This window comes from Malania oleifera, chromosome 10, assembly GCF_029873635.1.
Source record: "Malania oleifera isolate guangnan ecotype guangnan chromosome 10, ASM2987363v1, whole genome shotgun sequence".
Taxonomy (NCBI): Eukaryota; Viridiplantae; Streptophyta; class Magnoliopsida; order Santalales; family Ximeniaceae; genus Malania; species Malania oleifera.
In genome coordinates this window covers 10,338,656-10,441,814 of record NC_080426.1, presented here as the reverse complement: position 1 = coordinate 10,441,814, position 103,159 = coordinate 10,338,656, and the positions used below count along the sequence as shown (strand labels likewise).

The window sequence follows — 103,159 nt, the reverse complement described above, 5'->3', positions numbered from 1 at the left end:
GGTTCTGCACTACGATTTATTTAGTGTAAAATAAAATGAAATGAAATGTAATTAATTAGTTTTTATAATTTTACATATTTATTATATAAATTTTCATTTCATTCTAACTCACTAAATACTAGGTTGCAACCTTTATTTTACTGATTCAATTTGAAAGGTTAGGTTAAGTATTCTTAACCATTGTTTGGTTTCACAAAGTGTGGAAAAGGATAGGCAAAGAAAGAGGACTTTACAGGTGCATTTATTTTTGTGGCTTGACAATGGCCACTAGGCTAGGTTAGGCTAGTTAGACCCCCTTAGTCTTCTATGTTTGAGATATACAGGACTTTGCCCATGAGTAAGGAAGAGAAATTATATAGGCGACTTATCCTTCCACTTCTTTTTATGTCTATTTTTTAAATGTGAAACATTTGTTTTTTTTTTAGAAAGATTCAAAAGTCACCCACATAACAGTACCGTTCTAAGTTTATTAATAAAGCTCACTTATGGTAGAAGAATATCGTGAAAATAAAAAGACACTTGAGGTTTACATAATAACTAATAAAACACTACATGCATCAAATCAAACAAAAGAAAAAAAACAAACACATACCAATACCAAAAGGAAACCAACTAAACATATTTCATATAAGTTGTATCCATCTCATCCAATCTATACAAAACTTTGAAATATATGATAATGAGTTTCACATTAATTTATTAGTATGAGATGTATGAGGAGCGAGACCCACTTGTCATATGTTTTACATTAAAAAATTAAGCACATGCATGTACCATGTAGAGGGGTAAGTTTATGTTTATCAACTAGAAGTGACTAAGCAATAAAAATAAATTATATTTTATTTCAATTTTTATATTTTTTTTATTAAGAGTATTTTGGTCTTCTAAACGAATGATATGTCCTTTAACATAGCAGTTCAAACTAATATGTGTTGAAATATTTTCTAAAATATACGATTTTATGGGTGGGTTTTCAAAGTCTTCATTTGATGAATTTTCTAAAGCATTTAAAGTTATTTGGGTTTGTCCCATATTGGAAAAAGTGGAAAAGGAAAGGTCATTAATAAATGACAAGGTGGAATAATCTCTTATTGCGTTCCTTGAGTGATAGTAAAGATACTAACTACTACATATAATATTTGGTCTAAGTTCCACAAATGTTTGTATACAATAAACTGTAGAATTCCATATTTTATAGTTTCTTTAATGTTCTTCTACATTACATATTTTTTTATTCTCTAAAAAATATCCCTTCTTATATTTATGTTTGAGAGCTACTTGGAGGAACCATGCAAATATTAGAATATAAGGATATTAGAGTTAAGATTTGTATACAAATCAATGTTAAAGAAAGATGATTTACTAGGACGGTGCGAACCACCGTTCGCACATGCACGCATGCACGCAACATGGGTTGTAGGGCGCTAGTGGGGCATTTAATTGGCGCACAAGCACTTTGCATCGTTGCAAGATCGTGACTGTTGATCATGATCAGATGGTTAAAAATTAATCTTATATTTTTTTTAAAGATTAAGTGGGGCGACCAAGTGGTGTGACTAGGAGTCTAGGTGCGACCTAGTCGACGATACCATCGACTGAACCTGAAATCCTAAGAGTCTTGATTAGAGGCGCAACCGGGTCAATGTCTGGCGTGACCAGATCGACCCCTGGTGCGACCAGGTCGACACCAGGTGTGGCTAGGTCGAATCTGCTTTGTGATTTGAATAGATGCAACCTTTCGGAAAAGACATAATTTTGTCTATAAATTGACAGGGTTAACTCCACGAAATACACAAGAAAATTCATCATTCTCTCCTTCTCTTTTTTACATAAACCTTCCACAAATTATACCTTTTTCAAATTTGGATTCTATTTCCTACAAAGATAGAATTCCAGAAAATTTATTCAGATTACTTTAAGGGCGTTTGTAATCAGTTTTCATTTGTGTATAACGCAAACTGATATATATCAAATCATATTCTGGGTTTCATTGTATCCTGGAAACGTATTTGCTGACCCAATACACACCAATCTTGTGGGGGCAAATAATGTTTTAAGGAAAACGACATTGTAACGTGCCTTGAAGCAAATTTTTGTTCTGCAGCATTTCCTCATTTTTTATCCTACAATATGGAATAGGATAAATATTCCAGTTAGTCCATAATAAGGTTGGTTGGTCACCTCTTATCCATCACTGATGGCTATAATAAGTTGTCTTCTTCAACTATGTTTACTCTCTCTCTCTCTCTCTCTCTCTTTGGTTGAGCTACTTGGTCGTTGTGCACACTAGCACCTACTCCATCGCATGTAGCAGTTACTTAAGTCATGTTCTTTGGGTATGTTGATCTCTCATGTGCGACACGATCTCATTTTGCTTACGTTAAATGAAAAATGAAATTTCACTTTTTTTGTTGTTGTTGTGTCAAGGGCATTTTACGCATTTGAATGTGTGTTGCACTAAATAGCTTATGATATACAATTGTAATTGTCTTGTCTTTTAGATGGTTATCTAAATATGAGATAAAATAACTATTATGTTTGATCCAATACAATTGATATACCCAAAAAGTATATCACTTCATAAGTCAAGAGGAGACTAAGGCCTAGCATTGATAAGAGCAGTTACTGCAATCACCCCACTGGAACAATTGACGCCCGTCTTATAATGACCAGAGTCATCCACGCCAACAAGGTAATAGTTGGAGTGATTCACGCCCTTACCATAATTCGCTAATAAATGTCATATCGCCCTCGGGTCAAACTCCTTCACTATAAATAGGAACTCAGAGAAAAGGTTAAGGTATCTCCTTATAAACCATATTTTACTATTGCATCATACCTCTCAAAGCCAATCCCTGACTTAGGCATCGGAGTGATCCCCCGGGTCCTCCAAGCCACCTTTGTTTTCATCCTTTTCAGGTGATCGGGATCGGAAAGCTCGCCGAAGGTCAGATTGATATTTTTGGCAGCAACAACAATAATATTAGGTTTTATCATAATATTTAAATTTTAGTTGGTGAAACAAACATGTCCTAACTCAATGAGGAAATAGTAAAAAAAAAAAACCAAAAAAAGGAAGGACTTGTTTGGTTGTGAATAATTACAAAAGTATCATCTTATTTTCTAACTTTTAAAAATTTTCATCAATTTAAAAAATTAAAAATAAAAGATATTTTATGACTTTCTTATACAAATGTTTAAAAAGTAAGACAATATATTCTTAAAATTATTTGAAAGAGATCTATTTTCCTTTTAAAAAACGGTGTTGTAGAAGCACTCCAGATGTACAATGCCTAAATGATCCTACATCTGAGTGTCTGACATGTTTGAAAGATGCACATCAAACACTACTTTAAAAAAATTACAAAATCCTATTTGAATAATTAAAATGAAAATTATTTATTTATTTATTTTTATAATTAAACAAGTCTTTATGAGGAAAACCAAGTCATATGTCATTTGGGTTTCATTATTTTTTGTGAGAAACACATGGAAATGGACATGGGCGTCCCACATTTGCAACACACAAATTAATTAGGGCACAAGCACTTCTTCTCCGTCATATGCTTACTTGACTCACAAGGCACCACAAACATACATAGTGCTGTGCTACGACTTTTAGCAAACAAACAACTATTCAAAACTGGAACTTCCAAACAGTAGAAAATTTGCTTTTCTATCTCTTAGCATTTCTTCTTCTCTTTAAATGGGTTTATCCTGTCGCAATGTCCCGAAGAAGGGTCGGGAATGATGAGAAATAATAATATTATAAATTGAATGGAACCGCCACTAACCTAATATTTCACCTAAGTGCAATTAGAATACCTAATTACTACTCATTGATTGATATCTAGACTATTCAAAGGCCAAAGAACCAATAGTCTTAGTTCACTTTTATTAGGGTTGGGATCGAGAGTTCAGTTATTTGAGGGAAAGGTACTAGCACCTCCTACATACCCGTTCTACAAACGTTACTTAATTAGTTATGAATTATCCCCAAATTAAATTTAACGATATTTAATTAACCACTTTGAAATAAACAAATGAATGAATAAGCATGTAAATAAATAAACAAATAAATAAATAAATAAATAAATAAATAAAATTTGAAAAGAAAATGAAAATCAAATTTCGATTAGGAATGTCTAATAAGGCTTCAAAATGAGGAGATCTTGTTAGATAAACTCTCCTCAGAACTAGTACATGTGAGATCTGAAATACCTCTTTACCCTTTTTAAAATCACTGAGACGCACACGCACAAAAATAAAGTAAAATCATAAAATTGTAAGCAAAAGTGTCTTTAAAAACATTCCCATATTTTTCAAATTTTGTAAAAACTTTTCTGAAAATTTTCAACATTTTTTCCTAAATTTTTTCTGGAATTTTAAAAAATTTTCCTCATTTTTTGGTATTTTTATTTTTCTAATTTTTTAAAAATTCGAGCTAAAATAATTCAAAATATTTTTTTTTTTACTTCAAAAATATTTGTCCTATTTTTTTATAATGATTTTCCTCTAATTTTTATGATTTTTTAAATTAAATAATATAATAAAAAATTTAAATAAAAAAAACGGTTCATCAGAGTCATGTGTCCACCCAGAGCAATGACACGTGACACATTTTCTTTTTTATTTTTCCTTTTATTTTTTAAAATTTTTTTTTATAAAAAAAATTCACTAAAGTAGGGTCAACATGACGTGACTCTGTCATATGACCTCATTCGAGTGGCCCATATCATAAAACAGAGATTGCTGACGTGGCAGAGATCTGACCATCTAGTGAAAATACAAATTGGATGGTTGAGATCAAGCCACATCGCCCATTTGATACTTGGCCGAGAATGTGACATGTGTCCCACAACCCTAAATATAAAATGCAAAATTTCTCTTTCTACTCTCCATTTAAATAAAAAAAACCTCTCAATAAGTAAACAACCTCCTTATACCACTACCAATGTTTATCTCCCAATATAGACACTCATATAACGACCTCCTCATACCACTGCCAACGTTATATGACGGATATACTAGATACAATATAACGACCTCCTCATATTTTAACCAAACAGTGTTCACAACCCAATAATATTCGCAACCATCATAATTTATCATTCCATAATACCCATAACTATTTAATTAGCAAAAATAGTTTCAAGCCACACGATTTTTTCCAATATATTATATATTTAAAAACAATATTTTCGATACCAGCATAATTCAGAAAATTATACTTGAATATGTAGAAATTATACCCAAAATTAGTCAGTTTAAATAATAAAAATATTGTTATAAAGTATTTCCCCTTACCTGTTCCTCGGAATTTGACCTAAAATCAACAAAACGAGACCCTGTATTCCAAAAATTCCAAATTCCTCAAATCTTTGTAAAACGCCCTTATATTAATACTTCCTAGGCTTCAACTACCTCAAAATAATAATAATACCTTAAGTTATTTCACTTACCCTATTTTTGGGATGTTTCCTAAACTTCTCAAATCAAAAATCTGCTCCACCTATATTGCAGAGAATCTTCCCAAGAGTCTCATGATAGCTTCCGATTGTCGAACTGAGCTAAATCTAGCCCCGAATTGAAGAGAGAAGGTAGTAGGGCTAAAATTCTAGTGAAAGAGACATACATGCAAAAGATTTCACATTGAAATGAAAAATTCGCTATTTATAAGCAGGGATTTGTCGACGAGACACGTGTCTCGTCGACAAATCCAAGTACACTACTCGGCGACGAAACTGAAAATTCGTCGACAAATTTCAGTAATATGAAAATCCCTCTCAGTAATTCCTCGTCGACGAGCCATGTGCCCTCGTTGACGAACCAGAACAGAATGCTCATCGACGAGACCAGTGGGTTCGTCGAGGATTCTTTGTTGACATTCTTTAAAATATTTTTCTTTCTTCCTTTTTCTCTTCTTTTATTATTTTTATTAATTAAATTTTTCGAGTCATTACAGGTCTAGACTCCATGGGGAACACTGCCCTTCACAGCTCAATCGACTATTCAATACCAACACTCTCTTTAAGACGTGTGGTTGCACTAAACTCTCCATAACTCTCGCAACGGTACCGTGCATACTATGGTCGACCGGAGTTCTCAAACCATACATTACAATTTAATATTAATATTCTACTCTGAATATACAATTCCAAATACAGTATAATCTCAACACATTTTACTATTTCCACATGTTATACATATTTAATAACTCAATATAGTATTTTCATTTTTCCTTATGCCACACAATATGAATAATACACATATTTATATAACTATTGAAATAATAAGTCAATCCATGTTCATTATATGTTTTACTGAAAATATAGGTTAAATTATATCCACCATTTATCATATACTCAAAATAAGTGTAATTAAGCAAAACGGAAATAATAAACCCTACTCACTTTGACCAATTTTTAGAAAGTGTAAAACAATTCCAACCAATCATTTCAACCAGTCAATTAATCCAAAAAATCCATTACTTAAATCTTGTAACCTTTTTTCCTTAGTTTAATCGGTTTATTTTCGAAAATAATAGCTATTAATAGAACCCTAGGCTAAAAAACCTCAGTTTAAACGGTTGGCTTTCAAAACTTGTATGATAATCATATACATACACATATAATTTCCATTTTAACTGGTAAAATTTACAAAACAACTGATTAAATCTATTCCCCTTACCTTATTCACGGAAACTGTGCCTGTAAGATTCCTAAACCGACGCCTACGACGTTCAAAGCACAAACCATGTAACCACATATTTCAGTATAATCAACTAAGTCCTGAAATAATAATTATTTTAATGCTCACACACTCTCGTTAACCAGTTAAATTCTAAAAACGGAGAGAATGATCCACTTCCCATATTTAAATTTAATCTCTAACATATTAAAATATATATATCAATATGATCAAATTCCCACAGTTTAATATAATTTCAAAATATTCCCACAATTTTAATTTAATCCAATCCCTACAATTTAACTTAATTTTTAAACTATTTTCCAAAAATTCTATTTAATCAAATTTTTACAGTTTAATTTAATCATAGGAATATCTCCAAAAAAATCCAATATAATCCATTCCCTACAATTTAACTTATTCCCAAAACACTCCCAAAAATCTGATATAATTAAATACTATAATTTAAAAATTAAATACTACAATTTAATCATTTACATTTTTAAAACAACCCACATAATTTGTACTCCCCACCTTAGCCTCGGAGTGGTGCTTGGAAAGTTCAGTTTAAAAATTTGCTTCGGTTAAATTGACGATGGCAGAGAATGGAATCCAGCGGTCTTTTTCGTTTCCGATCGGCCAAGTATTTGCCGAGAAAATGAGGAGAGAGAGAGAGAGAGAGAGAAGCCGTGAGGAGAGAGAAGGAGCATTGGGAGAGAGAGAGTGCAGGAGAGAGGCCTCTCTAATCCCTTCAATTTGGAAATCTGATGACAGCTTCTTCAAGAAGCTTTGGATTATAATATATATATATATATATATATATATATATATATATATATATATATCTTTATTTCAATTAGTTTTTTTTTATACTATTCCTTTTATTTGTTTATTTAATTAATTAATTTAATAATAATTAATTAATTAATTAATTAATAATAATTTTTTTTTCCGGATTACTACACTCTGTATCTTTCTTTGATTCGTACTACCTTTTATAGGACCAACCAGCAAAGAAGATGATTGAGATTGCATTTGAGAAGTATGAACTTTACCACTTTTCTCAAACTACCTCAAAAGAGGCTACCTGCAATCAACCACAGTTTAATTCTTCATCTTTTGTTTCGGCCATTACTCAACCTCAATTAGATATTTGGCACTACATATTAGGTCATGTTTCTAACTCAAAATTACCTTCTCTTAGACAATTAGAATCATTCATATTGCTTGGTTCCATAAATGATTGTGATATATGTCATTTAGCAAAGCAAAAAAAACTTTCTTTCCTTATATCTCAAACTACTTCTAATAAAATGTTTGATTTGATTCATTGTGACATATGGGTCCCTTTTGTGTTATTTCATATTCTGGTTACAAATTCTTTCTCATTATAGTTGATGACTTCACACGCTGCACTTGGTTTTATATGCTCAAAGCAAAATCTGAAGTCACTTCTATAATTAAAAGTTTCTATAAAATGGTAGAAAAACAATTTAATGTTCCCATCAAAACATTAAGGTTGGACAATGGACCGGAATTCTTTCTAACCCAATTCTATAATGATCATGGTATTATACATCAAAGAAGTTGTGTGGAAACTCCAGAACAAAATGGAGTTGTGGAAAGGAAGCATCAACACTTGTTAAACAGTTTTGTGTATATCACATATATTATTTTTTTCCAGTACAACATATCTATATAACACATTCTATATCTCTATAAAACATAATTGAATATCTCATATTTCATTATTTCTGTATACATCATATCCATACAAATCTCATGTCTGTGCCAAACATATGGGTTTCTCACATTATCATTTCTATATAAAAGCATACCCATATAACATATATATGCACATTCCATTTTATCGCAATCACATTATAAAATATTATTTCACATTCCTCATGTCACACAATTTTGTCTGATATTCATAATATAATATTCACAAAGAAAATATCATAATATATAGTTCCCAAGGAAAATATTCATATCACAGTTTCCCAAAACTATACTCCAATTTCAAAATTTTCACATATTTTACTCAACCAGTAATTTCAAAAATAACTGTTATAATGTATTCCCCTTACCTGCTTACTGAGAGGCTTGGTAAAAACACTAAACCCACGCCCGCGGCATTCGGAACTCCAAAACCCTGAAATCATATTTTCCCTAATTCAATCAACATCAATCCCATAATTGTAATCCCATTCACATTTCCAAGGCCCATGTACTCCAAATAACCAGGTAAACCAACATTTAACACCCTTACCTCAATTTTGGAGTGGTACCCAAGAACTCCAAATCACGAATCCACTCCGATTAATTTGCAGAAAATCATCTCTAGATCCTCGTGGTGGTTCCTGATCGTTGAATAGGGCTGAAACAGAGTCGAAATCGAAGATAGAAGAGGTTAGGTCGAACCCAAGAGAGAGAGAGAGTGAGGGAGAGAATGAATTTCTCGCTGAAAATTTGATTTTAGCCTATTTATAGACCGCTGGATATTAGTGACGGATTCAATTTCGTCACTAAAAGAGGATATTAGTGACGGTTTTAGCAACCGTCACTAATATGGCACTATTAGTGACGAATTTGAAACCGTCACCAATAGTTTCATCACTAAAATCCAGAAAATATCGCGGGAAAACATTTTTAGTACAGAAATTATGTCGGAAAAATATTAGCAACAATTTATGCGGTATTAGTAACGAATTAAATCTGTCACTAAAAGAAGCTTATTAGTGACGATTAAATAACTGTCACTACTACTATTTAAAGAAAAAAAAAATTCAGAGTATTAGTGACGAATTTTAAGATTCGTCACTATTAGCCTCTTATTAGTGACGGATTTGGGAACCGTCACTAATACTTCTTTTATGTAAAAAAAAAAAAAAATTTATTTCGGAGGATTAGTGACGAATTTGATGATTCGTCACTATTAGCCATTTATTAGTGACGGATTTGAGAACTGTCACTAATACTTTTTTATTTAAAAAAATAAAAAAATTATTTCAGAATATTAGTGACGAATTTTAAAATTCGTTACTATTAGCCCCTTATTAGTGACGGTTCTCAGAACCGTCACTAATATTTCTTTTATTTAAAAAAAATAAAATTTATTTCGGAGTATTAGTGACGAATTTGATGATTCGTCACTATTAGCACCTTATTAGTGACGGATTTGAGAACCGTCACTAATACTTTTTTTATTTAAAAAAATAAAAAAATTTATTTCAGAGTATTAGTGACGAATTTTAAGATTCTTCACTATTAGTCCCCTATTAGTGACGGATTTGGGAACCGTCACTAATAATTCTTTTATTTAAAAAAATAAAAAAATTTATTTTGGAATATTAGTGACGAATTTTCAAATTCATCACTATTAGCCCCTTATTAGTGACGGATTTGATAACCGTCACTAATACTTCTTTTCTTTAAAAAAAAAAAATTATTTCGAAGTATTAGTAACGATTTTGAAATTCCTTTACTAATGTCCTACTATTAGTGACAGTTTTGAATCATTCACTAATACTTTAGTATTAGTGACGAATTTCAAATTCGTTACTAATACCCTACTATTAGTGACGATTTTGAACCGAACCAATGTAGAATTTATAGTGACAGTACTAAGGTTTTAGTGATGGTTATAATTCGTCACTAATACTATATTATTAGTGACAGTTTCAAAATTTGTTACTAATAATTATTAGTAATGACAGATATAGCAACTAATTTAAAATCATCACTAATACTATTAGTGACGGTTTTAATCCTTCACTAATGACCTTATTTTTTGTAGTGAGAACATAAGATTTGTTGACGAGCCAAAGAATGACTTTTGTTGATGAAAACAATGGGTTTGTCAACGAACCCTTAATAGTCTGAAATTCCCTGACTCTCAGGATCTCTTCGTCGACGAGCGCAGGGTTCTCGTCGACTAGTCCTTGCTGATGCCCCTTTAGATTTTCTTCTCTTTTCTTCTTTTCTTTCCCTTCCTTTTCTTTTCCCTTTTTCCTTGTTTTCTCATAAATTAAAATTTTTGGATCTCTACATTTAGGCTCCCTTCCTTTTCGTCACACTCTTCGTAAGATGAACATCCTTAATATACATCTTCATCTTAAGGGAGGATGTTGGAGTATAGTCTCACAAATTAAGCAAATGGAATTAAAGTCTAAAGAAGCATGTGTCAAAATAGGAAAAGATATAAAAAATTAGTTATTTTTTTGTTATTGTATTTTATCTCTATAAATATATTTTATACTTGTATTAATTGATCAAGTGAATTAGGTGAAAGTTTTTTTTCATCTTCTCTGCTTCTATTTTTGTGTTCATCGAGTTCTCAACATGTATCATATGGACTAAGAATATATTTTTGACAAACTACAAAAAAATGTACACATACATAAACCTAGTTCTCATGTGTGTGACATATGTATGTACAATGCATTGGGAAACCTATTAAATTTGGTTCTGGAGTGGAATATACATCCATCTTTCATTTCATTTCTTCTCACTCTACCTCACATTCTTGGAACGAGATGTTCAATGTAAACATTGTTAGGTACATTGTTGAGGTGGATGGCACTAATTCTCTCTCTCTCTCTCTTTCTCTTTCTCTTTCTCTTTCTCTCTTCCTTCCTTGGCTCCAAACACACTTAATTAAAATTAAAATAAAAAATCATATAAATTTTAATAAAATTAAATTAAAAATATGCCTGTTTGTTTTAAATTTTTTTTTATTTTTTATAATTTTTGACAATATTACTGAACAATCCGTAACTTTTTACTTATTTTATTATCCCTTGAATTTCTTTCTACCTCCATATATATATATATATATAGCCAGTAGGAGATATATGTTGACTTCTGTTTGATTGACGGTAGAGGACATATACAATGTTTTTGCACGCGGCGCCTAGAAAATGCTACCTACCGCTACTATACACATTGCTGGCTACTGTTTGACAAATTGTATCCCACGCTCATCACCCCGGCCAAAGGTATATATATATATATATATATATAGAGTTTAATTACACCACACTTACCCTTAATTATACTCTATAAATGGTTAATCAATTAACAACCACTTCTGCCATGCCAGTGCATCTACCTACTCACCTAATGCCATGTTCAATTAATCAGGCTCTGCTCAATGCTAACCAACAAAACTTGAAGGGGACAAAGAGCCAGCACTGAAACTCCTTTCCTCTCTAGTCATTTAGTGCGGCCTTAATGTATCTATTGCTGTAATGAACAATAATTTTTTTTATCACAAGTAGAAAACAAACACACACACACTCACACAAATATATATTTATATATATGAGTTCATATACTCTTTGTAGTATCCTGATGTCAGATAGATCTATCATGACACAAACCCACAATATATAGCATTATCTATTTCTAATAGTAATAGACACTAACATATACATAAATCTGTCCATTTTTTTTTATTTTATTAGGAGATGTGAGACAATTAATTAGGGTGTTTCTTTAATTTCTCGATCATCTGTATCACATGATTTATACTCACACTAATTAGATCGTACTAAATGCAGAGTAAAAATGCTTTTCTTAATGTAACCTAACCGAACTTGTCACCAAAATAAACATACAGCTCTAATGGTACATATTAATATATTACCCTTTACCCCGATAAGTTACTAGGGGTACGTTAATGGACGGACGACTTTCACATTTCGAATTTAGTACCGCACTATAGTATCCAAAATAGCACGATGGTGGCTGGAATTCCCGAATTATAAAAAAATAAAAATATATTACCCTTAAGAATTAATTATAATAAAATTTCTCTACCTTATAATTTTCTGTATGCAATTACGTACATAGCATCGAATAACAAAGGAAAATTTCTCTGTGTGCGCTTATAGCTAGTGCTGATTGTACGTAATCTTGGTGATGTATTAGTGTCTATTCCTGCATACGGATCAACTAGAAACTTAAAGCAGGGTGTTGCGTCTAGTTAATTCCTTTGTTGGAAGTCAAAGCTACAATCAACAATAATGGATCGAGCACCACTGGGTGGTGTTTGTAAGGACACACTTTTATATTTATATATATATATATATATGTATGTTTGCTTTTTGCGTACGTGGGTTTTTTTGGTCCATTTAAATCTTGGATGTTTTGTATTGTCAAGCCATCTTGGTATGTGGGATGATGGAACTTGCACAGTTGCATATACAATAGAAATTTTGTCGTCATGCGTGTTTAATTTGGCGCTAGTATGTTGTTCTCAATAACAATTAAATTATTGTAGTGTTAGATATGGAAAATATTATTATCACATAATGACAATACTTAAAATTATATAATATTACAGTAATTAATATATGTTTTATAGTTTAAATTTAGATATAAAATGATATTATATATATAATGATCTTACAATATATGTATCACACAATATTATCATATTTACAATAATAAATTGACATAATATTAAAAGTACAATATGCTAAGCAATATTATTGTAACATTATCGTGTGAAAGTATAATGACATGATTAAATACAATATCATATAATGAATATTTCCATATAGGCTATAGAATTTTAACAAATATAATTGTGATGCCCCAAAATGGGGCGCCACAATAGTTATGTAATATTAGAATATTAAAATAGTTATTATATTATATATTCTAAAAATATTACAATAAAATATTGTCACAACATATAAAAAAAAATATTATGCTATGGAATATTGATTAATATATGGTACAATAAAATGCGAATATAAGTGACACAACATTATGATACTTGTCCAATAGCATAATATTATAATAATAAAAAAATATGTTAATATATTATCATATTGTATTCTTGGAATATCATAATAATATATGATATAGCATAACTAAATAAGGATCATATGCTATTATTATTATTATTATTATTATTGTCATTAAATTATGTTAAAGATATTATTCGTTAGATTGATATTTTATTTTTTTTATTATTATTTTTATTTAGTAAACGTTACGTGAGCCTGAATAGCGTATCTATCGTCTTACTCCGACTAACCTTAGAACTTGAGACTATCAACATAAATTTACAATTGGTATTTTTTAATATTTTTAATATACAAAATTTTCCAACGAGTCATATCATAAACATATATGTGTGTATCAATAAATAAAATGTTTTGAACCTGGGCGGCGTATACGTTTAATGCGGAAATGGGCAGGATATGATATGAATTATGAGCCACAACATTTGTTTCTGGAGGAAACTTCATCAGCAGTCTTTTTCAGTTTCATATATTATAATATTGTCTACGGGGTAAGTGGAAGATTGACGTAGGATGGGAATCCAGTCATCCATCATCATTCTCATTTCATATTTCATGCATATGTATATGCACGCAGCACGCACTATAATGGCATAAGCTTGGTTCCCAAGTCACTCAGTAGTGTCCTATTTTAAATATTACTTATTATTATTATTATTTTCCATCTCTCTATGCCACAGAAAAGTAACTGAAACCATTTTTCTAATCCAAGGAGTTGAATTTGTGCTGTCTTGCATTCCCCCGAGTGATCACTAGGTTTCATTATTGGAGATGCTCACTATACATAATGAATTCATCATTCAAATCCTTCTGCTCTTATTCTTCATTACACATTTTATTGGTAGGTAAGCTAGTTGTCTGCTTAATTATTATTAATTCCATATATAAAAATGAATGGTGATTTTTTATTTTTATTTTTGGTCTTATACATCATATATCTTATTTTTTTCACAAATCTTATAATTATTTTACTACTACGTTAATAAACAAAATGTTGTTAAAATAGTACGAGATTGCACTGTGGAACATATAAATGCAGAAAACAATGAAAAATCAAAATGTAATTTACATACACATTATATCTAAAAGCAACAAGAATCAACACGAAAATATACGTAATTCGACAAAACCTACATTCACGGAAGCAATCGGCAAATGTTTCACTATGAAAAAAAAAAAAAGTACACAATACAATGGTTTACAATGATCTTCTCTTCTCACAATATGTCCAAAAAGACATATTTAACAACTCCATGGAAGCTTCCCTCCAAATCCCCAACCATCCTAACGTTTACATTCAAAATTCGAAATCATCATCGTAACCCCAAGAGCAATCGTCGATGAAAAGGGCCAATTCATCGACGATTTTTGATCCATTCGTCGACAAATGAGGCCTTTTTTGTCGACAACTTCTGAATGTCTAAATTTCATCTGCTCTCGGTATGTCCAGTCGTCGATGAATGAGATTTATTCGTCGATGACATCTGGATGTCTGAATTTTATCTGCTCTTAGTTTCTCCATTCGTCGAATAATGAGGCCCACTCGTCGACGAATGCTTACTGCAAAGCACCAATGACTTCACACATATATTTTTCTTCTTTTGTTTATGAACTCCACCAAATATAAGAGTCATATAAACACAACACAAATTTTACTAAATTATTAATAGCAGACAACTCAAAAAATGCCTCAACGGACTATTATTTGATGCTTACCATTAATAGATTATCAATGATGCTTTTCAACTCATGAAAAAAGTATAACTAATAGTAATGCATTTCGTTTTTCCTTTTTTCTTTTAATAGTCCATGTATATCAATTTTCTTAGATTAGAGGTTAATGAGCATGATCATAGATAAGATTTGCTTCAATCCTTAAAAATCCTTCTAAAAAGTTATGCATAAATCTTTGAAAATGATAATATTTAATTTGACTTAAATTGTTTAGGTGAACTTTTTCTAGTGATTAGATAAGATCCAAATTTGATTTTATAGACTAAAATAATACATAATTCATTTTACTTTAAGACACTTAACATATAAGGTTAGATTATCTAATAGTTATTTTTCGAAAGTTCATCATTTTTTTAATGTGAGAATTCAAACTTGAACTAGTTTAACACATCGCATATGCGCGTGAATCTTCATAATTTTCAGTGGTGTGGAAAATCAAACGCATGCTTGGTAATTACTAAAGATGGGATGTGCACTTACCTTTCTTAGATAAATGGTAGGTCCTCCAAATAAAAAAACTTTAGGAATAAGACATGTATAATTATGTCAAGATAAAGTACAATAATTATGCCGATTGCATCGACAAAAAAATAATAAGAATTACGATGATTAGAGAAATTATTGTTTGAATCCTTAAAATCCTCTAAAAGAATAATTTAAATTTTTTAAAAAAATATTTTTACTATTTATTGGATAAGATCTAAATCCAATCCACAAAGAAAAAAGTAACTTTTTCTTCCAATGTTAGAATTATACAAAAAAGTGAAAAGGAATAATACGAAAGAGTGAAAAGCTATTTGATGTCTGCATCTATTCTAAATGGTATTTTGACTCTTTAACTGTTTGTCATTATAATATCTAAAATATTTGAACTCACACAAATTTTAAAAAATATGTTAAAAAAATTTGTAGTTGCGCGCTCTGTCCCACAAAAAAGTGTGAGAATTATCACAGTGCCTCTTTTTTTTTAAAAGAAAATATCACTAACGTAAAAGATTATTTTGTGATGATCCAATATATATAGAGCATAGTAATATAATATATGTAGACGTTAGTCAGTTATTTACTTTCATGCACTATCCTAATTAGGAAAAAAATAAAATAATAAAGATGATCAATTCGAATGTGTTTTTCTATCAGGATTTCTGATTTCATATTTGATGTTTAAGAAAGACCTTATCTAAACGAGTGCTCAGATATCATTAGGTTCAGTCACTCCCTAAAAGTCGGCATAGTCAAAGTGAAATTTCATAAGATAAATAGAGTAGACATAGTTAGTGTACATATATAAGTACATATATATAAAACAATATTTGGACCAACATACTTGGTAGAAATAATAATAATAATAATAATAATAATAATAATAATATATGTGTTTTTGTATGCACTTCAAAAATTTCACAATATAGGTGGTCATCCCACACATCAATATACCTGTTCCCTCCTGCATGCAAATATATAATTATTATATAAAAGATTAAGCCGCCTTAGGATCATTCCCACATCCAGCGCATATGAGGTCCATAAAGTTGCCGGGAGCCTATTGGAGTTATGTGGGGGCCCACAAGATCATGTGGGGTTCACATTAGTAATTTGCTTTTCTTCCTAATAAATAATAAATAATAAAATAATGTCTAAAATTATATATATATATATATATATATATACATATATATATATGCGCATGCTTTCTTTCATTCATATAATTATATAAAATATATTAAATAGTTAAATAGTGACATGTGACATATATATATACACAACACACACACACACACACACATATAAACGAGTTCTCTGGCTGCTTGATTTTAAGAGTATAATATATTAATAAAACGCCAAGAGCGTGCTCCTCGCATTTAAAAATATATATATAATAATTTATTAACAAAATAATAATAAAAATTTGAAATTAACTATGCATTTTTTACCTAAGGGTTCCTTCCATTGAAATTTCACAGCTTCTACGTGAAAAATATTACCGGAGAAAGAGAAGAAAAAGTGAGTGAAGGAATTAGTGGTAAATAAGAATTTTTTTTATATAATTAAAAAAATTCACATTCCTTTACTCTTTCTAAATCTCATTTTAGAGAGTAAAATTTGTTGACTTTTTTATAAAGTTAAGGGTGAGTAAATTTGATTATGTTAATTTTTTTATTAAATTTTACCCTAGATTATTTTTACATATATTTAATTATATTAGTTTTTTTATATATTTTTTTCTAATCCTCTCGGGTAATTTATAGCATTATTATTTCTATTCAAGAAAATATTTTTTAACACGAAAATCGTGTGGCATGAGCTTGTTTAATTACGTTGCACGTTTTATAAAAGAATTAAGTTATGGTAAATTTTTATGATATTGTTTTATCAGGACTTAATAGGGAAAAATCTCACTTACACTTTACAGTTTGATATAATTTGGTCGGTCAGCCAACTAAGTCCAGTTTTCAGATCGCACAATTCTATAATGTGGGTAAACATGACTTACAATTAACAGACATAAAAGAGATTTTACAAAATACGTATGTGTGTGTGTGTGTGTGTGTGTGTATGTTACGCCTTAACCCCGAAAACCCAATTTGATGCGTTATACCTAAATAAACCGTGCTTCGTGGCGCCCCAATCCCGCCTGGTGGGACCCAAGTGTAATAACCCAAGAAATTCTACAAGACCCGTCGACGAACACAGGGGTTTCGTCGACAAGGGTTCTTCAGGATCTCGTCGACGAGGGTGCAGGTTCGTCAACGAATTTTCTACAGGACTCGTCGATGAGGTGACATGTCTCATCGATGAATCCAGTCCTAAAAATAGCTGAAACTCATATTTTTAATCAAAATCTTCAGCGCAGAAACCCTCCTCTCTCTCTCTCTCTCTCTCTCTCTCTCTCTCTCTCTCTCTCTCTCACGACCCCCTCCCCTTTTCTCTTCGATCCTGGCCCCATTTCTCATTGGATTGAAGATCTGAGGCCATCACGACACTCCTGGCGAAGTTCTTTGCAAGTCTACCGAAGTCGTTGGGAAAGTTGATTTGAAATTTATCCCAAATTCAAGGTAAGGTATTTTATTTAGAATTTGTTTTCCCTACAGTTATAAGAAGTGTTGTACACAAAAAAATACTGATGTTTGATTTTGGAGGATGTTGATTTCAGGGAGTTGATCTGGGAACCCTATGGGTATAAAGCTGGAATTTAATAGAGGCTTTTCAAATTTAAGGTAAGGGCAATATGTTATGCTAACAGTTTTAATATGTATACAAAATATTGTGAATATATATTTACAAGCTTGCAGATCAGATTATTTTTCTAAAGAATTATGATTATTATTTTTATAACATAATTACAGAAATTGAGCATGAGATTGTGTTTATTCAAATGTGTGGCATGAGTTTATTACAGTATAATATATATAGATTTTACAGTATTACAGATATACAGATATTCAGATATTTCAGATTATTAGAAATGAATGAGACTTACAGTAGTATTTCTCAGAGAAAAACATTATTTCTAAACCATCTTCTTTTCAATATCTGTGGATTTCGCCTTAATTTCTTTTTTATTTTTTAAATATTTTGGGAAAAATATTTAAAAAATCACAAAAATCAGAAATTTCCAAAAATATCCTTGCACTTGAAAAAATCACAAAAAAATCCAGAAAAATCTTAGAAAAACCACAAAAAAATATTTTTGAGATCTATGTCATCCCGAAGGAGTCAGAAAACCTCCCAGATCATTACTTTTCACTTAGAAAACTCTATAAAGATTTCAAAATCCCGAGAGTATATTTTTTGTAAACTATTTTCTTGATTTTCCATCTCGATGATTGCAACAAAGGACATGAACTTTTCGGAGTATTGGATTGCCTCGGTTTTGAGGGAATACCTACAAAGTATTTATTTTGTACATTTTCTTCAATTTTTGAAGGGGAGTAATTTTCAAAGACTTATTAAATTTATTTTGGGATAATTTTTAATTAAATTGTTACCGTTCGTAAGAATGGGCGTGCAGGGGGTGTTAATACCTTCCCCTCACGTAACCGTACTCCCGAACCTGACTCTGGTGACGCAGACAAATTCTACTCCTAATGGGATAGCAATCAAGTGTTCTAACCATACTTCAAAAGGTTAGTGACGACTACATACACCATGTTTTCCATGAAAATCACATTTTCAAAATCATACATCCATTTTTCCTAGTTCGCAACCGCACCCTGTTTGCCAAGTGGTCTCTGGCGGGTTTGGGACATCGCGACAATGTGAAAGTGGACGTTATGGGGATTCCAAAACGATATAACACACTTAATTGAAATAAATATTTGATTTTTTATAATAACCTTCGAGAGTTTCAAAACTGAAACTCCAACATTAAGCATATAGTAACCTTCGGGAGTTGCAAAACTGAAACTCCAACATCGTTCACATAGGTTTGTAAAATTACAAATATGAAATTTATGGACCTTCATATCTTATTAAAATGTAAAATAATAAATTTTAAAATAGTAAAATTTATCATATAATTATATGCTACATTTGATCACCTCGTGATAAAATTGTATAAAGCTGTTGGACAGTTATATAAAATGTTGGAAGATGAACTAATTTTTATTAAGTCTTATTCGAAAAAATTATAATTTTTTTTATTTATTTTAATTGATTTTAAAAACTTCGTATAATAAATAAATAAATTAAAAAGAACCCCGTGCATCACATGTGCACCAAACTAGTACCAACTAAAAGACACTATCCTCTTAGATAGCCCGTGCTATTCAGCATTTTCCCTTGAAAGTTTGTAAGCCATAGGAGACCAGAATAAATTTTGACTACCACAGGGACAAATCTGTAAAAGGCACTGTCCTCTTGAAACTTGAAAGTTTGAAACCAAGAGAACAGAATAATATTTTCCTATGTAGGTTAACCATAATAGATTAGTCAAAGGTGCAGCCCGACCCGAAAAGCCTTGGATGAACCTACGATAATAGTACTTTACCAGGCCAAGAAAATAGTCTGCATATTTTTGGGACTCATTTCAGATTCGAAAATATTAAAATATATATAAATAAAATTTTACTTTCTTATATTTAATTATCAAAAATATATAAAACATGCTGAATAAAGAATCAAAATTTAATTTTAAGACTTTAACATTTATTTTAAAAAAAGTAATTACATTAAAATAATTTTTTACAGTTAATAATATTTGATAAAAAATAGTTCATTTTTACTTTTTTTTTTTCTCGAACAGAATCCTTGATCAAGGACCTCATAACCTACAAACTAGATTTGCCTTCTATGTTCTATTCTTTCTCTTCTCATTTCTGCTGAATAAATAAATCAAATTTTAATTTTATTCACCATTAACATTTTTTTTTTTTGAAAAAATTAATTATATTAAAATAATTTTATATAAATAATAACATTTGATAAAAATACAATAAAAAATATTTATTTTTTATTTTGCATTTCTTTATTTTTCTCAAACAAAATCCTTGATCAAGGACCTCAACCTACAAAAATGGGTTTGCCGTCTATGTTCTATCCTTTCTCTTCTCCTAGTTTCAGCGTTTTCCCTGCCCTCCAGGCACAATTAAATCTTTCTTTTCCTCTGAATTTGCTTCAGCTACTAACACACAAAAATTTAAAATAAAAAAATTAACGTGATACAAACGAAGCTAGGCACACAGCCAGACTCCAAATAAATTGTAGTAAAGAGGAAGAAAGGTACATGGAATTATGATATGGATACAAACTGTTTATTATATGTAGAGCAAACAAAAAACAAATCTACAAACCCTGTTCAGTTTCCCTCCATAACATAAAAACTTGCATAAGAGGCCGAAAGAGCAAATATCATCAGTTTTTGTCAATAGCAAAAGGTAAAGGGCGTAAAGAGCAAATATCATCAGTTTTTGACTTTTTGTCAATAGCAAAAGGGCAGAAATGAAACCTTAATCAACAGAAAACTTCCCAGGAGGGTTTTAACAGGCGACGTGGATCTTCCATGTCTCGTTATTCTTTCTTTTTCCAAATTAATTCTCAATAAATCCTCTAAAAAGACTTCATCAAGGATAGTTGATGGGTTCGGGCTGGACAGCTTTCTGGACAAGCTCAGTCTGTTCTTTCACGTGCATCTGGAAGAACCCAGTGGCCGTAGAAGCAGAAGGAGCTCGGCCAATGTATTTGATGTCATCCATAGTTCCCCTGTCCATTACTTTCATGGCAGTACAGAGGTGGGGTGCTATGTAACTGTATGCACCCATATTCATTGGCTCTTCCTGGCACCAAACAATCTCAGCATCTGAAAAAATCGCACCGCACAATATGTCAGAAAATGAAAATCAACCGTGGACTCGCTCCCAATTTCCCAGCAAGCAAGATTTGCTTGGATAGAGTCAAACAAGCAGGTAACATATTGGGGGCAAACATCTACTCATGCACATATCAGATTAAAAAAATGGTCAAATTTCATAAGTATTGTGTCTTGACAATCAGGAATTGCTATTTACTCTTCTTTATAGTTTTTTGTTTAAAGAATAATAGGTAGTACTAGAATATTACATGCTAAAGTTGTCTCTAATAGTCATTTTATTTTGACTCCATTGCCCCCAATTAAACTACTCCTTTGGAACCACTCTTTGTTTGGGACAGGCGTATTTGTGATTACCCATTCTTAGAAGGCCATCCATGTGATGCTTCCTTCACAATATAATTATATTGTTATTAATGATGAAGCTTGAGAATTATATTGTTATTAATGATGGAGCATGAGAAAATTCTTGTTTCGCCCCCCTAAATTGTGACCACATTTACAAAAAATAATAGAATTAAAAGAAAGTTCCTTGCATACTATGAAGAATTAACAAAGGTATGCCTTCAATGCAAGTTATAGCTTTGCTCCTAGTGACCATATTCACAGTAATGGGGGATAGATGGAAAATATTTTTTTAAAGAAAAAGCAACTAACATGGAAAGGATAATACTACTAAAAGAATGTAAAGTGCCCATCAACATTATAAAAAAATTGAATGCCTTCAATGCACGTTATACAGCCTCGCACCATAATAAATGTGCACACCTGCTATGCAAGGCTTGGATGAGAAATTGCTGCCTATCATTTCTTTTGGGCCCTTACGCATGGGATAACTACATTTTTAATAATATAATTTTAATATAACTTATAAAAATTTAAAAACTACATAATTCTTTAAAAAATTAAAATATATTAAACAAAATTTCCCAATATTGTTATTTATTTTAAAATATAATATAAATATCCAGTTGGGCAGATTTTAACCCAATCAAGCAAGCACAATCCTGAATCCTCGGAGATGAGAAATTGTTGAATTCTCTTTTACTACAATAACACAACAAGAAACAAAAAGCAATTGCAAGAATGTCATTAATGATTCTCCTGGTTGTAGAAATACATACTTGGGTAACGCTTCAGCTCTCGCTGGATTAGATCATAAGGGAAGGGGCAAAGTTGTTCAACCCTGCAGATTGCAATGTCACTGCCATGGACTTTTCTTCTCTCTTCATCAAGTTCATAATAAACCTGTAAAATGGAAAGCGATTAATATAATGTACTACGCTGTAAATGAAAAACAGAACAAAGGAAATTAAAACCTATAAGACGAAGTAAAATATGCTTGAACTAACGCTCCAAATAGGATACTGTTCTTTTCTTCTTTTTTTTCTCTTCAAGGAGGAGGGAAGAGTCATTCAAGTTCCTCACATAAGTGTAGAGAAAGAAACTTGTATCCCCAAGGTTATCTCTAGTCCTGTCCTGCCAAGGCAATAAAAGAAGACAGAACAATCAAAGTAACACACCTTTCCTGAACAAAGAATCAACCGCCTGATACCCTCCTCGAGGTCAGAGTGATTGTTCTGGTCCTTTATAAGGCGTTTGAACCTGGTCCCTTGTTTGTCAAAACCTGGGTGACCTTGGACATCATCAAATTCAGATAGATTTGATTTACAGTCTTTGTGCCGAAGCAGGTTCTTTGGAGACATCACAATGAGAGGTTTACGAAATTCCCTGTGTATCTAAGGGAATGAAAACATAGAACATGTGTAAGTGAAAAGGTTAGTAACAGAAAACAAATTCATAAGCCATCCATCTGTTGCACTGACCTGACGCCGAAGAACATGAAAATAATTAGCAGGCGTTGTCACATTCACAACCTGCCAATTGCACTCCTGGATCTGCTTCCTGAGAGTCGGATCCATCTCTGGAATAACATAGGGATTATCATCACTCATCTGCCATCAGATTTTATAGCATATTAGTTTGGGGTGCAATATAAACACTGCAACCTAAAGGAAAGCAGACAAAAAGAAGCCACTAATCCATCCAGCTGGAGAAGTTCAGAGGTGAAAAGAGGCTCTGAAGGATGGATCAAAAGAGTGATCCACTGCCTCTCTTTAAGCCTATCTAAACATCTCTATAGGACCAACATCTGGGCAATCTATCAGCTTGAATTAAGTGATATTCGTTCAACATTCATTAACACCTTTTGAGGTCAATCAGTAAAATAAGATATGAATTGAAGTATTTAACAGTAATATAAATCAACAGGGTTTGAGAATTGTGATATTTCAGTGTTCTAAACCAGCCACAGCTGAAATTTACTTTCCAGAGCAATCCCTTTCCAATCACCATTGAATGCACAAACAAATAAATACATACGTATGCATGAGGCTTTGTGTGTGCGCATGTGTACACGCATGAGAATGACTATGAGAGAGAGAGAGAGTCTCATGATAAAAGAGGAAAAAATCAGTGGGAGATGGATAGAACAATCCTTTGGCAGAACAATGGAATGCATGGACTCTCACTCTAGTAGCATGTGGGAGGCCAATACAAGGCCCATTCCAATGCATTACCTGAAGGAAACGCTCCAATCGCGCACTTGAATGCTCAGGGCCCTGACCATCATAACCATGAGGAAGCAACAAAACAAGCCCAGTTTGACGCAGCCATTTTGACTCCCCACTACTCAAAAACTGATCAAAGATCACTTGAGCTCCATTAGCAAAATCACCAAATTGAGCTTCCCACATTACCAAAGCATTGGGATTTTCCATTGAGTAACCCAACTCAAATCCAAGAACACCAAATTCTGATAGAGAACTGCACATAAACAGAAACATAGATTGCATCACGTTACAAACCTAACAAGTATCAGGGAATAATAAGAACACAAGAATTGTATAGTTTCTCAAAGGGTATGTTAGTCATAATAGCTACATGATCCTAATTGTCGTATTTTGATGATAACAATTCATTAGTGATTCTAAGTTAAACTAATCTTTGTATACCAAACTGTGATAGGTACAAGTGACGAAATCATACAGATACAAGTTTAAGTGCAAAGATCAAGCAAATACACTCATAGGCAAAGATCAAGTGAATACTCAAATAGGCAAAGACTAAGTGGACACTCACTCGGGAGATCTCAAGCACATACCGATGGAAGCTAATGTAAAATCTTATGTAATGGGGAGCATGGTTTCAAATAAAGGCCTCGACCGTTACGTAATGCCGTTACGTAACGGTTTTTTGGGTTACCAATACTGTTATACACCGCAAAATCGGTGAGAAGAAAAATCACGGCCGTAGCAACCGTTATGGACCGTGACCGTTACGTAAAGGCCGCTACGGCCGTTACGTAACCGCTACAGGATTGTTACACCAAAAAATTATTTTATTTTTTACTTTTTCTTCTCATTTTTTTTCCCCTCTCATTCATATATCATTCTCAATATACCAAGTGCAAGAGGGGGGAAAAATTATAAAGAGGATGACAATGATACAAAATTTACTATTTCTGTAAATACTCACAATAGATGCATTAATTAACAATTTGAAAATGCTAAAAATATTTTATTTTGATAATATTAGTAATGTGATATTTATGTTCTATATTTTTCAACTTCAACCTTCTTTCTTTTCTAACTATTTTATATTTGTATCATTCGTATGTCTTATGTATCTAATAGATTAATGGAGTGTATAATGTATTTTGTTTTATTAATTAATTTAGCACACATAAGAATTTATCATAGATAAGAACAATGAGAAGTATAAAGACGCGCACACACATGATTTTTCTATCAATGATGGTTTAAAACAAATGTAAACTTGTTGCCCTTACCAAATAACTTAGTTACTCGAACTAAAGGATTCAAAATACACTAAAACTCTTTCTAAGAAAGACTAAAAGTTTAAAACATGCAAGTATGCAAATATGCACAAGGTTGTGCGTGCTTCAAAAAAATTCACAATCGTTACACCTGCTTCCCGCCGCTACTCCCACTTCCCATTACACCCGTTACAGTTACATTACGCTACCCGCTACCTCAATTTAAAACCATGATGGGGAGTGTTTGAGGTAGTATTTGTCGTAACTCTTGTAGTTCTGATTCACACGTGCTTATTGAGCAAGAGTTAAGCAAACTGCATGTGCATACTAGTTCATAAGAAGTACATAGGATATCACTAAGTCATAAGGTTCATACTTATGATTTTTCAAAAAAAAAACAAGGAGTTTTATGAAAATATCCTATACTCAAAAGTATTTTAATATGGGACAAGTTTTAAATGATCTTAGTGTTGTAATCTTTTATAGACTTGGTCCCGGTGTGGTTAAAACCATGATTATGCACCTAAAAATCAAGTTTATGAAGAAACGGGACAAACCGTCGACGGTTTGGCCTAGGTGCTTCGACGGTTTTAGGCAAAGAGTAAAATGGAAATTGGCATGGATGAAACCGTCCATAGTTTGAGCAAACCGTCCACGGTTTGGGGGAAACCGTCAATGGTTTGGGGAATCCGTTGACGGTATCACTAAGTCATAAGGTTCATAATTATGATTTTTCAAAAACAAAACAAGGAGTTTTATGAAAATATCCTATACTAAGTATTTTAATATGGGACAAGTTTTAAATGATCATAGTGTTGTAATCTTTTATAGACTTGGTCCCGATTGGGTTAAAACTGTGATTATGCACCTAAAAATCAAGTTTATGAAGAAACAGAACAAACCGTCAACGGTTTGGCCTAGGTGCTTCGACGGTTTCAAGCAAAGAGTAAAATGGAAATTGGCCTGGATGAAACCATCCACAGTTTGAGCAAACCGTCCACAGTTTGGGGGAAACCGTCAACGGTTTGGGGAATCCGTTGACGGTTTGTGTCATGATTCCAAACCCAACAGCTATAAACGGTTAGTTTTCAACGTATTAAATTATTTTCTAAGCCCAACGGCCATAAAAACGGCTAGTACTCCAAAAGGCTCATAAATGCAAGGTCAAAGACTTGTTCAAACATTGATTTAGTAATTTACATTTAGTGAAAATCATTTGCAAGCAATTTGCACTTTAGTTCATCATTTGTGTGCTCACTATCTTTCTTGCTCTTTAATCTTTGTTGTGATTCAATACTTTGAGAGATTAGTGTGAAGTTTTCATTGTATTAGATATCAGCTCATTCAAGGAGCATTGTTTTTATAAATCATCTTCATCTTGTAAGGGTTCTTTGTGAACCAAGTGTTAAGGGATTTGTTCCCTTATAAAGTCTCTGTGTGAGCAAAAGGGATTTGTTCCCATGTGAAGGCTCTGTATGAGCATTAAGGGATTTGTTCCCTTGGAAAAGCTCTGTGTGAGCGTAAAAGGATTTGTTCCCTTGTGGTGTAAATTTTTCTTCGTCCTTCAAGGAGATTGTGATAGTGGATTGAGAATCCTTGAGTGTGTCTCAAGGCGTTGACGTAGGCAAGGGGCTGAACCACATTAATATTGTTTGTTGAGCTTTTCCTCCCTACTCTTTAATTTATATCTTGTGCATGATTTACATTATATATATTGTGATATAATCATTTGTATCTTGCCAAGATTTTATATTTTGTAGAGAAAAGCAAAAATATGCAAAAGAGTCTATTCACCCCCTCTAGACTCCACTCTAGGGACAACAGGGTAACTAAAGGTTTACCTCAGAACCACAAGAAGAGAGAAATGTTCTCCAAAGATGGCATATTTCAATGCAAAACATAAGGGTGAACAGTACAGGTGCTCTTACCTTCTCCCTGTCCTAGGAGTGGGAAAGGGAGGTACTAAACTCAAATAATCTAATGTCTTTCTCAATTCAGATGGTCTAGATAGGTGCATGTCTAAAATTTAAGAATCTAATTTTCACATTCCTCTGGAAAACAAGGAAAAATAGGGCATGCCTAGTATAAATTAGCAAGCAATTTTTATAATTCTATAAAGATAATATAAAAGTGAAACAGCAAGAAAAATATGAATAAAATTGGCAAGTTGAGCAAATTCACAAAACTATTCAACAGGTTGAGAAGAAGAAGACAAAGAAGATCTATTTCATTTAGAGCAAGTTAGTGGATAAAGGTTGGAAATTGCCACCCCTATGGTTGTGAAAGGATTAGAAAATGCATAGACCTGGAGATCAAAAATAAGCGTAGACAGTGATAAACTTGTACAGCAAAAGTAGATTAGAAATTGCATAGACCTGGAGATCAAAAATAAATGTAGACAGTGATAAACTTGTACAGCAAAAGTAGATTGGAAAAGTTTCTAAACAAAGAAAAATCAGCTTCCTGAAATAATTTTTGTTCAAAGGCAAACCTAATGCTAGAAGCACTTGGAAATGGAGAAACTATTCTTAAATCTGAACATCCTTATTTAAAAGGACTGCAGGTTCAACAGACAGAATCTTCTTCAGGATTGAAGATTGGTTTAAACTAAATCTCAAGGATTAAAGAATTATTCAGCACAAAATTCATTTTTTGCATATTTTTCAAGGGATGCAAGTCTTAGTAAATTTTGTAGGAAAAATACTTGCATATTCAAATCCCCAAAAACAAATAGATGGGTTATTAACAAGCTCCAAGACCTTACTCATTCAAACTCTATGCATAGAATCAAATTCTTTAAAGCATAAAGTTTAAATTATAAGTCATAGTTATCATCCTAAAATAGATGAAATAGGCAGTGACAAGCATTGATCTCTCCCTTTGTGGGTGGGTAGATGGGGGGGGAGGGTGTCATTCCTTTTTTTCGGGTAGGTGGGTGGGTGGATTTGGGGGCAGGGTTGTCAACCCATTCTTTTTTTAAGAAAAAAAAAATTTTATTTTTCCTTGCAGATTAGGAAAACTTTAAAAATGTATGTTTGCGTGTGGATTTGGGGGTAGGGTTGCCATCTAATTCTTTAAAAATATATATAATTCTTTATTTTTGCTCACAGATTAGGAAAACATAAAAAATAAATGTGGGCATGTTAGGCTCTCTCACACCTCCCAGGAAAAGCATTAAACCATCCCAATTAATATTAATTTTTCTATTCATACCCCCAGCTTCCCGCAGGTAGCATATACAAAACCATTACAAAACAGCAAGTATATAACCTCATAGTCATAACTTAGGCTTCAAAATAGTAAAAATGCAAATAAACTAAACTTAGAATAATTTCTAAGAGAATTGGCATTCAAAAATCATGAAAATATGTTCGTTCCTCAGAAGGTGTACGTGAACCATACTAACACACTAAAGAGAAGGATCATTTAGCCATAAACTCTAGAAGTTCAAAAATGAATGATTTTACTCATAAAAAAACTGCCTAGGCCTTTTGTGCATTCAGGGTGATTATAAAAAATGCTCTATACAGGATAAAAGGGTGACCACACAGACATGGTAGAACTACATATAACCAAAGCTTAAGCTAAAGGATAGATCTACTTGTATACAGATTAAAATATACAGGTTAAAAAGCTTGATAAATGTGTTATGTCATAAAAACGAAGATGTGGAGAAAACCTAAGGAAAAACATGCACGCCATTGAAACATGATTGAAGATTCTTTTCCAGAAAATGATTGTAAAAGAAAAAGTGATTGGTGCCTTTGGTGTACCGGCCATTAATGTTGAACAGCATTAGTGTCAAAAAATATAATAACAAACAATGAAGAGAATAGTTATGAGGATACTAGTAAAAACAATTTACAGCACAGTAAATCTGAAGCATTCTTTTTCCCTACCTAGGAATAAAAAACTATAAAGTTCACCTACTTATGATGATGTTGGAGATAAGAGTCAAGTACAATGTTTCCACAATTTACCTGTTGCTTACAGTGAACATCTCCTCATTTTGGTTCATTATAACATGATCCAAGGGGCAGTACTGCTCGCCTGATTCTTGATCATGGACAACAGCATGCCGATGACTAAATGTACCCCTTTCAACATCTTGACCACTCAACCGAACATGGTTACCTTCTACTAGCAATGTTGCAAAAGCAAGTGCTTCCCCAACAGCCCAGTCAATGCCCTCCCCAGTTTCAATCATCTGTGCACGCAGTTCAAAAATCTTCTTTACTGCTCTGTGGGGCTTGAAGTTATCTGGAAGAGCTGTGATTGCTTTGCCAACATTTTTCAAGATGTCAGGTTTGACCCTGTTGTACAGCAGAGTTGGTCATTAAAAAAAAAAAAAAATCAAAAACCAAGACATCCAAGAATGTGAATATGAAACCTGAAAGGCACATCCATGTACATACCCAGTATTTCGAACACGTGAAACTTGTTCAGGTGACTTGAACCCAGACCAATAAGCCGAAAGCCAATCCCTTTTTTTAGGGACATAGTCTTTGCTCGCCAAAAATTCTTCATTTAAGATTTTATTTACCTTGTTGTGTATCTTATCAATGTCTTCCTGTGTCACCTGCCCAGATTCCAAAAGTTTCTGCTGGTAAATCTGAAGAGATGAGGGATGATCACGGATTACCTGCAAGAACCCATTCCAAATGTTCAAAATGAGAGGAGATGTTTCATTTAATCATCCAAAAGCAGCAGCAGATTAAAATAAAGACTGCAGTAGATGAGTAAAGAGTGTAACTGCAGGAAGGAAAAGACCAACATACATGTAAATTGAGGCTTAGTTCCGACTAACATTATAAGTTTCAAGAAACAATAGATTTGAGAGGGCTAACCTTGTACATTTTAGGCTGTGTAAAGGATGGTTCATCAATCTCATTGTGACCAAAACGACGGTAACACACTATATCAACTACGACATCTGAATGAAAATTCTGGCGCCACTCTGCTGCAAGCTCACATGCACGAACAACTGCCTCCATATCATCACCATTTACATGGAAAATGGGTGCATCCAATGCTTTGGCAACATCAGTACAATACTGAGAAGATCTCCCTGATCTTGGATCAGTAGTAAAAGCAACTTGATTGTTCACCACAATGTGTATAGTCCCACCAGTAGTGTAGTTTGGAAGAGCACTTAGATGTAGTGTCTCGTAAACTACACCTTGTCCTGCAAAGCTCCCATCCCCATGAATCAAAATGCCCATGTTCTTTGTTCTATCCACATCATTGGAGTAATATTGTTTAGCTCTAGTTTTTCCAACCACAACCGGATCTGCAGCTTCCAAGTGACTAGGGTTTGCAACCAAAGATAAATGAATTCTCTTCCCACCTCTAGTTGGACGATCATATGAAGTTCCCAAGTGATACTTGACATCACCAGTTCCTGTGTAAAGCCCAACTTCATCCACAGGCCTTGTACCACCACTAAACTCACTAAAAATCTGGCGCAGTGGCTTTCGAACAACATTACCCAGAACATTAAGTCTTCCTCTGTGAGACATCCCAATAACTATGCTCTCAACCCCAAGATCTGCTGCTCTGTCAAACATTTCCTTCATCCCTGGAATCAGAGTTTCCCCACCTTCGAGCCCAAACCTCTTTGCTGCAGTCCACTTAGTGGCCAAAAAGTTTTCAAACTGCGTGCTCCATATAAGCCTATCAAGGATAACCTCGCGATGTTGGCGATTGTATTGTCTTGGTGTGGGGGTTTCAATGTTGTCTCTCAACCAGTTACATTTCTCCCGATCTTGAATGTGCATGTACTCATATCCAATGCTCCCACAGTATGCCTGCTCAAGACGGGTCAGTATTGCTCTAAGGGTCTGCACAGGACGATTCTCAGACAAAAACCCAGCCATCTTCCAAACCCCGAGGAAAAATTCCCGATCAAGATCAGCTTCTGTGAATCCATAAAGACCAGGGTCCAAATCCTCAGGAATTTGCCGTTGTTCAAGACCCAAAGGATCCAACTTAGCTTTCATGTGACCACTAACCTGGTATGCTCGCACAAGCAACAACAAACGCATGCTCTCTTGTATAGTTTGGCCCGAAATTCCAGGGGATGTGGCAGCTTGGCCAACAAAATTTCTAAAGAAATTGTCCCACGACTCATCAACACTACTTGGGTCAGCTTCCCAAGCCCTTTGTAACTCCTCTAGGTAGACACTGCTTGTCCCATCTAAGAAGCTATCAGTTAGCCTAGAGAGGGGCACAGGCCGAGGGACAGGTGCAGCTTGTGCCTTTGATCTAAAGACTGTAGTATGAAAATAACGATTATGCGAAGGAAGGATCAGTGTTCTTGAGGTGTATGATCCAGCCTGAGATAGAGTTCTCCTAACAGCAAGCTTCGCTAAACTGGAACCAGCTCTAAACCATGCCATAGCTATTTCTGCAAAATCTCAAGAAAATAAATCACACCAATTTGCCAAACTACCTCTTTAGCCAATTTAAAACCTTATTCACGAAAATAGCTTCTAGTCTCCCTGTAATTTGTCCTTTTCAATCAATTTAACCACAAGAAACGTTTTTTTATAGAAAATGTAACAAACCATCGCAGCATTGATCTACGCTAAATATTAATACTGAACTACTCGAAAAAAAAAAAACAAAAAACAAAATCTACACATGTTGCGACTTTTAAACAAAGAAATGATAACAACAATGAATAGAAAATGTTAACATATGGGAGAATCAACTGGGGACGCAACAATCCAAATGACACAACTACGCAGAAGATAAACAAGTTAACATGAACACGCGAGGAAAAACAACAACTGTACCCCGTTGTGCAGCTGAGAAACACGCTTATGAAAGAACAAACTATAAAAAAATAAAATAAAACTTTTATTACTGAGCCACCACGTGATTCCACTGCGCCCATATACAACTAATTGCCTAAATTGAGCTGAGTCTCCATTATTTCAGAATCCAGGGCAAAACGAAGCACAAGATCCAAATCCTCAGCAACCAAAGGGGCAAAAACAAAACCGCGTGTGCAAGAGAAAACAGAGATCAGAAGAACGGTACCTGAGTGCTTGAAGGAGACGCAGAAACCCTAAAGCAAAAGCATTGACATGGATTCGTCAGAGGGAGAGCACGCGGCCGTCGGACCTTTCTTCCCACAAAATATATATTCTGGAAGGTCATAAAATTGTTTCTTCCTCACCATTTTCCTCCGTCGTCCGTTTTCCTCATTATATTAGTGACAAAATCACTGAGGGAGGTAATAAGAGACCACCTAAAATTTCAAAAAATACTATAAATTTCCTTAAGATTTTAAAAATATCAACAACAAAAAAATTATAAGATTTGTCAAAAAAGTAGAATTTTCCCTAAAAAAATTTATTTTTCCATAAAATAAAGAGTTTTCGCATTTTTTGACAAATCTCAAGAAAATTCATTAAAATTCTTGAAACTGGGTAGGTTTTTGAAATTTTCGAAATCTCAAGAGAGATCATTATGTTTTTTTATGAATTCAAATATTTGAATCTTTTATCCTTATCTTATTTTCCCTTTATTAGGCTCCTCTAGTTTAAAATTTGTATTATTATTTTCAAATTTTGTTATAATTTAATTAGATTTAAATATTATCTCTATATCTCACAATTATTACAAATTAATAAATAAAATATGATTTCATACTTATTTTTTTTATTATAAATTAATAAATAAAATATTATTTCATAACAAATTTTTTTATTAAATTTAAAATTTACATAAGCATAATTTAAGATATTTATTAGAAGATATTGTAGGGGTTAAAATTTGAAATTTTCATATTAAAAATTTTTAAATTTTAATTCTAAGAAGTGTATAATAGGATATGAAATTGATGGTGAATTATCTACCATTGTATGGTCCAAGCCGAATTTGGCCTCAATAAAAAAATATTAGGATAGTTTAAAATAAACATTAAAAATTAAACATAGAAGGAGGTGTAATTATAAATTAATTAGTTAAAAATTATTAATAAGATACTTAATTATTATTAGTCATAATTAGCTGCAAGTTACCTAAAATATGATTTATATTTTTGTATATTATATTAGCTCCATTAATTAATATTTATGAAGGTATATTATATAAGATTAAAAATAGATGAAAAAGTATATAAGACCTTTTTTGTTTATGTACTAATTGGTCTACATTCGTTTCCTGTGAATATAAAATATATAGAAAGAAGTCTAATAAAAATGGTTGACGGAATTACTTAATTTGACTTTCTTTCGAGATGCAAAGAATATTCCTAATTTGTCTTACTTTTTTCTTTTTTGTAATAGTTACCGCGGAATGGGTCCTTCATTCACATTGGTTCAACCTGCTATGTCCCGAGCCTTTTGCCCTTCTAACATAAAGGGTGGCCAGCCATTCGTGAAGGCCCGGAAATCCTATATAAGCAAAAATTGTGATGAAAGAAAAATAAAAGGTTTGGACAAACTCAAAATATTGGAAGAAATGTAAAATTAACGTATCAAGATGCCAACAAAAGAAAATAATCTTCCAACTTTATCTTTTTGGGCACTTTATTGGGTTTACCCAAGAATTATAACCTATAATTTAATAATACAAAATAAATTATCTATCCGTACAAAAAAATACTTAAATTTTTTTATTTATTTAAAAAAAATAAAATGGCTTCACAAAATTTGAGAAAATTTTCTTACTATTTGAAAATATTTTTGTATTATCTAATTTTCATTAAATTAATTTTTTATACACATTTTAGATTCATAAGATAAATATATTTTTATAAATAAGATGATTTACTGAATCCATACTTCTATTAGATATAAGGATATTTTTGTTCATAAAATAATTTAAAATTGCATCTTTTAGAAATTTGTGTATATATATAATTTTCATATATATATGCACGCATATTATGCATATCATTTTTGTTGTATACTTTTTTCCACCACTTCATTATTGCCTAATTTGCATGTAACTATATTCTCTCTCTCACACACACAAAAGAATGCCTAAGTAAGAGGAAGGCTTTTAGGAAGGTTAAATGCAACAGTAGAATAGTGTTATGTCACTTATCTTTGCTTGTATTCCCAGTCCCTACTTATAGGGGCCTGAGTTGACCGCTGGTTAGCTCGGATTTATTGCGTGGGGGCGCGAATCGCTCTTCGGCCATAAATGCGTGCGCCTATTACTCGGTTTTTAAGGGCGTCTGCGTGAATCTCTCCTTCTCTTTATTAGGTCAGAGCTAATCACTCGTCAGAAAGTCAGACTTGGAGAAAGTATGAGACAGGCGTTGACCTGCCCTTATTAGCATGATTTATTATGGGCATATCAGTTGTCCCCCCCTCAGTTTCAAATTTCTTGGTAGAATTTTGAATCATTACTTGTGTTTGCATCTTTCGGTTTTAATACTTCCTCGTCTTCCCTTTTTTTTTTTTTTTTTTGTGGTAGAATACTTGAGTAGCTCGTGCCCACTGTTTGCGCCGAGCTGTTTTGTGCAGAGCTGTTTCGTCCAAGCTGTTTGGGCCGAGCTCTTTTGACCGAGCTCTTTGAAGCAGGACCCGTGCCGAGCTGTTTCTACCGAGCTGTTCGGGCGGAGCTCCTCGAGGAAGGATTCATGCCGAGCTGTTTCTGCCGAGCTATTCGGAGAAGGATTCGTGCCGAGCTTCTTTTTTCCGAGCTCTTTGAAGCAGGACTCGTGCCGAGCTGTTTCTGCCATTCTGTTAGGGGAAGGATTCGTGCCGAGCTCTTTTGTCCGAGCTCTTTGAAGCAGGACTCGTGCCGAGCTGTTTTCTGCCGAGCTGTTCGGGGAAGGATTCGTGTCGAGCTGTTTTCTGACAAGCTGTTCGGGCCGAGCTCTTCGAGGAAGCATTCGCTTCGAGTCGTTTCTGCCGAGCTGTTCGGGGAAGGATTCGTGCCGAGCTCTTTTGTCCGAGCTCTCTGAAGCAGGACTCGTGCCGAGCTGTTTTCTGCCGAGCTATTCAGGGAAGGATTCGTGCCGAGCTCTTTTGTCCGAGCTCTTTGAAGCAGGACTCGTGCCGAGCTATTTTCTGCCGAGCTGTTCGGGCCGAGCTCTTCGAGGAAGCATTCGTGTCGAGATGTTTCTGCCGTGCTGTTAGGGGAAGGATTCGTGCCGAGCTCTTTTGTCCGAGTTCTTTGAAGCAGGACTCGTGCCGAGCTGTTTCTTCTGAGCTTTTTGAACAATCAGGCCGAGCTGACCAACCTACTCGGCTGTGCGACATTACAAATAATGCTCGTTGCTTGGGCTTTCCGCGTAATGAGTCGTGCTCATCTGTTGGGTTGTTCTGGCCTCATGAGTCGTGCTCATCCGCTTGGGCCATCCTTCTGATGAGTCGTGCTCATCTGTTGGGTTGTTCTGGCCTCACGAGTTGTGCTCGTCAGTTTGGGCCATTCTTCTGATGAGTCGTGCTCATCTGTTGGGTTGTTCTGACCTCACGAGTCGTGCTCGTCAGCTTGGGCCATCCTCCTGATGAGTCGTGCTCATCTGTTGGTTGGTCTGGCCTCACGAGTCGTGCTCGTCATTTTGGGCCTTGCGCCGATGAGTCGTGCTCATTTGTTGGGTCGTCCTTCGCGCTTTCCCGTGGCACTTGCACGCTTCTGTCCTGCGAGAGATATCAAGAAGCAGGTATTAAATGCGTCCTACCTCGGAAAGTGGGTTGGAGGAAAGCATTATTGATGGCCATCCGTCTGTCGCTGTGTCCGAGGCAACTTGGTGTTTCCGAAGTGGCGTTTGTCCTCAGGAAGCCTCGTCTGTGCATTTGTCAGAGATTTTCTGTTTCCTATGCCTCCCTCGAGACGCAATCCTTCTCGTAAATGAAAATTCTTGAGATTCCCGCCACAGGGATTCGTGCCCTCCTCTCTATATAAAGGCCAGTGGACTCCTTCATTCCGCACTCGTCTTCATTCCAAGAGGACTGCTTACTTCTCTACTTTTCTCCATTCCACAAGTCCCTTATTTGGTGCTAGGTATGCTTTCCTTTCTATAGTATTTTTGTCTTGTTGTTCTTCATGTTCTTCATTGTTCTTGCGCTAGCTTTGTATGTTTGATCTTGTCTTGTAAGATTGCCTTGTTGTTTGTGTGAAATTTTACTGTCTTGATCTGTGTTGGCCTCCTTTCTTCTTGATCTTTGCTGTTGCTTGCTCCGCTTGACCCTTAGGTCTAGGTAGTGTTTCCTTCAGGCTTGTTTTTTCTATGGAGACGTCCTCACAGCCCTTTAGGGTACCTACAACAGTTCGGAGCGCTCGTTGTGAGCTCTCCTCGTCTGACCTGCAGAATGCCCGTTATTTCTTTGCTGTACCATCGAATATCACTGTTAGGTTACCCTCTGCTACTGAGTCAGCTCTTGACCAAAAATCCGAGGAGCTCTGCCTCTATACCGATTATCTAGACTTGGGTCTTAGGCTCCCATTTTCCCCTTTTGTTTCTAACGTACTACGTTTTTACCGCATAGCACCATCACAACTCGTTCCGAACTCTTATCTTTCGCTCACCTGTTTTGCTGTGCTCCTGCTCCGCTTGGGCCATCAGCCTACCGTCCCACTTTTTGGAAGTTGCTTCCAAATGCGGTCTCATTATGCAGAGAAGGAGCTGTATTATTTCAACTCTCTACCAGGTTATAAACTCTTCTCACCAGGCGTTCTTCCATCCATAATTGGAAGACCCGTTACTTCTTTGTCTCGGGAGAGTTGAATTACAACGGATCCTTTGTCTGGTCTTCTCCTCTTGATGGTAACGTTGTTATCTTTCCCCACCCTCTTTTTCAGGGCTTACAAGTAGGTTATCCGTCTAACCCATTTTTTCTCCTTTCACCCCTTTTTCCTTTGTAGTTCGGGTGCGCCATCTCCTCCCCAGACTTTCCCCCGAAAAGCAAGCCACCCTGAAAGAACTTCGTACACTCGGTGAACGGGGTATTATCCCTCATGAGGAGCTGCTCCAGGAGCGTGTCCTTGTGCAATGGGGAATCAGCCCCGTTTCCTCAAGTCATTCTCTCCCCTGATTTTGTGTATGTGTACGTTCAGGTGTTATCTTTACTGTGGGTGTTCTTACTCCACTTCTCTTTTGTACTCGCAGATATGGACTTCACCAGGTATGAATCGCTCATGGGAGAAGCTAGAAAGCAAAGGGTGAGTAGGAGTAGGAAGAAGAGAAGAGAAGTCGAAGGAGAATCCTCTCAAAGGGAAGCCCCTGCAGTAGGTGATTCCGGCGCCCTTACTGACGAGGTCCATGCTGCTCCTCCTACGCACTCGCAGGCTCAAGTGGAAGCCATTTTTCACGAGCCGACCCATTCTGCGTCTGCTCTCCGTCGTGCTGTGCATGCTGAGGACTTTGTGCAGGCCCAGTGTACCCTTCCTGACGCTCTCTCGGCGAAAATCCGCCATACTTCGTACCAGGTGTCTACTTTACTTGCTTTATGATATAATTTTATTTTTTTTTGACTTATGCCTGCTCTTGCTAACTGCTCCATACTTTGCATTTTTCCATAGCTGGCGACGATGGCTCTAGCCCAGGAGGAGAAAGTCGCGGAGATGTATCGCCAGACACTGGATGCACGGGAAAAATATGTCCTCGCTCAGAACGAACTACACGAGGCCGAGCTCCGCGAGCAGGCTTTGAAGGCAGAGATCGATCGCCTTCGTAGGGAGGAACTTCCTGCCCGAGAAGCTACTGCTGCTGCTTCTGCTTCCCGAACTGCAGTGAAGAAATACAAGGACTCCAACCAATTTGTTATTGACACCTCTAAAGCTTACCGAGTTGGATTCAGGAGGTGTCGTGATCAAGTAAGGACTAAACATCCCGAGATCCCTCTTGATGGTGTAAGCTCTCATGGCTATGGCGAAGAGAGTCCCGAGTCTGCGGAGGATCTGGAAGAGGATGAAGAAGGGGAGGAGGAGGAAGCTGGAAAAGGGAGCAAAGCAAATTAGTTTGTAGGAACAGAATATGTATTTTGAATTTTTCATCCTTTATTGATGTAGTGCAACTTTTGTAAGCGACACTTTTATTACAGCGCTGCAAGAAGCGGTTTTTTAAGAATAGTATTTCTTTAACATTTCAGAGTTCCATGTGTTCTTAACTTCTTTTCCCCCTACATCTTCCAACTTGTATGTTCCGGGTTTTATTTCTGTTGTGACCTTGTCTGGGCCCTCCCAGTTAGGCTTTAACTTGTGCGACCCCTGCTCGGACGGGTTGTTTCGCCTCTTCCTCAGGACTAAATCTCCTGAATGGAAATTCCTTATTTTGACGCGGTTGTTGTAGTACTTTGCTACCCTCTGCTGGTACGCTGCAACTTTTAAACTCGCCTGATCCTGTCTCTCTTCCAGTAGGTCTATTTCTGACCTGAGCTCCTCACTGTTGGTCTGCTCGTTAAAGTATTTCCTTCGCCAAGAGGGTATGCCCACCTCTGCTGGGATGACTGCTTCTGCGCCGAAGACAAGCATGAACGGGGTTTCCCCTGTTGCTGCTCTCTTGGTGGTGTGGTACGCCCATATAAAGGAAGGGAGCTCCTCTGTCCATCTGCCTTGCATGGATTCGAGTCGGGTCCTCAGTCCGTGCAGAATCGTCCGATTCATGTTCTCTACTTGTCCATTGCTCTGGGGGTGCGCCACTAACGCGAAGAGAAGCTTAATAGATAGGTCCGAACAGAACTTTTTGAAGTGCTCGTTGTCGAACTGCTTCCCGTGGTCTGTAACTATCGCTAAGGGAATACCATAGCGGCAAACTAATGAGGTCCACACGAAGCGTGTAATATTCCGCTCTGTTATGGTGGCTAGGAGTTCGGCCTCTACCCACTTAGTGAAATAATCTATTGCTACCAACAAGAATTTTTTCTGGCTAGTCGTCTGTGGAAGAGGTCCAAAGATATCTATCCCCCACTGAGCAAAAGGGCAGGGACTGGTTAGAGGAGAGAGTAGACTTGAGGGGGCGCGTGGTACAATTGCGCACCTTTGACATCTGTCACATTTTTTTACGAGCTCAACCGCGTCCTTCCTCATTGTGGGCCAGTAAAATCCTTGTTGCATAGCTTTGTGGGCTAGAGCCTTACTGGCAAGGTGGTTTCCGCATACTCCTTCGTGGATTTCTCGTAGTATGTATTCCCCCTCGTCTTTGCTTAAACATCGGAGGTAGGGCAGTGTAAGGGATCGCCTGTAGAGCTCCCGTCCCATCAACGTATATCTTGCCGCTTTCTTCCTCACCTTTTGAGCCTCCTTATTATCTCTTGGTAAGGATCCGTCCTGGAGGTATAGGAATAAGGACGCTTTCCAATCGTCCTTGCTGAATTCGGACGCCACTGAGTTAATTTTGTCCCCCTCGTATGAGGGTTTTCCTATGCGTTCAAGATAGATAGTGTCTTTCCATTCCGAACCGGTTGCCGAGGCTAATTTCGCCAGTGCGTCCGCCTTTTTATTTTCTTCTCAGGGTACGTGTTCTATGTCGAACTGGATGAATGCCTCTATGTATTCTCTTGCCTTGGAGAGATATTTCTTCATTCTTGGATCCCTAGCTTCGAACTCTCCTTTGAGTTGGTCTTCCACCAGCTGGGAATCACTCAGTACTTTGATCTGTGCCACCCCTAATGCTTCCGCCAATCGCAGGCCGGCTAACAGGGCTTCGTACTCCACTTCGTTGTTGGTTGCTGTGAACTCCAATTTTAGGGCGAAGAGAGTTTCATTGCCCTCCAGGTCAGAAAGGATGAACCCGGCTCCCCCTCCAGCAGCATTAGAGGACCCATCAACGTGCAGTGTCCACTCCTCCGACTTGGTGGATGACTCGGGGAGCCTTTCTGCTGTAAAATCCGCGAGTACCTGAGCCTTGACCGCGGGCCTCGGTTGATACTGTATGTCGAATTCACTTAATTCTACCGACCACCTCGTCATTCTCCCCGAACTCTCCGGTTGCTGTAGAATTTGTCTCATGGGCAGGTTTGTTAACACGACAACCCTATGGGCTTGAAAATAGGGTCTTAATTTGCGCGCTGCACAAATGATGGAGAAGGCGGCTTTTTCCACCGTACAATAGTTCTTCTCAGCGCCACTTAACACCTTACTTGTGTAATATATAGGCTGGTGCTTTCTACCCTCTTCCCGGACCAAGACCGAGCTGACGACATTCTCTGTGGAAGCTATGTACAGATAGAGGTCTTCCCCATTCTTTGCTTTTGTCAAGAGAGGAGGGGATCCGAGGTATTGCTTAAGCTGCTCGAAGGCTACCTCCTGATCTTCCCCCCATTCGAATCATCCCTTCTTCCGCAGTGCTCTAAAGAAAGGTAAGCCTTTATCGCCTGAGCAGGAGATAAATCTACTGAGGGAGGCTATCCTTCCGGTCAGAACTTGTATCTCCTTTTTAGTCCTTGGAGCTTCCATCTCCAGCAGCGCTCGTATTTTATCCGAATTTGCTTCTATACCTCTGTGAGTCACCATAAAGCCCAGGAATTTACCTGCAGAAACGCCAAACACACACTTCGAGGGATTCAACCTCATGTGGTACCGGCGGAGGAGCTTGAACGTTTCCCTCAGGTCTTTACAATGTTGCCCTGCTTCCATGCTTTTCACCAACATATCGTCCACGTAAGCTTCCATTGTCTTTCCGAGCTGTTCTTTAAAAATCTTGTTCACTAGCCTCTGATATGTGGCCCCCGCATTTTTTAAGCCGAAGGGCATCACCTGGTAACAATATAAACCCCTTTCGGTGACGAAAGAAGTTTTTTCCTCATCTGCGGGACTCATAGGGATTTGGTTGTACCCTGAGTAAGCGTCCATGAAGCTGAGGAGCTCGTGTCCCGAGGTCGAATCCACTAGCTGATCAATTCAAGGGAGAGGAAAGCTGTCCTTTGGGCACGCTTTATTCAAGTCCGTGAAGTCTATGCAGGTGCGCCATTTTCCATTGGGCTTTCTGACCAGGACCACATTGCTCAGCCACTCGGGGTAGTCCACTTCTCGGATGAAGTTGGCCTGCAACAGTTTCGTCACCTCTTCGTCAATTATTTTGATCCGTTCCATCGCGAAGCTCCTTTTTTCTGTTTTACAAGTCGGTGGTTGGGGTTGACCTGCAACCTGTGCTCTATCACAGCAGGGTCGATGCCGGGCATTTCTGCAGCCGACCATGCGAACAAATCAGAGAATTCGTCCAAGAGTTCAGTCAACTCTACTTTCAAAGTATCGGGCAAGTGATTCCCGATCTGTACACTTCTCTCCTGGTGGCCTTGTAGTGGCATGTGTTTGATATCTTCGTGTAATGTACTGATCTAGGGATACTCTCCTCTGACTTCCAGGTCTTCCACCATTAGAGCTTCTTTGGCCTCCATCTTCCCTTTCAAGGCCATTACATAGCAACTCCGGGCAGCGGCCTGATCTCCTTTGGCATATCCTATTCCTTGTGATATAGGGAACTTAACTTTGAGGTGGTATGTTGATGTTACCGCTCGAACTGCGTTAAGGAATGGACGACCCAAGATGACATTGTACACCGAAGGTCGGTCAACCACCAGGAACTCTGTCAACGTTGTTACCTGCTGCGGGATCGTCTCTATTGTCACTGGTAACGTGATGGTTCCCAAGGGGTGAACAGTGTCTCCCCCAAATCCTACCAAAGGGGTCGAGACGGGCTTCAATCGTTCCTTGCCGATCTTCATCCCTATCAAGACCGACCAGAACATGATGTTGGCCGAGCTCCCATTGTCTACCAGTATACGCCTAACCATGTAATTGGCTACGAGTAGGGAGAGCACTAGTGCGTCATCATGCGGTTGCTGCACTCCCTCTTCATCTCCGCTGTCAAAGGTTATGGCGTCACCTTTCTTGTTTCGTTTGCTACTGGTTTCCCCCTTTTCTATCGTCAGCACCTGTTTAGCATATCTTTTGCGTGCACTTCCACTATCTCCTCCACTGGCGGATCCTCCGAAGATCACCGCAATTTCCCCGATAGCTTGCTCTTCCTTCTCTTTTGCGCCGTGCCTCCTCTGCTCGATTGATTCCCTTTGTGAATTTTCTTTCTTGACAGATGTCCCCTTCTTATTAGGACTTCGATTTCTTTCTTTAGCTGAATGCATTCTTCTGTGTCGTGGCCGTGATCCCTATGGAATGCGCAGAACTTGGACATGTTCCGCTTATGTAGAGGCGTTCACATAGGTTCGGGCCATGAGACGTAGTCCTTCTTTTTGATCTGCATCAGCAACTCTGAGCGCGGTACATTTAGAGGTGTGTAGGTGGAGAACTTGTTGTGCTGTCCTCTACTCTTTTGACCTGTTTGCAGCGCACTAGTTTCGTGCCTTTTGTAGGTCTATACGCGTCTCCAGATTCTCTACCGTTGTTTCTCCTTTTCCGCTCTAGACGATTTCCTCTCGTGTCCATCATCTCCTCTAGGTTTATGTATTTCTCTGCTCAAATCATTAACTCCCCCATGTCTACTGGAGGTTTTTTTCCAAGGGAGTATAAGAAACTTCCGGGTTGGAGAGCCGTTGTCAGGGCGGCCAAGGCTACCCCCATATCCAAGTTGCAGATTTCTAGGGTCGCTGTGTTGAAACGGTGCATGAAGTTCTTTAAAGTCTCCCGGTCCCCTTGCACCATACTCATTAGATGGCCTGTTGTTTTGGCAACTCTCCGGCTACTAAGGAAATGGCCGATGAACATTTGCTCCGTCCCTTGGAAGGAACCAACAGATCCTGGTCGAAGAGTTCGATACCAGTCTCTGGTGGTACCCTTAAGGGTGGTAGCAAACGCTCGGCACATGATGGCGTCCGGAGCTCCTTGCAGCTGCATTAACATTTTGAAATTTTCCAGGTGATCAATGGGGTCAGACAAACCTTCGTATCTATCAAAGGTGGGCATCTTGAATCTGCTGGGCAATGGAGCTTCCATGATCTCTTTGCTGAACGGAGATTCCGCGCACTTTAGGGATGTTTCCCCATGGTAGGGCCTGGTTCTGCCCTCTTTCATCATCTTCTCTATGTAATCTATCTTCTTTATTCTTTCCTCGAGCTCGGTGGATCTTTGTTGGTTGACATCCACGCTATTTGCATCTTCTACCTTCTTGCTGGGTTGAGTTTTCTCTTCTTTCTCCCTTAGTTCGTCAGCTTGTTTGTCTGCGCTGGGTTTCTTTTGCGGTTGGGGAAGGACGTGCCCCTCTTGACTCTTCTGTTGTAAGAGTTGGTTAAGCATGTCCTTCATTTCCTTCTGGAAGGCAAGGAACTCCTCCCTACTGACACCATATGAATCGGAGGTCCATTGAATGGATTGGGATGGTTCTTTGTTATCAGGGAAGGAGGTGGAATTGCGTGAGGTTGGCATTGCTTGAATGTTTGAAAGTCAAGAGCAAGATAATATCGCCTCCTAAAAGTAACTTCCCACAGACGGCGCCAACTGTTGCGGGGTAAAAAAATGGTTGGGATGCTCCTTCGACTCTCGTTGACCTGAAAGAAGAAAAGAACAAAGGCTTGGAGGACCCGGGGTGTACTCCGGGGGATCACTCCGATGCCTAAGTAAGAGGAAGGCTTTTAGGAAGGTTAAATGCAACAGTAGAATAGTGTTATGTCACTTACCTTTGCTTGTATTCCCAGTCCCTACTTATAGGGGCTTGAGTTGACCGCTGGTTGGCTCGGATTTATTGCGTGGGGGCGCGAATTGCTCTTCGGCCATAAGTGCGTGCGCCTATTACTCGGTTTTTAAGGGCGTCGGCGTGAATCTCTCCTTCTCTTTATTAGGTCGGAGCTAATCACTCGTCAGAAAGTCAGACTTGGAGAAAGTATGAGACAGGCGTTGACCTGCCCTTATTAGCGTGATTTATTATGGGCATATCAAAAATGGCTTCACAAAATTTGAGAAAATTTTCTTACTATTTGAAAATATTTTTGTATTATCTAATTTTCATTAAATTAATTTTTTATACACATTTTAGATTCATAAGATAAATATATTTTTATAAATAAGATGATTTACTGAATCCATACTTCTATTAGATATAAGGATATTTTTGTTCATAAAATAATTTAAAATTGCATCTTTTAGAAATTTGTGTATATATATAATTTTCATATATATATGCACGCATATTATGCATATCATTTTTGTTGTATACTTTTTTCCACCACTTCATTATTGCCTAATTTGCATTTAACTATATTCTCTCTCTCACACACACAAAAGAAGTTGCATTACTTAATTAATGATTGAATGTTTTTTTATTTTTTATTTTTTTTATCTCTAAATCTAAAAGTCAATTCTTAAAATTTACACGAGACTCTTAAATTATATTATAATTCAGCAATCCTAATCACGAGCATAACATAATAAGGTGATTAGTTCTTTTCATTTTATGAAAAAACTTTATGCAAACTTTAAAAATCTATTTCATCATTTTATATGCTTCTTACAAAAATATATGGTAAGACTGCGTACTATAGGCCCATTGTGGTCCGTCCCTTTTTCAAACTCCACATACACCAGAGTTTTGTACACCGATGTAAGGATTTGATTAAATTAGATTTTTAGGAATGTTTTGTAACTAAGTTAAATTATAGGGATTTGGTTAAATGGAGATTTTGGGGAAATATTCTCAGGATTAAATTAACTTGCAAGATTTGATTATATTAGGTTTTTGGAAATATTCATGGAATTAAGTTAAACTGTGGGGATTTGATCATATTGATGTTTTTTTAAAATTTGTTAGGAATTTGTTGACCCTATGGGTCATACCCTTATTTGATTATGACAAATACGGTATTTAATGGTTTGATGAGTTTGTGTGCAGGACCGATCGAACTTATAATATGGTGCACACACACGACACATGAAGTGAAGACCTGAAGACCTTATTTATGTTGTATTGTAATTTAATCATTCATTTGGGTCTGTAATAGTAATTAGGAGAACATGGTCTATAATAATTAATGTCTTACCTGTACGAAAGGATCGATAAGCTCAAGATCATAGATGGACTTTAGGGAACACTCTTCGGTCGACCGACACTGGATTTTTTCTGTGTCTTGAAAAAGGCTTAGAAATGACCTTATGACACTCACTCATGCATATATATAAATGTTCATTTAAATAGAGTGTTTGCATGCTTAAATGGGACAAAAATGCTTTAAATGGGTACTTTCGGTCGACCGTACTTCACAATACAAATACTCATGGTCGATCGAACCCGGACCTGGTTAACTGTTTGACCACAATACGGTCGACCGAACCGTTATAGTTCAAAATCCTCGGTCGACCAAAACCCTCCCGGGTCAAAGTTTGACCACCCGGTCGACCGAACCAAGTAGTTCATAAGGCCCTGGTCGACCGAAACCCACTAGGGTCAAAAGTTTGACCATCTGGTCGACCGACCCTTTTTGTACTCCAACTACCTGGTCGACCGAGGGACCTCGGGAGATGCCCCAACGGTCTGGTCGACCGAACCATTTAGTTCAAAATCTCCCGGTCAACCGAACCGCGCTAATTTGAAAAATCGCCTATCCCGATCGACTGACCATTTAGTTCATTTTTCTCCTAGTCGACCGAACCTAGAAAAATTGCCCTTGACACATATATATGGTCGACCGAGCCTTCAGTTCAAAATCCTGCTGGTCGACCGAACCGTTTGAGTCCTGGTCGACCGAAACATTTCTGGTCGACCGGACTTCTCGGGTTGCCCCTTAATTTTTACCGTGGTTAATATTTTTAAACGGGGTTAACTTGGTTAAAATATAATAAAACTTTCCTAATAATCTCATATGTGTCCTTAACGGTTATATTTTAAGGGTAGTCTATATATACCCCCTCATTTGGAATAATTAGGAAGAGATTAGAAAATATAATTAGCCAAAATCCTCTCAATCTCAAAAAGCCCATATTTCATATTCAAGCTTTAAACTCCTACTCTTACTCATTAATATTGCAAATACCTCCTTGTAAGAGTATTCTTGTGCTTATCTCACCTAACTTAAACTCTCTTTTGGTTGTTTTATTTGTGATCTATATTTCATAGAGAGTAAGCTACAAGTTCTCCTAGGTGGCTTCATAAATAAGCCTTCCATAGGAAAACTTCCTTGGGCTTCTGAGTTTTACATTTTCATTGCGATACTCAAGAATTCATATTGAGTTTTGGTTGCGAAAAATATTTTACAAATCGTTTTTCAAATATCTCTTGTGATTTATCTTGAGAAAAATATTTTGAGATATTTGCTTGTGTGCTGAAGATCTTTGTTACTATACTTTTTGATTGAGAATATCTTCTTAATACAAAGATCAAATAAATATTTTTGCAAACCATCTTTGAATATTTCTTGTGGTTTATATTGAGAAATATTATTTGTTGAGATATTTGAAGTGTGTTTGTGATCTTGGTTTGTGCATTGTGACTGAAATACTATTTTGACACAAAGATCATACCATTTACACTCTCACGCACTGATTGTTATATTTGCATAAATATTTGAGAGTAAACACTTAGACTATATCGAGCTTATCAAATCCTATCTTTTGGTAGTGTATTGATTATATAGTGCGTAACTGGGTACATATCTGCTTTACACGAAAGCACAATCACTGTACCATTTGATTGTATTTCAAATCCATTGTATTTTCAGGCACAGGCCTGAAGAGGGAGACTAGCGCTGGAATAGTCCCGGATTGGCTTAGACCCAGTTAGGAAAGCTAGGTGCATCGTCCTGTTAAGGCGTGTAGGTTGAGGTAAGCCCCACTAATTGACCTGGTTAAGGTTGAGGTCAGCCCTGTGTTAATTTGACCTGGTTGTAAACGGTGTCACTCCACCTTTAAGTGAGCCATTAGTGGAATCTTCTAGCTTGCGAGTTAGAGGCGGGGACGTAGGCACTGTTGGCCGAACCTCGATAACATATCGTGCGTGTTCACTTACATTTCTGCAATTTACTTACTGCACGTGTATGTTATATTGTGAATGATTAGGTTTACATTTGCATAAACAAACCCTAGGTTAAGTAATACTGTTTATCTGGTTTAACCTAGGCAATAAATTTTAAATATCCAATTCACCCCCCCTCTTGGGATTGCACCAAAGCTAACAGAATTAAATTTAAATATGGGAAGTGGATCATACCCACGTTAGTTTTTAGAATTTAACCGGTTAATGGAAGCGTGTGAGCCTATGAATGTTAAAAATAATTATAATTCTGGGGGTTGAGTTGATTGAATTGGGGAAAATGTGATTTAAGGATTTTGAGCTTCGTACGTCACGGGCGGGGGTTTAGAGATTTTTAGCAAGCCTCTCAATAAGCAAGCAAGGGGAATAAATTATAACAGTTATTTTTGAAATTACTAGTTAAGTAAATATGTGAAAATGAAATATGATATTTTCCTTGTGAATATTGTATTGTGAATATCAGACGAAATTGTGTGGCACAAGGAATGTGAATAATATTTTATTCTAGGATTGTGTGTAACGCCCCAACCTGGGTTTGTCAGGGAGCACTACTTCTCTCCTCCTCCACCTGGACCAAACAACAAGGGGCGGGCCTTATTGGACTAATGACTGGCCCCACAAACCAACACGTGTTCTTTTTAGTGTGTTTTGTCCTCACTCACACACTTCCTGAGAAAACTTCCCAAGTGGTCACCCATCCCAAGATTGCTCCAAGTCAAGCACGCTTAACTATGAAGTTCTTATGTGAAAGCTCCTGAAAAGAAAGGTGCACCTTATTGATATGGGTAGTAACATCTAATCTTTTTAAGTTTTTTCATCCATGGGGTATCACATTATGTGTTAACAGGTAAGCCCGAAAGCTGTTCCCATCCCTGTCAGGATGAGTGAATTTGAGGTCTAGTTCTGTAGGCTAGATGCAGGACTTCCGTGGTTGTTTGTGTGATTTTATTTGGGTGAGGATTTCAGGAAATTCATTGTAAACTATCGTCGGGTTGGGTATCTAGGTTGCAGGATTGAACCTTGAATTGAGATCAGGAGAGATGAATTGATTAGGAGAAAATATTATAGGAGTTGGATGATATGTATAGAGAAGAAGGAAGTTTGAGTTAAGTTACATGCTTTTCAGGATGGACCCTGGCGGCAGTAGTGCCCACGCCAATGGGAGTGAGGGTGTGGACCCTCAGGCGCTGCGGGTAGCGATTCAAATGCAGTATTACGCAGCGTAGCACAGCAGGTTATGGCAGAAATTGCCAGGAGTTCGAGGGAACAAGGTGGTCCATCGGCAGGCCATGGTAGTTCTATAGAGAAGTTCATTAAGATGAGTCCTCCAGCTCTCTCAGGAGGGACAGATCCTGCAATTGCTAAGAACTGGGTCCAGGAGATGGAGAAGATATTTGCAGTATTGCAGTGTTCGGAGGAGCAGAAGGTGTTGTTTGCCACCTATAGACTGATTGGGGAGGCCGAGAGATGGTGGTCGGCAATGAGACTTTTAGAGCAGCAAAGGACTACACTTGTGGAGATGACATGGGAGCGGTTCAAGGAGATTTTCTTTGATAGATATTTTCCAGCCTCTTCCAGGGAGGCTAAGATTGCAGAGTTCCTGGATTTGAAATAGGGACAGCTGTCGGTACAGCAGTACGCGACGAGGTTCATTGAGTTATCCCGCTTTGCCCCGTACATTTTTCTAGACGAGGCGAAGAAGGTTCAGTAGTTTGAAAGAGGTTTGAAAAGGGAGATATACAGGCAGGTATCGATTCTGAAGTTACAAGATTTTGCTGAGCTAGTGGACAGAGCCACTATAGCCGAGATTGGTGATCGGTTGGAGGCTGAGGAGCATAGGCAGAAGAAGAGGTCTACCCCTTCTGGTTCCCAGCAGGGGGGTGGACGTGGTACATAGAAGAGAGGTGGTTATTATAGAGACCGGAGACAGGAGACCAGGCATCGTAGTTTCCAGGGTGCACAGCCATCTCCAGCTTGCCTATCTGGTGGGAAGAGGCACTTGGGGGAGTGTCGTGCTGGGCGAGGTGTCTGCTACAGGTGTGGGGAGCCAGGACATATGATGAGGGAGTGTCCGACACAAACTGGTATGACTCCTGCTCCTAGACCTGCACGAGGAGGTCACCAGGCACCACGAGGAGGCCAGTAGAGGAATACGGCCCCAACCAGAGTTTTTGCTTTGACGCCGGGCAATGCTGAGGCGGCTGGTGATGTGGTGACAGGTACTGTTAGTATGTTTTCATTTAAAGTTATTGCACTTTTTGATTCTGGTGCCACACATTCATTTGTGTCCTTGGAGTGTGTAAAATTATGTGGAGCAGAAATGTAATTATTAGATGTTGAGTTATTAGTGGCTACACCGACCGGGTCAGCAGTGAGATGTAGTAGGGTACTCAGTGGTTGTCCAGTTGATGTTCAGGGGAAAATATTATCTGCTGATTTGGTGGTGTTAGATATGCACGGGTTTGACATTATCTTTGGCATGGATTGGCTAGCGGCTAATTCTGCTATTATAGACTGCCGTGCTAGAGAAGTGATATTCAAACCTCCAGGGAAACTAGAATTTAGATTTATAGGGTCACGTGTACAGTCCTTACCTCAGATGGTCTCCGCAGTTCAGGCGAGGAGACTGCTTCAGAATGGCTATTTGGGATTCGTGGATTTTGTAAAGGAGATGTCAGAAAATGAATTGAAACTTATTAACACGCCTGTGGTGAGAGAATTTAAAGAAGTATTTCCAGATGAGTTACCAGGTTTGCCGCCTGATCGTGAAGTAGATTTTTCTATTGATCTTCTTCCAGGTACAGCGCCGATTTTTAAAGCACCGTACCGAATGGCGCCGACAGAGTTGGCATGATTGAAAGACCAATTGCAAGACTTACTTGATAAAGGCTTCATACGGCCTAGTGTATCTCCGTGGGGAGCTCCAGTGTTGTTTGTAAAGAAGAAAGACGGGTCTATGAGGATGTGCATAGATTACAGAGAGATTAATAAAGTGACTATCAAGAACAAGTATCCTCTACCCCATATAGATGACTTGTTTGATCAGCTCCAGGGTACACGGGTGTATTCGAAGATTGATCTCAGGTCGGGTTACCATCAGGTGAAGGTGAGAGCAGACGATGTATCAAATACGGCCTTCAGGATCAGGTATGGGCATTACGAGTTTCTTGTTATGCCATTTGGTTTGACGAATGCTCCTGCGGTGTTTATGGACTTAATGAATAGAGTCTTCCACCAATACTTAGACCAGTTCGTAGTTGTTTTTATTGATGATGTACTAGTCTATTCAAGGAGCTATGAGGAGCATGAGATACACTTGAGGGGGGTTTTACAGATGCTTAGGGAGAAGAAGTTGTATGCCAAGTTCAGTAAATGTGATTTTTGGCTCGAGAAAGTGGGGTTTTTGGGGCATGTCATCTCAGGAGACAGAATTTCTGTAGACCCAAATAAGATTGAGGCGGTGGTGAACTGGGCTAGACCGAGGAACGTTCAGGAGATTAGGAGTTTCTTGGGGTTAGCCGGTTACTATCGTCGTTTTGTCGAGGGATTCTCAACTTTATTAAGGCTTTTGACACGACTTACCAGGAAGAACGCCAAATTTGAGTGGGACGACAGCTGTGAGCAGAGCTTTCAGGAGCTGAAGCAGAGATTAGTCACAGCGCCGGTATTGATCATCCCATTAGGGGGTGAGGGTTATACCATATACAGTGATGCATCCTTAAAGGGACTTGGCTGTGTGTTGATACAGTATGGCAGGGTAGTAGCGTATGCATCCAGACAGTTGAAAGAGTACGAAAAGAACTACCCTACCCACGATATTGAGCTAGCTGCAGTAGCACACGCACTGAAAATTTGGAGGCATTACCAATATGGCGAGCAGTGTGAGATTTTCTCTGACCACAAGAGTTTGAAATATTTCTTCACGCAGAAGGAATTGAATATGAGACAGAGAAGGTGGTTAGAGCTGCTTAAAGATTTTGATTGTACCATCAGTTATCACCCGGGGAAAGCAAACGTGGTAGCTGATGCACTGAGCAAGAAGTCTGGAGTATCAGCGTTAGCAACTATGGAGATCCAACATCCGATCATGATGGACCTGGAGAGACTTGGCATTGAGTTGATGGAGAGTAACACCCCAATATGTATTGCCAGCTTAGTAGTACAGCCTACTCTGCAGAAAAGAATTAAAGCCGCCCAGAAGAAAGATCCAGAGTTAGCGGAGGTGATAGACAGAGTACAGAGTGGTCAAGGAGAGGAATTCTGCATCTTAGATGACGGAGCTTTGCGGTTTCGTTCCAGACTATGTGTTCCTGCAGATGCTGACATTAGGAGGACGATTTTAGAGGAGGCTCACAGGTCTTTGTACACGGTTCATCCCGGCAGTACGAAAATGTACAGGGATCTGCGAGAGTTTTACTAGTGGAGCGGAATGAAAAGAGAGATTGCTGAGTATGTAACCCAGTGTTTGACGTGCCTGCAGGTAAAGGCTGAGCACCAAAGGCCAGCAGGGCAGTTGCAGCCATTATTTATCCCAGAGTGGAAGTGGGATCATATTTCTATGGACTTTGTTTTAGGGCTGCCGATGGCATTACATGGGCAGAATGCCATTTGGGTGATTGTTGACCGATTGATGAAGACCACCCACTTCATTCCTATCAAGATCAGCTATTCCCTCAGCCGTTTAGCAGAGATTTACATTCAGGAGATAGTTCGTTCTCATGGGGTGCCTATATCCATTGTGTCAGATCGAGACCCACGATTCACGTCATGATTTTGGAAGAGTTTACAGGAAGCTCTGGGGTCTCAGCTATCATTCAGCACGACATTCCATCCTCAGTCAGACGGGCAGACTGAGAGGACGATTTAGATACTAGAAGATATGCTCCGAGCATGTGTTTTAGATTTTGGGGGTAGTTAGACTCAGTTCATGCCACTGGTAGAGTTCGCGTACAATAACAGCTACCAGTCCAGTATTAGCATGGCACCATTTGAGGCACTATACGTTAGGAGATGTAGATCTCCTTTGTTTTGGGATGAAGTAGGTGAGCGGCGAGTAGTGGGACCAGAGTTGGTACAGGAGGCATATGATAAGGTTCGCCTTATTAGGGACAGGATCAGTGCAGCTCAGAGCCAACGGAAGAGTTATGCCGACCATCGCCGTCGGAATTTGGAGTTTGATGTGGGGGACCACGTATTTTTGAAAATAGTTCCATTGAAAGGAGTTATGAGATTTGGTAGGAAGGGTAAACTTAGCCCTAGGTTCATTGGTCCATTTGAGATTTTAGAGAAAGTGGGACCGGTAGCCTACAGGCTCGCTTTACCACCTTCATTATCCATAATTCACGACATATTCCACGTATTGATGTTGAGGAAATACGTCCCAGATCCTTCTCATATTATCAGTTATGACGAGTTGGAGCTTAGCGATTTACTAGGGTATGAGGAGGTACCAGTACGTATTCTGGATAGGAAAGTACAGGAGCTACGTAACAAAAAGATTCCTCAAGTAAAAGTTTTGTGGAGGAATCATGCGGTAGGAGAGGCTTCTTGGGAGTTCGAGGAGCATATGAGACTGAGGTATCCGCAATTATTTCAGGAAGTTTAAATGTAATTAAAAAATGTGAGTAAATATGTAGTTTTCTTTTACAGGTACATGTATGGTTTTAGTAGTGTAGTATTTTGTTTTGGGAGGAATTTTCTTTTATATATGTAATCTCCCAAGACTTGAGATGTAACCACGGTATTCCTCTGCCATAAGTGAGGGTAAGTAATAAACGAGTAGACCATTTTGCCTCATAAGGGATGATGAATTACATGAATAGTAAATTTCGAGGACGAAATTTTTATAAGGAGAGGAGGATGTAATGACCCGAATTTTTAAATGGAATTTAAATAATAAAGGAAGGGGATTGGAAACAAAAATAAAGAAGGAAGCAACCAAGCTTCATCGACGAACACAGGGTTTCGTCAAAGAAGTCTAAAGAGAATTTGTCGATGAACACAGGGGCTCGTCGAAGAGAAAATACCGAGAGGGGTTCTGAGGCAGCCTGAATTTTGTTGACGAATACAGGGTCTCGTCGATGAAATTTGTTAAGAACTCGTCGACGAAGGTCGGGCTCGTCGACGAATTTCGTCGCCTATAAATATGAAAAATCCGATTTTTAATGTCATTTTAAGCTTCCTCTCTCTCTCCTCTTCGGCTCTCTCACTCTCTCTCTTCAATTTTGGGCTGGTTTTACTCCGAATCGAAGATCTGAGGCTACCACGACGCTCCTGGCGAAGTTCCCTGCAAGTTTGCCGGAGCGGATCGTCGGGAAAACGAAGTTGGAAATCATCCCAAAGTTGAGGTAAGGCTTTTTAAGCCAAATTAGACTTTATGGTAGCTATAAAAATTGACGTACGCATGAAAATACGGATGTTTAATACTGGGAGTTTTGAGTTTCAGGATATTGAGTAGGAAATCCTACGGGGGTCAGGCTAGGAAATTTGAGAGGCTTTCTCAGTAGTCAGGTAAGGGAATAAATTAAAGCAGATGTTTTCCATACAAGTTATTATTATTTATGAGCACATTTATTTTAGGAAAAGCCTATGTTATATTTGTTTATCATATATGAAAAGTATGTTTGGAAAATACTGCTATTATGAGTAAAATGTATATGCATGTATGAGATGCTAGAAAATCATGATTTTGGTACGACTTTTAACAGAGCATGTGTGGCATGAATATTATTTTATGTGAAATGAGATAAGATATTAAAGCTTTTATGAGTAAAACACATTTTCAGGTATTATGAAACAATGAGTTATATTGTGATGATTTTGACGATTGTATGATGAACGATGTATTTTCAGAATGTTTATACCTGTAACAGCTTTGGCGCGAGGCCATATTTATGTTATCGGTGCGAGGCCATATTTACTCTGATTTTGGCACGAGGCCATATGTATGTTATCAGCACGAGGCCGTATTTTATATTATCGGCACGAGGCCGTATTTATATTATTGGCGTAAGGCCATATTTACTATGATTTCGACGTGAGGCCATATGTATGATTTCGGCGCGAGGCCGTATCTATGTTTTCGGCATGAGGCCGTAATGATGTTACGTATGATCATGTATTATATGTTTTCACAACCAGGATGTTAGTTTAGTTCAGACCAGAAGCTCGGTACCGTAGCTATGGGTTGATTTTGGCACGAGGCCTTATTAGTGCTACCGTCCCATGAGGGGATGGGAGATGGATAGTCGATGTGACTTTCAGTAGAGTGTAGACGTCCACCTGGCAGTTCGGATCAGGGTGCGGCGGGCCCATCGTACTTACAGACATAGTTGTTTCGGCAGTGATCGGCCAGCCATTGTCGGGTCCCGCCTTCGAGCTGCACAACCCGTCATGGGGGGTAATACATGACATTAACTAGCTGTTCATCCTGGGTTGATTTTCAGTATTACGAGCTATAACAGATGTTTATATATGTTATGATTTATTAACATATATGAAAATACATGATTATACAGTGTGATATTATGGTTATTATCAGAGTTAAGAAATGTAGTATACATATATAAGCACTCTTAATATTCATGTTACCACACAGCTGTATTTAGTTTATTTTCCCTTACTGAGAAGTGTCTCACCCCCAGCATTAATATATTTTTCAGGAAACCCAGAGAGACGGGCGGAACAGGGCCGCCGTTGAGTGTTTGGTGCTTCACTACTTGAAGGGTAAGCCCTGAGCTAGGACTAGGAGATTTTTGTTGCATAGTCCTAGCGTTATTTTGACTTTTTGGAGATTGTACATATGAACAGTATATTGATGTTAATAGAAAGCTCTGATATTATGTTTTATGGATGGATGTGTGAATTTTTATGTTTACTGCTGCTAGGTTTTCCGCTGTGTTTGATAGTTGTCCCTGCTACCCACGGGTTCGGGTTGACCATTTCATTTATTATGTGATATTTTATGTTTATAAATTGAGGGACGTTACATTTGGTATCAGAGCCAACACCCAGCCTGAAGTGTGATGAGATTCACATCGCCTGGGTTTGGAAATGTGGGTTCGCAATGAGGATGTTGCGTTCTATAAGTAGGGGAGAATGTGATACCCCATGGATGAAAGATTTAAAAGGATTATATGTTACTACCCATATCAACAAGGTGCACCTTTCTTTTCGGGCGCTTTCCCATAAAAACTCCAGGTTAAGCGTGCTTGCCTTGGAGCAATATTGGGGATGGGTGACCTCTTGGGAAGTTTTCTCAGAAAGTGTGTGAGTGAGGACAAAATACACTGAAAATGACATGTGTTGATCTATGGGGCCAGTCATTAGTCCGATAAGGCCCGCCCCCCTGTTGTCTAGTTCAGGTGGAGGAGGAGAGATGCAGTGCTTCCTGGCAGACCCAAGTTGGGGCGTTACAAATGGTAGATGAAATGGTCAACCCGAACCCATGGGTAGCGGGGACAACTATCAAACACAGCAAAAAACCTAGCAGTTGTAAACATAAAAATCCACACATCCATCCATAAAACATAATACCAAAGCTTTCTATTAACATCAATATACTGTTCATATGTACAATCTCTAAAAAGTCAAAATAACACTAGGACTATGCAACAAAAATCTCCTAGTCCTAGCTCAGGGCTTACCCTTCTAGTAGGGAAGCACCAAACACTCAACAGCGGCCCTGTCCCGCCGGTCTCTCTGGGTTTCCTGAAAAATATATTAATGTTGAGGGTGAGACACTTCTCAGTAAGGGAAAATAAACTAAATACAGCTGTGTGGTAACATGAATATTTAGAGTGCTTATACATGTATACTACATTTCTTAACTCTGATAATAACCATAATATTATACTGTATAATCATATATTTTCATATACGTTAATAAATCATAACATACATAAACATCTGTTATAGCTCGTAATACTGAAAATCAACCCAGGATGAACAGCTAGTTAATGTCATGTATTACCCCCCATAACGGGTTGTGCAGCCCAAAGGCGGGATCCAACAATGGCTGGCCGACCACTGCCGAATCAACTATGTCTGTAAGTACGATGGACCCGCCGCACCCTGGTCCGGACTGCCAGGTGGACGTCTACACTCTACTGAAAGCCACATCGACCATCCATCTCCCATCCCCTCGTGGGACGGTAGCACTAATAAGGCCTCGTGCCAAAATCAACCCATAACTACAGTACCGAGCTCCTAGTCTGAACTAAACTAATATCCTGGTTGTGAAAACATATAATACATGATCATACGTAACATCATTACGGTCTCATTCAGAAAACATAGATACGGCCTCGCGCCGAAATCATACATATGGCCTCACGCCGAAATCATAGTAAATATGGCCTTACGCCAATAATATAAATACGGCCTCGTGCCGATAATATAAAATACGGCTTCGTGCCGATAACATACATATGGCCTTGTGCCAAAATCAAAGTAAATATGGCCTCGCGCCAAAACTGTTACAAGTATAAACATTCTGAAAATACATCGTTCATCATACAATCGTCAAAATCATCACAATATAACTCATTGTTTCATAATACCTGAAAATGTGTTTTTCTCATAAAAGCTTTCATATCTTATCTCATTTCACGTAAAATAATATTCATGCCACACATGCTCTGTTAAAAGTCGTACCAAAATCATGATTTTCTAGCATCTCATACATGCATATACATTTTACTTATAATAGCAGTATTTTCCAAACATACGTTTCATATATGATAAACAAATATAACATAGGCTTTTCCGAAAATAAATGTGCTCATAAATAATAATAACTTGTATGGAAAACATCTGCTTTAATTTATTCCCTTACCTGACTACTGAGAAAGCCCCTCAAATTTCCTAGCCTGACCCCCGTAGGATTTCCTACTCAATATCCTGAAACTCAAAACTCCCAGTATTAAACATCCGTATTTTCATGCGTACGTCAATTTCTATAACTACTATAAAGTTTAATTTGACTTAAAAAGCCTTACCTCAACTTTGGGATGATTTACAACTTCGTTTTCCTAACGATCCGCTCCGGCAAACTTGCAGGGAACTTCGCCAGGAGCGTCGTGGTAGCCTCAAATCTTTGATCCGGCGTAAAACCAGCCCAAAATCGAAGAGAGAGAGTGAGAGAGCCGAAGAGGAGAGAGATAGGAAGCTTAAAATGACATTAAAAATCGGATTTTTCATATTTATAGGTGGCGGAATTCGTTGACGAGACCCTGTATTCATCGACGAAATTCAGGCTGCCTCAGAACCCCTCTCGGTATTTTCTCGTCGACGAGCCCTTGTGTTCGTCGACAAATTCTCTTAAGACTTCGTCGACGAAACCCTGTGTTCGTCGACGAAGCTTGGTAGCTTCCTTCTTTATTTTTGTTTCCATTCCCCTTCCTTTATTATTTAAATTCCATTTAAAAATTCGGGTCATTACATTGTGACAAAATGGTGTATATATATATACTGAAATATTTTATGCAAAAATAAATATAAGAGAAACTCAGTTATGTTTATAAACTGAATTATGGTGATATAAGATTTGAAATAATGAAAATGTTTAATTGTGATATACCAAAGTATATTTTATTGGAAATGATTGGAATATGATATGTATGTATAGAAATGTTTTCTATGATAAATGTAACGCCTCGGCTCTCTAGGTGGCCCCGAAGTGCTACTAACATACTTAACATGCATATCTCTGATAATAAACACAAACTACCCTCCCTAATAAGGGACATATGAGTGTATCATATTGATATGTATTCTTATGCACAGCAGAAAACATAAAAGTTCATACATCTTCTCATAGACTACCAGAATATATAACTATTTCTTATATACATTCATACATACTAAAACATAATTTGCTATTATAATCTCCAAAAGACATCCTGACCAAAAATTCAATACATATACAAAACTTACATAAACTAAAACAACACTATGCTACAAAGTCCATCTAGAAATCTAGGACTGATTTCCTGTAGGACCTAAAACAAAGGTTGTATATTGGGGTGAGATACTTATCAGTAAGGTAGATCATATTATATCAGTGGGTGACAACATGAGTTTATTTCAGTAGAAGCAGTTAAACATTTAAAACATTCTCAATCCTATAATATAGGAGATATATATATAATTCTTGCAATAGATAATTCAGCATCATTACAAGCGAGAGTTCCTGAGGTTAGGGTAGGGTACAAGCCCATACACTGTACAATCTCTCCGAGCGTGTGTATTAGATTTTGGGGGTAGTTGGACTCAGTTCATGCCGCTGGTAGAGTTTGCGTATAATAACAGTTATCAGTCCAGCATTGGCATGGCACCATTTGAAGCTTTGTGTACGGTAGGAGATGTCGATCTCCTTTATTTTGGGATGAAGTGGGTGAGCGGCGAGTAGTGGGGCCTGAGCTTGTGCAGCAAGCGCGTGATAAGGTTCGGCTTATCAAGGACAGGATCAGTGCAGCTCAGAGCTGACAAAAAAATTATGCTGATAATCGCCGCAGGAATCTAGAGTTTGATGTGGAAAATCATGTGTTTTTGAAGATAGCCCCGATTAAAGGGGTTATGCGATTTGGGAAGAAGGGTAAACTTAGTCCTAGGTTTATCGGTTCATTTGAGATTCTAGATAAAGTGGGGTCGGTAGCCTACAAGCTAGCTTTACCACCTGTATTGTCTAGGATCCACGACGTATTCCATGTTACTATGTTGAGGAAATACGTCCCCGATCCTTCTCATATCATCAGTTATGATGAGTTTGAGCTTGGTGATTCACTGGGGTATGAGGAGATACCAGTACAGATTCTGGATAGGAAAGTACAAGAACTACGTAACAAGAAGATTCCTCAGGTAACAGTTTTGTGGAGGAATTATGCGGTAGAAGAGGCTTCTTGGGAATCCGAGGAGCAGATGAGACAAAAGTATCCGCATCTATTCCCAGAAGTTTGATTCGGTAAAATGTAAGTAGCTAAGTTATATTTCCTATTGTAGGTACATGTAATCGTTTAATTAGTGTAGCATTTTAGTGTTGGGAGAATTTTCTTGTGTATATGTAATCTTCTAGGACTCGGAATGTAACCACGGTATTCTTCCGCCATAAGTGAGGGTAAGTAATGAAATAAGTAGACCATTTTACCTAAGGGGTGATGAATTATACGAATAATAAATTTTGAGGACGAAATTTTATAAGGAGGGGAGAATGTAGTGACCCGAAGAATAATATGATTTTAATAATAAGAGGGAGAGAAATAGAAACAGAAATAGAAGGAGGCCGTAGACTTCATTCGTTGCATTTTGGGGGATAACCATAATTTCAAGTAAATTGCCAGGACTCGTCGACGAATACAGGCCCTCGTCGACGAGTGCATAAGAAAATTTGTCGACGAACACAGGGTTTCGTCGACGAGAAAATATCGAGAGAGGTTCTGGGGCAACCTGAATTTTGTCGACGAATACAGGGTCTCGTTGACGAGGTGACGTGTTTCATCGATTTCCTCGTCGACGAAATCCCCTGTCTATAAATAGAAAAATTTAGATTTTTAACTTACAAATGAAGCTACCTCTTTTCTCTCTCTCTCTCTCTCTCTCTCTCCCCTTCAGTTTTCCCTCTTTTTTTCGTCGATTTCAAGCCAGATCTTCGCCGAATCGACAATCCGAAGTCATCACGATGCTCTTGGGGAAGTTCTCTCTAAATCTGTTGGAGCAAATCGTTGGTGAAAGTTAGGTGGAAACCATTCCAAATTCAGGGTAAGACTTTTTACTCAATATTTGGAGTTTTGATAATTGTAGAAAGTGATATACTCGTAAAAATACTGAACTTTAGTTCTGAGAAATTCTGTTTCCAAGGGTGTTGAATTGGGAACGTAGGAAATCATCCCTAAGTTGAGGTAAGGCTTTTAAGCCGAATTTAACTTAGTGGTAGTTATAAAAAATGTGTACGTACGAAAATACTGAATTTTAATACTGGGAGTTTTCATTTTCAGGGTATTGGTCGGGAAATCCTACGGGGGATAGACCAGATTGTTTTGGGGGCTTTCTCAGTAGTCAGGTAAGGGGATAAACTAAGTTAGTTCTTTTTGAGAAAATGTAAGTATATATATAGTATTTGTTCTGGAAAGTAAATATGTTTATATATATATATATATATATATATGAGTTATATTTGGGAAAATACTGTTTAAATAATGTTATGTTGAATACGTGGAAAATATGTTTAGTGTGACATGAGTATAAAATGTTGGAAATACTGTTTTATGGAAATGTGAATGATACGGATTTTTATGATGGAAAATTGGAGTACGGGCCGAGGTTTTTATATGTTTGCCAGCGTACGGGCCGTGCTATGTGATTGTGATTTTCCAGCATACAGGTTGTGCTATGTTTGCTGGCGTACGGGTCGTGCTATGTGACTGTGATTTGCCAGCGTACGGGCTGTGCTATATTTGCCAGCGTACGGGCCGAGCTATGATAAAATGTGTAATACCGGCATATGGGCCGATGATTTTCATGATACATGTATATACGCAAAATGATATAATTGATGTGAAAATAAATGATATGAAATATCTATGTATCACAGTTTTAGTATATGCTATATGATATCAGAACCTGGTCGGCTTGGTTTAGGATAGCACTTGCACGGTACCATTGCTATGTGTCCATGGCCTTCGTAATCATGATATTTGTGTTAACGCCGTTGTACGGAGTGGTTTGAGATTGGATGGTCGATGTGGTTATTAAAGAAGTGTGTTGTGATCACCCCTAGTGTACGGACCAGGTTTGACAGACCCATCGGACCTACAAACTACTGTTTGACTTGGAAATGGTCGGCCAACCATTCTCAGGTCCCGCCTTCGAGCCACACAACCCAGTCATATTGGGGTAATACATGACAATAGCCAGCTAACCTACTAGGAATGTTTTTATGTTATTATTATTATGATATGAGATGAGATATGTTTATGAAATGCAGTATGTTCTCTCATGTTTTGATATACATATGTTTTCCCAGATTTGATAAACAGTACTGAATTTGTTATGTATGATATATGTAGAACACTAAATACTCATGTTGCTATACACTAGTATTAGTTTATTCTCCTTACTGAGAGGTGTCTCACCCCTAAATCTTATAAACTTTTCAGGAGCCCCATATAGGAGAGCGGGAAAAGCCCCGCTGAGCTAATGTTGTATATCTGCCCTTTTTGAAGGGTAAGTTTCTTTTTGTAGGGATAGTTAGATTTTGTGGGAAATGTCCCTATATTTATTTTTGGGATGTATATATGGAAATACTGTGGACTATAGCAACTCTGGTATATTATAATATATGGTATTGAGATGTACATTATTATATGTTTTCTGCTGTTGGGGCTTCTGCTTTATGTTTTGATATATCCCTAGTACCCACGGGTCCAGGTAGATGGTGACCTGCTGAGCTGGGATGTATGACGTTGATATTATCATAAATACATAAATAAATAAATAAGTGGAAAAATGAGCAGGTCGTGACAAAACAAATCACCCAAACATATCAATTCATTTCCATATTTCATATTTCTTCATTTCTAAAAAGATATATTTTTCAGTACATATCACTTTCATCATTTCCCACATTTCACGACCTTATAATTCTCAAAGTAAATCATTTAACCCAATTTCAAACATATTTTAATATAAATCATATGCCACACAAATTTCATCTGATATTCATATCATAATAAATTTTAGGTAAAATATTATATTTTAATTTCTCATATTTCTTAACCAATAACCTTTTCAAAAAGACTGCTATAATTTATTCCCCTTACCTGGCTTACTAAGAGGTCTTCTAACACCCTAAAACCTACGCTCCACAGCGTTCACAGCCCAAAAGCCTGAAATTCACATTTACCCCACATTATTCAACTCAATCTCCACAATATTAACATTTAATATTCCCTAGGCCCTATATATTCCAAATTTACAATTAAAACTAACATTTAACACCCTTACCTCCATTTTGGAGTGGTGCCCCGAAACCCCAAATTGAAAATCTACTCCACCTAAGTTGCAGAGAATCTTTCCAAGAACCTCATGGTGGTTCCTAATCGTTGATTTGGGCTTTAATGAAGCCAGAATTGAAGAGAGAAGGAAGAGGGGTTCGTAGGTTTGGGAGAAAGAGAGGGAATGAAATTTTTTTAACAATGAAATCAGCTTGTGAGATCCCTTTATCACGCCCACTGTAGAGAAAATCGTCGACGATTTTCTGCATTGTTCACAAAACCATGGATGGTTTGGGCTTTAACCCGTCCATTTTTATTGTTTTACCTGTTACTAAGCCGCAGTAAAAAGAAAATCTTCAACAATTTTCTGTGGCTCTCACAAAACCGTCAACATTTTGGCTTCCCAAACCGAATTTTCTTCCTTTTCTTATTTTTCTTATTCTTTAAAATTTTTCACGTCTTTACAATCAGTACAAATGGTTGTGTGCTGATTTTATATGGCTATGTGCCGAGATATGATAGGATATGATTCTACATAGAATAAATTTTGAATACGACATATTTCATACAGTATTATGAAAATGAAATTATGTTATAGTTATATTATCTGAAATATATTATATGGTAGAAGAACCCTTATGGACTTGTTCAAATTGAGAGCACGGTACCGTAGCTATGATGATAGGCAGTGCAACCACACTACTTGGGGAGAGTGTTGGTAATGGAAGTCGATTTGACCTACGAAAAGATGCTGATCGCCCCTAGGTCTAGACCAAGCTCGGGTAGGCAAATCATACTACAGACGCGTTAAATTTGACTTAACCTGGTAGTAGGCCAGCCATGGCTACGTCTCGCCTTTGGGCCGCACAACCCGATCATGTGGGGTTATTACATGACGAGGTGTATGAATGTCTGAGGGAAAGTTTTAGGTATGTATATATATAACAGATGACATCTAAATATAGAGTAATTTATTACGATAAGTATGCTATGATGAAAAGTATGTTTTGAGAAAATTATGTTTCTTCATATATATGTGTGTGTGTGTGTGAGTTTAGCTTTATTTGCTTTATTAGTTAAAAGTTAATTATATAAAGGATAAGTTTATGATATATTAAAAACTCATGTTGTCACACACTGATAATAATCTATTCCTTCTTACTGAGAAGTGTCTCATCCCATGATTATATAACATTTTTCAGAGGCCATGAGAAGATTAGCCGAAGTCAGAGTAGCGTAGCGGAAGCGTGGGTGAGATAGAAGGTTCTATTTAGAATAAATATTTAATTAAATTATGTTTTTGATATATTTAGACTATTCTTTTAGGGATATGTAAATTGTGATGATGTAAATGATATTGGTGTTGTATTGGGATAATTTAGTACTCTGGTAATTATTATGGAGGTCTTCCGTTGTATGAAAATATTATTACAGGTGGTATTAGAGTAGCGAAATTTTTCGGGTCGCCACAGTTGGTATCAGAGATTTATTTAGAGTAACACTCCGGACCCTAGTTTCGGGTTCAAGGTGTCACAGTGTGTGTGTTAGAGAGAGAGGGAGAGAGAGAGAGAGAAGTCATACAACTCTTGAAACCAGAAAACTTGTCATAATGAATTAAGTTCTCACTTTAATCAAGCAATTTCCAGTGGTTATAACTTGTCATAGTAGATTTTTTGATGGGTTAATGGAGAGAAAGGCTAATACCAAAAAAAAGTTCTCTCTTTATCAAGTCTTGTCGGGCACACGTCCCCCTAACATGCGATTTCCTAAATTAGGAAAGAACAAAGACACAATCGCAATAATCACAATGGCAATAATGATCATTATAATTATCATAATCACGGGCAAGTAAAAAAGTCGTTTGCCTCTCATCTCATGCAGGGTAGAGTACTGTTGATGCCGCCATTTTTCTATAGAACCTGGCAGGACTACTTGAACATAGTAGTGCAAACTTTTGTGTAGCCTTGTGAGGAGGGTCGCGTACCAAGCCAAAACAAAGCTTATGACTACCAAAATAAAGAGTAGCAAATTGCACTCAAAGGAATGGGGAGAAATGAAGGCCACCGAGAGCATATAGCTTGCAACGAGGGAATACTCTAGAAGGAGCACATAAGGCCCCATTGGGCAACTAATGAAGACCAATCCCATGGATGCCAAAAATGTCGTCGTGTTAAAGAGTTGGAATAGAAGGTAATAGTATTTCCCCATTATGGCTGTCCCCGCTTGGTGGGCCGGTCTTGTGGATTTGGTGGATGTGATGTTTGGAATATAGTCGTCTTGCCATACTCCACCGGGAGGGTTTAGCCCTGCTTGGTAGGTTGTGGTGACAATCAATACAGCAACGACCGCCATGGCTTCACGGCTTTTCCTGTATTTTTTCCTTTATAAAGGAGAGTAGTTGCTCAAAAAGTGAAATCTCCTTTGATATTAAATGATTTTTAACAATAGTAATAATACTTGGCGGAAGCATTAGTGTTGACTTTGATGCTCCCACAGAATGTAATACATCAATGGTAATTTCTTGATTATTTGATAATGGCATTTGAGATTGTAAGATCTGTAAACTTGTAGAACCCGCGAAGTTCTGTGCTTTTGTGTCAACCTCATGCTCAATTAACAATTTCATTACCTGTAATTATCACAAAGAGTAAGACTTATTATTCTTGAGTGAAAAAGGTGTGCCAAAAGTTGATTTACTTTCTTTTATGAAAAAAATAAGTTTTTTTAAAAAATAAAAAGCACGATAAGGAAAAGAAATTTTTCATAAAGGTTTCATTCAAATTTGTTCAAATGTTGGGTAGAAATTCGATCAATTTTTTCCATGAAAAAAGTTCTTTAATCAAAATTTTTCATAAAGGCTTTATTCAAATTTGTTCAAATGTTGGGCAGAAAGTGGATCAATTTTTTCCATGAAAAAGGTTCTCTAATTGAGAACTTTGTGAAAGAATTAAAAAATAATAATTTTTTTTCATAAAAACCTCATTCTTTAGTGGGAGAATTGGAAAGAAAGTAGCTCAACTTGTCCATTAATAACCAAAAGATGTGCTTTCAAAAAAAAAAAAAAAAGTAAAGTTTTTCATGAGAAAATCCCCCAACCGATGAGAAAAATTTTCCATCTCAAAAGATAGGAAAATATTCACAGGAGGGAAACGGGAAAATTGAACTTCATGGTTACTTAAAAAAAAATCTGAGCTAAATCAAAATTAGGGTAGACTTGTCACTATCCCTCCATAGAAATTGTATTTTCTTTGAAAAATAGGATTGCTAAAGATTACATTTATAAAAAATTACATAAACGCCATGTTATTTCTCCATTTTGGCTTGAAGGTTGAAAACAATTCAAAACTGATCTCTAAATTTTATCTCCAATTATTAAAAAATTAAAATTAAAACATGAGATGACAGTTCAATTTTTCTTTGAAAAAAAAAAAGAAATTAAAAAACGAAAATGGGATTGTCTGCAAGTGAAAGGCCACTAAACCTTTGCATATTACCATAAATCCTGCAAGAGAATGGGTCCAAAAAGGATACTAGAAAATGAGAAACAAAGAACAATATTATGGCCTTTGGAGAAAATGGATTTAGCCTTGTGTGAGTTCACGACAAAATTTAATATAAATAAATATTATATTTTATCAAAATCCACATAAATTCATAAAATTCACACAAAACCAAAACCAAACCTGGAAATATAAACTACCAAAGAGAGAGTTACAAAGATTGTACCTCAAGCTGGCCAGAGGAAGCAGCAATATGCAGCAATGTGTTTCCTTCATCATCCTTCCAATTCAACACCTTTTCCTTCATGTCGAGCACCTCCCCTTGTACATGGAAACCCAGTTGCAGCCATCCCACTAAAATCTTAAAAGCTTCAACCTTCCCATTCTTGAGGGCAACATGCAGAGCAGTCTCACTCTGGACTGTCAAATCTTCCAAAGACTCTGGGCAAGCTGACAGAAACTGTGTTAGAATATCTACGCAGCCTTCTCCTGCTGCCCAGTGCAATGGGGTTAAGCCCTCTCTTCCTTTAACCCGGACAAGGCTCGGATCGACCTGTACAAAGCGCAGGGTCATCTGGGTATGCTTATTCTGCAGAGCAAGGTGCAGGGGACAATACCCATCTCTGTTTGGTTTCCGAGAAAATGATGGCATTAGCCTCATGATTTCCAAGGCAAAGCGAGTGTTGCCTACGGAAGCTGCAATGTGGAGCGGAGTATCAGAAAATGGGATCTCTTCCATGTTCTTCAGAAGATAAGGGTCCTCACCAATTAATGCATAGAAGGAATCGAGGTCTCCTTGTTCAGCAGCATCTTTTAGCCTTTGATTCATTGTGGTAATCGTTAAATTTTATGTTTATTGGTGCAGATGTGTATGAAGAAGTGAGCTGAACCTACAATGATGCAATTTCTTTGTCAAGATACAATTATATTATAGATGCAGAGGCTTCTATGGTGCAGTGCAGCAAGGGAGGTTCCATCTGAGACCTGTGCTGTGTTCTGGGTGCAGGACCAAGTCAATGCCGGAGGCAGTCAAGGTCAAGGTGTTTTGGTGGTTAGGAGATCTTAAATCAAACGTTCCCACTTAATTTCTTGGAAAAGAAGAAAGAGGAGGAAAAGACCAAATGTGTATAGGAATAGAAAAGAAAGTTTGGATTTGTCATTTTATGGTTGTTTGGTTCAAGCGAAAAAAAAAATGAATGAACCATAAAAAAATAGGAGAAAACCAGCATAGGCAAATAAAGCTTAGCAACCATGAAGGCTTTCTAGATACATCACGTGTTAAAATTTTCCCCTAGTCATTCGCAGACGATAGGCTTTCTAGACTGATGATCGAAAAGTATCTTTGCTTTTGACGCGTGAAATCATATATGGATTTTTTTTTATTTTTTACTTTTTGGTTTTGGTGTTGGGTCGGTTGAAATATGTCACCCTGTGGCTACCTTTCTAACTTAGAACTCATGGCGTAAAAAGACCATAAATATATTCGACAGAACTAAATTGTCCTATTTTCAAATTTTACTTTATACTAAAAATTTTATTAAATATTATAATTAAAAAATAATAAAAATATTTTATAATTAATTTTATTATTATTTTTTAAAATTTATATATATATTTATTTTAACTGTATTTAAATTCATATCATCATTTCATTTTGACTTTAATTTAAAAATATATAAAATAAATAATTTAATTCAAAAAATATTTTCTAGATATTAAAATTTTTTATAATAAGTTGTCAAAATAACTGAAAATCATAAAATCTAACTTTTAATTTTTTAACAAATAACAAAAAATTAGCAATAAAAATAAAAAATTGGCAACATACATAAATGCATTTTTATAATCTATTTTTTTCACTATAGAGAATTAGAAATAGAAAACAACTATACTAAATTTTGAAATCAACTTAATAATTCTTTTGAATACGAACATGTTAGCTTAACCATTTGCACTTCTTCATTTATAATCATCTCATTGACACTAGCTTAACCATTTGGCTTCGCTCATTACCCTAGTCCACTTGAATAAAAGAATTTATTTGAGAAAAGAAAAAAAAAATAAGAACAAAATTCATTTTCCATTATATTTTCTTACCGTATGAAATACTATTAAAAATAAAATTTTATTTTAATACAATTAAAAATTAAAAAAATCAAATATTAATGATTTATAAAATCAAAGTTTTATTCATGAATTTAATTTATTTTTTATTTTCTTTCTCAATTTCCTTGATAAACAAATATAAAAATATGAATTTCTTAATATTTTTTTTTTCTTTCTCTAATATTTTTTGAGTTCCAAATTAGACCTTAACCAATGAGGGAAAACTCTACAAGCGGAAACAGCATTTGGTAAGAAAAATGCCAAAGGATTAATAGTTATTTTATTTAAAAAAACAAAAAACAAAACAAAACAGAGGAAATAGAAGAACATCACATGCACTTCCTGAATGTAAAAGGTGGCTACTTCTGTTTGTCTATCTACATGAAGACGAGCAATAAATATAGATCCGCAACCCAAATTGCAAAACAAAAATGGAAAGAGTACTAACAAGATAAGAGAGAAGAATTAAGAAAATAAATATAACATAATAAATTCCAGAGTGAGAAACAAGCTAAAGCTAGTTGTAGTAGCAGAGATATGATAGGAGGATAGTATACGATCCCCACCAAACTGAGGTCCCTACCAGGCTTCCACCAGCCTGAATGCCACAATAGAGAACTCCCTCCCTCCCTCCCTCCCTCCCCCCAAACCGTTCTTCTCATTTGTCCCTTAACATATTTAGATTCGTCCCCTTTCTGTTTATGTACCACAACATGCTGATTTTTGGGCAGCTTGACTGCCGCTAGCTGCCTGGTCTGGTTGATTGATCTTAATCGTCTGAGGCTGCAACCATCCAATGTGGGGCAGGAGACATTAGCATTTGATAACAAAGAATATGATTTAGGATTCCCACATGTGATGGGCTGCAAATATTGCATTGCGTGAAAGGAATCAAAGCAATTAAAAAAACGAAAAAAAAAAAAAGTGGGAGAACTAATACCTCAGCTTTCGAATCAGTTTCTGCCAGCCTTTGCTTTATATCCCTTGCGATTGAAAAGAAAACCTCCTCCACATTTAAATTTGTCTTTGCACTCTACAGTATATCATGATCATCTTTTAATATCAAAAGAATACAACCCATGCATATAAATGGAAATTCTTCAGTACACGAAGCGTTTTTCAACTTACCGTTTCAAAGAACTTGATGCCATATTCATCAGCAAGAGCTTGACCCTTAGACGTAGGCACAGCCTGGGAAGAAAAGGACATTCTTTCCAATTTTATTAAAGCAGATAGCATATGCAAGAAATTCACATGGGCGCAAGCCCACCCATGCAGAAAGAGCGAATAATCAGGTGACTTCTAGAATCCTAGTCAAGGCATTAAAGCCACCAATTTAACCAATCATCCTTCCCTAACTTTTTCTTTTCTTTTTTCTTTTTTTCAAGTGAATTTGCACTTGGACCAGTATTAGTGATACAAGTCATGCAGCACCAAACCTACCCTTTTGCTTTCATCCATGTCAGCCTTGTTGCCCACTAATACCTTGTTGACATTGTCAGATGCATGTTGTTCAATGTTGCGTATCCAGTTCCTAATATCTGAACATCGAAAAAGCCCAGTCTCAGTAAGCGTTTAACGAGATGTAATTATCATCACAATAGATTCAACAGAATCAGATATCTCGAAGCCAACAGAGGCACATTCCCAACCATCCACATTGATGGATCTAGACTTCAGGCATCATAAAAACAAAGTCTCTGTTTAACCACAACCAAAAGAAATAGGGATACAAACAGTGCATTTTAAAACACCCGACAGGACGGGCATGAAGCTGATAGAATATTACAGCTTGACAATCATGATTCATCAACAGCGTGCCATCCAATTTAAAATGAAAAGATTCATCAACAGCATGCTATCCAATTTAAAATGAAGAGAGCAAGATGAGAAGTTACTGTTAAAAGATGACTCATCAGTTACATCATACACCAGCAAAATACCCATGGCTCCTCGGTAGTATGCTGCAGAAAAAATATGCTTCTTAGCAGACATTAAACTATTTAAAATGATAATAATATATGCAGAACAGAAACAAATATTTTTGGCATCATATTGCAAAGGCTAGGAAACCACTATTTTAGCATAATATTGCAAAGGCTAGCTATTAAACCAATGAATCCATTCTACTGATCTGTGTCTGTATTGCTTAGCCCAAAAAAAAACAAAAAATATCTGTGTCCTTGTTTCAATTTTCTAATAACATGTTCCAAATAATATGTTTCATTTATGAAGTGGCCAGTGCCAGGGTAAACATTTTTTATTTTACAATTTACAGTCAGTGAGTTCTCAATGTAGAAGGAGCCACCCCATCCCTCACCCTATTCATTCAAGCTTACAAGTAAGGATAACTAGAGCAGCATGCACATCCACTATAACAAGAATTTCATTTTTCTAATAACATGTTTCAAATATATTTATGTTACAATCTGGGAGTTTTCAATACATAAGGCGCCACTCCATCCCCAACCCTATATGTACATCCACTAACAAAATATAATTTAGAATCAAAAAGAGAAATACATACCTGTTGTGATTGTTCGGAACCGCTCCTGACCCGCTGTGTCCCAAATTTGCAATTTAATGCGCTTGCCATCAAGCTCAATGGTTCTTATCTTGAAATCAATGCTGTCAAAAGAAACAAGGAGCAAGACGATAAGAAGCATTCAATTATGGAAATTTTTGAGATAAACTCTCAAGTATATTTCACAAAGTCAAATCTACACCACCAGTGCACTGCAAAAGCCACTGTGCACCCTCTTGACAGGAAGAACCCAAAGTAAGAGATTCTCTAAACCAGTTTATCACGATGTCTGAATGATTATGTAAGATATCTGAACTAATTTTCCAACACTTCTACTCATGTTTTTCAACACCAACGGATGAATTCAAAAACTAAGGCAGTCAACATTTATCCACCATGGTAAAACTCTGCTAATTGCTTGAGCAGATGTAACAATCAGTGTCGCTCATTTCTTCAGGCCTTCCATGTCTACATGGCAAATTATGATTAAACAGTTCCAACATGAAGCCAACAGATTTCCAGCAATACAAACCCAATTGTTGTAATGAAACTGGTTGTGAAGGAACCATCTGAAAATCGCAGAAGCAGGCAACTTTTCCCCACACCTGCAAAGAACGTAAATATCAGTGATGATTTATCACTACAAACTGCTAACAAGAACCAACACCAAAAACTTGCTCTGTACAAAGGCAAATTAAATAAATTTATAAAAAAAAAAAAAAAAGAGTTCTCTTACACATAAGAAACTGATTAAACGAGCAAGTCTAAAACATGTTTTACCCGGCACTAGATCGCTTTGGCACATATAATCATATGTTGCCTATGTACAGCCAACATCCACCTAACTCAACCTAAATCATAGTAGTCAAATCTAGATTTGAGTCGGGAATTGAAACCCCAATTTTGGGAATTGAGAACCGAACATTGAATTGAATCATAATATTAGATACAAATTATCAAATAATTAAAAATCAATTCCAAATAATATGCATACTTGTAAAACAAACAAAATTAATTGAAAAATGAAATATTTTTGACAAATATGGATTGATCATGTCGCTGATACAGGATTTCCTTTAAAGCTAGTGAAATGCGTCAGAGTTGCATTATGATTTATTCTCCTCAAACATAAAGGCTATATTGCATTATTGCAAATATAAATAAGAAAGCAATGATCAAAAGAAGATATGTTTAATTGATACTATACATATTAATTAGATACTAAAGGCTAAAAAGAAGTAAGAATAAGAAAATAGAGACCCAACAAACTGATTACAATGACAGTGGATTTCGATTCTGTTATATATTTGGTTCAGACCTAAGATTCAAATCAATATGGGGCCAAATATATTTAATCAAAAATTTTAACTACTATGTCCAAAATTCTATATATCCAGCCAGCTTGGTACTTTTCTTCAGCTAAGCTATAATGTATTTAAGTTCATTTTAGTTCATGACAAACCAACCTGCAATCTGAGCTAGCAAGAGTACAAAATCACAAAAAGAAATGATCCTCATGTGGCTATCACAAAGGAACATGGCCAAGTAAATAGACAGCCGAATAACAATGAGGACTGCTATGGCCTGTGGGTTTATTATATAATTTTAAAAAATAAAAATAAAAAAAATAACTCAAGGGATAACAGATATTTTTTCCTGATTTCTTGTATGATCAACACAGTACTTAAGGGGTCATTTGGTATCACTATCAAAAATTAGAGAAACGAAAATCAAAAACAAAAAACCAAAAACCAAAAACAGAAACTAAAAACTAAAAAACCAACAACCTGTTTGATTAACACTTATGAAAACTAATACAAATTTAAAACTTAATTAAAAAATGCTCATTTTCATTTTTAAATCAAATAATATTATAATTTATGATTCAAATAATAAAATTACAAATACTACACATTAAAAAAATTACAATAATAAAAATAAAATTTATTATAATTATTTTACATAATTTTTATACTTTCAAATTTTAATTTACGATAAAAATTTTATTAGATATGACAATTGAAAAATAGTAAAAGTAATTTGTAAGTGTAAGTGGCTTTATTACTAATTTTTTAAATTTATGTATATTTTTATTTTAATTATATTTAAATTCATATGATCATTTAATTTTGATTTTAATTTAAAAGTGTATAAAATCAATAATTTAATCCAAAAAACTATTTTTGGATATTAAAATTTCTGACAATAGATTACAAAAACAACTGAAAACTATAAAACTTGATTTTTAGTTTTTTAGCAAACAGCTGAAAACCGACAATAAAAACAAAAAACTAACAACATAAACAAACGTGTTTGTAAAATTGGTTTCTTCACTATGAAGAAATCAGTGTTTTAAAAGGCTCAATCAAGGCTTTCCTTGAGGATCGCCTCAATGCACAACATGCCTAAAATGCCTTGAGGCTCAATCTAAAATACCAAATTCCAAAAAGGCTAATGCATTTCATGTTGAGGCTTAAGCATTTTTACTAAAGGCATCCCTTTAGCGCCTTTTAGTTGAGGCTTTCGCATTTTGGGTGTCTAATTCTTAAGTAACAATTGGTTAAAAAATTTAACATGTTTGTATAAAAGGAACATAATAATATGAGTTGATTTCTAGAACTCTAGGATCTCAATCTTTCCAAAATAATTGAGTTGTATCTTAGTTCATAAAAATAGTTTAAACTTTGTAATAGTATAGCTATCTCTTGTCATGATTTATGTCATGTATGAAAGTTAGCAATTTTTGAATGGCCAAAAAGAAGTTTGCAAAGTATATATAGTTTTTCTTTCTTACATTATATATGTGGCTTTCTTAATTTTTCCTTATATTTAAAATATATAAAATTTATTTACATATTTTTATCTTAAAAACAAATTCTTAAAAGGCTTACACCTCACCTCTTAAGGATTAAAATGCCTTGCGTTACGCCGTTGCCTTTTGAAACATTTGGAGAAACAGAAACAGGAAACAGAAAATAACAATGATACCAAACAAACACTAAGCCAATGCCTATGGTGGGGCATTGTTGCAATAGGTGTCCTGGAGGTAACCAGTCAATTTACATCTCACCCCTCCATTATCACCAAAAAAAGATAGGTAGATTTGCGCAATATTAATGCAGAAGACAGTCATTTCAAATAGATAGCTGATCTAATATGCATAAATAAACACTTCCACCAAGATGCCCAATAACAACTTTCTTAGGTCAAAGCAACCAAATAGAACAAACTACACAATCATCTATGAACAACCTCTAATCTCCAATAGGGTAAATACAGAAAGTGATATGAAGTTTACAACCAGTTTCTATCAAGGGCGTAACAATTTACAAACAATTTAAAGTTAATAATTCAGATAAATGTGGAATGTGGAATCAAATTAATCAAAGCGTCCAAACAACTATGGACACAATGCATAATTCAAGATTGAGGATAGAAAGATGAAAGAATGATCATGTACTACAAGCAAAATTGGCTAAAGGGATGGCTCATAATTATTACAAACAAATCAATATTGGGTTTTGCATCATTAATATCCATTGGCATATTTGGCAACTTCTCACTGGTCACAAGTAAAGGGAGGAGAGAGTACATGCATGCTTAAATGGAATTCAAGAGGTAAGATGAACCCTCCACAGATGCAGGGGGGGAGCATTGAATAGAGTTTGGGTTACATAGAAGCAGCAAGATAGAAATGAATAACTGATACAATAACAAAGAAGCAATGCTAACATGAGATTTTACAAGAAAATTCCCTATGTTCTCACCCACATGTTAGTGTCAGCTGCACGAGCAAACAGAAATGTTTTAAACATTTTCATTCCGTATTAAGAAAATCCCAAACTTGAATTGACCAAATAATCTACCAGGTCTGTTACCAGTATAAAACAAAACAAAAACAAAAACAATGTTAATTGTGTATACAAGTAAAAGGAAAATGCCGGAGTGTATGCAGGCTGAAACCAAATGTCTAACTTAATTGCCTCTGCCGAGAGAAAATGCAAAATAAAACCTCAAGAGTTGCAGCATTATAACCCATCTCATCTTAAATTGAAGAAAAAAAATATTTTGGATAGAGAATCAATCGATTGATTTGACTAATGAATCAGCCAAATCACCAGATCGCACAGCCAAACAGATACCAACAAAATCAAATTTTTCCAAATCAACTGCAACAATAAGAAACCTTTCAATCCTCAAATGCTATCAAACCCGAGTAGACAAACACTAAACGCTCATTCTGTTGCTGAAAGAACCCAGTAGGAAAAGGAAATCAAGACTGCAAATTTTACAATTCCAATTGTTAACCCCAAAATTCCGAGTGAACTGAACCTAATAGAACAGCGTGCACTATTTGAGTACGGTTTTTCAATTTCCTTAGCCACAGAGTCGTGCTTTTCGTTATTTAGAGACTATGGCAACTAAAAACATAAGATCCAAACTTCCCTGGTCAATTGTTATCTTTCCCTCTGCTTTCTCGGACGCCAAACGAAGGATTAACGAACTGACGGAAATAATGAGGAGAAAATGAAGAAGAGGATTATCAAACTAACCGCTGTCACCAATCAGGAGAAGCTTTATAAGATAATCGTAATCAGCACGAGCCCTTGCCGGTGGAGCAGCCATCGAGTAATGGAAAGCGAAACCCTAGAAACCGATCCGTTTCTGCGCACAAAGCATATAAGTATAAACACATAAAAATGAATGAGAAACAAAATAAGAGGGCGAGAGAAAGCAAATGAGAAGACAAAGACGAACAGGCAGGAGCGAGCGAGCGAGCGAGCGAGAGAGAGAGCCTACGCAGGTTAGAGAGGGTACGGCGACATGGGAGATCTCAGATAAGCTATGATCTCCGTGGAGATTGCAGACCCCTCCTCCGCGTCGAATACGTAGTTACATATGAAAAGTCAAAGCAACATTGTTACAGTTGTACACACGGATGCACTGGATCAATGCTTCCCTACTATTATTATTAATTAATTAATTATTATTGTTATTATTATTTTTATCATTATTAATTTATTCTCATCATCATCATCATTATTATTAACTTTGGAGATTATGCCATTTTTCAACAAAATATTTATGAGTTAACTATTAAGACTCTATTTATTACCAAGAGAGTTAGGGAGGAAAAATGGGGGAGGCGCAGCAAGCCATGTGCTTGTGATGACCTCGTTAAAGATCATAGGCAAAAAAAAAACAGTTTTTAAAATTATTTAGCCCTCCTATTTTGAATGAAATATAATAAATTTTTTAAGTTCAATAAAAATATGACTTTCCGATTGGTCAAGTAAAATTTTTTAGTAATAGAAGAGCTTAACATACCTTTTCGTAACTTTTATGGTTTGAGTACTAAATTTAAACTTGAGCCAAATTCATTCAAATTTAATATAATTTTTTATATTTTGATACATACATACATACATATATATATATATATATATATATATATATATTTGTTATCAATTTGAGATATCCTACCCACATCCCTATAGAAAATCAACAAAAATTAGTAAGATTTGCTATTTTATCATACTTAAAATTAAAGTTTTCCTTAAAAAGTAAATTTATTGAATTTTATTTTTTATAAGAAACTGTATTGAAAAGTTAACTATGATTCTTTGAATTTGATCATAACAACGATAGATTTGAAAATGATTTTGACATTAATGTTGATGCTAACAAATAAATCATAAGATTGATAGGATGGGAGGTTGATGAAGATTCATTGTTGTTTTGAAATCTACAAGATGATGATAGGTTTTTAGAAGATTCTGGTGGCCTCAAGGGATCTCTCTAATGCTTAAGTGAATAGATCTAAAGAAATGAAGAGGAAGGTTCTTCAGAGAGAGAGAGAGAGAGAACTGATCGAATCTAATTGTATGAACTTATCTTTTCGAGAATGATCTTCCCTTTTATGACCTATAGTTCGTTGTGGCTTAACTTTCCTTGGACAAGGGTCCTCAATGTAACGCCCCGACCCGTCATATGGGGCTCAGGGTGCTACTTTAGTGACGTTTGTGTACCTGATACTATATTCATTATATAAAGACAGTGGAAGTAAATAAAACATTCTTCAAAATCCATTACCAGAGTTCTAACTAATATTATACATAGGGGTTTCCGAATACCCATAACACCAATCAGAACTGAAGGAACACTATCCTAGTCCATACAACCATATTACATATCCAAAGACTTACGACATTACTTACATACAATAGAGATATTACAAACACTCACACAAAAACTAGCTACCGCCATGCCCCGGAGTTTGCTAAACTCGATCTCGAGATGGTCATGAAAAATGATTTGTATATTGGGGTGAGACACTTCTCAGTAAGGCAGATTAAGCTAATATCAGTGTGTAACCAACATGAGTTTTGGTGTATATAGAAAACATCACATTCTCCATTTAACCGAAAATAACATTTATACATTGTACTCACCCCGCACGGTTGAAAATACCTTTTTTCATTTCCACAGTATAATTCAGTTCAATACATAATAACATCATTTAGATAAATTAACATATATGCATAAAATAAACTCCCTAGGACTAAACAACATGCTTAACCCCCATGACGGGTTGTGCAGGCCGAAGTTTGGACTTAGCCCTGGGGTATCAACCCAGACAAAGTCAAAATATCCATCTGCTAATACACTTGCAAGCATCTGCAACCCAGTTGCAGGTTCGATTACCTTATCACTTCCTGATCTAGACCCTAGGGAAGGTAACACCTCTACATAGGTTAATTGACTGAAACCACCCTACTCCTCTCAGTACAGTGTGGGTGCACATAGCCAACTAATAATCTCCTAACAAAGGTACCATGCTCACAATACAACTGGTCCTCAAGACTCTTATACCATATCATGCAATTTAAATAGTAAAAATATAGTATAAATTTCATTATGTATAAAATCTGGCATTTCACAAAACTCGGCCCCCAGCCGTCAAGTAAACCCGGCTCTCAACCATCATATACAACTCAGCCCTCGGCCGTTAAATAAAACCCTGCTCACAACTGTTAAATAAAACTCAATATTTCACAAAGGTAGTTCCAGTATTTTCACAAACAATTCAATATTTCACAACCATACTCAAATTCAGTTATACCATAACCTTTACTGATTATTCACCTGCCACACAATTCAATATTTGAATATAGCCATTTAAACAATTAAGAAAACATAGTTTGAAGTTCGTAAGATAAAACCCAATTTTCCACCATTCATTTTATCCAAAATATCATATCCTATATCCTAGATTTATAAAGTCCACTTTGAACGATCGGTTTTCGAAATAACCCTTGAAATCATATATATATATATATAGCAGTTTAATTAGTTCAAGTTTAATAAAAAGTCTGACTTAACTTAATCCCCTTACCTATTTATAGAGAGAGTTCCTACAACGCTCCTAAAGCCCAACCCACGGCAACACGAGCTCCAAAACCCTGAAAACACATTTCCCCAGTTCAAACAACTCCACCCCAGAATAATAATCATTAAACATCCCCAGGCCTTTACACCCCATTTAATTAGTTAACTGCAAAATACATAACTCATTTCTACTCTTACTTCAACTTTGGAGTGATGCCTGGAAAACCCCAAAACATGATTCCATTTCGGTGAACTCGTAGAGAATTGCCCCTAGATCCTTGTGGTGACTTCCGATCGTTGATTCGGGCGACGAACGACGAGAAATCGAAGAGAGAAGGGCGAGGTTTGCAGGTTTAGAGAGAGAGAGAGAGAGAGATATTTGTTTTCTTAACCAAGAATGTAACGACCTACTATTTAAATGGGGGGTTTTATATATATATATACTAAGACATTTAACATGCTCTGATACCATACTGGGGAATAACACAATTATCAACCTAAGCAGCAAGAAGCGAAAATCAGATAAACAAATTCATATATAATTATATACAATACTAGAGTGCTATCAGGTTTCCCAAAATACACATATTTGACTATTCCCCCAATATCCTCAACCGGTGATGTAACGCCCCGAACGCTTAAACCCGGGTCCAGTGCGTTATACCTAATAGAATCCTTGATAATCCATAATCCATAATATATGCAGCGGAAAATATAACCATAATCTCCATATAACATAATACTAGAGTTTACTAATTCTAACTACCAACCATAATAAATTAATCATCTACCAGTATTCAAATATATATATGTCTCCAAAATATTATTCACTAATACCAGTATGTTTCACAACTATCCTTTCATAACTGACTTAAAACATAAATTATAAAACATAAAATATACATATTAAAATTAACATAAAGATATACCGTTTTTCTTATATCTTCCAAAAAATGTTATAAAATCTCGAGCTCTCAAAGCTCGATCCCGAGAAATTCTGAAAAAAAACGAATTCATATTCGGGTGAGACACATCTCAGTAAAGGAAGAAACAATATATTAAACTCAACGTGTGGCCATCATGAGATTATACATATCATTTTATAATATTTGCAAATCATTAACATAATACTGAAAGTCATTTTCTGATCCTAAACAAACACATGCAAATGTTTAACCCACGAGATTACTTGAGGATAGGGGTGATTACCCACCCATACAAGTAGCACCCTTCCGCTCTGATACATTTAGCAACCCGAAGGTCACAATTTAAGCATACCAGAGCACTCACCTTACTCAGTAAGCCCTCAAGTGTTAGATTGATCTCGTACTCACGCATTTAACAATAGTTTACCAGCAAAGACCCTAAGGATTGGGAATTCTACCATTTATTTAGGAATTATGGCCCTAAGAAGTATTAAATTAATATTTTATTCATGACTAATTTATTGGAATTAGGAATTTAATTTCAGGGTCCGGGTGAGCGCCGCAGGTATTTTTCGGAGTCCCTGTTGGCGTAGTTCAAGAAATCAGGTAAGGGGAAAAATATACATTAAATCAGAATTTTTATGAATTTAATGAAAAAATAAATTGTGTTATATGTACGTATATATGTTTCAGTATGAGTAAAATGCCAGCCATTTAAATTATATTTTTTTTCGAGTTTAAGGCTGTTTATTAGATATGTATATGCGAAAATGAACTGATGAAAGTGGAAAAATATTTTCAGGATAATTAAGTAAGAAATGAAAGGTATTTTCAGTATATAAATACTAAATGTTTGTTGGCTTATTTTACAGGCAGTGTATGAATTTTATTGCTAAATTGTGTGGCGTGAGAATTTGTGCAAATTATATGTTAAATGTATGAGATGCAGGCTAAGTAAGTAAAACAATGAGAATAAAATATGATATGGACAATGTTGCCTGTGTATGTTAAATGCAACCATGTAAATGTAAGACGGCTGAAAGAGAGCCATGTTAGCAGATCTAGCACACTTCTGTGTAGACTAACTGATGATAGCTAAATGAGCTGTGTTAGCAGATTTAGCACGTTTCTACGTAGACTAACTGATGATGGCTAAAGACTAGCTGTAGTACGAAGTAATGAAATGAAATGTTATGCAATGAAATGACGATGAAATGGTAATGAAATGAAATGACAAATGTAAATGATGTAAATGGGAAAGAGCTACTTAAAGTGAAACGAAATGCAAAGTTAAGTTATGAACAGGAATGAATGTGCATGAATGTATAATGACAGAAAAGAATGATGTATTATAATAATAGAAGTATGTATGTACGTAGAACATGTTACCATTGGGCGAGGCGTACCTTTCGCCTGAGGGCTTGCTGAGTAAGGCGAGTGCACTAGTAACTTCAGATGTGGCAGTAGCTGCATAACGCACTAGGGCAAAGGGAATCTACTTGTATGGGCGGGTAGAATTCCCAATCCTTAAGGCCTTTGCCGGTAAACTATTGTTGAATGCGTGAGTACGAGATCAATCTAACACTTGAGGGCTTACTGAGTAAGGTGAGTGCTCTGGTATGCTTAAATTGTGACCTTCGGGTTGCTAAATGTATCAGAGCAGAAGGGTGCTACTTGTATGGGCGGGTAATCACCCCTATCCTCGAGTAATCTCGTGGGTTAAACATTTGCATGTGTTTGTTTAGGATCAAAAAATGACTTTCAGTATTATGTTAATGATTTGCAAATATTATAAAATGATATGTATAATCTCATGATGGCCACACGCTGAGTTTAATATATTGTTTCTTCCCTTACTGAGATGTGTCTCACCCGAATATGAATTCGTTTTTTTTCAGGATTTCTTGGGATCGAGCTTTGAGAGCTCGAGATTTTATAACATTTTTTGGAAGATATAAGAAAAATGGTATATCTTTATGTTAATTTTAATATGTATATTTTATGTTTTATAATTTATGTTTTAAGTCAGTTATGAAAGGATAGTTGTGAAACATACTGGTATTAGTGAATAATATTTTGGAGATATATATATATATTTGAATACTGGTGGATGATTAATTTATTATGGTTGGTAGTTAGAATTAGTAAACTCTGGTATTATGTTATATGGAGATTATGGTTATATTTTCCGCTGCATATATTATGGATTATGGATTATCAGGGATTCTATCAGGCATAACGCACCGGACCCTGGTTTAAGGGTTCGGGGCGTTACAGGTGAAGGCTATACAAAAATACTCCCAAAAATATACTCACTCTCTCTGACAAGACAGTACTGTGACCCCTCTATCTGCGAGCCTAGTCTGCTCGCCCAACTGGCTCACCTGAAAAATAATTCAACGCTGGGATGAGCCAAAGCTCAGTAAGACGAAATATGCTATTACTAGTGTGTGGCAATTGAGCTACAATACTGAGAAAATTTATTACTATATAGTTATGTATCACTGAATCTGTAAAGCACGATACTAGAAATATAATCTTCATCTTTTTACCTGTTGCTTAACATTTCCGTACTTTAGGTTTCTATGCAAAATACTGCTAATATATAAATAAATATTATATATATATATATATATATATATATTTATGTTTCTGTAAAGCTGTATATGTGACGACATGCTTATTTTCCCATTTTTTTTTAACATCAATAATAATAAAATCAATACCACATATCTCATATTCCAGTTCAGCAAATCATAAACCACCTGGACCCGTGGGTACCAGGGATACATCAGAACATCCAACGGAAGCCTAGGCAGCAGGAAACATACAATCATATACATCTCATTACCATATATCACAATATACCAGAGTTACTACAATCACTGTATCTCAGTATATACATCCCAAAAATCATATCTAGGGACATTTCCCACAAAATCTAACTGTCCCTACAAAAGCTTACCCTTCATAGAGGGCAGATAAACAACTTTAGATCAGCGGGGCTTTTCCCGCTCTCCTATCAGGGGCTCCTGAAAAGTTTATAAAAATTTAGGGGCGAGACACCTCTCAGTAAGGGAAATAAACTAATATCAGTGTGTGACAACATGAGTAATTCGTGTTCTACATATACCATACATAATATACACAGTAACTGTTTCGTCAAATCTGGGAAAACATTATATATAAATCAAATCACGATAGAACATACTGCATTTTCATAAATAAATTTCATCTCATATAATAATAATAATAATAATAATAATAATAATAATAATAATAATAACATAAAAAATTCCTGGTAGGTTAGCTGGTTGTTGTCATGTATTACCCCCACATGACTGGGTTGTGTGGCCCGTAGGCGGGACCTGACAATGGTTGGCCGACCATTGCCAAGTCAACAGTACAGTCTGTAAGTCCGATGGGTCTGCTTGACCTGGTCCGTATACCAGGGGCGATCACACACTTCTTAAAACCACATCGACCATCCAATCTTACACCACTCCGTACAGCGGTGTTAACACAAATATCATGATCATGAGGACCATTGACACATAGTAACGATACCGTGAAAGTGCTAGCCTAGACCAAGCCAACCAGATTCTGATATCATATAACATATATTAAAACTGTGATACATGGATATCTCATATCATTAATTATCTTATCAATCATATCATTTTGCATATATACGTATATCATGAAAATCATCGGCCCGTACGCCAGTATTACACATTTTATCATAGCTCGGCCCGTACGCCGGAAAATCATAGCACACCTGTACGCTAGCAAATCACATCATAGGATGGCCCGTACGTCGGCAAACATATCATAGCACGGCCCGTACGCCGGTTTTTCCCATTATAAAAATTCGTTTCATAATCCCATTCCAGAAAATAGTATTTCGTAACATTTTATACTCATCTCACACTAAAAGATTTTTCACATATTCAATATACCATCATTTTCAACAGTATTTTCCCAAATATAAATCATATATATGTAAACATATTTTCTTTCCTGAAATCGAATGCTATATATATATGTATATACATTTTCTCAAAAGAACTAACTTAGTTTATCCCCTTACCTGATTCCTGAAAAGCCTCTAAGAAAATTTACCCCGCTCCCGCAGGGTTTTCAACTCAACAGCCTGGAAATAATATTTTCCAGAACTAAAGTTTAGTATTTCTAAGCGTATAATACTTTTCTCAACTGTCAAAAATCCAAATATTGAGTAGAAAGTCTTACCCTAGATTTGGGATGGTTTCCACCTTACTTTCACCAACGATCCGCTTTGGCAGATTTGGAGAGAACTTCCCCAGAAGCGTCGTGGTGACTTCAGATTGTCAATCCGGCGAAGATCTAGCCCGAAATCGACGAAAGAGAGAGAGAAAACTGAAGGGGAGAGAGAGAGGGAAAACTTAGCTTAATTGTGAAGATAAACTCGGATTTTTCATATTTATAGAACAGGGGATTTCGTCGACGAACCACGTCATTCGTCGATGAATCCTTGAATAATTTCGTCGACGAAATTCAGTCCTCGTCAACAAAATTCAGTCGGCTTAAAACGCCTCTTGGTATTTCTTCGTCGACGAACACAGGGGATTCGTCGACGAATCCTCTTATGCCTTCGTCGACGAATCTGCTATGTTTGTCAACGAATACTCTTATGCCTTCGTCAACGAATCCCCTGTGTTCGTTGACGAGGCCCTGATAACTTTCCCTCGGTTTTTCCTTCCAAACGCGTTCGTTGACGAAGTCGACTGCCTCATTCTGTTTCGGTTTCCATTTCCCTTTCTTTTATTGTTTAAATACCATTTTAAATTTCGGGTGTAACACCCCGACCCCGAAGGGCCTGAGATATTAATTCTTTACTACTAATTTACAGTGGAAGCAAAATAAACTCAATTTTTATTAAACCAGAGCGCTAATTATCCACATTACAATCATTTATTTCAAAAGAAGAAAAATTACACAAACATAAATATCTGAAACCATACTAATATTTCTAATCAATCTTCATTTTTCTAATCCCCACCCGTATGCTTGCTAAGCCTAATTTCCGACATGTCCTTCTGAGTTATCTGAAATAAAATATGATTGGGGTGAGACGACGCTCAGTAAGTAAATAAGATTATTATTAGTGTGTGGCCAAAATGAGCTTTTAAAGAATTTCGTAAAACAATATTTAATACTATAACTTCAAGACTACTTTTAGAATAAATATAAATTTAAAAATTTCTGCATAAAACTTTTGTCATCAATTTCAACAGTAAATTTTATAATCATATACTGTAACTCTTAAATTAAACTTTTAACTTTAAAACTGTAAAAATATTTAATGATAAACATATATATATTTTTCCTTATACGTTTTCCTTAGATCGTCATTTAAGCACCAGAATGATCCTTTTCACGTAAACTTACACTTTTCCTTCAAATCATCAGTAACTTTGTACATGTAATTAAATTTGTATAAACATATATATTATAAAAACCACTTTTAGGCCTGTTTGCCGTAAGTCATGTTTACCCCCATAACTGGGTTGTGCAGTCCGAAGACTGGACTTAGCTGGCTGGCCGACCAAACTAAATCAACGTACGTAAACTTTAAGTGAGATTTTCCTTATTAAGTCCTGTTCAGGAATCAGGTGTGCACTCAGGAGAAATCCACTAACATAAATAACCACTCTGTAAACAGTGTGGGTGCACTCCGATCCGTATAAACTTTAAGTTGCGGTACCAAGCATCTGTAACTTTGAACTTTCGTTGCCATAAGGGGTTTTAAAATTATCTTATTATAATTTATGCAATTTAAAATAATATCGTGAAAATCTCATCTTTACTCATATTTTCATAAAAAATGTAACGTAAAAATAAACTCATGCCACACAATTTTTGTGTTAAAAATATATATAATTTTATTTTTGAATAGAAATAAATGTTGAAAATTTACCCGAGGGGATTAGAACATTTTTTAACCCAAAAATAGATGCAAGTCTATTAAAGATAGAACTGGTATAATTAAATACGCGTAAAAATAAACTCATGGAAATTTTGTGGAACTAATTAACATAATTGAAATTTACTTATAAAATAAACTCGGGTATGAATTTAAAAAAAAAAAAAAACTAACATAATCAAAATTTACTTACCTTATTCCTTACGAACACTGTAACTATCTCTAAGAAATGAGATCGGAAAGAGTGGGTGATTGATAACTTATTCAAAAATTGTCTCTCCACTACAAATTATTTCACTCACTAATCCTTCTCTTCCTTGGATAATTGTTGTGAAAAATGAAGGTTGAGAGCTCCCTATTTATATTAAAATTTTGGGGAAGAAATAAAATTTATAAAAGTGTAGGGAGATGGGTGAAATTATAATTTTTTAAAAATTAAAGAATGGGCAAGGGATGGGCAAGGGATGGGCAAGATATGGGTTGAGTATGGGATGGGGATGGAGGCCATGTGGGAGTGCTTGCCACCATTCCCATTAAATAAATTTTTAATTAATCACTTACCTAATTAATTAGTCAATTAGTTAATTAATTATTTTATTATTTTATTATTTTTCTTAATCATTATTATCATTATTATTATCATTGTTTTTACTTTTAAACTATTTTTAGTATTTATTTATTTTATTATTTATTTTTGAACAAAAATTAAATTTGAATTTTGAAAACTCATGTGGGCTCCACACAACTTCGAGACTCGAATGGATCCTACGTAACTCGAATAACTCTTATACGATTTTATACATCTTACATAGCTTTGAGACTCGTGTAAACCTCCATACGGCTTCGGGACTCATGTGGGCCCCACACAGTCTTGTGGGCCCCGCATAAGATACCTATATTATTATTATTTTATCATATATTTCTACAAATTATATCAGTCAAAACATTATTTTATGTACTTATTTAGGTATATAAACAGTGTCTTGTGGCTCCGGGACTCATGTGGACCCCACATAGTCTTGTGGGCCCCACATATGATACCTATATTATTATCATCTTATTATATATTTTTACAAATTATGTCTATCAAAACACTATTTTATGTATATATACTTATTTACGTGTACAAACAGTGTCTATCCTGTTTATCCTATGAAATTCCATTTTGACTAGGTTGATCTCTAGGGAGCGACTGAGCCGCAATGGTCTCTGAGCACTCGCTAAGACAAGGTCTTTCTTAGGCATCAAACATGGAATCAAGGATCCTACAGAAAAACACTTCTGTATTGATATTAACTTAATGACCATTTTTATTATTTTTGTTATTGTACTTTAATTATATATATTTTTGGGTCATCACATCAGGTCATTATAGTATAAACATAATAATAACTGTGAACTTCCTTGTGGATAACTATGTGTCATGATTTAACCCCTCATGATAGGGTTGTGCGGCCCATAGGCGAGATTTACCCTGACTAGCCAACCAGAAATAAACCACTATACTCCATAGTCTGATCAGCCCTCCTCAACCCATATCTGATGGGGAGTCTGTCCACTCGTGGGCTCTAGCGATCGACCTTTATACCATGTATTATCTTAATAGGTCGTTGCACTCTATAAACTGTATGTAACTACGATATCGTACTCTGTAACTGTATGGTCCAACAGGGTCTGATACTATATAATACACCTCTATATACACAACTATATGTTTTACCATGATTCTGTAATAACAGTATAAATCATGACGCTATGGAAAACTGTATCTCTATATCAACTGTATTTCTGTAATTAACTATGAATTTGAAGGTCATGGTACTGCAAAACTATATAATCATGGTAATTTTATAATTTCTAAAAAATACATTCACTATCTGTATATTCTGTAAAACATATCTCTAAAAAATACTATAAAGCATGTTTCTATACTATGTATATATTCTCAAGCCATACAGTAATTTTAAAACATATTAATCATATTTGATAAACTGTATAAATCTCTGTTGTAAAACAATACTTTGTTGAACATTTATAATTTTATACTGAAAACATTCTTAGATAACCTAGCATAGCATATTTTCCTTACCTGACTACTAAAAAGCCCCTATGGTATACTGGCCTAACACCCGTAGGGCCTCCTACATAACACCCTAAAAACAACGTTTGCCAAAACAAAACATCAGTATTTATTCGCTTACATCATTTCCTATAACTGTCATAAGGCTAAAAATGGACTAAAAGACCTTACCCTGAATTTGGGATGAAATCCAACTTCATTTCACCAATGATCTGCTCCGACAGACTTGTAGAGAACTTCGTCAGGAGCGTCGTGGTGGCTTTGGATCATCGATTTGGCGACTGGTGGGTTCAAAATCGAAGAGAGAAGGGAGAGAGTCTGTAGGAGAGAGAGAGAGAGAGAGAGAGAGAAGAGCCTAAAAATGTGATAAAAATCCAATTTTTCACTACTTATAGGGTCAGATTCGTCGACGAGACACGTCACCTCGTTGACGAGTCCTTCAGTAAATTCATCGACGAACCCTACCCTTCGTCGATGAAATTCAGAGTAGCAAATCCGTCTCTCGATATTTTCTCGTCGACGAAACGGGTTCTCGACGAAATCCCGAAGACATTTGTCGACGAATCCCTGTATTTGTCGATGAAGTCTACTGCCTCGTTCTGTTATCGATTCCATTTCTCTCTCTCTTCATTATTTAAATACCATTATTTTTCGGGTCATTACAAAGAAGATATTGAAAACCTATTTATAGGTAGTTGACTCGGCCGATTTTGTCGACGAAATGGAGCATTCATTGACGAATTGCAAAAGAACATTTTTCAATGAAAGCAGGGGTTCGTCGACAAACCTTAAGCCTGAAATTTCTTGTCGTTCAAGATTTCTTCATCAACGACGCCTGAACTTCATCGGCGAGTCATAGAAGGGAACTCGTCAATGAAAACAAGGGATTTGTCGATGAGTCCTGCTGCTTTACCCTTTTAAATTTTCCTTTCTTATTTTCTTATTTATTTCTTTTATTTTTCGGGTTCGGGTTTCTACAATTTCCCCCCTTATAAAAATTTCATCCTCAAAATTTCTAACTATTACTAATCACGACCTTAACGTACGATCCATCTCTACAGAAGAGTCGATAGCCACACACATAGCAGCCTCGTCCCAAGTTTATTAAATACTCTCACTTATGGCGGAGGAATACCATGGTTACACGCAATGTCTTGGGAGATTACAATATCAAACAAAACTCTCCCAAAGACCATTCATATACGAAACCGTAAATAACTGACAAAACTACACAACCTACCTTATCTAACCTTTAAACAAAATCAACACTTACCTGTGCCGCCGTACTGAATTGTCTAGCGCTAAACCTCTCTAAAAGCCTCTAGGCACTTCTGGCGTATTTCTGTTTCTAATTCTCAATAAGCCTCCTCAACTGCATGATTACGTCATAACACTTTCACTAATGGTATATCCTTAGTACGCAGTTCCTATATTTTCTAATCCAAAATCTGAACTGGTACCTCCTCGTATGCCAAAGCATCCCTAATCTCCAAAGGCTCATAACTTATCACATGCGAAGGATCTAGCACGTACTTCCTCAGAACTGATACATAGAAAACATTATAAACTCTAGACAACATTGGGGGTAACGCCACTCGATAGGTAACTGGACCAATCCTTTCTAGGATCTCGAATGGCCCAATGTACCTAGGACTCAACTTACCTTTCTTCCCAAACCTCATCACCCCTTTCATCGGAGCAATCCTCAAAAATATCATATCACCAATCTCGAATTCTAGCTCCCGTCGGCGAGTATCCGCATAACTCTTCTGCCAATTCTGTGCTGCTTTAATCCTCTCCCTGATAAGCTCAACCTTTATAGAGGTCTGTTGAACTAATTTCGACCCCAAAATCTACCGTTCGCCTACCTCATCCCAGTTCAACGGAGATCGGCATTGGTAACCATACAAAGCCTTGTATGGTGCCATCTCGATACTGGCTTGATAACTGTTATTATATGCAAACTCAATGAGTGGTAGATAGCAAATCCAACTATCCCCAAAATTCAGCACACACGCCTGCAACATATTCTCTAGAATTTGAATGGTCCTCTCGGACTACCCATCTGTTTGTGGGTGAAACACAACATTGAAAGTGATTTGAGGTCCCAAAGCATTCTACAAACTTTTCTAGAACCGAGAGGTGAACTGTAGTGACCCGAAGAAAAATGAGTATTTTAATGATAAAGAGGGAGAGAAAATAGATACAGAAACAAAAGGAGGCCGTAGACTTCGTCGACGAAGGTCTTTAGAATTTCATCGACGAACACAAGGCTTCGTTGACGAGAAAATACCGAGAGACGGTTCGAGCTGCTCTGAATTTCGTCGACGAACACAAGGTCTCGCCGACGAATTTTGTGAAGGGCTCGTCGACGAACCTGGCCCTATAAATAGTGGAAACCCGGGATTTTATCACATTTCTCTCGCTGCTCTCTCTCTCCTCTCTCTCTCTCTCCTACGACTCTCTCTCCCATCTCTCTTCATTTTTGGCCCCACCAGTCACCGAATCGACGATCTGAAGCTACCACGATGCTCCTGGAGGAGTTCTCCACGTATCTACCGGAGCGGATCATCGGGAAATTGGAGTTGGAAATCATCCCAAATTCAGGGTAAGACCTTTTAGTCTCCTTTTGGCCTTGTGGTAGCTATAGGAAATGATACAGGCAGAAAAATACTGATGTTTAGTTCTGAAAAATATTGGTTTCAGGGTATTTTGTAAGAGGCCCTGCGGGTATCGGGTAAGAGTACAGTAAGGGTTTTTCAAAGTTAAGGTAAGGGAAATATGCTATGCTAGGAAAATCCCAAATATTATACAGTGTATGTATTTACGAAAATTATGTATTTCAGTATGGTGTGGCTTGCGATTATGTATATGGTACGGGGATATGTTTTACGAATTTAGTTTCCTAATTTTTTTATGAATTTCAGTATTATGGTTATACGAATTTTAGTATCATGATCTTACGGATTTCAGTACATGATTTTACCATATTTCAGTACCATGATTTTATGAATCTCAGTACCATGATTATACGAATTCCAGTATTACGAATATGCAGTTCCATATTATGATTATTCATATTTCAGTACGTTATGCAGCATCATGGTTATTTCACTACTTTAGAATCATGGTAAATCAGTTAGTTATGTATGGAAATATATTATATGATATCAGACCCTGATGGGCTTGCAGCTATAGAGCACGGTACTGTTGCTACAGATATTATGTTACTTTATGAGTGCAACCACCTATTCAGATAATACGTGGTACAGTTGACCACCTATGCCCTTGAAGAGGTTAGGCTCCCCATCCAGATATGGGTTGAGGTGGGCAGGTCGACTAACGGAGTTCAATGATTTATTCCTAGTTAGCCAGCCAGGGTAAATCTAGCCTACGTGCCGCACAACCTCGTCATGAGGGGCATGTCATGACACAGATAGCCACAGGGAACAGTTTTAGTTACTATTACTTACGTATTGATTTACAGAAACAGGGATTCTATTATATACACTAGAAGTATTTTGAATTACAACCATAATACTGATATGTTAAGCAATAGGGAAAAGGGGTGGTGTGCTTTATTATTTGTACTGTACTTAGTTATTCATGTTTATATGAAACAGATTTCATGATATATATATATAGTAGCTCATTTGCCACACACTAGTAATAGCATATTTTCTCTTACTGAACGTTGGCTCATCCTAGTGTTGAAACATTTTTCAGGTGATCCGGGTAGGCGAGCAGATCAGGCTCGCAAATAGAGGGTGTCTGTAGTGCCCCATCAGAGAGTGAGTATCATTTTGGGAATGATTTTGTGTAGCCCTAGCTAGTTGAGGGCAATTTTGGGGATTTAGTAACACATGTATATATTCTTTTGAGAAACATGATAGCACTCTGGTATTGTACAGTATGGTATATCATTATGTATGGAAATGTTTATTTGTATTATGCTTCTCGCTGCTTAGGGTAATGTTATGGTATCAGAGTATGCTAATTTCTACAGTGGAAAAAAAATCATGTTAATTAAGCAGGTCGTTACATAAACCGTGGATCTCGATCTGAAACAATGGAAACCAGGACGCCATGAAGTTGTACAATCTCCTGCACATAAAGCTCTATTAGTCTATTCATAGAATAACTAACTTTAACAGGAATGAAGTGTGCAGTCTTAGTCAGATGATCCACTATTACCCAGATGACATTATGTCCATGCACCGCTGAAGGCAGTCCCGATACAAAGTCCATCGAGATATGCTCCCACTTCCACTTAGGGATATCAAGTGGTTGAAGTGGTCTCGCTGGCCTTTAGTACTTTACTTTTACCTACTGGCATGTCAAACATTTTTCCATGAATCTGGCAATCTCCCTCTTTATATTACTCCACTAGAAGGATTCTCGCAAATCTCTATACATTTTTGTACTTCCCGGGTGAATAGTATAGAGAGAGCGATGAGCCTCCTCTAGAATCGTCTTTTTAATCTCTAAGTCATTAGGTATACACAGCCTGGCATGAAATCTGAGAACTCCATCCTTAGAAACATTGAAGTCTGGTTGCTGCTCACTCCGTACTTTCTCCACAATTTCCATTAATTTTGCGCCTTTCTTCTGAGCAGTTTTAATTTTCTTTTGTAAGGTTAGCTGAATGATCAAACTAGCCATAATCGCATATGGATCCCCATCCACTATCTCTACACCCAACCTCTCAAGGTCCATCCTGATGTAATATGGTACAACAACTGCTAAAACTGATGCACCCACAGTGTAAAGACCCGAACCCGTAAAGAAGGAAAATACGTAAGAAACAGAATAAAGGGGAGTTATAAGGCAGGGTTTGTTGATGAAGTCCCTTCAGTTCCTCGTCGAGGAAATTTAGAGCATCGTCAATAAGGGAATATCGAGAGAGCCAAGGAAATATCCGGATTTGGCTCGGCGACGAAGGTATGGCTTCGTCGACGAGCTGTGTGGCGGATTCGTCGACAAAGATGCCGCCTTATCGATGAGTTTGACTTAGTCAAAAGCCTTATAAATATCCATTTGGGTTGCTTATGCGCTAAGTTTCTCCCAAAAGCTCTCCCTCTCTCTCTCTCTCTCTCTCTCTCTACGATCCTTCGTCATTCGATGTTCGTTTATAAAAACGGAGGTTCTTGCGTGGATCAGGGGAGGAAGCTCTACAACTTTAGTGGATCGGATCGTTGTTTTGAAGATTTTTAGGTTTTCCCAAAAATCAAGGTAAGGATTTGATTACAATTTTGATTAAATAGTTGGATAGTAGTCGGAATTTTAGTAAGGTAATGTTCTGCGATTTTTAGGTTTCAGGGATCCCGGGTTGTCGGTTTGGACCGTTTTGTATGTGGTTTTGTTTCGAGTTTAAGGTAAGGGAAATTTGATTACAAAAGTATTTATGTAAAACCAATCCGTTAAAAAGCTAGTTTATATCGATATTTATGCTTTAACTGTTTATTGTCTAAATTTTGCCGGGTAGAAATGTCGGTTTTATGATTTTACGATTTTTGGTAAAAACGAGGATTTCAGCGTATGATCTCCAAATTTTACAAAACCACTTATTTGCACTAATATTGTGGTAGGAGATGCTTGAATCCTTTATTTTCCATTTAAATGGTGTTTACTGAATTTTATATCATATAGCAAACTTTTGATTAAACTCGTGTGAGATATGGTTGAAATGGAAATGTGTGAGTCTTTTATAATATTTATATAAATTATGGGAACTGGAGTTCCACTTTACTATACTGAAAATGTGGAAAATAGGTGTCGATTCTATACCGTGCTTTATACCTAAAAATGGTAAACTAAGAGAGTGTGTGTTGGTTTATACCCGAAGTGTTTGAATGAGTTTGTGAAAATACTAGAATTGCACAAGTTATTATGTTTTCATTATAAATTGTATATATGATAAATGGAAACACAACTTGCTACCAAAGGAGTTGAAATATACTTCAGTATACTCCTAGATGCTCGGTTCCGTAGCTGGTAAGTACAGTGCAATCACACATGTGAATCAGCGTGGGAACATAAGATAGTCGGCTTGCAGGAGTTTGTAATCACTAGTGAAATAATAGACCAGGGGAGGCATTCAAACTATAGAATAGATGCTTGGCAATGTCTACACAAACAGGGGATGTTAGAGTCATTAGTGCACAACCCGTGCCACGGGGTAAATAGGCATAATTATGTTATACCAAGCTGGACGTTGTTCTAATATTCATATACATGATTTAAAGGCTTTTATGGAAGAAATATATATCATATTTACGTTACTATATCTGTTGCACCACCAGATTGAAAAATGGTCGTTATACATATTGAATTTGATTAAAATGAGCATATGCAGCCACACATTGTTGTAATATTCTTCCTCCTTACTGAGAGGTGTCTCATCCTATAATGACCCGAAGAATAATAGTATTTAAATAATAATTAGGAGAGTGGAAAATGGAAACAAGAAGTAAAGGTGGCAGTGGCCACGTCGACGAACGCTTCGCGATTGCCGACGAAAATGTAAATGGGCTCGTCGACGAGGTGACGTGGCTCATTGACAAGGTGACGTGGCTCGTCGACGAGGTGACGTGGCTCGTCAATGAGGTGACGTGGCTCATTGACGATGTGATGTGGCTCATCGACGAGGTGACGTGGCTCCTTGACGATGTGACGTGGCTCATCGACGAGGTGACGTGGCTTGTCGACGAGGTGACATGGCTCGTCGATGAGGAAATACCGAGGGGATGATTTTGGAGTTTCTGAATTTCATCGAAGAAGGGGAGAGTTCGTCGATGAATTTTCTCTTGACCTCGTCAACGAGGTGACGTGGCTCGTTGACGAAGGCCACAGTTTAAATAGGCCTAAAAGTCATTTTTGGCCGAAGTTTCCTGCGTAGAACTTCTCTCTCACTTACCCTTCGGTTCCCTCTCCTTATCTCTTCGATTTCGGGCCGAATTTTCTCCGGTTCGACGATCTAAAGCCACCACGACGCTCCTGGGAAAGTTCTCTACAAGTCTACCAGAACGGATCATCGGTGGGGCTGAGTTGGAAACCATCCCAAATCTAGGGTAAGGCTTTCTACTCAATATTTGGTTATTTGGCAATTGTAGAAAGTGTTATACGCGTAGAAATACTGAACTTTAGTTATGGGGAATGCTGTTTCCAGGGTGTTGAGTTAGGAACCCTGCAGATGCAGAACAAATTTTCTTAGAGGCTTTTCAGGAATCAGGTAAGGGGATAAACTAAGTTAGTATTTTATGAAAAATATGTATATTGTTATAGCATTTGATTTCAGGAAAATAAATATATTTATATATGATTTATATTTGGAAAAATACTATTGAAAATGATGGTATGTTAAATATGTGAAAAACCTGTTAGTGTGGCATGAGTAGAAATTGTTATGAAATACTGTTTTCTGGGAATGTGTTAATGATATGGATTTTTATAATGAAAACCGGCGTACGGGCCGTGCTATACGTATGATTTGCCAGCGTACGAGCTGAGCTATGGATATATTTTACTGGCATACGGGTCGTGCTATGGTTGTGATTTTTCAGCGTACGGGCTGAGCTATATATATGATTTTCCAGCCTATAGGTCGAGCTATGGATGTGATTTGCCGGCGTACGGGCCAAGCTATGGTAAAATGTGTAATACCGACGTACGTGCCGATGTTTTTCATGATATATGTATATATGCAAAATGATATGATTGATTTGATAATTAATGATATGAAATATCAATGTATCACAATTTCAGTATATGTTATATGATATCAGAACCTGGTTGGCTTGGTCTAGGCTAGCATTTGCACGGAACCGTTGCTATGTGTCCATAGTCTTTGTGATCATGATATTTGTGTTAACGCCGCTGTACGGAGTGGTGTGATATTGGATGGTCGATGTGGTTTTTAAAAAGTGTGTGAATGCCCCTGGTGTACGGACCAGGTCTGGCAGACCCATCAGACTTACAGACTGTACTTTTGAGGTCCCGCCTTCGGGCCACATAACCCAGTCATGTGGGGGTAATACATGACAACAGCCAGCTAACCTACCAGAAATGTTTTTGTATTATTATTATATGAGATGAGATGCGTTTATGAAAATGTAGTATGTTCTGCCATATTTTGATGATATATATGTTTTCCTAGATTTGACATAACAGTTACTGAATATGTTGTAACGACCTCAAAATTCTTATCATTTTTTTTTTATATATACAGTAAACATTCCTATGCAGTGGAAACATATATCATGAAACCAATTATACATAAACTGTACAATACCAGATTCTAAAATATACAGACCATACACAAAAATGCCACTCCAGTATCATCTATCCCAAAAACATACACAACTCTGCCAAAAACTCACCCTATAACCAGGGTGACCAAACACTCTCTCTATCCGCGAGCCTGATCTGCTCGCCTATCTGCTCACCTGAAAAATGTTAGAATAAAGGGGTGAGTCGACGCCCAGTAAGTGGAAATATGCTATCACTAGTGTGTGACAACTAAGTTAAAAGTACTTTAAAATATAGCAACTAAACTGTAATGCAACATTCTGTAAAACATATGTATCTTTCTCAATTTAAAATGCATTGTATCGTCTGTATTTTCTACTTTTCATACTGATAATATCATACTATACTCATCATATACTGTAAAACTATAAATATATATATAACTGTGCTTTTATCCCTGGGACTCTATACGTCATGATTTGACCCCTCATGACAGGGTTGTGCGGCCCGTTGGCGGGACTCTATCTGGTCGGCCCTCCAAATATGTCATCATACTCTACACTACCTCAACCCAGCCAAAATGCATCCTCTCCTAAGCTCGGGATTGCCTACTACCTCGTCAAACCGGCCCCCTCAACCCAGTGTACTGGGGAGCTGCGTACTCTCCGAGCACGGCTGACAGTACCCACATACTATCTGAAATATGTGGTTGCACTCTATCTGTATCTAGCAACGGTACCGTGCTCTGTAATCTGTATCTGTCTGTGTACCTTTCCTCAGGGATCTGTCACTATATACATATATACATATATACTCTTTTACTGTTTTCATCATGTTTCTAAAATTACCGTAACGCTGTCTTTATGTACTATATATATATTGTAAAAATGTATACTGCATCTGTAGCATCTTGATGCTACCTCTGTATTTCTGTCTGTATAATTACGGTAATAGGAAACATGGTATAACAAATTTTATATAAAGCTGTGGTATAAATACTGATCTAAATAATACTGTATACATGTATCTGTATATATGTGTGTGTGTATATATATATATCTGTTTCCTGAACTATTCATATAAAAACTGTATATGCATGTACATTTCTCTGCGAATATAAATCTATCTCTGTATAATCTCATATGTTGGAAAACCATATCAAATGTATATACTATCTATATCTTTGTATTTAGTATACTATGATATTTCATAACAACTATATAAATTCATTCTTCATATGAAAGTCTACTTAGGCCACACAAACATTTATGCTCATTTTCTATAAAAATTGTATAATAGACTGACATAAAAATATGCTTATAAAATCTCTATTAACTCTATTAAAACTCCTAACATAGCATATTTCCCTTACCTCAACTATGAAAAGCCCCTATAAAAATATGGCTCTATACCCACAGGATTCCTAACCCAACATCCTGAAAACACAATGTCCCAGAACGAAACATTATTATTTTTCCGCTTATATCATTTCTTATAACTACTATAAGGCCAAAAACTCAATAAAAGACCTTACCCAGAATTTAGGATGAAAATCTAACTTCGTTTTCTCGACGATATGCTCCGGCAAACTTGTAGGGAACTCCGCCAGGAGCGTCGTGGTAACTTCGGATCGTCGATCCGGCGACTGGTGGGGCCAGAAACAAAGAGAGAAGGGAGAGAGAGTTGTAGAGAGAGAGAGGTTTCTTAAAAATGAAATGAATCCCGGATTCCGTATATATATATATATATAACAGGGGATTTCGTCGACAAGACCATGTGTTCGTTGACGAGTCCTTCACAAATTTCGTCGACGAGGCCCTATATTAGTAGATGAAATTCAGGCTGCCTTAGAACCCTCTCGGTATTTTCTCATCGATGAAGCCCTGTGTTCGTCGATGAAATTGTTAAAGCCTTCGTCGACGAAACCCTGTGTTCGTCGACGAAGCTTGGCAGCTTCCGTCTATTTTTGCTTTCATCTCTCTCTCTCTCTCTCTTAATATTTAAATATTATTATTTTTTTGGGTCGTTACATATGTTCTGTATGGTATATGTATAACACGGAATACTCATGTTGCCGCACACTGGTATTAGTTTAATTCCCTTACTGAGAGGTGTCTCACCCCAAAATTTTATAAACTTTTCAGGAGCCCCTGATAGGAGAGCAAGTAAAGTCCCGCTGATCTAGTACGGTAGATCTGCCCTTCCAGAAGGGTAAGTATTCTGATAGGGTTGGATATATTTTTTGGAAATGGCCCTAAGACATCTTTTTGGGTTGAGTGTTGTGTATATACAGTGATTATAGTAACTTTGGTACTGTGATGTATGGTATAATAAGATGCATATGATTGTATGTTTTTTGTTGCTTAGGCTTCTATTATATGTTCTGATATATCCCTGGTACCCACGGGTCCAGGTGGGCTATGATTTGCTGAGTTGAGGGTTATGATTTTGTGATATTGAATTTATTATATTTTGGAAAAAAATGTGGAAATTAAGCAGGTCGTCACAGTTTGGTATCAGAACCTAGGTTGCTAGGTTCTGTAGACTTTAAAATCCAGCGAAAACAATACCAGAGTTGAAGAAATGATTTAAGGTTGTTCTACAGTCTAGAGGCAGGACTTCCGTAGTAGTTTCTGTGTTTTTCCTGAGGTGACGATTTCAGGAAAGCCATAGTAAGCTATTGTCGGGTTGTGTTCCTAGAATGTAAGACTGGGGATTTGAAATGAGTTAGAAATGTTGAGATAAGTGGTGAGGATAGGTGGGTAAATTATAAGGATAGAATTTCTAAGTTGTGCTTGTTATTTCTAGGATGGATCTAGGAGGAAGTAGTGCCCATGCGAGTGGCAGTGATGGAGCAGGACCATCAGGTGCAGCTAGGACCGACTCTGACGCGGTATTACGTAGCGTGACTCAGCAAGTTATGACTGAGATCGCTAGGAGCTCGAGGGAGCAGAGTGGTCCATCTACAGGCCATGGGCGCACTATAGAAAAGTTTACGAAGATGAATCCTCCAACATTCTCAGGTGGAGTTGATCCTGCAGTCGCCAAGAACTAGATGCAGGAGACTGAGAAGGTCTTGGCCGTGTTACAGTGTCTTGAGGAACAGAGGGTCCCCTTTGCCACCTATAAACTGACAGGAGAGGCCGAGAGGTGGTGGACTGCAGTGAGATTGCTGGAGCAGCAGAGGGTGACTCCGATAGCCATGACATGGGATTGGTTTAAAAAATTGTTCTTTGATAGATATTTTCCAGCTACTGTCAGGGAGGCTAAAGTAGAAGAGTTTCTGAGTCTGAAGTAAGGACAGCTATCCATCCAGCAGTATGCAGCGCGTTTCATCGAGCTTTGTCATTTCACCCTGTACATTGTTCCTGATGAAGTGAAGAAGGCAAGATAGTTTGAGAGAGGCTTGAGGTGGAGTTTATTCAAGTAGGTAGTGGTGCTGTGAATCTAGGACTTTGCTGAATTAGTCGACAGGGCATCTTTGGCAGAGATTGGTGAGCGTCTCGATGCAGAGGAACAGGGACAGAGGAAGAGATCTGCATCTACGGGTTACCAGCAGGGTCATAGATTGGGTCAGTGGATGAGAGAAAATCATGGTAGAGGGCGGAGGCAGGAGACGAGAGGACGCGAGGTGCAGACAGGGTAGGGTCCTCCAATCTGTCAGACTTGTGGTAGGAGGCACTGGGGAGAGTGTCGAGCTGGTGGTGTGGTGTGCTATCGCTGCAGTAGATCGAGGCATATGGTGCGAGACTGTCCTACCCCACCAGAAGTAGTTCCAGCTCCCAGACCATACATGGGAGGTTATCAGGTGCAACGTGGGGGCCAGCAAAGAAATATGACTCTAGCAAGGGTGTTTACTCTAAATGCTGAGAGTTTTACTTCGCTTCAATTATTTATGTTATTAACTCACACATATCCATTTTCAATTTCACTATCCAGCTCATGAGTATCCTTGGTATTCAGTACCAACATCGTGTCTGTAACTCATGGCTACCCTAAGGATCTCTTTTCCACGTCATGCTTCCCCCCATAAATAGGGTTGTGCGGCCTAAAGGTTGGATCTAACCGCGGTTGGCCTATCCGGTTAGATCAAAATGGAAATTCATCCATTCGTCTGTAGTACGACTAGCCAGCCTATAGCTCTGATCCGGACTCAGGCGGCACAATAACTCTACTAAACGGTTCAGTCGACTATCCACATTACACTTTTCATGAGACAATGTGGTTGCACTAACACCTCTAGCAACGGTATCGTGCTCAATATCACAATCCATCATTAGGGTTTCCATAACTATCCGTCCGGGTTATCATTACCACTACCCCCAATCATTATGCGGTATTAGCATTTCATCAATTATATATTAATGATCCTATTGCAGCTTTTGCACTTTATAATATTCACATTTCCCTGTATTTAATGATCCCATTGTAGCTTTCACACTTTACAATGTTCACATTTCAATATTTATATTACAGAATTTACATTACAATATCCTCATTTTTAATTTTCACATTTCAAAATTCATTTCATAATAATACATATATTTCTCATTTCATATTATTCAACATTTCCCAGTAAAACATTTCTATACTGCATATTTCATCATTTTTCAGAAAATACTCTTCAATATATATTGTATTAATTGACGAAACTAAGGATGGAATAGGGGCTGAGTTAGAATTATGGAGAGAAGTTTTGGAATCTAGAGGCTTTAGGATAAGTAGAAATAAAACATAATATATGAAATGTAATTTAAGTAATGATATGAGGAATATTGGAGACAAAGTTAAACTTGATGATGAAGAAATAAATAGCACTTGTAGATTTCGATACCTTTGATCTATTATGCAAGCTGAAGGAGAAATTGAAGATGATGTAATGCATAGAGTTAAAGCAGGTTGGTTAAAATGTTGAAGTACTTCAAGTGTGCTATGTGATCATAGAATACCCTTAAAATTGAAAGGAAAGTTTTATAAGACAACTATAAGACTAGCTATGCTATATGGATCGGAATGTTGGGCGACGAAGAAACATAATATCCAAAAAATAAAAGTTGCCGAAATGAGAAGGCTTGGATGGATGAGTGGTATAACATTGAAAGATAAATTAAGGAATGAACATATTCGTGGTAAGTTAGGTGTAACTCCAATAGAAGATAAGATAAGGAAGGGACGACTCAGATGGTATGGACACTTGCAACGTAAGCCTTATAGTGCACTTGTGAGGAAGAGCGATTTAGTTAATGTGGAGGGCAGTAGAAGGGATAGGGGTAGACCTAAAATAACTTGGGAGGAGATAGTGAGTAAGGATTTAATATCCTTGAATTGAATCTATCAAAAGAAATGGTCCATGATCGCATAAATTGGCGGAAAATGATTCATATAACTGACCACACTTAGTGGGACTAAGGTTTGGTTTTGTTGTTGTTGTTGTACTCTTCAATATATATATATATATATATATATATATATATATATATATATATCCTCGTTTCAATGTTTCTCAATAAAACATATATTCATTTATTTCACATACTAGCATATATTATAATTCACGTGTTTCAATATTTCTCAAAATACCCATATCAATAATTCACACATTCTCATTTTCATAAAAATCATTTCTATTCATATATAAATACCACATTTCATCATTTTCCACTGACATATCAATAAATCTCATTTCATTATTTTCTCAGAAATTACCCATCACTATATTTCACATTTTCAATATACGTCATATGCCACACAACTTTTGTCTAATATTCACAATATACTAATTTTTTAGGTAACTCATTATATTCCATTTCACAAAATAATTCATTCAGTATTTTCTAAAATAAATGCTATAATTTATTCCCTTTGCTTGGTTTCTTGAACTACACTTGCAGGGATCCCGAAATCGTGCCCGCGGTACTCACCTGAACCCTGAATTCAATAATCCTAGTTCAATCCAAAAATGCCCAATATTTTAACATTTCCAAATCTACAATAATCAAATAAAAATTAATCTCTAAATAACCCCCTTATCCTAATTTTCGGGCTATGCCTACGACGACCCCACGAGAAATTCGCTCCGCTAGACTTGTAGAGAATCATTCCTAGATTCTCGTGGTGGTGTCCGATTGTCAATTTGACCTAGGATTAAAGAAAATTTGAGGTAAGAATGAGAATTTACCTTACCCCAGGGAATATGCCTACGTCGCTCCTACGACAAATCCGCTCTGGTAGAAATGTCGGTAGCGGAGAATGGAGCCCAACGGTATTTTTCGATTTTTGATCAGTCGAATATTCGTCGAAAAAATAAGGAGAGAGGGAGAGAGAATGAGGAGTGAAAGAGACGAGATTCAGCGCCGGGGGGGGGGGGCAGCTTCTCTACAAGAAATGAAATTTCCTGAAGGATATATATATATATATATATATATATATATATATAAACCTTTAACATATATAATAATAATAATATAATATAATATATTAATATTATATTAATATATTATATTATATTATTTAATTAATAATAATTATTTAATTATTTAATTATTTTTATTTTTTTTACATTCCCAAGCATATCATTTTCTAGAGCGTTACATTCTCTCTTTCTTATAAAAATTTCATCCTCTAAATTTGTTGAATACAACCCCAGTAAAATCCATCGTTAACCTAACAAGTTTTGAGTTAATCTTGTAAACTACCCTACTAGAACTGGTAACTAACATAAATTGATGGATTATGCATCTTGTCCTAATACACCTTGTTTCAGCACGAACACTCAACAACTTCAAGTTTTACCTCGAGTCTTCTAAAGATCTAACACCATCATAACCTTAGAAGAATGAATAGTTAACTATCATTTGATTATGACATAACCCAAAGATTTCATATTAGTTGTCCATAACCCACATTTCTTGTTTAGCAATATAACTGATGCTCTCATAATATTTGAAAAATTAATCACAAATATCGTTCATACTCTTCTCGAGTCTTTGAATACTCCAAAAATCATCCATAAAAATTTCAATAAACTGATCCAGGTATGGTTGAATGACTTGATTCATTATATCTATGAAAATATAAGGTGCATTGATAACCCCAATTGGTAACACCAGAAACTTATAGCAACCTTACTGTGTACCAAATCCTATCTTTGGAACGTGTAATTCCCAAATCTTAATTAGTGATAATTTAATTGCAATTCAATCTTAAAAAATTTTGGGATTTTCCAATTAATCGAATAATCGACCAATCCGTAGAAGTCGATACCAATTCTTAATGTAACATGATTCAACTTCCAATGATTAATGCATAACCTCATCTCATTATGTTTCTTAGTGAACAGCACATGTGCAACCTATGATGATAAACTAGGTTAAACAAATTCCTTGTCGAGAAAATCTTCTAGTTGCACCTTAGGTTGTCTTAGTCCAGTTAATGACATTCTATATGAAGCAGTCGACATAGTCCGTCTTTAGCACCAAATCAATATTAAATTCAATCTCCTCTTGGAGGTAGCCCCGATAAATCATTTGGGAAGAATATCTAAAAATTCATCACTTATGGGTAAAGAAGTTTGGGATTCGTTAACTCGTATATTTCTTTCATTTCTACTACAAACCCCCAGACATGTGTCTAAATTCTATCCTTTCACAAGCTCTCAAGATGTCAAATATGAGAGCTTGTTAGTTAGAAAGAAAACCCTCACTCCATTTGGATCTCTGAGTACTATTTTCTTTTAAAAGCAAACAACTAGGTGAATGATCAATAGATAACCACCAATGGTTAGCCTCATCTTCAAATAGAGAACTTGCAATAGTGACTCATAAACTTGCAATAGTGACTCATACTCATCCAGAACCATACCTGTTGGGACATCTTAGATCAGGATGTGTAATCATTTACCCGTTAGATCAATTGTATAAAAGGCAATTCAAAATCTCACCATAACTTTATAATTCGTTTGAGTAAAAATTATATGAACTCCCAAACATTCCCTAGAATTCTAATCACCCAATTTCTTTTCAATGCCAAACTAATGCACATGTTTATACCTTTAAATCAGGGTAAAGTATTGTTTTCCTACCAAATTGGTTCTTAGATTTTTTTTTTATTATCTTGCTTTAAATAGTTTTTAAGGCCCAACTTCTAACCTATGGTGGCTCACATTGAGT

The 103,159-nt window shown here is 36.5% G+C and overlaps 4 protein-coding genes across 6 annotated transcripts; all 4 read right to left on the bottom strand.

Annotated features, from left to right (window-relative positions):
• Positions 1–20,942: 20,942 nt before the first annotated feature.
• Positions 20,943–32,658, bottom strand: LOC131165563 (uncharacterized). Of its 2 annotated transcripts, none has more exons than XM_058123485.1 (9): positions 32,432–32,658; positions 30,235–31,793; positions 29,803–30,029; positions 29,368–29,700; positions 24,129–24,375; positions 23,376–23,504; positions 23,073–23,288; positions 22,674–22,797; positions 20,943–21,540 (listed from the first exon to the last, which is right to left on the bottom strand). In XM_058123485.1, exons 2-9 carry the CDS (start codon positions 31,783–31,785, stop codon positions 21,305–21,307), a joined length of 3,063 nt encoding a protein of 1,020 aa, XP_057979468.1. In that variant the 5' UTR covers positions 31,786–31,793; positions 32,432–32,658; the 3' UTR covers positions 20,943–21,304. The 2 variants fall into 2 exon arrangements, with proteins under 2 accessions (XP_057979468.1, XP_057979469.1); XM_058123486.1 differs by having other exon boundaries at positions 32,256–32,441.
• A 10,108-nt stretch (positions 32,659–42,766) lies between these two features.
• On the bottom strand, positions 42,767–43,144 carry LOC131166502 (uncharacterized). Its single transcript, XM_058125100.1, has one exon. The coding sequence runs from the start codon at positions 43,142–43,144 to the stop codon at positions 42,767–42,769; it is 378 nt and encodes a 125-aa protein (XP_057981083.1).
• A 20,817-nt stretch (positions 43,145–63,961) lies between these two features.
• LOC131165561 (ankyrin repeat-containing protein BDA1-like) lies at positions 63,962–66,654 on the bottom strand. The gene is made up of 2 exons (XM_058123481.1): positions 65,981–66,654; positions 63,962–64,883 (listed from the first exon to the last, which is right to left on the bottom strand). Exons 1-2 carry the CDS (start codon positions 66,581–66,583, stop codon positions 64,611–64,613), a joined length of 876 nt encoding a protein of 291 aa, XP_057979464.1. The 5' UTR covers positions 66,584–66,654; the 3' UTR covers positions 63,962–64,610.
• A 1,667-nt stretch (positions 66,655–68,321) lies between these two features.
• On the bottom strand, positions 68,322–75,321 carry LOC131165562 (ras-related protein RABE1c-like). Of its 2 annotated transcripts, none has more exons than XM_058123482.1 (9): positions 75,143–75,321; positions 74,938–75,049; positions 70,917–70,989; positions 70,388–70,488; positions 69,759–69,824; positions 69,304–69,401; positions 68,989–69,051; positions 68,801–68,893; positions 68,322–68,643 (listed from the first exon to the last, which is right to left on the bottom strand). In XM_058123482.1, the coding sequence occupies exons 2-9, from the start codon at positions 75,008–75,010 to the stop codon at positions 68,560–68,562; spliced, it is 651 nt and encodes a 216-aa protein (XP_057979465.1). In that variant the 5' UTR covers positions 75,011–75,049; positions 75,143–75,321; the 3' UTR covers positions 68,322–68,559. The 2 variants fall into 2 exon arrangements, with proteins under 2 accessions (XP_057979465.1, XP_057979466.1); XM_058123483.1 differs by having other exon boundaries at positions 75,185–75,321.
• Between the last annotated feature and the right edge of the window lie 27,838 nt (positions 75,322–103,159).

Coding starts and splice junctions, on each gene's coding strand:
- LOC131165562 (XM_058123482.1), bottom strand. CDS start 75,010: ATGGCTGCTCCACCGGCAAGGGCTCGTGCTGATTACGATTATCTTATA. Junction 70,990..74,937: donor TCTCCTGATTGGTGACAGCG/GTTAGTTTGATA, acceptor CGTTCTTTGCAG/GTGTGGGGAAAAGTTGCCTG. Junction 68,894..68,988: donor GCATCAAGTTCTTTGAAACG/GTAAGTTGAAAA, acceptor GATATACTGTAG/AGTGCAAAGACAAATTTAAA.
- LOC131165561 (XM_058123481.1), bottom strand. CDS start 66,583: ATGAATCAAAGGCTAAAAGATGCTGCTGAACAAGGAGACCTCGATTCC. Junction 64,884..65,980: donor CTTCCTCTGGCCAGCTTGAG/GTACAATCTTTG, acceptor TGATAATTACAG/GTAATGAAATTGTTAATTGA.
- LOC131165563 (XM_058123485.1), bottom strand. CDS start 31,785: ATGGCATGGTTTAGAGCTGGTTCCAGTTTAGCGAAGCTTGCTGTTAGG. Junction 29,701..29,802: donor TCACGTGTTCGAAATACTGG/GTATGTACATGG, acceptor GCTGTACAACAG/GGTCAAACCTGACATCTTGA. Junction 23,289..23,375: donor TTCATGTTCTTCGGCGTCAG/GTCAGTGCAACA, acceptor TCATTCCCTTAG/ATACACAGGGAATTTCGTAA.
- LOC131166502 (XM_058125100.1), bottom strand. CDS start 43,144: ATGCAGCTGCAAGGAGCTCCGGACGCCATCATGTGCCGAGCGTTTGCT.